This window comes from Crinia signifera, chromosome 8 (genome assembly GCF_055691185.1).
Source record: "Crinia signifera chromosome 8, ASM5569118v1, whole genome shotgun sequence".
NCBI classification, from domain to species: domain Eukaryota; kingdom Metazoa; phylum Chordata; class Amphibia; order Anura; family Myobatrachidae; genus Crinia; species Crinia signifera.
In genome coordinates this window covers 96,962,649-97,099,330 of record NC_139224.1, presented here as the reverse complement: position 1 = coordinate 97,099,330, position 136,682 = coordinate 96,962,649, and the positions used below count along the sequence as shown (strand labels likewise).

Here is a 136,682-nt window from a genome sequence, read left to right as displayed (position 1 = left end):
CAAGCGACTTCGATAATGTTATTATTTACAACATGTCTATATACAGGTACCTGTAATACTATGACATTTGCAAACTCTTTTTTGTAGGAACTCTCTTTTCTACCATTTGAAGTTTTAAAAGTCCTTTGTAAGAGCAGGTGAAATCAGGCAAACTACAGTATGATATACGTGACTTTCTATTGGCTGAGACCGTTGTGGTGTAATGCAATTTTGTACAGTTGTACAGTATGAGGTTTTACTTTGCTTCTGGTTATTCAGAGTCAAACTCTTCTCATTCACATTGCCACTGCATTGGTCTAACTGGTCAGCAATGGGGCATTCACACATAGGCTAAGCGCTAGGTTAGAGGGTACTGTACATTGTGGATTTGCAGGCAAAATTGAAGGCTATGAAAAGCTCTGCAGAAGCAGGGATATGACTGCTTATCGATGTACTTCTTGCTCCAACGATATGGCAAAAGCATGATCATAGGATGATTGAGAGGGTTATGGTGATATACAGATACATTTATTTAACTGTACGCATGGCAAACATGAATGCAACCACAGAGTAGACCAACAATGTGTCTGAGACTTCAGTTTTCTTTTGCTGGCCAAAATATATTATTGGAAACCAGACAGTCTTTAGAAACCCATCAATGTTATTTCTTCAATATTTCTGAATGTAACAATAAGATAAAAATGGTTACAGAAAATAAGGGCGTACACAGTAGCAATGCCCAGCTTCTCACAATGTGCATTGTTTGCATTGTATTCTAAATAAGCATTAGACAATATAATTACAGAAGTGTTAACCTATTAGATACCTGGATGTTTCATACTAATGTAGTTATGGGAGTTAAAATTAATCTTTGATTTAAAAATGTGTGTGTGTGTGTGTATATGTATATATATATATATATATATATATATATATATATATATACTGTATATATATATATATATATATATATTTTTATATATATATATATATATATATATATATATATATATATATATATATATATATATATATATATATACAGTAAATAGGGCCATAATAGGGCTCTGGGCCCCATAGCAGCTGCACCCCTTGCACCTATGGTAGTTATACCCTAGTATGTATGTATGTGTATATATATATATATATATATATATATATATATATATATATATACATACACACACACGCTGTTCCTACACCAATGGAGAGAGAGAAGTTGATAAGAGGTGAGCACACCTATTTCTTCCTCCCTCATCATTATGTGAACTTACTATGGGGCAAATTTATCAATTATTTGATTATTATTATTGCTCGCCAATAAGAAATTAGGTTGCTCCAAAATGTTTTAATATACACATGCAGTCCAATAAATGTCACTCCTCTTTTATGACTCCTGCCTGCTTCTGTGTATTTGCAGTCTGCTGACCACAGAGGTATGGCTGCCATTACTGGAGAGGGTTCTGGAGGGACCCTAGCCTGGCAATTTGTGCAAAGTGAGGCCCAAAGGATTTGCATTTCAAAGCTTGGTAAATCTGACAGTTTTGTAGCTCTCATAGAAACTGATAGGGGCTGCAGCCGGTGCTGTCAGAAGTGGCCCTTCTTTGTAGCACTTTCCTAGGCTTGACCAATGAACTGTTTTGTTTAAGACTTTATTCTCGCTCACCATGGTAACTCAGACCTGATTGCACGGTGGATTATTTTCTACAGTCTGCACATGCGTATGGTTCGCAGTATGGCCCTTATTCAGATCTGATCTCAGTACAAACCCCACACAATTGTAACTCTCTCTGCACATGTTACATCTGCCCCACCTGCAGTGCACATGGTTTTGTCCATTTTGAGAACAAATTTGTACTGCGATCAGATCTGAAGATGGGCCTATGCATTCGCGGGCCATGCTGCCATGAAATCCTGCTGGTATACTGTATATATTCACGTGATGTTCGCAAGGTGAATGATGGGAAGTAGGCTGTTTAGTGGCTGTGCTAAGAAAAATCTAGCAGTGCTGGGAAACCACTGGGAGTGTCCGGGAAAACGCTTGGCATGCCAGAGCACTTTATGAGAGGGTGTGTGACGTCAGCTCCAGGCCGGATATGAGGCTGGATGATCTTGTTACGATGGGGTTGTGGTCTCTAGGTCAACAGTCCTTAGTAAGCCCATATAGCTTGACAGTCACTAGGTCTACACATGAAATAGGTCAACACGGTCATTAGGTCGACACAAGCATTAGGTGGACATGGGAAAGGTTGACATGAAAAAGTACGACAAAAAAAGGTGGCTTTTCATATTATACTATCCCAGTGGGCATAGTGTGAGAATAGGACAAAGCATAGTGAGCAAAAGAAACCATGCAAGGCGACGCGGTACACGTATACGGTGTCCATGTCGACTTAAGTGGACATAGATACCCCCCAAAAAAATTAAAACTCGTGTCGACCTTTTCCATGTCAGCCTAATGCTTGTGTCCACCTATTGACCATGTGGACCTAATGCATGTCAAGCTATTTCACCTAATGACTGTCAACCTAAGTTAAGTCAACGCTATGACCCATACCCATTACAATTCACACAGCGATCACATTGATTCACAAGGTGGCATGTCACTCTAGCAGGACAGCATCTTGAATAAACCGTGGCTGTGCACATTTGCAGCTGTGTGACCAGGTCTGAATTACCCCCATATCTCTACCCCAGAGGTCATGGTTGGTATGATGTACTTCAAATTGAAGTTTTAAAAACAGAAATACATACAGTAACCTGTGGCAAGTGAAAATGTTCTGGAATATTGGCCATTGGGCAATAACACATGCAGAAATGTCATCACTAGACAACCACATTTGTAGGTTTGTGATGAACTGACATATTGTACGACACAGCATAGTCTTCTGTCCCTCTCTATTTATTTGGATTGCGAATACTTATACATATTATTTGCTATAATGTATAATGTTTTAAAATCTTCAAAATTACAGATCAAAATCTCAATGTGCATTGGCAGATTAAAGCATTCTGTACATTACAGATTTCAGGCAATAGGAAATTAAAGGAAAAGTATAAGTCACTGCGGGCCAGATGCACTAAGCTTCAAAAGTGATAAAATGGAGAGTGATAAACAGCCAGCCAATCAGCTCCTACCTGTCATGTCACAGACGGTGTTCGAAAAATGTATGGTGGGAGCTGATTGGTTGGTTGTCTATCACTCTCCATTTTATCACTTTTGAAGCTTAGTGCATCTGGCCCTGTTTCTGCTAATTTAGCGCCTTATTCTGGTTCACTCTTTCTGACAAAATCCTTCTTAGATGGACAAAACCATGTGCACTGCAGGTGGGGCAGATGTTACTTGTGCAGAGAGAGTTAGATTTCGGTGGGGTTTTACTTCAAAGTGAGATCTACAGTATATTGCAGTGTAAAAATAAAGCAGCCAGTATTTACCCTGCACAGAAACAAAATAACTCAGTCAAATCTAATTCTTTCTGCACGTTTTACACCTGCCCCCCTGCAGTGCACATGGTTTTGTCCATCTAAGAAGGATTTTGTCAGAAAGAGTGAACTAGAATAAGGCCCTTAGACACTGAATATTTTGTGGCAGTGAGAAAAGACAAGGGAATGTCAGTGAGAATCATCACTCGAAAAACAAGGTTATTAAAAAAATCTATTACAATAGCACTTCATACAAGGCAGTGTAGTAACAGGACACCTACATACAAGGCAGTTTGGTAGCAGGACACCTACATACAAGGCAGTGTGGTAGCAGGACACCTACATACAAGGCAGTGTGGTAGCAGGACACCTACATACAAGGCAGTGTGGTAGCAGGACACCTACATACAAGGCAGTGTGGTAGCAGGACACCTACATACAAGGCAGTGTGGTAGCAGGACACCTACATACAAGGCAGTGTGGTAGCAGGACACCTACATACAAGGCAGTGTAGTAGCAGGACACCTACATACAAGGCAGTGTGGTAGCAGGACACCTACATACAAGGCAGTGTGGTAGCAGGACAACTACATACAAGGCAGTGTGGTAGTAGGACACCTACATACAAGGCAGTGTGGTAGCAGGACACCTATATACAAGGCAGTGTGGTAGCAGGACACCTACATACAAGGCAGTGTGGTAGCAGGACACCTACATACAAGGCAGTGTGGTAGCAGGACACCTACATACAAGGCAGTGTGGTAGCAGGACACCTACATACAAGGCAGTGTGGTAGCAGGACACCTACATACAAGGCAGTGTAGTAGCAGGACACCTACATACAAGGCAGTGTAGTAGCAGGACACCTACATACAAGGCAGTGTGGTAGCAGGACACCTACATACAAGGCAGTGTGGTAGCAGGACAACTACATACAAGGCAGTGTGGTAGCAGGACACCTACATACAAGGCAGTGTGGTAGAAGGACACCTACATACAAGGCAGTGTGGTAGCAGAACACACACCCTGGAAGCCCCCTGTGCCACTATTGAGAGCCTACCTCCTGCACGCACACTGACTCAGGCCTCTGCTCCCACCCACACCGTCAGGAGACATGCAGCACGCCCAGGCATACCAGTACACCCTGCATACCAGTACACCCTGCTACACACACCATCACAAATGCGCACGGCTATTATGGCAGCCCGGGGCCTGCTCCCTCTGCCCCGTGCACCCACTTCCCCCAGCGTGAGGCTCTTACCAGCAGTCGGGGAAAAGAAATACTGAAGCTGCTAGACTCGGCATGTGGTAGGAAAGCCAGCGGCTGTGCGGCAGGAACAGGCCCCGGGCTGCTGTCATAGCTATGCGTAACTGAAAGCATGGACCCTGTAGCTAGCGCCAGAAGTACACATACTTCCGGCACTAGAGGGATCGCTGCAGCCTGTGTATCACAGGCTCCTTTCATGAAGCAGGGTCGCTCTCTCCGGCAACCTGCAAGGGGAGGGAAATGCCTTGCCGCCCCCAACAGCTGTCGCCCATAGGCCGTGCCTCACAGGCCTAGTGGGAAATCCAGCCCCGAGGATCACATATGTGAAATGGAGATGGACAGTTATGTTTACCAGCAGATGACTGTCATAAAACTAGTACTTATTTTATGACTCCACCTTGCCCTGTTTCTCTGACCATACAATACTACTAGTACAGTACCTGCACAGAAATTCCAGTCATTCCTTAATATTGATGGCTAATACTGCTTCTGCCTTTAGGTAGCCCAGAGACATAACTAGGAGGGCACCTGTGGGTACCACTGCCTTAACCAATGCCCATGAATCTGGCTAGCAGGGTGCCTTGAATGCCACCCTATAGCCAGAATCACTCCAACTTAGCACATCACAGCTCTCATAGCCTCCCCCCAGAACATCCGGTGGGTTCTGTGATGAGAGCTGTATGTCCTGTCACTGCCAGCTCTGACCCTTCGCATCATATCCTGATGTCATGCATTGAGGGCATGGCTGGCACAATGTGCTCAAACGCTTTATGGCTCTGAAGTGGCCAAACTTACTTTCTCTACCACCAGTTAGCTTATGTATACATTCCTCCACCCTCAAACTCTTAGGAGAAGCAGTCAGGATTCCAGCAGTCAGATATTTAGAATCCTGATGGATCCTGAAACTAATTAAGTAATGGCCTTAGAGTTAGGCTTTTGAGGGAGGCTAAGGGTTAGGCTGCAAGTCGGGGGGCTGTTAGGGTTAAGCTGCAGTAGGGAGTTGGTTATGTATAGGCTTTGGTAGGGGATGGCTAGGCTATGGTTAGGCTTCTGGAGGGTTGGGCTAGTTGTAAGATACAGAGATCCATTGGGATACCTCTGCTGGTATATCGTTCCCATTCCACTCGTAGATTGTAATCTCATCAGGTCTTCTGCTTTATCTCATTGTATGTCACTTATGAGTATCATTTGTATCCACGAAGGTGGGAATTGCTGCCCTATTAATTAATATTCCTTTGGAAATAAATACACCATAAGTGAACTTATGAGTATCATGGCTTGATCCCCTTAATGTCTGTCTAATTTGATAATACTTGATACAGGATAATATTACAATGACCTGTAATATTTAACTTATATAGACATTACAATCTTTTTGTACACAACATAATTTATATAACACATGTGAGCGACGCTGGCATTTTGAGATTATATTTTGCACACCTCTCACAGAGCTGTTGACACTCATATTTTGCACATCTCTCCTAGAAATGTTGGCATATTTAGCAGATATTGTGCACATCTCTCACAGAGATATTGGCACCCAAAGGGTTAAAATGAGGCCTCTTGTATTAGGTCAAGTAGACATTTGAATATATATATATATTTATTATCTCTTGGATTATGATATATAGTATAAATAGCAGTTTGAACATTTAGTGATTTACAATTCTCATACAAATGGGTTTTAATGCTTATTTATCTAAGAAAATATATTTGATCAATTTAAATATTGCTTAATGTGGCATTTACTTTAATTCCAAATTCAGTGTAGTGCTAGAGTTTATTTTTTATTTTATTCATTGGACTGATGGTTTGCAGAACGTCTTTCATTATGCCCTGAACTTTTGCCTGATAAATGAATCTGTATATGTATATACCTATATAATTTTTTTTTTCTTGAAGTTGTGTTAAATGTCTAAAATGCTATTAGTATCACTGTACATTTTTATTATCTAAATAGTTTATCTAAATGCATTGCTTATAGGGGTTTACAACACAGGGAACAACCTAGAATGACATACAAATACAAACATAAAATGGGGCGGGCGGGCCTGGGGGTAAAGAGACAATATGAGGAATGTGTGCTAGTTGTAATGTTTTTTTATGAGCAGAAGACCACATGATTCCTTGGCCAGTTGGTTGGTATTGCCCCCTGGGCTGGTAATTGCCACCTCTCGCCTGCAGATACAAACTAGTACAAATGTTATACAGTCCTGCTTCACAGACCATATACCATATACCCATATGTAGAAATGTTTTACACACTGTTCCAGATTTTCTGCAATTTTCATATTGTAATTGCTTTGCTTCAAAACAAAACAGGTGTATTACACCATTTTATTTCAACGACACTAAGTTTGATTATTGTGCTATAATGTAAAAACAGAGATTTTCACACCTAAATAACTTTTCCAATGCCATCATTGTAGGCAATGAGTAGAAATAGTTTTATTATATTGAAACTAAATCTTTTACTACACTGAAACATTTTCAAACAGTTTTCACCTACGTGAGAAGGGTTGTAAAGGACAAGTGTTGCGAATAAAGAGCTGAAGCCATTCTATCCTCTGGCTCCACATTTATTAGCAAGTAATAGAAGATACTTATCAGCACAAAATTAGTGAAAGGGCAACATGGGGCTTGTCTGACAAACCTGCTAAAATTGTCACCTCTCAGCAGTGGCTTACAGTTGTCAGTGTGTGAGAAAGTAATGAATGTAAAATGCTGCTTAATGAAGAGAGATCAGCCTTACTGTTAGTATATGCCTGCTGAGTTAAGGGAAGTTCATAGTTAGATAACAAGAATTAAGAAAGCTTAGATGAGGTAAATAAATTACACAGTGAAACCTGTTGGGTTGTTCCTGCAAAGATCAACATCAGATTTTAATTACTGTAGAGATTGGTGTCAGGGAAAAAAAAGAAAGATCTTTAGCAATTACAAAGTATGAGGAGTAGCTATTAAATAACAAGACTGATGCTATAATTTATGTTCACTTATGTTAAGTACATTATAGCTCCCTTCCCCTACTATGTACTTGCCTTCTGCATTCACATTTTGCTGCATTCTTATATTCCATTGGTCAAAGCTGTGGATAGATAGACAGATAGATAGATAAATAGATAAATAGGTGGTTTGTGCTCTGGTCTCTGTCTGGAGTCTCCTGTGGTCATCTAGTAGTGCTCATCCTGTCACTCTGGTGCGTACCACTTATTGCACTCCGCTCCCCCTGATGGTACTCTACTATGCTCACTTCCATTACCAAGTTCACAGGCCATGCCACGCTTCCAGCATGCCGAGGTTCCCAATACCTAAACATGGGTGCCACCATCTTGTCTGCAGACACATGATGTTTAGCAGCCAATCTGGGAAGCTCTATTCTGACATCCTTAGCCAATCAGTAACACATTATCACTATAAGGATGCTGGGAGAAAGTCACCAAATCATCAGTGCAATGGTGTTTACAGCCTTGTAGTAGCTTTGGATCTGCTCCTGTGATATCCTGTCTCCAGGCCAGTGCTTTACCACTCTCAGCAAAGCCGGACTACCTGCTGTATATACTCTATTGGTCCCAAAACGATCTCCTGAGTCTCCTGCTAGCTTCTCTGCTAATCTCCTCCGTGTTTCCAAATCACCATTGACTAACCATCGATGCGCTTTCAATTCCAGTTAATCTCCGAAAACTCTCTCTAGCTTCCAAGCTACTTTGTGTATGTTCCCAAGTCACCATCGACCCAACATTGGGTCACCATCGATTCACCATTGATTCTCCATCGGTTCCAGCTGACCTCCTGTGTTGCCTGAATGCTTCCTAACTTCTCCAGCGGTCAATACTATGTCTACCAATCACCTCCAATTACCATTGGTTCAACATCGCTTCACCATTGGATCATCTGTTATTCCATCCTTCACTGCTTATTACCTTATTTGATCATACCCAAGTACCACTCGCTTCTACCAGTCACCATTCAGAGAACATCATCAATATCAGTCACCATTGGTGCTCCAGACTTTTATACACTGTCATCATTGGTGAACTCCTTTTAAATCTGTTTTAATGGTTCTCACCTGAACTCATATACTTACCTGCAGTGCTGTCCACTATATCCAATATCCTATCAATGTTCATCATCGGAGACTCCTAGTACCACCTAGTGTCACTGACCCAATGGATTTATCCGAGGTACAGGTTTTTAATACCAGTCCAGTTCAACAGCTAGCAGCCAGAGTGGATAATCAAGAGGCTGTACAGGGCCAAGTCATACAATTCCTGCATGAACTGTCAACTCAGTTTTATAGCATACAGTCCACCCTTCGTGGCACTGGAGTTACTCAAGCAACTCAAGTAGACCTAGAACCATAGGTGTCTATCTCTTCTCCTCAGCTTCATCTTCCCACTCCTACAAAATTTGATGGATCTCCTAAGAACTGCCACGGGTTTCTCAACCAGATCGAGATTCATTTTGAGTTACAACCACATAATTTCCCCACAGACCAGACATAAGTGGCATATGTTATTTCATCACTCTCCGTCAGCCCTCGATTGAGCATCAGCCCTGTGGGAGAGGTCAGATCTTCCATTATCCACCTACAAAGGATTTGTAGCAGCTTTTCGCAATATATTTCATAAACCGGGGATGATAACATCAGTCTCATGGGACATTCTCTGCTTGCATCAGGGATCTCAATCTGTGGGTCAGTATCTGGTCTAATTCCAGATTTTAGCTCCAGAATTGTCATGGAATTATGAGGCCTATTATGCAGCATTCTGGAACTGTCTGTCCAACTGCATCAAGGAAATCTACCATGCAAGTGGGTTAATTTATGTTCCCTTTGCAATAAAGTGGATCTTCATTTCAAAGAAAGAGTTATAGAAAGAGGAAGATCGGTGCATCATTGTGTCACCTACTAAGGATGAACTGATGCAAGTCAATAGTTATTGTCTGTCTCCAGAGGAGTGAAAGAAAATACATCTCTGTTTCTTGCAGAGCTCCCTCACATCTAATTAACAACTGTCCCAAGCATCTGGGAAATTTTAATTCCTAGCCCACCGGGGAGAGGGTCAGCTAGGAGTACAGATGGAGCTGCTCTTTATGTTGCGCCAGCTTGCCATATCGCAAGAGCTTGTGGCAACTGGTGAGCGGCGGTACTGGGACACGCGTGCATGAGCGTCTCCTGTGCACCCCCCAGTGAATGGTGGATGGCACGATGGGAGCTTCTCCGCTCTGTACTTAAGTCATTTCCTAAATCTAATGATTGCATTATCCAAGTTTCCAGGTGTCCCAACACTTCAGGAAAGTTTCTGACCTTGTACAATGGTGGTCTATTCCCACCAAAAGCCTGCCTAATCCTATTTATATAGTAACTGCTGTGGATGGCAGTAGAATCCAAGGAAGCACTACTGCCCTCAGAACTCAGCCACTTTGTGTAAGGGTTGGAGTTCTCCATTCTGTACTTTTATGTTTTTTGGTAATACCCACAGGTTCGCATTCCTTAGTACTTGGCCTACCGTCGCTTCATCTACACAATCCTCAAATTTATTGGAAGACATCCCAAGTTACGGCTTGGGGATCAGCCTGCTTCAGTTCTTGTCTTCAGCAAGTATTGCCTGCAAGCAATTCCAAACCCAAATCCTCAGATACTCTGCCTCATCCCTATGAGAACTGAGAGAGCGATAGATAGATAGAGAGATAGGGCGGGATGTTGTAACATCCGCGCCCATTATCGCCGGCTACCGCATTATTAATAACGGCATATGCTGTAATATATGCCATTATTAACGCAAGGGACAGCTCTTGCGATAAGAGCTGTCACTTGCGATGCGGTGCCGGCACTGGACTTCCGGGTCTGTGACCCGGGAGTCCATCTGCGCATGCGCAGACCCCGGCGCCGGCCGCAGGGCACGCTGGGAGGGATCCGTGACGGATCCCTCAAACAGCGCTGCGGTAAGAAGCCCATAGGCTTCTGCAGGGATTCGCCAGCTTTTGCTGGCGATTCCCTCCGCAGCGCTGACACTGCAGAGGGGGCATATAGCATATAGAAATGCGGTAAAAACCCCGAAAACAGGGTTTTTACCGCATTTCTGCTTTACAGAATCTCCCCCATAGATAGATAAATGGATGAGTAGGTAGATAGATGGTAATTCTTAAGATAGGTGGATGAGTAGGTATATAGAGATGGAGCACCGCTGCACTACGCCACCTCCACACCACTCCCCGTTGGTGCCCGCAGCCCCCCGCACCCCCCCCCTAACCCTGCCTGTCTCTCCTAAGTGGAGGCAGGCAGGAATTCTGTCCCCCGCCATCAGAAATACTGGGATGTGAGTGCGTGTGAGACGCCTGTGTGACCCAGTCAGCGATCGCCAGCAGGGGCATTCTGGTGATTCACTGCGATGAATGAGAGGCGCTCCATCTGTAGAAAGTAAATCAGTAGATAGATAGATATATAGATAGGTGGGTAGGTAAACAAATAGTAAATCATTAGATAGGCGCAATACCTGTAAAAGATAGGTGGGTGATCCATCCCTCCCTGTGTAATAGTGCAGCTCAGCCAGCAGAGAGGTGTTATGCTTGGGACACCCATATTTTTTTCACCCAGGGCAATACCTGTAGATAGATAGCTAGGTTGGTGGGCAGGTAGATAGATGGTAAAATAATTAGATAGATAGATAGATGGGTGGGTAGGTAGATAGATGGTAAATAATTAGATAGAAAGACAGATACTGTAGATATAAAGATAGATGGGTGGGTAGGTAGATAGATGTTACATAATTAGATAGATAAATAGAAAGATAGATGGTAACTGGAGTGCAATACCTAAAATATAGGTGAGTGGTCCCTCCCTCCCTGTGTAATAGTGCAGCTTGGCCAGCAGGGAGGTGTTATCCTTGAGACTCACATATTTTTTTCAATGAGAGCAATAATTGTATATAGAGAGATCAACAGGTGGGTAGGTAGATAGATGGTAAATCATTAGATAGATACATAGATAGATGGGTGGGTAAGTAGATAGATGGTTAATTATTAGATAGACAGATAGATAGATGGGTGGGTGGAGCGCAATACCTGTAAAAGATAAGTGAATCCCTTCCTCCTAGTTTATTAGTGCAACCTGACCAGCAGGGAGGTATTTTCCTTGAGTCCCACATATTTCTTTCACTCTGCTCAATACCGATAGATAGATAGATAGATAGATAGATAGATAGATAGATAGATAGAATGTTGGTATTTCGGTACACAAGACAATTTGTTAAATTTTTAAAAAAAGCTCCAACTCCAAAAAAAGTTGTCCACTCATTTTTTTCATCCAAAAAAACTTTGATTAGATCTGAAATAATAATGAGAGACAGCGCCTCCTAGTGCAGTATGTTTTAGGATATTTTAATCCATCTTTGGTAATTTTAGCTCCCTAAAGATGACACACAAGTTGCATGTTTCGTCCCTGTGCAAATTCTGCTGGACATTCCCAGGAGTAGTTACTACTTCTGAGGAAGTCCAGCAGAATTTGCACAGGGACGAAACACGTTGAGAATATGGGTGCTTAGGACGATAAGCACACTTCAGATAAGCTTTCTTTTAAGTCTATATTGTACAGGCAACTTATGTGTTATCTTTATGTTATCACACCATTGCAATCCTTTTATTCCCACAGCTAGTCATCCAGCTAGGTTTATGGACGCCCACCAAACCAGTCACTTTTGCAAACCATCATCTGGGAGACCATATTAATTGGAGGAGAGCACTATAGGAACAAGCGGGACACACCCTAAGTATATTGTCCAGCCAATATTCAATTTTCAAGTGCATTTTTTACCCTTTTTATTATTGCCATTTTATGATTTTGTGTCGTATACTATGTTCAATTATGTGTTTTTTTTTATATTAAATTAATTGGTACTTCTTTACTTTCACGGCGCCAGCATGGCGCCGCGCTTACTTCCGGGTTACGCTCGCCACTAATTAAGTTAAATAAACGGAGTTAACGCCATGCCAACATGGATAGTTCATACCTTCACTATCCATGTTGGCATGGAGTTGATTTTAATTAGCGTGGCGAGCGTAGCGAGCCACCGAGCCCGCAGCGTGGGCGAGCGAAGCGAGCCCCGCAAGGGGGCTCTGACGCGCGGCGCCATGCTGGCGCCGTGAAAGTACAGAAGTACCAATTAATTTTATATGTGATACCCAATTGATCAAGTACTCAAGTGTTTTTTCTGAGCGCTCCACCATCATTGTCTTTTTGCTTGTATTCCCTACTTTTTGGGGACTGACCATCCCCGAGGTGTGAGCAGCGAGCACAACACCCCATCTCACCAGCACCTTTTTTTCACCTAGGTGAACACTTCTTTTCCAGGTAGATAGATGGTAATTCATTAGATAGATGGGTGGATGCAGCACAATACATTTAAAAGATAGGTTTGAGAGTCCTCTCTCCCTATGTAATAGTGCAGCTTGGCCAGAAGGAAGGTGTTATTCTTGGGACACACATTTTTACATTCACCCAGCAAAATACTATGTACTGGGGTCACGGTATAGGGCACAGAACAGTCAGAAACAATTGATACAACAATATATATTTTTTAATCTTTTCCTTTTTTTAAATCGCAGTTCGGCTGACATTGCAGGGAGTCAGATTGCTTTCATATGTGCTTGAAGTGAAAACGTGCATTGGGGTACAGCATACTGGGGTACATAACAGTACAACAAATAAGAAAACAATATATTATATTATATGCAGAACACAAGGTTTTACAAATGTAAAAAATAACTTTTTACTTTTTATATTTTTAAACCATTTTTTTTTACTTTTTATAAATTATTTAAAACATATATTTTTTTTACTTTTCTTGCAATTGACAATATAAAGTCACACTGTTTATATGTGAATGCAGTGGGTAGAATACAGAGATAGTGCAGCACCACTGTGTGACAGAAGAAGCCTAAGGGGACTGGACACATCACAGCACTTATACAATAGCTGGGTATAGCCATTGCGGATGGACATTGCACAGCTGCTTAATGGACACAGCACAGCCCTTTTACAATAGTTGGGCACAGCCATTGGAAGATTCAGAGGGGGTGGGGGCACCCAGGCACTTTTTGTAGCTGAGGACCAGGGCTTTCTAATGGGGCCTACATACGCAGAGATTTGTGCCAGAGATTCATAACGGGAGATTCAGCACGAGAGATTTCCCTAAAAACGGAATTTTCAGATAATGAGCCACACACACACAGATTTGTGCCAGAGATTCATAATGGCAGATTCAGCATGACAGATTTCAAATCTCTCACAGAAACTTCAGGGGAATAAAAAAAGTATTCAAAATTTAAATAAAGGGGTTGAACTAAAGCCTGGGGGAGTGTCACCTTCTTTGTCATTATATATATATATATATATATATATATATATATATATATATACACATACACACACACGGAATCGGTACATCTGTCAGAATGAACTTAGGTCTACAGTCATTAGGTCGACCCCATTACCCCATTAGGTCGACTGGCAGGAAGGTCGACCTGATTTAAGGTCGACAGGACTTAAGGTCGAATTTGCATAAAGGTCGACATGAGGAAGGTCGACTGGTCATAAGGTCGACATGGGTTTTTCACTGTTTTTTTTATCCGAATGTCGACATGGACACAGTTGGCAATGAGAATCGGACCCTCGCATCGCCTGTCGGCACATGTCGGCTCAAAAAACAGTGAAAAACCCCATGTCGACCTTATGACCAGTCGACCTTCCTCATGTCGACCTTCATGCAAATTCGACCTTAAGTCATGTCGACCTTGGCCCATGTCGACCTTAAGTCAGGTCGACCTTCCTGCCAGTCGACCTAGTGGGGTCGACCTAATGACTGTAGACCTAAGTTAATTCTAATAGATGACCGCTTCCCCTATAAAATGCAGTATTGGCGCAAATCAATGTGCGCTGGTGGCCCAGTGCACATTCACTTGGAGCGGGCACCACACAGGGAGAGCCGGATCATCTCCATTATATCTATCTATCTATATTGGTGGCAGTGGTTATATATATATATATATATATATATATATATATATAAGGCTTGTATTGGTGGCAGTGCTCATATATATATATATATATATATATATATATATAGGGAAGGCTTGTATTGGTGGCAGTGGTTATATATATATATATATATATGGAAGGCTTGTATTGTGGCAGTGGTTATATATATATATGGTTATATATATATATATATATATATATATAAATAAATAGGGGTGCCTTATCATTGGTGGCAGTGGAGCTGCAGCAGCAGGGGGACGTGTGAGCGGGCAGGCAGCTTGAAGTACCGCCAGAGGAGGACAGGTGACAGGGAGACCGGGAGTTGCTGCGGGTAGGCAGCAGATTTGTGGAGTGGGTGAGTGTCTTTTTCCCCCTGCTCCGTCTCCGTGCGGCGAGCAGGGGGAGGGGGGAGGGAGCAGGGGGAGGCGGTGGGGCGGCGGGTACTGTGCTTTCGTGCGGCGAGCAGGGGGGGCGGCGTCCGGCGTGGCAAGGGGGGCGGCGTTGTGGGACATCAGGGCGGCGTCCAGCGTCGCTCAGAAGGCCCTGCTCACATCCGAGGCCACATATGAGCAGGAGCTTCTGAGCGACTGCTCTTGATTGACGGGCAGGTCCGTTCTGAATCTTGTGCAGATTCAGAACGGCGGGGGCGCGCATGCAAATCGCTGTGTGGGCTATACACACAGCGATTTACATGCATTTTCAGGCATTTTCTGAGTGATTTAGTAAAATCGCTCAGAAAATGCCTGAAAATTGTGCTGTGTGTGAGGCCCATAACAAGCCCAGCCCCGTGTCTCTAGCCCCCTGGGAACCGGAGATATCGCCTGGCAAAACTGTAACATTTTTCCCCATAGAATAATATGAGACCCGTTAATTCTGCCCCCCACCCGGTTCCGATGGCTGCCAGTTCCTCCCCTGGCATCACAGAAGCTTGTGGTTGATTTCTTTTAATTTCAAATCGCTGGGCCTTCAATATGATAACAGGCCAGTCCATATCGGTCAATCGGTTCCAGAGATATTGTGGATAAATTGATTTATTTTTATTTTTGAAATGTCATTTGATGGCTGTTCATGTACTTTGAGGGCAGATTACTCTGGAACCAAAGTTTCAGTTTCACTGGACCAAAATCACTCAAAGCCCACTCAAAAGTTCTTCAATATGATACTTGTCTCATGTAAATGGGTCAGTTGGTTCCGAAGATATAACCGGTTAAATGAGATAACTGGTTAAAGGGGGGGAGGGGTGGTTTTCTCTCCTGCTCACACCAGAAAATGCAGGGACTAGGCTGGTGTAAAAGGGGCCAATCTGGGAATGCATTTTCTGGTGTGAAAGGGGTATTATTTCAAATTGCCGGGACCTGAATACAGCCAGGCTCTGCCACTGACAGTGGCTATCACTTCTGCCTGGCGGCGGCTGTCCCCCATTTACCGCGAGCATGTATTGCCCCTTGGCAATGAGCATGTAATCCCACATGGAAAGAGCATGGAACCTCTGGCAATGAGCAATGAACCCTTGGCAATGAGCATGTAGATAAGCAGCACATATGTAGCATAATTTTTAATAGGCATTGTGGTGTTTGGCATAATACATAATGGACATAATGGTGTGTAACTTAACGTGTAATGGACATTATGGTGTAAATGTTTAATTCACGCCTTTGGCAGACAATGTCCCTGTTTAGGATGCGTATTGTGAATTTTGACTTAATCTGTGTGGCATTATGTAAATTCTGGCTCAATCCGTGTGGCATTATGTGAATTTTGGCTCAATCCGTGTGGCACTATGTGAATTTTGGCTCAATCCGTGTGGCATTATGTGAATTTTGGCTCAATCCATGTGGCATTATGTGAATTTTGGCTCTATCTGTGTGGCATTATGTGAATTTTGGCTCAATCCTTATGGCATTTTATGAATTTTGTCTCAATCCGTGTGGCATTATGTGAATTTTGGATCAATCCATGTGGCATTATGTAAATTTTGGATCAATCCATGTGGCATTATGTGAATTTTGACACAATCCATGTGGCATTATGTGAATTTTGGCTTAATCCATTTGGCATTATGTGAATTTTGGCTCAATCCTTGTGTTATTATGTGAATTTTGGTTCAATCCGTGTGGCATTATGTGAATTTTTACACAATCCATGTGGCATTATGTGAATTTTGGCTCATTCCATTTGGCATGTGTAAGGGGCAAGTATAATGGGGTCTAGTATTTTGTTGCATAATGTGTAGAAGTTGTATATGGTGTGGTACACTACACTACACTACACTCAAGGACACGACCTCTGTTGAGTGGCCACACAACCTTTTCCGGAGCATGCCTTCGGCGCGCGCACGACTACATCTTTCACTTTTGTCACCATACTTTAAATGCCAGGGCCTATTTTTATTCCCATTCCCACCCTCTCTCTGCCGCTCTCTTAGCATGTACACTGGCACCACTAACACTGCCCCTCCCCCACCTAAACCCTCTTTTGTCATGGTGCCCCCTTGTCATTTTATCCTGGTTCCGCTCCTGGGCACAGCCATGGTGAGTGGACACAGCTAGGCATGAGCGGAATAGGTTCCTAGAGAACCGAACCCCCCCGAACTTAACTGATCCAAGGATGGCTCGATAAGGTTCGACCCGTCCCACCATTTTTCCAAGTCCAGTTCGAGGCCGAACGTCATCTTCCCGCTGTCAGATTCTTGCAAGTCCTGGAAATCGGTGCAATCTTCATTCCTCTGGTGAATTTCAGACAGTACGGACATGTCCGTGCTGTCTGCAAAATCAAACTAATCAAACTAATGGGGGCAAACTAATGGATGTACTAATAGGGGCTGCCTAACTTAATGGGGGCTGCTTAAAGGGGACAAGTACTAAGGGCCAGATGTATCAAGCTTCAAAAAGTGATAAAATGGAGAGTGATAAACAGCTACCCAATCAGCTCCTACCTGCCATGTTACATACTGGGTTTGAAAAATAACTGTTAGGAGCTGATTGGCTGGCTGTTTATCACTCTCCACTTTATCACTTTTTGAAGCTTGATACATCTGACCCATAGGAGAACTACTGAGGGACAAAATATACTGAGGGGGAAACTATACTAAGAGGGAAACTACTGAGGGTACAACTACTAAGGGGGCATTATTAAGAATACTATTATGGGGGCACTACTAAGGGGAGCTACTATATGGGACTGTTGTGGGGGACAAATAAGAGGCTCTTAAAAAAAAAAAGCTTTTTATTTTTACTGCATGGTCGCCCAGTGTCCCGTATCAGTCCAGCTGTGCTGCTCAATGTCCCGTATCAGTCCAAGGTAACTGCCCAAATGTTTTTTTTTTTGTTACTGCAGCGGTGATGATAAGTGTACCATATCAGTCCAGGGGTGTTACTAAGTCTGCCATATCAGTACAGTGTTTGTGCCACCCACATGTGTCGCTTAGCTTAGTCATCCAGCTACCTCGATGTAACCTTTTGGCCTAAAAACAATATTGTGAGGTAGAAGGTGTTCAGAATGGACTGGAAATGAGTGGAAATGAATGTTATTGAGATTAATAATAGTGTAGGAACAAAAAAAAACACTTTTTATGTTTTTTTCTAAAAAAAAAAATAGATCGAAAACCAATCCAGATCCAAAACCAAAACACAAAACATGAAAAGTGGCTGGTGCACATCCCTAGACACTCCTAAACCCTCATTGAGCCGACCTCAGATCAGGTAAGTTCGGGGTGGGAGTGTCTACAAACTGAACCCACTCATCTCTCATTTTTTAGTCAATTTACTTATTTTGAAACCTTTGCCTCAGTCCTCATCCACTCCCCGCAGCCATCAAAGCTATTAGCAGGCTCCATTCTGTGACTGACTCTGCCACCTCTTGGCTCATCTTCCCACACACAGCACTGCTAAGCACATCATCAATCTTAAGGTGCCCACACACGCACTGATCCCGGCGTGCGTTGTGGGCTTAACTAGCACACATAGCATCGCATCGTATGCCTTGTGCATGCGATGTGCATGCGATGCGATGCTATGCTATAAAAAGCTAGTACAAAAAGTATGTGCAGCACATACTTTTTGTACTGTGCGATGAGGTGCTGCGGGAGCGTGCACCCCATAGCATAGCATCGCACCGCTGGGATCGGTGCGTGTGTGGGCACCTTAAGACTGCTTTTCTGAAAACAGGGAGAGGCAGTGATGCCAGGGAACAGGTGATAGGGGTAGGCAATGGGTGACATAGAGTATGCTGAGGAGAGGCAGTAGGTGACAGGGAGAGGGTGTAGGAGATGGAGAAGCAGTGGGTGGCAGGTAGAAAGTGACAGAATAGAGAGGTGACAGGGAGAGATAGTAGGAGATGGAGAGGCAGTGGGTGACAGGAAAGGGTGATGGGAGATGCAGTGGGTGACAGGAAGAAGCAGATGGTTATGGGTAGAAGGTATTGGCTTAGGTAGACAGAAAATGACAGGAGAGAGAGGGTGATGGGGACATAGTGATGCAGGTCAAAACACTGTATCCAACCCACACTGCATCCCAATCACACTGTATCTGACCCACACTGTATATGACCCACACTGTGGGCCTGATTCAGAACTGTTCACTAGGCTGTGTATACAGGTATATAGCTAACAGGTAAGCGCTGCCCCGCCATATGGCCGCCACCCCGTGCCACCAGTATACCCTTGCTAGCATGTGAGGGGATTTGTATGATTACACATTCCCTCGTATGCGACTGAAGGGGTAATAAAAGTCAGTCTGAACTGACTTTTATTCCAGATGGAACCATAAAACGCTGGCCGTTCCCATGCTTCGGCCCCCTGCCCGTCCCAGCCCACCCCCTCTGGAGTGAATGGCTTGGCGAGTGTGGAACTCCCGGGGTTTGCACTTGCACATATCCGCGCATGCACAAGAGTAAACCACCCAACATTGGACACTGGGCAAAATTTGGACCAGAAGGAACAGGTCTGAATCAGCCCCTGTATCCGAAACACTGTATCTCATCCGCACTGTGGGCATAATTCAGTCCTGATTGCTGCTGTGAGAGTTCGCATCAATATTGCACCTCGGGGAACCTGTCATCACAGGTGCCAAGGTATGGGCATTGATCACCTATTACCTGGTACTGGCCTTGTTGCAGGAGCCTGGGCTTTGCCTTCCATCCCATTTCATACCTGTCATTGGCAGCAGCTTCCCTCCCCAGCCCAGCATGCAGCCGTCTACCTGAATGAGGTGAAGGGGGTGGAGAAGTGACTGCATAGGCCGCACCCTAATGGACCTGGTACTGGTTGTCCACAGCTTCACAATTAGCTCATGATCCTGCAGAAGCCAAACTCAGCTTCCCCCTGCCACCCCTAAACCTAACACTCCATTTCTGCAGCCAAACCCTAACCCCCAACAGCCGGACCCTAACCCTCCCCGATAGTGATTAACCCCTGTACCCTGCTGCCTCAAATTAAACCCCCCACCTACAGCCTATCACTCCCTCCCTGTAGCCTATTCAAGTCCCACCTTAGTGCCTAAACCTCACCCCTCTCATCCCTGGCAAAACAGTAACCCGCCCCCGATACTCACCATTCGGCATCCCTCAGTCGGGATTCCAGCGTCGACATTCCAATTGATGTCGGTATTAACTTCTGGATTTTAAGTGCAATTTTTACAGGCGAGTGACCGATAAGGAACATTTGTACATTTGCATATAATATTACACTTATGCTCAGGCCAATTAAGCATCAGCTAATATTAAAATGTGAAATACATTCATCTTCTGACACAGCTCTCTGCCATATACTTAACTGACTTCTTAATATTAACCGAAACGCTTTTGTCAATTCCTGATACTGTGGTTCTACTGCCAGTAAATGTTTGTCGGATAACCTTGAACTAATATTGATGTCCCAGTGCACTGACCCCTCAGTGTATGAATAAACCTGTTATACAACTAAAGTATCTTAAACATTAACATTATTATGAATGTATTGATTTGATTTGCAGAAAAATACCCTACATTTTAAATGAACATAGGCAATAATTATAGACATTGTACATCAGTGTATACTGTCTATTTTACAAATTGAAGATTAAAGTATATTGTTGATCAAGTTAAAGTTAAAAGTCTAATTGAGACTTCTGCATACAGTACAAGCAACAATGCATCCGTACATGTCTGTGTCTGAGCTGTATTTTGAGTTGCACATATCTTAGGATGCCGGACAGCAGAATCTATATTAAATCTTGGACCTTCAAAAGTAGGTTTATCTAGGCTCTAAAACAACAACTTTAAAAAGAAACTAGTGGAATATTATTTCCTGTGGGAAAACAGACAAGTGCAGCATAAAACATATACAGTAGATTAGCACTGTGTCATACTTTCCAACTGTCGCGCTTTTCGCGGGAACGTCCCGTTTTTTTGGGATGTTCCTGCATCCCGCCTGGGGCCAGCAGTGTCTTGCGGCAGGGGGGCAGCTGGGAGACCCTTGCCATCTCCCCAGACCCTCAGGCTGCAGAATAGACGCTATGTCAGGGGTTCCCAATCTTTTTCGAATCACTGCACCCTAGAGTGTCAGAATAACCATGTGCACTGCAGGGACAGATGTAAAATGTGCAGAGAGAATTAGATTTGGGTGAGATATTTTGTTTCTGTGCAGGGTAAATACTGACTGCTTTATTTTTACACTGCAATATAGATCTCATTTTGAAGTAAAACCCCACCCAAATCTAACTCTCTCTGCACGTTACATCTGCCCCACCTGCAGTGCACATGGTTTTTTCCATCTAAGAAGGATTTTGTCAGAAAGAGTGATATAGAATAAGGCCCTTAGTGCCTATGGTTAAAATATATATAACTGGTCCACTTTCCCAATAAGGACGCAAGACTCAACAAAGTTAAAATAGTAACATTTTATATAAATAATAATGAAAAAGCATGTAATAAAAAAGAAAATAAAAGTAAACATAAACACATTCATATAACATATAAAATGGTAAGAATTGAGGGAAATGCTGTTTTTAAAGAATTATTTGTACATCAATATGTAGCAATGACAGCAGCAGCAACTGCATGGTTAATGCTTCACAAGCTAGGTTTTATTTAGATGCAGCAGCAAATGGGTTAGTGCAGGTAATTTGTAGAGTACATTTTTAGGATGATAACGTTAGTTCACTATTACTCCAATGTAACTGGAGCGGAGTTGTAAAGCATAAACTGGCAGGAATAATATTAGACGGTTTTCCATTTGGTTTAATAATGCCAGATGGTGTGTCACCTGCTGTTATGTTCAATATAGTGTGGGTCCCATTGGTCCCGTTTGGGAGGCGAGAGCAGTGTGGAAAAGCTTGCCTGTGGTTCTGTAAAGCCGTATACAGGGACTGTATGCTGAGTTTTCCTATTGCCAGATCTGGTGTAGGGAGACTCCTTTGGTGTGAAGGTGGCTGTGAAGAGCTTGCTGCAGCTGCTGCACGGCCGAGTTGATCAGTATACCAGGGGGAATCGACTCATTTTGTCTCCTAACAATGGAGACTTTTTTAATAAAAATATGTAGTAACTCAATCCCAGGGTTGAAAAAATGGCTCGGGACTGGCATCCGTAGTTGTAACGTTACACATGAACTGTAATTAAAATATGCTTTACATACAACCATAGTCTCCTTTGCATTAGGGTACACCTTACACATCATGTCCACATTCATAATGTTGACATTTGAATGTCAACATGCTTGTTATGTCAAAAATGTTTAGGAAGTTAGTTTATTTGTAACCTAAACAACAACCTTACTGCAACCTTAAGATGTTTCCTAATGATGATGTTGATATTCTGTCCATGTCAATCTATAAAGGTGTTGACATATATTATGCAGACATTTCAACCATTTCAACATCAGTATACACACCGATGATAACAGTAAATTACATCATTTGTCTAATACTGAGTCTTACACATGACCAAAACTATGTATGAACCTTGTGTATTGCCCTACACCATACATACACACCAGTCTGCTCCTTACGAGGCCGGTTCTCTCCATCTGTGAAATGGCTATTTCTGGGATGTCTACCATGCAGGGGCGGATTGGGATCGAAATCCGGCCCAGGGGTGGGGGGTTGTTTGCTGACGCTACAGCCGGGTGTGTGTGTGGACACTACTCACCACGGCAGGCTTCAGGTTCATCCACCACACCGCCGCGCTTCCGTCCACTCGCTGGTGACGTCATCCGGCAGGGACCAGTGGCCGCAGCCTAGTGTTCCCTCTAAGCTGTGCGCGCGTGCACGCGCACACAACTCAATGAGTGTGCGCACAGACATTACAACAGAGCGCAAAGAAGCAGCAGTGGTCCCTTTTTGCTGTTGTGGACTCAATTAATGTGTGTTTCACCCATTAACTACATTGTGTGCTGTGTTTTGAATGTTTAAATGTTTAATATCATTTTGAAGTAAAGTTAACACAAATGCTGAACGTCATTTTCCAGTTATATATAAGTGATGCACAAAAATTTTAATTTCCTTCCACAGTTGCACAGCCAAAATCTTTTGCCGCACACAGCCTTTGTAAAATTAGAGGGAACATTGCCGCAGCCTGGTCACAATGGGCCTTATTTTGGTTCATTCTTTCTGACAAAATCCTTCTTAGATGGGCAAAACCATGTGCACTGCAGGTGGGGCAGATGTAACATGTGCAGAGAGAATTAGATTTGGGTGTGGTTTTACTTCAAAGTGAGATCTATATTGCAGTGTAAAAATAAAGCAGTCAGTATTTTCCCTGCACAGAAACAAAATTACTCACCCAAATCTAGCTCTCTCTGCACATGTTACATCTGCCCCCCCTGCAGTGCACATGGTTTTGTCCATCTAAGAAGGATTTTGTCAGAAAGAATGAACCAAAATAAGGCCCAATGTGCAGCATAGCCCAAAACAAATATGGCCGCCACATATGTGCATATAATATATACATATATGCAGCGGCCATATTTGTTGTGGGCTATGTTGCCGTTTGTGACCAGGCTGCGTCCGCTTGCATATATATAGGGTGACGCCAGCGGCAGCCCTGGAAGTACGGTCGGCAGCCCAGCCAGAGGGAAATCTGGACCGGCCCACCGGGAAATGGCCCGGTCTCCCGGTGGGTCAATCCGTCTCTGCTACTATTTGTATGCTTGCATTGTAGGAGTTTCATGGCTGTGTTATGATTGAGTTTTACAGATGGTAATGAGATTAATGTTTCTGGCCGATCCCTAGCATGTGGTGAGTGTAAGTAATGACACCAATGATGGCTGCTATGGCTCTGGATAGAAAATAGTTGCTAACCATAGCACACATCACCAATACCAGACAGGAGACTGTTAATAACCTTGAGTGTAATCCAGTTTTCAACATCTGCCTGTCCCCAGGACACAGCACCATGCACTACAGCGCTGCACCCAGGACACAGCAGTCAGCATCTCACTCCTGCATCTGTTTGCCCCCCAGACTCCCATTAGCCAGTTTTACTGGAGTCTGGGAAGAGGGCAGAAAAAAATGAGATGCTTAATGCCATTTCTTGGGTGCATTGACTGTGATAAACAGCGCTGATCCCCAGGGACAGACAGACGCCCACAGATGTTGTAAACATGATTAAAAGTACAATTAGAATCACATATTAACTGCCCCTGTGCTGTAGCCCCTGTGGTTCAACTGCCTCTGGTAGGCAGTCTGGTATTCTGATTGATTCCATGGGGTTACTCATAATATAATACTTTAGTAAATACGCTTGTGGCCTCTTTGAGTCAGACTAATGCTAGGAACAAACCATGGGATAACTGCACCAATTTCCCAATAATCAGGGCATCAGTCTCATTTCACGTATAGTGTGTATGAATGATCATTCAGCATTTTGCAAATAAATCAGGAAAATCTTGTCCACAAAAACAACTGTTTGATTTTCAGCATGATCAGCTAGGACCAATAATCTTGGTTGATATCTCAATATTCTGACTATAGGTCCAATATTTTTCCATGACTACCTCATCTTGATTGTGGGAGAGCAAATTTAACATTCTGAATATACCAGATTGAAGTACACCAATTGAAACACTATACATAGTGAACACTAGATGGCACTGTTGTTTCACAAACTGACAAGTATCAGCAGAAATGTTTTAGAAGTAGTGATGGCAATGGTCAATGGCCCTTATTCTGGTTCACTCGCAAAGGAAAATTCCTTCTCAAAGGAACAAAATCATGTGCACTGCAGGTGGGGCAGATGCAACTTGTGCAGAGAGAATTAGATTTGGGTGGGGGTTTTACTTCAAAGTGAGATATATATTGCAGTGTAAAAATAAAGCAGTCAGTATTTTCCCTGCATAGAAATAAAATAACTCACCAAAATCTAAATCTTTGTACATGTTACCCCCCCCCCCCCCCCCGCAGTGCACATGGTTTTGTCCATTAGAGAAGGAATTTGCGTTTGCGAGTGAACCAGAAACAAACATGGTAAAAGTTCATCCCAGTTGCCTGGAGGCAAGATAAGTATTATCTATATAATAAGTTGAAAAGTCTGTGTGCGTGTGTGTGTGTGTGTGTGCGTGTCCGTCGCATTGCGGACACACCGTGGCACTCAGAGACACCAAATTCAGCAACAAGATACCTCTGGACCCGGTGGTGTGCACCTCGAAGCCCTTTTTGGGAAATTTCACTTAGAAATTTAAAAAACACCAAGTTTTAATTTTCCTTCATTGATGTTCTGGGGAAAAGATCGATGATCTGGGAAACCGTTTGCGAAGGAACAACTCCACACCTGATTTCATTGCTGTCATTGAGTATGAATGACACATTCTAACATTATGGTGAAGGCTTTAAACAATTAGGAAATAATTGAGGATATACATAGACCACACATAACACACACACACATACACATTGTACTTGCACACACAGTACACCACATACGCACACATAGCACACAACACACACATTTATACGTAGAGCACCTCACACACTTACACATTGGACAGATACACACACACACACAACACACCACATGCAGTACAATACAAATCCATGCACACTACAACACACACCCAAAAACAGTACAACAAACACACACTTAAACATTGCCAGGATACGCAAAGCACACTACACACACACATATATACGTAGCACACCTCACAAACTTTCACATTAAGCAGATACACACAACACAACACTCACAGTACAACACACACCACAATCACTACAACACACACCCAAAAACAGTACAATACACAGAACACACACACTTAAACATTGCACAGATACACACAGCACACTACACACACACAGATTTATACATAGCACACCTTACACACTTACACATAGGGCAGATACACACAACACACACACACACATAACATACCTCTAACAGCACAACACACACCCACATTCACCACACACACCCAAAAAACAGTACAACACACACAAAACACACACTTAAACATTGCACATATACACAAAGACACAACACACACATACTGTATATACGTAGCACACCTCACACACTTACGCATTGGACAGATACATACAACACACACAACCACATACACTACAACACACACAAAAACAGTACAACACACACAAACACACAAAAAATAATTTGCCGTTTATTTAACAGTCTGTACCGGCAAATAAAAACTGTACCTAATGTACCGTTTCTTCTTTGTTCCCCATATCCGTCTCTCCAGTCCTCCAGCCTGTCACTGCGCTCCCTGGCCAGTTGCACTGAGAAATCTTTGTCCTGGCCAATGCACCCATTGATCAATACAAAGTGGGTACACTGCACTCACCCTGTTAGTCAGTTGGATATCAGGCACTGCTCTGCCTTAAGGGTTTCTCAGACTCTTTTGGTTCATAGATAATGTTTGGTGGATGGGCATGAGCGCTGCATGCATTTGTTTGAATGTTATGAGTGTAAGAAGTTGAAGAATAAGACTGAGATGAAGTTTTGTCACGTTATAGTGTACAATTTACTCAATAAATCGTGAAAAAAATATGTGTACATAGAGGTACAATCAAGAAATGAATGTAGAGTTAAAAAATAAATTCTGATTCAAACTGATAATTGTTTGGATGGCGGTGGGTTGCGAAACAAATCTATAGGTGGAGGGGGTATGGATATTGTGGCCATAATTGGTGTTTGGTACACCTACAGGGGGTCCCCAGTTGATGAGAAATTTTCACTACAGTGTCACCATAGGGGGATTTCCAATTGGGGTTCAGGTGTTCTTTTAGGGACCCCTTTACAATCCCGTTGGTCTCTTCTCCTGGAGCCTACGGTCTCCCTCAGTGATTGACTATCATTAAGGGAGACCGTAAGCTCAAGGAGAAGAGACGTACAAGATTGTAAAGGGTCCCTAAAAGACCACCTGGACCCCAATTGGGAATCCCCTTATGGTGACACTGTGACCGTGACACTGTAGTGAAAATCCCATCAATTGAGGGCCCCCTGTAGGTGTAACAAACACCAATTATGCCCACAATATCCATACCCCCACCTATAGATTTGTTCCACCCCATCCAAACAATTATCAGTTTGAATCAGAACTTATTTTTTAATCCTACTTTCATTTCTTGATTGTACTTCTACTGTATGTACACTTACATTTTTTTTTCACGATTTATTGAGTAAATTGTACACTTTATAACATGGCAATTCTTTTTCTCTGTCTTATTCTTCAACTTCTTACACTCCAAACCTTATCAATGCATCCATTGATGATTGTGATGGCTGGATCAGTGGATTGGCCCGGCGGGTGAAGGGAAGAATTTGGCCCATTGCACCCATTCCCAGTGGTGCATTACATTACATTTTTAATTAATTATGGCACGGTAAGTAACGCCCACCCCGGTCTCCACGCACTCAGCTCCTGTAATTACACACCCTACAAACTGTACCATTGAAAGTATAGAAATGGAGGTGTGGCCACGTCCCTTTCTGATTTTGTACCGATTTCTGACCCTCAGATGTTGGAGGATATGTCATACAGTAGGTGCTAAATCTCAGGAGTGGATGTGGAATTCATCAACACATACAAGTTTTCAACTCAGGAGCGTTGTGTTTCAAACAACAACACCACACCTCATTGCCGTCATTGAGTATCAATGCAAACACATTCTAACATTATGGTAAAATCGATAACAAATTACAATCTTAGGTCTTTGGCACAGCATACTGTAAGATGACATTTTTCAGCAATTTTGGAAATAAAGAAACCCCAAGGTTTTCCCGGGCAACGCCGGGCGGGTCAGCTAGTAATATAATATATATATATCAAATAGGTTAACCTCCGTGGTCAGCTATTCCTAATCAAACAGCTGCTCCTCCGATATGGTTCTCCTGTTAGTGAGAGCCAGGGGTGTACAAAAAATGCAGAAAGGGGGTTATCGGAGTGCGCTAAACAGAGTACCACCTAGCCAATTTATACATAGTGGTTGGCACTGCGCTAAAACAAGGGGGAAGCAGCTCAATAAAAACATTTTTGGAACAATAAGATGGGTAATGAGCGCTAAAAGGATAGGTAGGAGAATAGTGCAGATAAAAGATAAGAAAAAAACACCTAAAAAAAATAAAATTGGTTAAATGAATGTAAACAGCTCTTTTGAAAAGTTGCTAAAAGGTCAGTGGGGGCTGCTATGCTAACCCTACCTCTAAGCCCGGGGAGCAGGTGGGAGATTGAAGTCTCTGCGGCTGGATGTTTGGAAGCCGTCTTCTCCGTCTCCGTCTGCCGGGTGACGTCACCTAACGCCATAGTGAGCGGCGGGTGCCGTGACAGCTTGAATTTGCTTGTAGAGGAAGGCATGCAGGGGGAACCACGGTGTAGTCTTCAACGCGTTTCGTGCTCTTGCAGCACTTTTTCATTCTTGAAAAAGTGCTGCAAGAGCACGAAACACATTGAAGTACTTGGATTGCTTGTGCTGGCCTTGGTGATCTGTCTTGAAAAAGGCCCTCTAGTGGCCGAAACGTCGACTACAATACAAAGTAAGATATTTTGCATCTTAAACAAGTACCATTAAAACTGTGCAACTGATCTTATTGGTGAGTGCTCCTTGTGGATCTTTTCTGGCTCTACACCTATACTATATATATATATATATATATATATATATATATATATATATATATATATATATATATGTGCAATATGGCGGCACTCCCAATAACACGCCAAACACAGCAGGTAGTCTTGTGTTTGGCTTGTTATTGGGAGTGCCACCATATTGCACTTGTATTGGAGAGTCCTATGTGGGATTCTTGGGACAGCACCCTTAAAGGAATCGTGTTTGGCGGAGGTGCTACTCATATTGTATGTATATATATATATATATATATATATACTTGTGTGGTGTGGCCGAGCACGACTGCCCTGTTGCTGTAGCTGGTTGGGTGCCACACCCGCCAAAGTCTATATATATATATATATATATATATAGTGTCAGGGGGGGTGTCCGGCACTCGTCGCACTCAGACGATATCTGCCCGGGTGCCTTCCTTAGTAGAACAAAACTACCGCATGTATAGGGACAAACACAGGCGTCACTCCGGGGCTTGAGGTGAAAAAAGTTTACTGTGTGGCGGTCACACAGTAAACTTTTTTCACCTCAAGCCCCGGAGTGACGCCTGTGTTTGTCCCTATATATATATATATATATATATATATATAGAGAGAGAGAGAGAGAGAGAAAGGGTGTAGAGGTGTGCTCAGAAGGTAATATCACCAATCGACAATTGTAAAAATACAAAATTTATTTCGTACAATAAAATGGTTTAAAATACATAGGTCATGGGTGATTTACAGAAATTGTTGATGGTTTACAGAGATTATTGAAGGTAGTAATTCATAATAATTCTGTACAATGGTGTAGATTTGATCATGCGAGGTAACCCTACGCGTTTCGTCCACTAGGGACTTCCTCAGGGGTAATACACCAAGATCTATGAAATCTTTATGTATACAAATTGAAGTACACTCTTTATGGATTATTTTATAAAGAGGAAAGAAGGTGTGGTCACCGTTGTGAGTCAAATGACCCGGTAGTGCTTCCACTGAAGCAAAACAGCGATATCAAGATAAAAAGGCGAAATGACACACCTCTCCGACTGAAGTCAATTTCAGGTATGCAGTTGATTCCAAATCAGCTATCCACAGTCTCGATCAGCAAGGATCCTTGGTGTTGATTCTGCCCTCTTTAATGAATATGGTAATATCTAGAAAATGTATTTCTTCTCGGCTGAATTGGGTGATAAATATCAAATTATTGTCATTGGTGTTGAGTTTTTTGGTAAATGTGTTACACATTAACACATTTACCAAAAAACTCAACACCAATGACAATGACTTGATATTTACCACCCAATTGAGCTGCGAAGAAATACATTTTCTAGATATTAACATATTAAAGAGGGCAGAATCAACACCAAGACATACCAAAAACCTGTTGATGTCAACAGCTATCAGTTATTGAGATTAAGACGGTAGCTAAAAACTGGAGAGGGGGGACTACCTAAAAATTATAAATAAAGAGGAGTTGAAATGGATTTACAACCTCAGAACCTTAACCCCTAGAGCAGTGTTTTTCAACCAGCGTGCCGTGGCACACTAGTGTGCCTTGAGCTGTTCTCACGTGTGCCCCCAGATCTAGAGATGCCCAAACCAGTTTAAAGCCATCACCAGTTCAAATGTTATTTACTGGTCTCTTCTTTTCATCTAAAGGGCCAATGTATTTTATTTTTGTTACCTGTGGGGATCAGTGTGATTGTTTTTAATGTGGGGGCCAATAGGTTTGTTTTTTTCCTGTGGTGGCCAATGTGTTTTTGCCTGTGGGGATCTTAGGGTGTGCCTTGGCAATTTTAAAGTCCTATTTAGTGTGCCGCAAGGTAAAAAGGTTGAAAATCACTGCCCTAGAGGCTTGAATGTCGACAGTGAGGTCAGGTCCATCAGCACCACGTGACAGTTCCTTAACAGCATCTGCAGCATGATAGAACTATGTATAACTGTAAAAGGCAACAGTGCCCTCAACCAAAATGGCCGAACAACCACTGCAAATATGGCTATCTGCACCTTTACGATTACATAGTTAAAACATTACATAGAGCCTGCATAGTAAGCCACATAATGCACCATGACCAAAAGGAAGGAATCCATTCACAAAACGGAGCAAATACGCTCCATAGACTACAGCATATTGAAATGGGCTCTTTTCCCACAACAAAGATGTCCGACGGCACTGCACTACACACGCCCACAATTACCTTTTAAAACTCCCCCCCCAGTGCATCTGGTCACATCAACTCCCTGAAGAAGGCCGGAAGGCCGACACGCATTGGAGGACATTATTCACCTCACACCTTCTACAAGTCTCCTCCGGTGAAGTGGAGTTGAGCGCATGGCGCCCGGCCCAGGTCACGGTCATCAGGCAGTCTGAGTCTTGCGACGGCGTCCTGCTTCACAGCCACACCTCAGCCGCGTGGCGCTGTGGGGATTGGAAGATTGCAGCCGACAGGAGAGCAGTCAACGAGGGACGTTAGAAGACAGGTAAGTGTGCACCACGAGGAGGACGGGATGCCAGCCTCCCACGCCACGGTTACCTGGATTGGAACAAATTACTTTCTGTTCCCAGTGACTTTACCCACTGCCCATCTACTCCCTGCCCTGCCATCAGCCACAGCTCCCACACCCATACCCCTACCTACCTACCCATTCCCCATATTACGAGTGTTATTAGTATTAATAGAAATCTTTTTTTTACCCACTTGCAGTCACCATTTATACAGCATTTAAGTGTTACAATTATCTACACAACAGTATTTCTGACACTGTAAATCGTATTGCACACTCGGTTATAGAATTATCCATTCAGCACAGGTCTCCACACCCTTATTTGCATAAAGTACAAAGAAAGCTACGCTTAAAAGAGTATTATGATAAAAAAGAAACCACCATGGAAGCACAACCCAGAGAAGAGCAAAGCATTAAGAAATAAATAGGCACCACCACCAGCACCCCAAGACTTTAAATGCCTCCATCAAAACATTCTCCAGATTAATGGACAAGGCAAGCAAGGAAGCTACATCTTCCAGCAAACCAAACTTGTTAAAAGAGGAACGACAGGCCTTAAAAAAAATCTGAGTTCCTGACAAGACATAGTCATCAGAGGAGCGCACAATGGGGGGTTCGATTGTCATACAGGGGATTGAGGAATATTGGGCAGAATGTGACGGCCAGCTTATGGATGAGAACACCTACAAATTGCTATCAAGCAAATCATACCAATATTCCAGGGAACTAGAAAGTATCTTGAATACAGCTCTGAAGGAAGGGGTTATATGGGTCCTCAAACTGCGGCCCTCCAGATGTTGTGAAACTACAAATCCCAGCATGCCTTGCCACAGTTTTGCTATAAGGGAGTGTTAAAACTGTGGCAAGGCATGCTGGGATTTGTAGTTTCACAACATCTAGAGGGCCGCAGTTTGAGGACCCATGGGTTATACTGTCAGAACTGAAGAAATTACTATTTAAGCCGGTGCCCAAAACTTGCACTTTTTTATACCATACCGAAGATACACAAGGACATGCAGAGACCCCCGGGCAGACCCATCATTTCTGCCCGTCGGTCTCTGTGCGAACCCTTGGCCATCTATGTTGACCATTATTTGCAGCATTGCATAAAAGTCACAGAGACATATCTAAAGTACACAACCATGCTATCGTCCAGACTATCTAATATCACACAAATTCTGGAAAATTTTGGTCTGCATAGATGCCACCAATTTATACACATGCATTCCACATGAGCAAGGCCTGTTGGCTGTAAAATAATTAATCCCGCATAATCAGTGGTATATGGGTCCACAAATACAATTTTTTATTGAAATCCTCAAATTTACCCTGACGCATAATTGTTTTCTCCACAATGGTCAATTTTTCAACCAGAACTATGGATGTGCTATGGGATCACCGGCAGCACCTGTCTATGCAAATACTTATGTGTATTCAGTAGAAAATAAATGATTTTTTAGAGATCCCATTATAATGTCCAATATTTACATGTACCTATGGTGCATAGATGACATTTTACTCCTGTGGATGGGCACACAGGAAGAACTATGTAAGGTTTTACACACTAATGAGTCAACTAGCCCTGTAAAACTAACCTTTAACATGAGCAGAGAAAAAATACATTTCCTAGATTTACAGATAGTGATCAGGGAAGGAAAAATAGAAACACAACTGTATGCCTACAGATCGCAACACAATGCTGCATAAACAGAGCTTTCACACAAAACATACCATCTCAAGTCTACCATAGTCTCAATTTTTTAGGGTGTGTCGCATTAATTGGGGTGTACCACTTGCAATTATTTAGTTGTAGGGGATACATTTAGACACCCATTTTCAGGAAAAGCCTATAAAATCAAGTATGCTCTAACTTGTACCTCAAAATACGTTGTTTACTTGCCATGTGGTTTACATTAAGTGTGAAAGACAGCAAGACAATTGAAAGAATGAATGGCGCAACACAGGACAGCCATTCGGGCAGCCTTGACCAGTGGATTGAGTGACCATGACATTTTGCCGAAGCCAGACATATCATGGCTACTTTGCGCTATCAAATGATTGATCACATCCCAGCCTCCTTGAGAGGAGGCCATAGGGATAAACAATGATTGTGCTTAGAGAACAGGGGGATTAAACAAGGGTTAAATGAGGCGTTACATTTACAGTAGGTCTCTTTCTGTAAAATAACTGATGTGTACACGGTATTCAGCATTTCAATAGCTTATTGTGCTGTCTGTGTGACACTGTAGTTCTGATATAATAGAACAGGAGGCAGATAAAACTATACAATATTTTTGTTCGCTGCCCTACTTCTCACCATGTGATTAATATATACATACTATTTATGAAATTAACACACTAAAAAAGGTGTTTGCTTAAAAAAAAAAAATCTTTTTTCAGAAATGTAATAAGTTTTTTCACTTTTTTTTCACTTATTCTAACATGGAACTTTTTTAAGGTTATGGTATAACACATAGACTGACTCATGATAGACAGCCATATGGTCGACCACTAACAGTAGGTAGACAGTCACAAGGTTGACAGGGTCAAAACGTCGATGGTCAAAAGGTCGACAGGGTCTAAAGGTCGACATGTAAAATGTTGACATGGTTAAAAGGTCGACAGACAAAAGGTCAACATGGCAAAAGGTCAACATGAGTTATTAATGTTTTTAGGGTGTCTATGTTGACATAGGTCGACATGGACACTGTCCACCTACCCTACCCAACCACAGCAGGGCAGAAGCTGCTGCAACAGCCAGAGCAAGTCTCCAACTATCCACCTACCCTACCCAACCACAGCAGGGCAGAAGCTGCTCCAGCAGCCAGAGCAAGTCTCCAACTATCCACCTACCCTACCCAACCACAGCAGGACAGAAGCTGCTGCAGCAGCGAAAGCAAGTCTCCAACTGTCCACATACCCTTCCCAACCACAGAAGTGCAAGAGCTGCTACAGCAGGTACAGAAGATCCTGAAAACCCTCAATGAATAAGTAAACAATCAAGAGAAAAAATAACTGACTGGGGATCAATCTCACATTGATATCTGCAGTATTCTATTTACAGACCACTGTGCCAATGAGTCGCTTATTGATTTCAGTTTGTCAAAAGTTTTGTAAAAGTGTTTTTCATTTAATGGACCCTTATAGGTCTTTAAGGTAGTCTGTTTATTGTGCTGTATTCAGAAAGTCATAAGCTTTCCAATGACATATCACAATGCATGAAAACAACCAAAATAGTATGGACCCTTATAACAGGGTTCATCAGATTAAACCCATCTTCGAAATTAGACTGTCCCTCAAAATGATAAGGTAGCGTGCAAAGTTTGAAGACAATTAGTTAAAGCATTCGAGAGTTATTGTGGAACATCTATACACACACACAAACACACACACACACACACACACACACACACACACACAGTTCAATGAAACTTATCTAGATAAAAATTGGCATTAAGGTGTGTGTGTGTGTGATGAGGTAAATGCACTGTTACATTAACAGCAACATGCAAATTAATTTATTTATGAAGTAGGTAAACAAGTACACACAGAGAATGAAGAAACACCTGGACTGTTAGTATTTTGGATAGTATTGTTAGAATCATCCCACACTTCTATATCTATATCTAAATTTATATCTAAATCTATTTATATATACATACAGCAAGCAATACCAGTTTCTTCATGCAAATGATTGTGTCAACAGCCATGGGGTGCTTGGTTGTGCTCAATATTTGTCTGGAAGACAAAATGGGAAAACCTTAGGTTAAACATTATCACTGTTCCAACAAATATTGCAGCCTATACTGTATATAAGGATAACTGATGGTGGCATTGTAAAGCATCCTGCAGCTCCGTTTAATCTTGATTGATCGGAGCTGCAGGAGGCTTTACAATATGGTGAGTATCTATTTGCATTGTGCACATGTAATCATGCCAATTTGAACTGCCCACATATTGTGGATAGATTTCTCCTATACACGATTAAGGAGCAATATTGGTCCATTGTTCCATCTGGGACTGATTCCATTGTGAGCCTATTATGGTAATATAAAAGTGTGATCTAGATAATTTTTTGGGGTCCATAGACTTTTTAAAGGTTTTTATGTTACAGAAATGTTTTCAGATTTTGAAGACACACAGGAACATTGATAACTGGAAGGGGGTGTAAGAGGGGTAATGTGCCCACTAGTCCGCTGCCAGATGAAGTTCTCCCGGGTTTACCACACCCTTTGCACAAATTTACAACAAAAAATGGAGAAATTCGTTTGGCGCAGCTCGAAGTTCTTTTGGTGACCTTGAAAGACCCTTTTACTTCTTGAAGAGAAACAATGTTCTTCAAATACGGTTTACTCTGGTCACCCCACAGATGATACAACTGACTTTTTGGAAAGGCCCTATTTTCATAATAAAGGTTTAATTTGGACCAGCTACCAATCAGCAATTCTTCACTGGTCTTCACCCATCCAATTCACAATATACACCTTTTAATAAAGTACTGACCTCCAACATAGGCCATATTTTCATGTAAAGGTATCTTTACTGTTCTCAAACAAGTAGAACCATCACAAGGATATTTTCAAATATTGCATCCACAACTCCTGGCCCCTTGGGGCTTTAACTCACCTCTAACAAAGGCCCTATGTGCACCAAAAGGCTTCTTTATTCTTCTCCACGGGATAACAGACTTAGGAGGCATCCATCCACAAAAAGATTTTAATCCACAGCAACGACAAAAATACAAAAAAGCAATGTATCAAGTATACACGATTAGAAACCAAAGTCCACTTCCACTCTAAATCCGGATTGGGGTGAAAAAGTGGGTACCAGATGAAAAAAAGGTTAAGGCTCCTACCGTGTTATGGCTTCTCTCAACAGACCAACATGTTTCGGGCTATAATAGCCCTTTTTCAAGGTGGGAAGATCTCAGCCCCTGGTCAGGTATTCTCCGGATGAATTTCTCCATTTTTTGTTGTCAATTTACACAGGAACATTAGTATATGCTATTAGCTATATTTTGTATAGGTTTATTAATTTTATTGATTTTGCATGATAGGTTTGTATTTATTTGTATTTATATACAATTCAATCACATTTTTTTTTTAAAGCAACATTATTAAGCTACATTTTTTCTGAAGGTAATTCAGACCCACACCCAGATAGTGTGAGCACAGTTGTTAATTGATATCCAGGTTGTTTTCAATTGGTGACCAGCTTGATTCTGGTTTCATCAGTTGATTAGGTGTGATTACACAGTCACTTTAGAACAGGGTTGCCTACCTGACCCTCTCCTTCAGGGAGACAATGCTCTGTTCCTGGACTTCCCTAGTGATGTATGATTGCCATCACCTGCGGTGAGCTAGGTAATTGATAAGAAAAGTGTTTCACGACAGGTGATGGCAATCATATATTACCAGGGAAGTCCAGGAACAGAGCATTTTCTCCTTGAAGGAGAAGGTCAGGTAGGCAACCCAGCTTTAGAAGTATTTCCAAAAACCCTTTTTATATATACTCAGCGCCTAATATTTTTAGGGTATACCAGGGTTGCCTGCCTCTCCTTCAGGCAGAAAATGCTCTGTTCCTGGACTTCCCTGGTAATGTACAGATGGAGCCCTCCTCATCTAGCCCTTTAATAGAATTAAGTGAGTAATAGGATAACTCTGCTAATCTCTTACTGTATTGTTCTATGTATTGTATTGCTGCTGAGAACAATAGGATAGCCATGGCTGGCCATGGTGAAACCACTACCTAAGGAAGATAGTTGAGAGGGGCTCCATTTGTATGATTGCCATCACCTGTGGGGAGCTAGGTAATTGATAAGAAAGGTGTTTCACCACAGGTGATAGCAATCATATATTACCAGGGATGTCCAGGAACAGAGCATTTTCTTCCTGAAGGAGAGGGACAGGTAGGAAACACTGGGGTAACTTCATGGTTGGCTTAATATACCAGATTACAAGATTTCAGGATTTGTGTCAAAGGACATTACATAATGGCCTGGGAATCACTGGTTTGCAGTCTTGCCCATTTTATTTTATTATTACAAAGCAAAGATGGGAGAGATCTGCATTGTACAGAACAGTATATTTTAACATACTGTTTACGGTGGTTGATAAAGAGTTTTGGGTGAGGTATTTTACCCATTTGTGGATCTAATGCGCAGAACTTGTAAGAACCATTATACAGGATCAATTGTGGTAGTAAAGTTGGCATTTCATGGTAATGTTGTTTTCATTACTTTTGGGGCCTACACACATGGAACATTTTAGCCATTTTCTAAGCGATCTGACTAGATTGCTTACAAAATTACCCTACATCGCTGTGTGTGTGTGGGGGCCAGCAATAGTGGTGCGCGGCCTTGCGCAGTGCTATTGTCAGTAGAAAAAAAGAATGAGCAGAGACCATAAATATCATTGCCAGTGTTCTCCCACTGTAAAACACTGCTGCTGGCAACTCGGTCAGCACACAGTGCTACACATCATGTGTGCTGAGCAGCGATGTGTGCTGAGCCATTTGTAGCTCTGATCTCTCAGCAAAGTCGCTATGTGTGTAGGCCCCATTAGTCCCCCACTGGCTAAGAGAATGTTTCTATATATGGAAGATTTTTCATAACAAATCAAAGAATAAGAGCGCAGTTCTTTTCTTACCATCAACCAGTAATTTCACACAGTTAAGGTTACAGAGCTATAATTTTGGCAGTTATAGATTTGGTCACATATCCCTATAGATGCACCATATATACTTATAATCTGTAACTAGCTCTTACCAGCTAACCCTATTAACATCATACTTCCTTCAGACCCAGATGTGAACTTATTCTTACATAATATAAAATCTCAATAATAATGTGTACTGGTATGTCTTAGTCTGGTTTTGAGGCCAAACTATTCCAAGAATAGGTCTACGGCCTTCCAATATGGTTTCCATCCAAGGACATTGGCCGGTAACCCCCCACTCATTCCATTGTATTTCTTGGAATTGCATGGCCATAATTAATTGTTTGTCTAAGAAGTCCCATTCTGAATGATATAATCAAATGACCATATACTGTATGTATCGTATGGGTGCCGGGTGACTGCCTGACAATCGGGATCCCAAAAGTCAGTATACCGACATTGGAATCCTGACTGCCGATTCTCTGGGGATTTCTACTGTCAGTCTATTCTCCCTTGTGGGGGCCCAAGACCCCCATAGAGGGAGTATAGAACCTGTGGCGAGCGAAGCGAGCCACCGAGCCCGCAAGTGGCATCTTTTGCGCTCGCCCCCCCCCCTATCGGATCACCGGCAGTCAGGATTCCAATGTTGGTATACTGACCGTCGGGATCCCGATTGTCGGGCAGTCATACCACAACCGTATTGTTTCCATATTAAGAGATATTAAAACAATTATGTAATTTGGGAGAGTTATCATATTGCATGGGGAGGTTAATATAGAAAATGTATGCTATATATATTGTTGGGTTTGGGACAACGCCCAAGGTCTTTTGTCTTAGCACTTGTCTGGAGAGCATTATTTTTGCTCTCCAATTTGTAGGCAAGGTGTTAAGTTATTATTCAATAAATACACATTATAGGGCTGCCTGCAACTGTCAGACTATTATCTAAGGGCTGCCTGCAACTATCAGACCATTATAGGGGCTTCCTGCAACTGTCAGACTATTATCTAGCAGTTGCTTGCAACTATCAAGCTAGGGTGGCCAATGCCTGGATTGGGATTGGCAGGATATTGGGATTCGGCCCCTAAAATGTTGGGATATCAATCCCGGGATTGGAGCCTCCAATCCTGGGTTTTCGGGATGAGCACCTGCTCAGATGCTGCCCGGCTTCTCCCATCCCTGGCAGTGCGGCTCTGTGCATTGTGACGAGGTCAGAGATCATGCTGCGCAGGCCACACAGCTGCACATCCTGCCTCATCGTTCCTGGGCACGCTGCCCATCCCGTTCACTTGTGTTCTGCTCCCTGACAAACAGCCTGCCCATCTAGCTTCTGCCCACACCGCATATGTAAGTAAATAAACGGGGAGCCTGGGCAGGTTTATTTATTAGGAAAGTCAATACCGGGATCCCAGAAATATGGGACCTAGCAGTGACTGCACATACTGAACCAGGCTTGATGCAGAGTAAGTTCCTGCACTCCCTTGTTTTGCATGTAACTGTTTTGCATGTAACTGTAGATCTCCGTAAGGTAGCACCTCTCCTTACGGTCAGGGTGTGCAGTCTATAGCCCCGTTTCCCATATATATTTAAAAACCTGAAGTCTGAGATTCTTTCTAGATTAGCACCCCTCCCCCAATGCCCTCTAATTGTTTTTGAGCAGGTACCTAGCAGTGACTGCAAATAAAAGAACCAGGCATAATACAGAGTAATATACTTATGTCGGTTTTCTTGGGGTGAAGGTTTGGGTGCAGGCCCGCTGAGCTTGTCTGGTTGGACCTCTTCAGGGCATCACTACTTAACACATGGATTCACACATCTCTCATTACAGTCAGGATCAGTCAGTGTAGACTCTAGAGCCCCATTTCCCATATGTAGACATGGCAACACTATTCTGGTTATTGTAAAGCTCAGATATTGATGTGTCTGAATGTGCAGTTGGACTGCTGTAGACTTCTTTGTTTGGTCACAGCGAGTGGAAGATCTTTGATGTAATGTCACAGAAATGTCTTCCTCATCCATTGTGGTGAAACATACAGAGATGTGTGATTGGGTTTTGCGTTAACTTGGAAACAGTAGAAATAAAAAAATAAAAATAAACCTCATGTAATGTAACAACAAGCATATGGTGGAGAAATGTATTTTAGTGGAGGAAGCACTTTAAAGAGGGTAATAAGTGAGTGAAAAGACACATTTTGGGAGACCATCCATCGCAGTTACATTGGAGATGTTGCAAAATGACAGGTTAACTTTGCGCAAAGTTTCAGCTTCACTTGGCATTTCATTCAAATGGGTTCAGCATTTTGTGACAACTGTAATGTACTGGTGTGAGAATTCTCAATGTAAACTCCACTCACTTCTGAATCGTATGTGCTGTATGGCCCCTTGGTCTCAAAGCTCAATCAGAGAGGCAGATTCACTTAACCAACTGAATCAGTTAGAGACATGATAATTGGGAATCCCATTCCTGCTGTTGTTATTTTTCAGGTATTGTCCAGCAGGAAATATCAGCCAGAGGAAATGCTAACAATATCATTTCCAAATCTTGGATAATCATCATGTCTCTTATTCTTGACTGCTCAACATCCAATCCTGCTGCCTCATCTAGTATCTTCACATGCTTATTATCAATAATAATTGGAACACTTGTGTACTGTAGGTACTGGTACTGTAAATGTAGCTGACTCCACTGAATAGGGACATGGTAGCCTATTTTACATGGCTTCTTTTGGTAATAACATCTACATTTTTGGATAACACAAATTAGTATTGCGATCAGGTGCATATCTGCTGCCCTCTAGTGGAACACCTCAAGAACCAGTCACATGAATTTCTTTGACTCCCTTCTATTCTTCCACAACATCAAATTACACTGCCGCTTCATCCCCCACACTGTGGAGAAACATCTTGGGATCGTTCCTCTTAATTGCAGTGTAGTGTACAAATACTGTACATCTTCTTTGGTGTCATTCCGGTTTATAAATCCATAGCCACTTTGTACACTGAACCACTTGACTTGACCCAAAATTTTTGTTGCATGGGTTTGCAGAACATGCAAATGCCGAATGGATTATTTTTATAACATTCTGGAATATTAGGTCTAGACACATTGGGCCAGAGGTACGAAGCTTCAAAAGTGATAAAATGGAGAGTGATAAACAGCCAGCCAATCAGCTCCTATCTGTTATGTCACAGACTGTGTTTGAAACATATCAGGCAGGAGATGATTGGCTGGCTGTTTATCACTCTCCATTTTATCACTTTTGAAGTTTAGAGAATCAGGGATCCTGACGGCGAGCAGCGGGGTCCCAGTAGCGAATATGCCATCAGCATATATGCCATCAGCGGGGGTCCCTGCGGCGGATGGGAACTAGTAGCAGTATTAATACTGCTGCTAGTTCCCATCTTCCGCAGGGACCCCCGCTGCTGATGGCATACCCACTGCTGGGACCCTGCTGTGGCGCTGCCAGGAACCCCGATGGCGAGCAGCAGGTGAGCTCTGGGGGAGGTCTGTGGGGGAAGGGGTCTTTGGGAGCCCATTGCAGGGCCACACCCCTTGAGCACGCCCCCTTGAGCACCCACTGGAAAAAAAAACGTAAATTGGCGCCCCTGGTTTCGGGGATACCAGAATAATTGAGCAGGGAATTTGGCGATACCGGAGTAGTTTGAGTACAGGATACGGGAACACCAGAATGGCTTGAGTACTGAAGAGGGGGAACAACACAAGGTCACACATGAGTGCTAGTCTATATTGTAATAGTGGTGGTGGGTCTCAATTATTAGTCTGAGCAAGGTTGCAGCGCCTTTTTTTCAGAGGACATGTGTACCTCTAGTAGAACACTATACGGATGGAATCAGTGAAATAAATCCACTGATACCTGTTAAAGGGGATCCCTGGTTACGATGCGTCATGTGACCATCCAAGAATAGTGAGTTGGCTGGAACATCTCCATCGGCCCCAACCAGGAACGAGCCTCAAGTAGAGACTACCTCCCAACCGGACCTCGCCAGCCTCATGCGGACACACGAACCGGCACACCCTGAAAGGTAAATCGCCACACTGTCGTGACTCATCTATTGTGACATGACGAATCCTGGATTTTTTATTATTAATCCGAAGTCCAAACATGCCGAAAACCCATTTGCGTGGACCCAAGAGGAAAAAAAAGACATTTGTTGAAGAAGAAACAGTGGTTTTTCATCTACGACAATGCCGATCACACATTGCATTGGCAGCACTGACTGACATTAATGGGGCAGCACTTGAACACCCTTCATACAGTCCGGACCCAGCCATTGTGATTTCTGGGTATTCCCAACCTCTAAAAACAACCAAACGAAAAGAAGTTCTCAACAGAGGATAAAGTGAAAAATGGCACATCTGGAACACTAAGGGCCTGATTCAGATTGGCTCGCTAGGCAGTGTACATTCGCTGCCTAGTGAACCCATAAATGCCGCCTCCTGCATGGCAGAATGCCCACCACCCCCCTACCGCTGAATCCCCTCTCTACCAAGCGAGAGGATGTACACGATCACATCCCTTCACATGCGGCCGAAGGGAGAAAAATCATTTAATGGTCGCCAACCACCGAACGATTTCTCTCCCTTTCGAAAATAAAAGTCATTCTGACCTTTATTTCCATCGCTATCTGCCGAAGATGGGGGTGGCGTTGATGTCATGTGACTTCAGCCGCCCGCCCCGAGCAGGGAACTCCATGCCTGTGTTTCCAGGTGAACGACCAGCATTTTCTTGGGGATGCCCATAAAACTCTGTCTGTTCCCCTACAGCTACCCTCTGCCCGCTTCCCTCCCACCCCACAGCGAATGGCCTGGAGTGTGTATCTCGCCGAAGCCATTCGGTGCTGGGGTTTGCACATACGCAGAAATGCACATGCACAAACCCTGAGCATTGGTGCTGGGGATGAATTTGGATCCCAGCCAGCGATCCTGAATCGGCACCATGTCACAAAACACATTACAGCATGTCTTTTAATCATTGAAAAGCTGCAAAAAATTTATTCTGAATGTAAGGCACTACTTTAAAAAGAAAAAATGTTCAGATCCTATGGAATCATGAGATAAAATCAATCTCATTACATTTCAATCAGCCCTTATACTAGTCATCAGGGATGCTTACATAAGCAGGAAACACTTAGGTAATTCCCATACAGGAAAAAAGGGATCTAGCAGAATGATATTAAACCCAATACCCATATATCACATTTACTTTTTAAATATAATACACTTTGTTAATTTTGAATGAAAATAAATGACATTACTTACATTGCTTTAGATTCGTATTGTTCTCACATGAAACATTTTGGATAATTAAGAACTCCTCGATTGCATTTGCTTCTTAACAATATTGGATCTGATATTCCATATCCATGCATACAAGCAAATTCAATTTCCTTGCCATGTTGAACATAGCACTTTTTAGCTAGTCGTTTATTCTGCTCATTTCGGACGCAGAGCTTACTGTGGCCTTTCCATCTCAGCATAATATGGCTTTCAGCCATGTAATTCTCATTCGTTGTGCATGGTTCTGAGATAGATACAAAAAAAAGGATTTTAATATTGTAATTTCTTCTAAATAATTTGCATACGATGACAAATACAGCATAGTGATAGATGGAAATAATGCAGGATTAAATTCCCTCCCAGAATGCCCGGGAGGTTCCCAAAAATCAGGTACCCCTCCCCGCCCCCCGGGAAGGTGGGCAACCCTCCCAGATACCGGCAGCCTCCCCGTGGCAGCGTTAATTTCCCGCGATTCGCAGCCTTTTTTGTGGGAGGCGTGGGGCTAAAGATGCAAATCGTTTGTACTGGTTCTGGCCTCTCTTATGGATGATCATTCTGATCATAAGTTTGCTCAGAAATTCTTTGTTCTGCCCAATGTGCGACCAATGTGGAATTGTGGCCATTTCAGAGTTATGTGTATGCAAGAGTCTGATGTCAAAATGTTTTTTTGTACCAGGTTATTGGCTGATGCAGTGTCAGTGGTAATAATGGTCACAAATGAGTAGCCAACTTTGATTATGGACATTCATTTTAAAGCATAGAAAGTGGCCAAAGTTGTGGAAGCTTTACCTGTATCTCTGAATAGGCCCACCTCACCTATAAAATACGTGGGAATAATTTCATATGTGAATGAAAAACATGCATAAGATTACCCTGTGCATCACTAGAGTGTCTACTGCAGTAACATAACTAGGGTGGGGGCAATCACTAGGCACCATAGCAGGCCCAGCAGAGGGGGTCCCCATCTGCCAAGGCATTGTACTACCCAGCAGAGTGCAGTACACTGCTGCTGACTGCTGAGCAGCAGGAGGTGGTCTGGCCAAAGGGAAGAGGTGGGTCCTCCTCCACTCCCCTTCTCTCAATGGAGGACTGGGCCAGTACAAGTTTGTTACTATTGGGCCAGTACAATTTTCTTATTAGAAGGGTTGCAGACATACTGTACATTGCATTCACATGCCTGCGCCCATCACTCGGTACTCAACTTCCACATTGCCTGCTGAATTAGCACGGGTGCTGCCACCTCAGCCTACAAGAAATGCAATTATTTATATATTTATTAAACCTATTTTCTACCTCACACTATACTCCCATCCACCAAAATATATTATTCTACTGAATTCTCCTTATATACTTCACTTTAACCCTTTATCAAGGTTACAATCTAACCATTGTCTCTGTCGCTCTCGCTCTCTCTCACAATGCCCCTGGTCTCTCTCTCTTCCTCTGACCTCTATCTCTGCCTCCTAGTCTCCCTCTCTCACAATCCCTGGTCTCTCTCAGCGTTACCAAAAAACCATGCTCTTTCCAAGTCAACCATACAACATTTCCAAGACCTCACATGCAACATGAATACTTAACGTTATTTATTATTTTTTTGAGAGGGAGAGGAGCTGTTCTTCATCTTGCCCTAGGATACATCCAGTGAGAGAGAGTTAGTGAGAAGGGCAGGAGGATAGATGAGAGAGACAGGGGGTTACCAAAAGAGGTTGACACAAGTGTTCTAAAGGCCCATACACATTGGGCGACTTTGAGCTGAAAGTCGCTCAAAACAGGAGGTTTGAGCGGCTTTCAGCTCAAAGCCGCACAGTGTGTATGGTCCAGGCGATGAGCAGTGAGCGCTGCTTTGCGCTCCTGCAACATCGCCGGGAAAGCCGTTCATCTGCTGGTTATACCAGCAGATGAGCGGCTTTCAGGACGGCTTTGCATAGTGTGTATGGACCTTAAGGCCCATACACACTATTAGATTTTCATTTTAAAAGACTTTGACAAAATCTTTGATACTGTAGATATATCTTTCACCAAAATAGTGTGTACATACTGAAATATTTTCCTCAAAAAGCAAAAGGTTTTCAGGAAGAGAAAGACTATGCTAAAAAAATCTTTCATTATAAGGCTATTTACATAATGGGCTGGGTTTGTATTCCAAGGGCGGGAGCAGGGACCATTTTATTCAGTGCATTCCTGTTCTTGGTGCCTGATTCAGAACTGATTGCTGGGCTGTGTATATTCGGAGCCCAGAAATCAGATAAACTCCACCCCGTGCTGCCCTGACCGGTTAAAATCCAGGTCAGGCAAACATTTAATTTGCAGCTTTGCACGCAAGGAGAAATCCACTCACTTGCGCCGTCAATGTATACGTTACGCCATAACAAAATATACAAATATACATGGGGGGGGGGGGGGTCAGTGGTGGCGGTAACATATACATTGCTGGCCTGCGAAAAATGGGGACTATGCACTCTGTAATGCCCATTATACATTATACCACATACCGTAATGCCCATTACACAATATGTCACACACCGTAATGCCCATTACACAATATGCCACACACCTCTCTGGCTCTGTGCCAGGGGTAACATGCACAGTGCCAGGGGGAAGTGACTGTGTGCCCTGCACTGTGCCGTAAAGGAGACAGCCGGACAGAGAGGTGATAAACCCAGCTGTCTCAGAGCAGGTCTATCCATCCATGGCATGGCTTTTTCAATGATGCGCCAGCTCACGACTCGCGAGCCAATCGTAACTCACGGCCCGGCAGCCAATCAGGCATCAGTGGCTCTTGATTGGCTGCCAGGCTCCAAGCTCCGATTGGCTCATGAGTCAGGAGCCGGCGTATCATTTGAAATAGCCACGCCATGGACGGACCTGCTTTGAGATAGGCGGTTTTCCCACCGCTCTGCCGGGCTTTCTCCTTTAGCGATGTAGGCGGGAACAGACAGTGGGGCAAAGTGATCGGACGGAATGCAGTTCCACCCCATTCCGGCTCACTTTAACCCCTGGTGGGCAGTGGTGCCAATAATATATACATTGCTGGCCAGTGCCAGCAATGCATATATTACTGGCGTATAAGTAACATTGGTGGGCAGTGATGCCAATCATATATAAATTGCTGGCCTGTTGCCAGCAATGTATAAATTACTGGCTTATAAATAATCATTGGTGCCCAGTGGTGCCAGTAATACATACATTGCTGATCTGTGCCAGCAATGTATATATTACTGGCTAATTAGTAATCATTGTTGCCTAGTAGTGCCAGTAATATATACATTGCTGACCTGTACCAGCAATGTATATATTACTGCCTTAACATTGGTGGCCAGCTGTGAGCTCCGTTTTGAGCAGGATGGGGGGGCGGGGCCAGCAGCACTCTGTATTGAGTGGGGCTGGAAGAGCCGGGTGATTAGCCGGGTGGGGGAGCAGGGCTCTGCAGCAACAGCCAGCTGGAGCTGATGAGCGGGGAGGCGCGGTGCGGAGTTGGACCACAGCCGGGTGAGTATTACAGGTGAGGAGGCGGGGGAGGCAGCGGGGCGGACCACTGGACTGTCTTACAGCCCGGGGGCAGTGTAAACACATCCCTCATCACCAGATCTGCTGGTTTTACGAACCACTTTACTAGGGATGATGCAGGAGTGCGCATCATCGCTAGCCGGGCAGCTTTGGGCCATACACAATAGGCAATTTTCAGCTGAAAATTGCTCAAAGCGGCTGTTTTGACAGATTTTCAGCTGAAAATCATTAATTGTGTATGGGCCTTAAGTCTGGAGAGACAGAAGGTGGTGGTGGTGGTGGTGGTGGGAGGATTGGACTGGAGAGTCATGCACTGGAATGAGGCTTGAAAGACACATGAAGAAAATCTAGAGAGACACTGGCGGTGAGGATAAATAGACATATGATGGGCTGTAGAGAATACTACAGAGTGGTGATAGAGTGAGACACAGGGGATGAGGCTATTTGGCAGTTACGCTAGCTAAAGACATGGAGAATGCCAGTTAACAATCCAAGTCCAAACAGCATTGTTTCTTCTTGGAAGAAAGCCTGGCGGCACTCCATCGACTTTTATTAGGTCATATCGACATTTCAACCTTTTCTTCAGTATGATGTTTATTATTCTGAAGAAAAGGTTTTAGGAACCTTGAAACGTTGATATATTTATTTGCTGTTTTCTGAAAATATAAGATAAAATTAAGAGTTTATTTGTACCAAGGCAAACAGGTGGGTCATCCCAAACTCCATTCTGACATTTGATATTTTTATATCCTTCAAGTTTATACAACTTTGGGCACTGATAGTTCACATTGGAGCCGGATGGATATGTACGTCTTATGTACATTGGGTTACTCGTGATTTCTCCGAACCGAATTGTGGGTGGTTGGCCGCAAGGTTTTCTTTCTGAAAAAATGCAAATGATTTGATATTAGACAGATTTTTGTGCATATAGTAAATAAAACAATGCTCAAATAAATAATAAATACATACATATTGTATAGAAATACTGCCGCATTAATATTTGGATTGTACATTGTTATCTAATAGGACCTGAACTTGTGGTGCTACGAGAGACATTACTATTTGAGTTTTAATGTAGATATTCAGCATTGTGGTACACTGTGGCACTGTGGGGAAGTATACAAATGATCACAGTATATTTTACTGCAAGAAAAGAAAAAAAAAATTTTGCCCAAACTTTTTCTTTGGGCAGCTCAATTAAAGCTTATTTGCTGTCAAATGTATCTGCTATTGGCTGCAACATTGACCTACAGTGTAATCCCCGTTGGTGGGGAGCTGCGTATGCGCAGGATCCATACTGTGTATGTGGAGGATGGGTCCCGCTCTCGCATAGTGAAAACTCCAATTGTACTCTGTGACAGGCAGTCTGAGTAAGGTTAGACTTAGGTTAGTAAAGGTAGATACCGCAACTGATGGTTACAATGTTCCTCTTAAACTGCAATCACATCACAGTTTCATGCTATTGGGGACCATTGGGGAAACCATTCAGTGGTGACCCCCTTAGTTTGGGAACCAGGACCGGCCCTTGAGCCTGGTGCTGGTTTTAAATATTCCGGGGATCCCCTATTTAGTTGGACCCATGAATTTCTAGAACAGCTCTTTGAGCCCGGGGCTGGTTGCGATCATGGGGGGAAGCCATATTTCTTTTATTTGTTTTTATTTTTTTCTATTTTCTTACACTGCAGCCTGCACAGATCTGACTGATCCATGCAAGCTGCTGACTCGTATTTGTATTTAGAATACGAATACGGCGATATACAGCCGCCTATGCCATTGGGCTTATACAAATCCCTAAATACGGCAAAGTAAATCTGTCATACTGTATTTACGAATTGTATTTTCCTGAAAATACAGTGTGTGAATTTGTACCCTGCATTAGCCATATTTCAGGATCTTAGTAAATTTCCCCCAATATCTCATACTCTGATAGACATTTACATTCCAAATACTTACCCTGTTTTGCATTTTTCCCGCTTAGTCTCATATTGCTCCCTCCAAGATGATCATTCTTTTTTAAATATGACTCTGAAATATCAAAGGAAACATGTGTCATATAATTCATTTCCAACATAATATTGAAAAAACACTACTAATCTAAAAGATAAAGAGCCAAATGCACTAAGCTTAAAAAGGAGATAAACAACCAATCAATGAGCTTCTGCCTGACATTTTTTAAACACAGTCTGTGACATGGAAGTTAGGAGCTCATTGGTTGTTTATCACTCTCTTTTTTATCACTTTTGAAGCTTAGTGCATCTGGCCCCTATTGAGAGTTAGGACAAAATCAAATAATTATAGATAAGTACAAAATATAATCGATATCATTAGTAAAGTTGCATAAATGTTGACCAAAATAGCACAATATATCGCATTTATTCTTGCAATAAACAATGCCATGTTTCAGGGCCACCATCGGGGGGTACTATGGGGACAGCTGTTCCGGGTCCGGCCGCTCTGACAGAGGGTAGGGCCTGGACCGCTCTGTCCCCACAGCCCGCACGGCCGTCAGCACCCCCCTTCACTAGGGCAAATGGGGGTGGTATAACCCTTCACTACACCCCCTTCACTACACAGCTGCACCCGCAGTGCCTGCGCACCCCCGGCGGTTTGTCTTGCTGCAGGTTGCCCCACCATGTCAGCCCCCTAGCCGCAACCACCATGGGCAGCCAGGAGGTGGAGCCCCCACCGCGCGACATGAATGACATCACGCCGCATGCGCCATATCAGTGTGAGGAGCCGGTGCTGCCATATTTGAGTCAGGAGCAGCAGGGAACAGCATGTGGCCACCCCCTCCCACCCGTGCTAAAGGTTCGGTAACTCATGTTATTAAATAGACACCAGAGACTTGGAGAGGGCTCAGGGCATCTCACAGCTGCTGCTGCTGTCTGGGTGAAGCCTGCAGGCTCAAGCAGCAAGGCTGTTATAAATATTAAGTAAACCCCTAAAGGAAAAAAAAAAAAAAAACCTTATTTACAGTATTTATCACACACAATTTTTTTCCAGGTAGTCACTTAATATTTGTTGCAGGATTGCTGCTTGAGCTTGGCTGAAATATTTTTTTTGTAACAATAAAGGAGGGGGTGGGGTGTTTTTTTGGCAGTCCCACAATTTCTGATTGCAGCCCTGCCATGTTTGTACAGTAAAACTGTAGCGCTGTAATTGCCTAAAATTACCTTGACACATATATTTTTCTATTTAAATTCTATTATGAGGTTGCTCTTTACACTAGAGGTCTCCACTTATCTGAGCATTTATGTTATTTTTAATCACACACCATCGCATCGCATGGTATACATAAATGACTTGCGATGCGATGCGATTTTTTATCGCATCCTATCTTTTTAATGAATTCACTGACACAGAGCAGTGAATACATTAGATAGGAAAATCATATATGGCATGCGATGCGATTTCACTAACATGAATAGCCCTCTACGCAAATAGCGTAGTGGGCGCCGTAATAATACACAAGTACCTAGCTGTCTTCCCCGAATTGCCCTTCATCATGAAAACTAAAAAGTCTAAGGAGGTACTGAATAGTATGAGGGCTTTCTGAAGGTCTTTAAAGAATATGTGACAATAGACCTACCCCCAAACTGTGCAATATATTTTAATACTGGTATATCTAATCCAAAAGGCTGCTCTTTTCCACTAACTGTTTCTGAAACTACTGCTATGTCAGCGTATATCAAGGAAAACCTTCAAAAGGCTTTAATTCACCCACCTACTTCACCTGTAGGGGAAAGATTTTCTTTGTAATCAATGCAAGGTCAGAAACCAACATCTTTTTTTTTTTACTATACTGAGCTCTTCGATTGGGTTAGGTAAGCAACTATTTTCATTAAGCTTGATTTAAGGGGGGATACAACCTAATTTAGATCAAGAAAGGAGATGAGAGGATGATGGCCTTTAACACAATGGACAGTCATTATTAGTTATTTGTTGTGCCATTCAGTCAATTTCATGTCCGAGCCATTTTCGGTTTGTAACTCTCTCTGTACATGTTACATTTTCCCCACCAGCATTGCACATGGTTTTGTCCATTATATAATAAACCAACCTGAATCACCCCTTAAATTCGCCCAACACAAAGTATATCAGTATAGCCCTCTTGGTCCTCTGTGGCCCTTGTCAGTACCAACCCAACCCTGTACATGTTTATTGATGGACTTCATCTTAGATTTGCCCAATTCCGAGGGTTATAATAGTATTTCGGTGGTGGTCGACCAGTTTTATCAAGATAGCTAATTTTTCTCGGATTAGTCTTCCATCCTCACCTCTTCTAGCAAAAATCTTCTTACAAAATGTGAAATTGTGTTAGATTGAAGTGATCTACTTAAAGCAAGATTTTGGAGAGCATGTTCAGCATTATATCAAACTAAAGTTCTTGTTAGCCTATTATCTGTAAACTATCAGGCACATAGAAAATGTATTTCAAGATGTGTAGTCTTTCTTAAAATGATTTGTCTCTCACAAGAAAATGTGTCATTCTGCTACTGATACAACTCTTTTCTGTGCAGTCTACGGACAACAATCTCATGTACCAGGCTTACAGTCCCTGCCGTCCATGGATATTCCAGCTACTACTTCTACTCTTTTGTCTTTCACCAAAAACTGGAGGGAAATTCACTGTTTCCTAAAGAAGACTAGTAATTACAAGAAATTTGCTGAACTAAAAGGCAAAGAGTTGTGCCGTATTTGAAACCCATAGTTTCATGTTATACTGTCCACATGGAAGTATGACATTTTTACCCAGGTTCGTTGGGCCTATTCCAATTCTTTGAGTCCTTAACCTTTTTGTTTACAAGCTTGAGCCACCTCCCCAACTCAAGATACCTAACTCCTTCCATATTAATTTTTTACGCCTTTAATTTTAAATCTTCCAATCTACTCCAACCAAGACTCCTAGAATTGAGACTTGTCAACATGTGGAGTTTGAAATTGAGAAGACTTTGGATTGTCGTATATGATTTGGACATCTACAATATCTCATTATTTGGAATGGTTATTGTCTGGTAGAAAGTAAATGGATTCATTCTGCAGATGTACATGCATCATAAAGCCTTCCATAGGAAGTATACAAAACCTATGAAGTGTCCAGAGGCCACCCTGAAAAGAGTATTGGCAGAAAAATTCCTATCTTTCAGAGCTCTGTCTGCAGTTTGCGGGTACACACCACGCAATACTAATGTGGCCACATACATCGTTGCTGTAGGAGGCTGCGTACTGAGGAGTTGCTGTGAAGCATATGCAACCTCCCACAGCATCTCGTTCCTCCATTTTAAACAATAGAACTTAGATGGATGCTGCTCACTTCTGTGTATGATCACAGAGTAGCGGGTACATGCACCTCCTCCTACTACATGCTCCTTGCACCTTACATCATCTGCTGGATGTGCTGCATATGCATGGACATGAAATACATGCAGTGATGTGTGTGCAACAATACAAGAGGCCACATCTACATACCATTGCTGACTAGTGAAGGTGCTGATCCTCAGTACCTTTGGCTGATTTGTCTTTGGTGGGGCAGTGTGTTGATGTCTACAGGGGTGCAGTGGTCCTGTGGCATTTCTGTCAGATCCGGCCTCTGGTCACTGTAGTGGATACTATCAGCTGACCAGTGGACTGCGAATGGGAACAGGTCCTTCATTCATCTGACAGATGTTTCCATTGCCAGCCCAGCCCAGGGTATAAAAGGGGCTAATGAACCAGCAGCAAGTTGCCCGAACAAGGTTTCTTCTACAGCCTCATCTCTAGGCTCCTGTCTTCCGGCAGCAAAAATCACTGGTCCTTTTTCTGGTTAGCCGCACTCCAGCTTGTTTAATTGCTGTACTTGTTCCAACACGGTAACCCGCAGTACTGCTTCCTGCCTGGTTACCAGCAATACTTGTTCCAATCAGGTTACAGCCCAATTCCAGCCTGGTTATCCAAAATACCAGTTACAGTCTGGGTAACCTTAATACAGGTTTCAGCCTGGTTACCAATAATGGGGCAGATGTATTAAGCCTTAACAAGAGAAAAATGCAAGGGTGACAAAGAGAGATAAACATCCAGCCAATCACCTGCCAACTGCCATGTTACAGGCTGTGTTTGAATAAGTCAGTAAGGAGCCGATTGGCTGGACGTTTATCTCTCTTTTATCACCCTTGCATTTATCTCTTGTTAAGGCTTAATACATCTGCCCCTATATCGGTTACTGCCCGGTTACCCACAAAACTGGTTCCAGCCCGGTTACCTGCAATACCTGTTCCAGTCTAGATCATGAACTACTACACTTCCAGGCCAACATTAAGTGACCCCAACAGCAGACACTTTCTGATGTGTATGCAGCAGGGCTGCATTTTCACGGGGACCAAGTTTTTGGTTATGAGCATGCACATTTCTGCACATGTGCATACGCAGGGTGCGTACACCCACGGCAAACATTCTGTTCACTGGGTGCACGCACCCAACATAGCGCGTGGGGGGTGGAGAGGGGCATGATGCGCTGGGCAGCCATATTACCATATGGGAACGCGCAGCATTTCATGGGCATGCATGGGCATTCCCAGGAGAATGCTGGGCATTCTCATGGTAATGAGGCCGTGACGTGGGTGCAGGGGGCGGGCAGCTGACATCACGCTGCAAGGGAGGGGGCGGGTGGCCAGGAGGGTTTTGGTGGACTCGCAAGGCTGCGAATCGCAGCCTTGCAAATCAACCAGAATAACCCCCTAAATTTCAGTCATTTGTATACCTCAGCTATTCTACAGCCAGTTCAGATACCTGCTCCTAGTATTAGTATCAAATCTGCTACTAGACGCACTATTATAAGTTCTCCATTCTATGAAGAGGAACTACATACAGCCATCCCAGTCCAGTTCCTTAAAGATTCCAGAGAGCAGGTGTCTAGTCCTCTCCCAGGAGATCCAAATCCTGACAACTGGTCCCTCTGAATCGGGCCCTATGTATTTACATTGGAGTGAATAATACCTACCTTTTCTGACACATTTGGGATAAGGCAAAACTCCTCCAGTACACGTTATTCTGAGTAGGTTGGGATCTGAGATTTCGTGCTCTGGCAAACACTCAAATTCCAATATGTCACCATGCTGTGCATACACTGTATTTTCATATTTCTTTGTCAATCTCACATTGTTTCCTCCAAATTGATTATCATTTACAAGACACCGCTGTCTGTCTGAAGTATCTGTGGAAAAATTGTATTATTTATACAGTATATTGCTATATAATTTATTCAATGATTCCTATGCAGAGTAGTGCATTGTCATAGTACAGTACAATTCTATTAAGCATTGATTTAACCACGTTAAATAAATAAACACTTCTAACCTGTAAGATACAATAAAAAAAAATGCTAATTTAACAATTCAATCGTTTTTTCCTCTCTTGCAATGTCGTGCACCTACAGTATATTTGTGCACTATGCATTTTGGTAAGGAAATGTGCATGGATTAGTGCAGCAATACCAATTACATTTTTATCCATATCTCACAATAGGGTATGCAGTAACATCACAGGTGGTCCAGAGTATCCTCCAGGGCCGGCCATAGCCTAATTATTTTGGTAAATGTATTTAGATTTTTTCACCCCTTAGTCACCCCTTTGGACACTCTTGGTGACACAAACTCCCACACAGGTAGTTTGGTCACCACCTTTTAGCAATCAATAACATTTATTGCACAACCTTAGCGATCTACTGCGATTCTAATTTAATACTATACCCAGTGGCACCACTAGGGTCAGTGTAACCCATTGCAGTAACTCATGGTGTCACCAGTGGCGGATTTAGGGGTCAGGCCGCCCCTAGGCACAACATTTTTGGCCGCCCCCCCATATATATATATATATATAATATGACTTGGTGTTTGGACACAGGAGAGCTCACACCTATAGGAGCTGATAAGGTCACTTGTTGGATCGAATCCCCTTTTTTTTGTTTTGATTGGATCTAATTCTTACTTTAATCACAAGGGGACCATTACTTACTTTGGAGTCTACCCCTATGTTTCTACATGTGAAAATCATTTTATGTGTAAATACATCATCAAATTAAAGTATTGTAGATTACAGCATATCTATTAAAGGTATACATGGAGTCATAAGAAAAATAAGGCACCGATTAAACACAGGTAGCCCTAAAGTACCAACTACAGTAAAAGGACTTAAGACCCATATTTGGACCAGTCACAATCGAAATATTGAAATTTCAGTACAGCTTTGTGATAAAAAAAAGATCCTTAACCCCTTCCCGACATTTGACGTACATTTACGTCATGGTCGGGATGTACTTCCCGACACATGGCATTAATGTACGTCATGTTTTTAAACTGTCACCGCGTCTATAGACGCGGTGACAGAGGGACGATGTCTGCTGTCCCTGACAGCAGACATCTTCCCTCATTGCCCAGGGGGGGCAGCGATGCCCCCCCGCCATCGGCGATCGCTGCGATTGGCTGTTCAAACGTGAACAGCCAAAAGCAGTGTTTACTGTGTTATGTGTAAAATTTTGACTCTGCTGCCCCCTAGTGTCCAAAAAAATTAAAGGAGGTTGAAATAATGATGTAATAATAAAGTATACATATGGTCTATGTTAGTTATTAACTATTTTGAGTGGTATGATTATTTGTCTCACAAGCAGAAAATTTAACATTTTGCAAATTGCAAAATGTTCAATTTTTTTTACGACATTTTGGTATTTTTCACAAAAAAAAAAAAACTGTATCGACCAAAATTTACCACTAACTTAAAGTACAATGTGTCACGAGAAAACAATCTCAAAATCACTGGGATAAGTAAAAGCAAAAAAAAGTTATCCCCACTTAAGTGATACATGTCAGATTTGAAAAAAAGGGCTCTGTCAGGAAGGCAAAAACAGGCTGCGGCGGTAAGGGGTTAAAGATCTATTGTTTATAAACACCCCTGATGAAGTCTCATAAAGAGACGAAACGCGTCGGATTTTCATAATCTAAAGAAATTCTGATACAAGATTCAATCTCAAGACAAAGTTTGATTTGCTTTAAATGTTTTAAATAAAAAATGTTATTTGAAAAATACTTATGTCGATTATGGTCTTATAAAGTTAAGGAAAGACAGGAATCACCTAGTAAATTGTATAAGGGCGCTATATAACACTATTGTCTGTGATATTGGTGTTGGGGTCTCTATAGTAGGGGATTCAGTGTTATCAAGCGATCGACCTAGTGTAGCTCAAATTCTAGAGATATTGTACGTTTTATATATATATTTATATATATATATATATATATATACCAAAATCTCTTATGCCACACTACTTATAATATCTAAAGATGGTCGCCAGTAACACCCTACTAGTGGGGCTCCACAATCCAAATGTACCCACTAGTGTTACCAGGCGCCCTACAATGTTAAATAATGATTCCTGTCTCTCTTTACTTTATAGTTCATACACAAGAAATTTTAAGCATAAAACATTTATTAAAAAAGCATTTAAAACAGTTTATCCATGTCAAATTCTTGTCAGAGGTGTATTTTTCACAAGATTATGGATGAAACATAAATTAAATGAGTTTCGTCTTTAATAGGTTTAGCAAGAGTTCTTCCAGTTGTATAAAAAAGGTTTCATGAGCTGACCCTCTGGTAGGATGGATAATCCCTTATGTATTAGGTCAACCACCTGTAATCAGTCTAAGATCAAGACAATGTTTTCCTTTACAAGTCTTTCTCAATAAAGATTCAATAATTCATTCTCAATAAAGATTCCTAGAAGAGGACCCTTTTAAATGGGGATTTTTAGGGTGGCCCCCTATTCGGCTACATAAAGTCCCGCATAAAGTTCAAAATAGGGTCCAATTACGATTAGATATAATAGAGGATAATAACCTTTGTAGGTCCTCTAATTTGCAATAGGGAGCTTGTCCTCTAACAAGTTTTTTCAGGGAGAATTTTTTTTTGGCTGCTCCTGTAGTGTGGGTGCATGTGTTCTCATCAGAGTCCTACTTGCTGGTATATATAAATATACTTATTTATATATTTCATTCAAATTTAACTGTAGCCCACCACAATATTTTTTAAGAAGTCTGGACTGCTCACTGTGCAGAGGACCCGGAGGGAGGGAGTCCAGGAGTTGGAGGATTAACTTTACTGCTTAGCATACTGTCTCAGTCAGTCTCTCTCACACTGACTGACTGACTGACTGACTGAGTGCAGGGACGGGTGCGCCGCTTGGCTCAGCTGCTTTACCCGCCCATTGGATACACAGCAGCCAATAGGCTGTGTGTATACAGTAGCCAATGGGTGCCGGCAGCAGTGAGCCTGATCTCTCAGCTCAGCCATTCAGCGCACCCAGCAGCGGAGCCTTCCCGGCATCGCAGGGGGACCGACTACGAGCAGAGAAAGGGTGATGTAATGTGCAAAAATATCCCGGGTTTTTATACATGAATGCGCATTAACCTGGGATTTAGCTCAGTGTGAAAGGGTCTTAAAAGAATATCCCGGGCTGAACATCCCAGGATTTCTACCCAGGTCCTGACCTGGGTAGATTCCGGAATTGATCTGGGATGTGGTCAGTGTGAATGGTCCCGTATCTGGGATTGGGTACACAGAACTTTAAAAAAGCTGCTGATTGGAGCTTTTTTGGGCTCACAAATGCTGATGTCATCTTTTAGAGCCCTGGAGTCCATTTCTAATGACATGCATATCTATTTGTAGGGATTTCCCGGGATCAGTGTGAATGGGGCTGTCCCGGGTCGATCCCATGTCTGAGTGCAGTGTGAAAGGGTACAATCCCGGGTAGAGTCCCGGGAAGCATCCGGGAACACATTCCCTGGTATAACCCAGCTCTGCGAGTGTGAAAGGGGTATCAGACATACGCTAGTCCCCGGATTGTGCACACGTATGTGAAAAATCCCGGGATTTTGCCGTATGTCTGAAAGGGATATTACTATTATCAGGTATTTCTTGCAAGATTGTATGTATTGTAGAGAAATAGGTCATTACTATAGTGTGTGACAGGAGGGAGAGCCAGGCAACTGGGCTAGCTAATTACCATGTGTATCCAGGGCCGGTGCAAGGGTTCTTGGCACCCTAGGCAAAACTTCTAAACCCCCCCCCCCCCCCTTCCCTCCTATTACCCCCTTCCTGGCCAGTCAGGTGAAAGTGCATAGGCGGCATCTCATGTTTCCCAGCTGCCTCACTGCATTGAGTACAACAAAGTACTCATAAGGGGCATGCACATGGCATGATTCTGGCTATGGACAATTTTCCCATAAAGTGCATGGAGCCGAATTTGTCTACATGCGATTTGGTCTATGGCCACATACACTGCATGCAAATTTGCCTTGTCTGAACATTTTTTCATGCAATACCGAACTCGCAGGGCCATGCATCGGTATTGCATGCAGGGTTACAATGTGCGATTTTGGCTAACTTTCCTTAGAATTTTGACTATACTGTATAGTCAAAATTGTAAGCCAAATCGCACTTTGTGTACCCCTAGAGACAACCATAATGATTTAATGGGCACATTCCCTACAGTCTATTTCCTATGTCCCCTCCAACTAGTCCTTAAGCCTAACCCTCTGGAGGCAATTGGGATGCCGGCATCGGTATAGTTAATGCCAGGATCCTGACTTTTAGGATGCTGGCTGCATTACATATACAATTCTGCCTCTGGGTAGGCCTTTTTTCTGAGTGCTACCGTCACCAAATATATATGCTCTGTTCATGGAAGTTTCAGGTATGGAGAGAACCACGTTGTACTGTATATCTTACGTCACATAAATGCCATGTGGAGATTGCGGCAGCCTCTAAAATATATTATATATAGAAATATATATGTCCCACTTCATTCACAATGAAAAGATCATATACATTACATATATATCCAAGTAAGGTACACCACGGCCATTTTGTCAGGATGTCGGCTGTGAAGGAGGTAAAGTGCATGTGAAAAGGAAAGCGTACTTTCCTTTGCAAAATGGAACATAGCTAATTTTCAGAAGTGCACCATGGTAATTGACACACTGTCATCCAGATTGCCAAATCATCTTCTGGAGTGTATATATAGAGAGCTATGGTGGATGGCGGCACTCGTAAAAGAAAACACTAGGCATATACATATGTGCTGGAAGTGCGGCACAGTGGTTGGCTATAACAGCTTTAGTCAGCAACGTTTCAGTACGTAAGTATTTTCATCAGCCTGATAAAAATGCTAAAATACTTACGTATTGAAACATGCTGATTAAAGCCGTTATAGCCAACCACTGTGGTTCATTTGGCGTGCCACACTTCCAGCACATATGTATTATTCTGTGAGGGCACCCATAGACAATGGAGGGGTATGCGGCACAGCCGCTTACAAGTTTACTTACATATATAAGTAAAAGTTCCTAGTTTCTCTCTCTTTACAGCCATGACAGGTAATGGAACAAACAAACAGGCAGCATTCCACAGACTTATTAAATCTCATATTAAGGGGGATATGCAATCTGCTGCCGCTATTTGCGACGTGGGAAATAGCGGCAGCTCCCTATTCAATGCTGTCATTAGCGACAGCATTGATGCGGGATCACGGCAGAACGGGCCCGACTTCAGAATATGTCAGGCCCGTTCTGCCGATAACGGCCATGGATTGTCATTATCCGGGCCGCAGATCGACAATCCATGGCTGTTTTCGTGGCCACGCCTCCTTTGCGCCCATCGGCAGGCGGGACATTGAATCCCGTTTGTCGTTTTGCGGTCGATCTGACCGCAAACGGGCCCTGATCACGGCTGTCGGTGGGGATCGACAGCCGTGATCCCAGATTGAATATCCCCCTAAAAGTTTAGATTTATAAAACATCCATATGTACTGTATACACACAGCCATACACTGCCTCTGTCGTCCATTCACTGCTTCAATACACACACACACACACACTATATATATATATATATATATATATATATATATATATTTATATATATATATATATATATATATATATATACACACATACATACAGTGTGTATATATATATATATATATATATATATATATATATATACACACATACACACACACACACACACACACATACAGCCATACACCATAAATACATATAACCCCCCTCCCCCAGGTAGCTATTACTACAAGTACCACACCCTCACAACAAAGAGCAGCTTACCATTGGTGAGGGGGTTACTACTATTCCCAGCTGCTGCCACTGACTCATGGTGCAGCTACTGTATGCCAATGCTGCTGCCAGAGAGTCACTCCCTGTTGGTTCTGCTGGCTCCGCGTCGCGCGGCTGACAGCTGACATGCTGTTCCACGCTGATAGTGGGACTCGATAGAGGGGCAGGGGAGGGCGGACACTGTTTGACACTGACAGTCTGACTGCAGAGAGGGGCGGGCACGGACGCTGTTTAACGCTGACTGTCAGTCTTACTCTAGTGAGAGGCATGGGAGGTTAGTGAGGTGAGGGCGGGCGGCTGCTTATCCAGATACGCGCTAGTCACTACTCAGTGCTGGGAGAAAAATGTCGGCTGCTCACGGCGCGGCGCTGCCTCATTTAATTGATATATAAATAAAGGGCGCCCTCTAGTGGCCAGCGCCCTAGGCAGCTGCCTAAAGCTGCCTAGTGGTAGCACCGGCCCTGTGTGTATCACATATGCTAGTCCATTGTGTAAGGTGTCAAATCAAATTTTATTTGTCACATACAAGTCATACATAGTACAATATGTAGTGAAATGCTTATAAATGCTTATGTGTGATAGGTGTTGCTGGCAATGTAACAGAACAATACCCGAGTGACTGGTAAATAGGTCAGCAGGTAACCTGGGAGATAATAGGTTAGACCTCCCAGAGGAGGTACAATGGGTCTTTACTGCATTATACTGACTGACATAGCATTGCAATATCTGACCCAACTCCCTGAGTAGATTTCTGCCAGCCAGGTATAAAAGGAGAACCGTTTCTCAATGGAGGACATTCTATTATCCTGGTGGATCCCGTATATCAGACATCAGAGGAAACCTACCAGGGCACTGGGCAGGGTCTGTGTGAGCCAGTACCCCAGGCTGGGGGACATAGGACTGTCTAGTTAACGGTAGTGGTAAGGCTGCAGGTTACTGAGATTGCGATTTCAGGGTGCTGACTACAAAAGGCTGCTGGAGGATCTAGGCTACCAATTATCCTGTACCATGTGAGCATCTTTTTCTGTTGTGCTGTCATAATAAAGAATTATTTTTGATATATTCTTGTCTGCCCGAGTGATTTGAATCCCACCAAGGGTAACCATCTTCCCAGCTAAGGGTGGTTTCCTCACACTCATGTGGACCCTTTTACATATTGACTTTTTACTTGTGTCAACCCCCTTGTTGACATTGTGCATGTCGACCTTGTGGGGTTTACCTAGACACTGTCAAACTAGTTACTGTCATCCCTATGATCCACACCCCATGAAAGCATTGATAACCCAGCACACAGACATGATTTTCTGCTAAAAAATAGAAATAAAAATTACATTGGGTTATGCAGTGAAACTACAATTTCCAGCAAGCCTCCCCCGCATGCTGAGACTTGGAGAACCACAAGTTCCAGCATGGAATTAATGGGCCTGCTGGGACTTGTTGTCCCACTGCATAACCAATGTACAAATAAATGCACACACACCACAAAAAGTACAACTTTATTCCCAAATGTACACACAATGGGCAGTATTCAGTGAGGATAATTCGCCCTGTTTCACGGTGAATTTATGCTATTTTCGCATTGGAAGTTGATTTTTTGGGTCAGAAAGTGAATCACCCTATTCAATGTGCACTTCTAGCCGTCTTTCTAAGTGATTTTCGCCGTGTGTCGCCGTGTAGCAAATCGCCAACTTTTCATGGTAAAGTGGAAAGTGAACTTTTAAAATAAAGTTGTTGTTGTTTTACATTTGGTGTAAAAAAATTAGGAATTCTATTCTGAGAAGGGGCATGCTAATTTTATTCATGTGCTTATAGCACATGAATATATATTTAAATTAAAAAAAAAATTCTACACAGAGCAGCCAGCAGGGGGCCGGGAGCCGAGCCGCTCATTAGATATTCATATATTCACTGCAAGCGATCATTACATATGGACGATCGGGTGCAGTGAATACCTGGTCCCCTGTTGGCTCTCCCGGGGGGGGGGCAGTCTGTGCTGCCTGGCTCCCGGGGAGCCCCCCTCCCCCCCACATACGTTCTGGGGCAGGCAGGGAGACTTCCATCTCCCTGCCTACCACCGTCCTCAGGCTCCCTGCGGAGTCCACCGCAGGGGTTCACACTTGCCGTCAGGGGCAGCGAGCCCCTGCGTCGTTGAATAGGGGGGACAGCGAGGCTCCGGAACATGGCGGGTAGTGGCGAGTGTGCAGCGAATCCTAAACAGGATTCGCGGCACGCCATCGATATTCTCATTACATACGGCCCAATCAATCACACCATACTCACCATGCCTGTTTCCCACGCTGGATCGGTCCGCTTCTCCACAATTAAAAAAAAAATGCCTGCCCCGTACCTCCAGACAAGAGGAGCTGCATAACCGGCTCCTCTCCCAACCCCTAGGGAATCTCAGTGACGTATATCAGGGGTATCCCAATGATGTCAGTCACTGGGTCTCCCCTTAACCAATCAGGGTCATTGGGATTCCCATGACACACATCACTAATATTCCTTTAGGGGTCGGTAGAGGAGCCGGTTATGCGTCTTGTCTCGTTCGGACATACGGGACTTATCCAGCGTGCATTTTGAGTATAGAGTGATTGAGTTTGTGTTTGTGCATTTACCTTTCCTTGGTGTATGTGTGTGTGTGTGCACATTTATTTGTACATTGGTTATGCAGTGGTACTACAAGTCCAAGTGGGCCCAATAATGCCCCACATGCTGGAACTTGTGGTTCTCCAAGTCTCATCATGTGGGAGAGGCTTGCTGGAACTTCTAGTTTCACTACATAACCTGATGTCATTTTCAAATTCTATTTTTTAACACAAAATAATTAGCCTTGCGTCCACTGACCAGGGACGCCGGGGACATCCCTGGGCTTCAGCCCTGGCTTCAGTCCAGGACTGACCAGCCAGGATGTTCATATGACAGCCAGGGGGCGTAAAAAAGTGTCCCCCAGCTGTGGCATGACATCATTGACTGTTGGAGTCCAGTGCTGGTACCAAAATATGGGGGACCCCCCAGTTTTTTTGTCCCCTGTATTTTTGGAACCAGATGCAGGTTTCCTAAATATGAGGGGGGGGGGGGGGATTGATGGAGGGGGACGTATTTGGGAAGCCAGGACTGGATAAATGATCCCAGGGACATGCCATTTTTTGGGACAGAACTATGCACAGTAGGGCGGAGTGAAAAAACTGAAATGGAGAAATTCAAAATTGGCTAGTGTGGAAAAGTTGTGACTTGACCTGAATAAGAAACGTGCAAAAGCATTTTGATCTGAGTCAACATCTTCTGTTCTGGCAAGAGACCTAAAGTTTCACTTTTTAGGTGAAAATAATGAAACCTATGAAGAAGCTCCAATCTAGTTATAATTATGTCAGGATGCCTTAGAGTGGTTCATTAATATACTTCATCTTAGTAAAAGAGAGTTCGAGCTTGTCCTAGTGCAAAGTGACTGACTTTGGCGGGAGAAAAAAAATCCCTAATATTTGACCCATTTTCATGGTCACAGTTGTGAATATTGTGTGTTTTCTCCTGAACGTATTTATAATAGAAGAAGCACAAATACTCTAAATGGAATTTCAGTGACACTGTGTGAAATATAACACTGCATAATGGCCCTTAATCAGACCTGATCGCAGTACAAATGTGTTCTCAAAATGGGCAAAACAAATGCTGCATTGCAGGTGGGGCAGATGTGACGTGCTGAGAGAGTTACATTTGGGTGGGGTGTGTTGAAACTGAAATCTAAATTGCAGTGCAAAAATAATGCAGCCGGTATTTACCTTGCACAGAAACAAAATAACTCACACAAATCTAAAGGTGGCCATACATCTACAGATCGATTGTCAGATTGGGCCGGTTGGAACAAACACCTGGTAATATCTGAATGAGTTTTTCAGCATTTCAAAGCAAATGGTCAACTGTCATTTGCTCTCATCCATTACCAGGATTTTGTTCCAACCAGACAGATCGGACAATAAATCTGTAGATGTATGGCCACCTTAACTCCCTCTGCACATATTACATCTGCCCCACCTGCAGCTGCATTACAGCATATAATTATGCCAAAGATAAGCCAATATATTAACAGTTAAATACGTTAAAGTGCATTATGCTGTAATAAGTATTGCTGATCAATCCTGCCTAGAAATGAACACAGTGATTGGCATATATGTGCTGCTGGACACCACTCATAGAATGATTAATCTGTTATTTTTTGAATCAATGTTCTTGTTTTTTTTTCTTCTAAACATTAGATGTATTTGTTTATTTATTTATTTATTTACAGTTTTTTATATAGCGCAGCAGATTCCGTTGCGCTTTACAATAGTAGACAGTGATAAAACAAACTGGATAACAACAGACAGACTTGGAGGTTAGAGGGCCCTGCTGCAAGCTTACAATTTATTACATCATAATAAACTTCAACGTATTTAACTGTTAATATATTGGGCCTTATTCAGATCTGATCGCAGTACAAATTTGTTCTCAAAACGGGCAAAACCATGTGTACTGCAGGTGGGGCAGATGTAACATGTTCAGAGAGAGTTAAATTTGGGTGGGGTGTGTTGAAACTGAAATCTAAATTGCAGTGTAAAAATAATGCAGCCAGTATTTACACTGCACAGAAACAAAATAACTCACCCAAATCTAACTCTCTCTATACATGTTATCTTTGCACCACCTGCAGTGAACATGGTTTTGCCATTTTTGAGAACAAATTTGTACTGCGATCAGACCTGAATAAGGCCCTTTGGCTTAATTTTGGCATAATTAAATGCTGTAATGCAGACCAATCATGTTCCCAGTATAGGGGATGCAACACTGTTTTTCTGTCAATAAACAGAAGTGATATGTAAAATGATATATTAGACAGTTTACACTGTTACTTGTAATACTTATTGTAACTGTTACTGTTTTTCAATAACAAACTGCAACAGTTATTTCTTACTTATGTATACAGGATTGTCTATCTTTGTATATGCACTGCAAAGAGAGCAGCATAAATCCAATTTCATGTATTTCAGTGTCACTGTGTGAAATATAACACTGCATAATGGCCTGATCGCAGTGCAAATTTGTTCTCAAAATGGGCAAAAAAATGCTGGACTACAGGTGGGGCAGATGTAACGTGCAGAGAGAGTTAAGGTGGCCATACATCTACAGATTTATTGTCCGGTCTGTCTGGTTGGAACAAAATCCTGGTAAAAGATGAGATCAAATGACAGTTGACCATTTGCTTTGAAATGCTGAAAAACTGTCATTCAGATATTACCAGGTGTTTGTTCCAACCGGCCCAATCTGACAATCGATCTGTAGATGTATGGCCACCTTTAGATTTGTGTGAGTTATTTTGTTTCTGTGCAAGGTAAATACCGGCTGCATTATTTTCACATTGCCATTTAGATTTCAGTTTCAACACACCCCACCCAAATGTAACTCTCTCAGCACGTTACATCTGCCCCACCTGCAATGCAGCATTTGTTTTGCCCATTTTCAGAACAAATTTGTACTGCGATCAGGTCTGATTAAGGGCCATTATGCAGTGTTATATTTCACACAGTGTCACTGAAATTCCATTTAGAGTATTTGTGCTTCTTCTATTATAAACACGTTCAGGAGAAAACACACAATATTCACCATGAAAATGGGTCAATTATTAGGGATTTTTTCTCCCACCAAAGTCATTCACTTTGCACTAGGACAAGCTCGTACTGTTATTTACTATGCTAAAGTATATTAATGAACCACTCTAAGACATCCTGACATAATTTTAACTAGATCGGAGCATCTTCATAGTTTTCGTCATTTTCACCAAAAAAGTGAAACTTCAGGCCTCTTGCCAGAACAGAAGATGTTGACTCAGATCAAAATGCTTTTGCACGTTTCTTATTCAAGTCAAGTCACAACTTTTCCACACTAGCCGATTTTGAATTTCTCAATTTCAGTTTTTTCACTCTGCCCTAATGCACAGATCTCACTGATCTGTGCATGGTTCTGCCAAACTCCTGAACCTTTTTTTAGATTTTAGTTAATATTTGTTTGAAAATTCGGGCCATGTTACATTTGCTATTTTGAAAACATCTGGATGAGATTTTTGAAGTGCGATTTTTTGGTCACGGTAAAACGTGTGATTTTTACCATAAATCACACACTACTACTGTACATGTGCGATTTTCAGTAAACGTGCTAATTCTGCCATTTAAAAAAAAGAAATGACACATTTCAAAAAATCGCACCCTATTATATTTCACCCCTGATTATGATTTAGCTCAGATATGGGGAACCTCTGGCCCTCCAGCTGTTGTTGAACTATGCATCCCAGCATGCCCTGCAACAGTTTTACTATTTGGCCATGCTAAAACTGTTGCAGGGCATTCTGGGATATGTAGTCCAACAACAGCTGGAGGGCTGAAGGTTCCACACATGACCAAGCTGGATTGTACTCGTTTAAGGCAGATTTGTTACAGTTTCATGTAAGTTTTGATCACAATTTTATTAACTAAAAAATATTTATTCATTAAACGTATTTAAATAATGGTAGAAGTATTATAAACATTAATTTTACACAGACCATGGTCAGTAAATGTGACATGCATGCAATAAATTGCTACTGTAATTATTTCTTGTGTGTTTCTCCAAAGATATAAAGCATCCAGGAGGAGAGCAAATAACTTTGAATGTAGCAGCGCAAAATATAATTCACTAAAGTAGCTTTCACCATGAGGTATTAGAAAAGCTTACAAATCCTGTGGAAATGTTTGGAATAACGTCACCTCACCTGTACAAGTTGGAGGATCAATATTCCAAGTTCCGTTTGAGGTGCAGAAAATATCCGATGGCCCATTAAGCTTATGCCTTGGATTTTTGCATTCCAAATATATTACATGACCTGCAGTAAAGTGCTCATCAAACACAGTGGTCAAAACTCTTATGCTGTCATCCTTCACTGGGGGACATAGGCGAACTGTTATAAAACAAAATATGGATAAAGAGAAAAAGGTATGTTAAAAAAAATCCTTGGAAATTCATTTTATTTAAAGTAACTTAGTATCATGAGAGACAATTTGAAGGAATACATTTGGTGGAGGGAAATATTTTGGTCAAGGTAGTGCTACATTAGTCTTTCCTTGTATGAAATGTCACTGTATAATGGTCATGCATCCAAATACTTTTGTCCATATAGTGTATGTGACACTTGTATATTGCATGCGGTGGGACTGAGTCTTTTTATGGAGCAGAACAGAACTTATATTGGATAAAAACTGCTGCTGCTACATAGTAGCACTTGACACATACAAATGCAGATACTAACTCGCACATAGGGAAGCCAAGGGCATTTTTTCAAACACGGGATTTGGGATTGAAAAATGCTCAATCCCGGGATTCCTGGGATCCCAGGATTGGCTTCCCTAAAAAAACACCCCGGTCACCCCGCATGTTTACTTACATTTACGGGTGCGGCTAGGAGCTGGGTCGCTGGGTGGGCGGGCTAAAGTGGCTGGGAGCCAGGTTGATGGGTGGGCAGCCTGAAATGGCCCGGAGCCGGGTTGCTGGGTGGGCTGGCTGAAACGGCCAGGAGAAGGGTGGACTGAAAAGGCCAGGAGCCAGGTTGCTGGGGGCTGGGAGCTGGGTTGCTGGGTGGGCGGGCGACCTCATACTGCCAGAAGCCAATGCAACAGTCACAGAATGGTGTGGGCAGGCAGCTCAAGTGCCCTGTGTGGCTGTGTGGCCTGCGCAGCATGACCTCTAACCTCATCACGCTGTGCATGAGTGTGACAGTGTTAGAAAGAGATAGAGAGCAGGAGTGTTAGGAACAGAGAGAGAAAATCTCAGGAAGAGACAGAGAGTGATAGTGTCAGAAAATCAGATTGACAGTGTCAGGGAGCTAGAGAGGGGGCGGTGTGAGAGAGAGAGAGAGGGAGAGCAACATTGTAAGAGAAGAAGAGCAATAATGTCAGGGAGGGAGAAACCAACAGTGTCAAGAAGAGAGAGAGCAACAAAGTCATGGAGAGAGAACGACAGTGTCATGGAGTGAGACAGTGTCTGGAATATATTGAGAGCAACAGTGTCAGGGAGGAAGAGAGAGCAACAATGTCAGGGAGAGAGAGTGACAGTGTCAAGGAGAGAGAGAGCTCACGCAGCTGTTTCCTGGCCTTGAAAAAGTTGTGTGAGAAGTGAAACACGTGTTGGTCTATATTAACTGAATGTTAATCAGCAGAATAATGTTTTTACACTAGTTTAATGATTTGTAAATTTAAACCATTGAAGCTGCAATGCGCACCACAATAAATAGAAAATTGTGACTTCTCCAGTGAGTTTACTGGATTTAAGCAGCAGAGGGCAGCAAAGATTAATAGATTTATGTATTTATATGTAATCTGAAGATCTATATTTGGCCAGCAGAGGGCAGCAATGCTCCATTTAACTGATCTCTACAGGGGTGATTTTGTGTGGACACCTGATAGCAGCACTACTTATAGTGAGTGCTACGCTGATATAGCCAAGGCCGATCAGATTCTAAGTGATCAGTTCAAAGTGATATTACAATAGTTATATCGAAGCTGGAGTTATACAGGAGTTAAACAGAAGGGAAACATAAGAAGAACAATGGAGACTAACCTGTCAGCCAACTCTTCTGCTAAGGACCACATTCATCTACCTACTTGCTCTGTATACCCTTCTGACTATATCATCCACTCGCGCGTCTGGACCACCTTGCTCCATTATTGCTACAAAGATCATCTGCTGCTCCCTGAAACATGTGAAATCTAATTTTTAATGACCTTACCACTGTCTTAATACTGTCTTTCATGCCACTGTAGTATTCGCTTACATTTTCTTCCTGTTACCCCGCACCGCATGCTATACCTCTACTATGCACAGCCTGCCAGCAGCAACCTACACAGTGTGCCCCATTTCCGTGTCGCTCAATAGAGTAAATCTAGCATATATCTGTACGTGTCCTATATCTGTACTGTTTTACTTGTCTACCTATCTGGCTGGTGCAATCACCATGTGGCGACACTGAATGGCTGCCTGGGTGCTGCACAGCTCAGTAATTATATGTTCCCCATGTCTGTGTCCCTCATTAGAGTACATCTAGAATATATATATACCTGTGCTGTTACTGGCTACCTATCTGCCTGTGCAAGCACCATGTGGCACAGCTGAATGGCTGCCTGGGTACTGCACAGCTCAGTAAATATATGTTGTCCATGTCCCTCATTAGAGTACATCTAGTGCATATGTGTATGTGTGATGTATATCTGTACTGCCATTGTTGCTCGTTCTGACAACCCTTTGTATTACAGTATGTGCATTATTTTTAATGTCTGTAAAGCGCCTTGAGTCCTGTTGGAGAAAGTGCGCTATATAAATAAAACTTACTTACTAGATATTACATTGTCTCTGTGACACAATGATGTATTAGATTGGTATGGTATAATTGGTGGATGATAATAGAGGCAATATAGCTAGAATTCTATCTGCCACCTATACCAATACACTAAACAGCTAATTTGTGTACACCTAGAACAATAATCTAGGGACAATTATATGTCCAGCAGAGGGCAGTAAGGCCATATTAAATGATCATCAGTGACTATTATAAAGCTAATAGGAGATAATAAAGTGCACACCCAAGGCAATCCCTATTACGTACTGATAACCCTCTACAACGATTGCAAGCCCCCATCTGCATTAAACTAGGCTGAATTGATTCTGACATTTTCAGATTAACAAGTGTATTACTTCAATACATCACCTCTTTCTCTTTCCATTTATTTCACTAAAACACCATCTGTGTGTATATGTATGTTTGTATGTGTGATTTTAACCTCTACAATTTCACTGCCATCTCCCACGACATATTCTAAGGGAGTTTTTATAGTATGAAATATTAGAAGTTTAATTTTATATATATTGTGCGTCTAGTGCGCTCCTAATTAACAGTCCCTTTTTTCTCTTTTGTGGATACTTTGCCCCAGCTATGCCAACCTGTTTATCGCCTATTGGGAGGAACATCAGATATGGCTGGGAGGCGAGCTGGGGGTGGGTCTGGTATCCTGACAACGTTTTATATATGATATCCTATTCTTTTGGGATAAAAACGAAGAAGCACTAGACACTTTTTGCAATACCTTAAACTTAAATGAGATGTCAATTAAATTGACGTTTTCTATCAGTCAGGAAAGTGTTTCCTTTCTGGATCTGTTGATATATACAAATGATGGAAATCTTGAAACTAAGACCTATAGATAGGAGACAGATTCCAACAGCTTTATTGAACGTATGAGTCTACATCATCAGAACTTGCTGGAGAGTATTCTCTTCAGCCAGTTTACCCTTATAAAAAGGAACTGCACTTCAGTATCTGTGTGTGAAGAACAAATAGAAGAAGTTTCAGCAAGACTCCTAAATAAGGGGTATAAAATGGAAAACCTAGAAAGGGAAAAAATAAGACTGGAAACTATTAAAAGAGAGGAGCTCTTGAAAGTGAAGGAGAAAGAAACCTCTAATGATAAATTTCAATGGGCTTTTATCTCTCGTTTTGGTTCGTGTTTTAAAGATATTGAAAAGATTTTTAAGTCCAATTGGAAAATTTTATCACAAGATACCATTTTTCAGCTGAACTACCCTCTTTTCTCACTTTTATTTATAAAAAAGCACCATCCCTTAGGGATAAATTAGTCCACAGTCGCACGGAGTCTGACATTAGACAAAGCATACGCACAAAAGGGTTTCACCACTGTGGTGCATGTTTGATGTGTAGGACGGTGAAGAGCACTTCCAATAAAATGACAAGCTTTTTAATAAATGGGAAATCGTATTTAATTAATGAGTTAATTATGTGTAATTCTAGAAATATTGTTTATGCTATTGAGTGTGTGTGCCACCTGACCTATGTTGGAAAAACTACTAGAAATTTAAGGGTCAGATTGGCCGAACACATATACAATATTAGAAAAGATGTCAATGCGCACTCTGTGTAGGCACACTTTAAGGAGATACACAATTGAAAAGGAATAAACTTCTGGGGGATTCAACAGGTCCTGCCAAAATTAAGAAGCAGAGACCTGGACAAAAGATTATCTCAAACCGAAATGAAGTGGATTTTTTTACTAAAATCCTTAATCCCCAGAGTACTTAACAGCGATTTTTAGCTCAAATGCTTTTTAACATAGTTTTATTGTTTTTTAGCTCTTCATCGTCTTTACTATTTTAAATATATTTTTATTCTATGTATGTATTTTATTCATCTTATTGCTTTATGTATATTTGCATGTTTCTTTTAGAATACCTGATCATTAATTGTATGGACTCAAGCACTTTAATGTTAATTATTATGGACCTCCAGATAAGGTCTAAGTATAACTGGAATGCAAGAACTAAGGTCTATTTATTTGGACAAATGTTTCCACTCCCCGCAATGACTGATGGACCGTAAAGGCAACTTCTGGCCACTCTGGAACGCATAGAGATCCGCAAACTTAATCTCTGGGAGTGGAGGATGACGTATTTCCACTTCCGGTCTCACAAACACGTGGAGACTGGGAAGGAACTTCCGGTCATGGCGTGACTGGAGACATTTGATCCTGGACGCTAGGGTATTTAGCGCAAATATGAGTGGGTATAAATATGTGGAAAATGCATATAGATACACACTTCTGATGAAGGACACTTGATGAACGAAATAAAATCAGTCTTTACTTTTTAAGAAGTATTGCACCAATTGTGTGTTTATCTATCTCCAATCATCCCAACCTTAAAAACCCTTTGGCTGTGGGGGGGGGGGGGGGATGTATTTTTATGGTCCATCTTAATTGCATGGTAATTAGGTGTATGAAATAGGATATAGCGCTATTGGTTAGATAAATTTTCTTTCTGCACGTCTATTGTTTGTTGGTGGTTGGCAACTCCAATATTAATATATACATTGCTACACATCTTTCATTTTGCATTCTGAAATAATTTCCTTTGTATTGAGAGAGAGAGAAAGAGTGTCAGGGAGAGAGAGGGAGTGTCAGGGCAGAGGCGGAACTACCATTGGTGCAGCAGGTGCATTGCACCGGGGCCCCTGACAACTAAGGGGCCCACTGCTGCATAAAATCATCAATGAGTTATTGTGAACCTGGGTTGGGGTGGAGGAGGGGGCCCAGATAATATTTTTGCACCTGGGCCCACAACCCACAAGTTCCGCCACTGTGTCAGGGAGAGAGAGAGTAACAGTTTTAGAGAGAGGGAGAGGGATGTCATTGTTGGTGGTTCATGTGGCTGCATAATGAGTCATTCAATGGGCGGTATTCAATGAGCCTGATTCGCCATGTTTTTATGGCGAATTTGTGCTGTTTGGCGAATTTTGGACTAAAACGGTGAATCACCCTATTCAATGACCACATGGCGAATACATTTGAAGGTTTTTTTTGCCATGATTCACCGAGTAGCAATCGCTATCTTTTGATGGAGAAGTGGAATGTGAACTTTTAAAATAAAGTGTTTTGTTTTTTACATTTGGTGTAAAAAAATCAGGAATTTTCTTCTGAGGAGGGGCATGCTATTTTTATTCATGTGCCCGAAGCGTGGCGAGCGAAGCGAGCCCCGCGAGGGGACGGTATTCTGTGTCCCCTCGCGGGGCTCGCTACGCTCGCCACGCTTCGGGCTCGGTGGCTCGCTACGCTCGCCACAGGTTTATATCCAACTCCATGCCCACTTGGATAGTAGGGGTATGAAAAGGACCCCTTTTCCCATTGAATTCCATGTTGAAATGGACTCAGTCCATTTTAACATTGAATCCTATGGAAAAATCGGGTCCATCGCATCGCATCGCATCGCATCGCATGCGATTTGGTCGGGTGCGATGCGATGCGATGGACCCGATTTCAAAATCGGCAGCCCAGTTACTACATAAGTACCATTTTTTTTTTTACACAGCAGCCAGCAGGGGGCGCCGGAGCCGAGTCGCTCATTACATATTCATATATTCACTGCACCCGATCGTTACGATCGGGTATAGTGAATATACGGTCCCCTGCTGGCACCCCCGGGGGGCAGCCTGTGCTGCCTGGCACCCGGGGAGCCCAGCTCCCCCCCACATACGCTCTGGGGCAGGCAGAGAGACTACCATCTCTCTGCCTGGCACCCTCCTCAGGCTCCCTGCGGCATTCGCCGCAGGAGCTCATATTCACCAGTCAGGGGCAGCAAGCCCCTGACACGTTGAATACCGGAGCCCGCCGGCTCCGGAACGTGGCGAATGTGCAGCGAATCCTAAAAATGATTCGCTGCACCTCGCAGGTATTCTCATTGAATACCGCCCAATGAGTCACCAATACACACATGCAGATGTACCAATATACAGTATCTTACATAGTTACATAGTATTTAAGGCTGAATAAAGACTCACGTCCATCCAGTACAACCTTGTTGTATTAGCTTCATCCCTTGTTATACATAGTGTATACGGATATGTTTAAGGACAGATTATGATTATTGTTTGTACCCCTGAATGTTTTTAACCAATAGATGTTTGTCCAACCTTATTTTAAACGTATTTATTGTGTCTGCCGACACCACCTCTCCAGGAAGAGAGTTCCATAGTTTGGATGCCAGTACTATAAAAAAAATGTTTTCTTCTAATGGTACTAAATCTTCTTCCCTGTAATCTAAACTCATGACCCTGATTCCTTGATTGCTTCCTTACAGTAAAAAGGAACATCTGACAGTTTCTTATATTGGCCCCTGATATATTTGTACATGTTAAGCATGTCCCCCCTTAAACATCTCCTTTCTAGCGTAAACAATCCTAAATTGTTCAATCTGTCTTCGTGGCTTAAATTCTCCATTCCCTTTATAAGCTTTGTTGCTCTTCTTTGGACTTTTTCCAATTCTATGATGTCCTTTTTATAGAGCGGGGCCCAGAATTGTACTCCATATTCTAGATGCGGTCTAACCAATGCTTTGTACAGTGGCATAATTACATTTGAGTTCCTAGTCTCCATACCCCTTTTTATGCATGATAGTATCCTGTTCGCCTTACTTGTTGCTATATGACATTGAGCATTACACCCCAGTTTATCTATTTGGACTCCTAGGTCCTTTTCAAGTAATGAATTACCCAATGCCTTCCCTGCTTAGGTTATAGCTAGCACATTGATTGTCTCCCAAGATGCATAACCTTCCATTTATCCACATTGAACCTCATTTTCCACTTTTGTGCCCACTCATCTAATTTATTAAGATCGCTCTGAAGCGCGGAGACATCCGCGGTTGATCTAATTACTCTGCTCAGTTTTGTGTCATCAGCAAAAATGGAAACAGTATCTGCATGCTAAAGGGCTGACCTGATAAATCATGAAATGAACATCTGAAACAAACTGGCTGAATTATATTATGTTCTTGAGCTGTGTGAGGGATATATTGCATAGTGTCTACCCAGTCTCATGTACAAAAGTTAGATTTCCAAGCACATACTGTAAGGGTGGATTTGTACTAAGTAGGCCTATTACAGCCGATCTCGTGTACGAACAGGTACGACCGGGATTGGCCTTAACCAGCCTGAAAATACGAACAGAGAATATGTAACTAAGCTATGGACAATAAGAATCTACTTATTAGTTTAGCACTTGCTAGAGGATAATAGATAGTATCTGATTGGTTGCCTATAGCAACATCCTATCTGAAATAGAACTGCCATCTTAGTAAATTTCCCCCATTGAGACAAAGCTAATAGGGTGGGTAATAATTACCTTCACAGTGTGGAAGCGCATTTGTCCATCCTGATGCAGTGCATTCCCGCTTTCTCTGTTTGCTCATCATCTGATACCTAGATTAGAAACATGTAAATGGAAAGAACAACACAGGTACTTTAATATTTAGCATGTGCTGTATATTAATGAATGGTGCCAAAGTAATGAAAAAGGAGCTTATTCAGGTCCGTACACGCGCATGCGAATTCGCAGGAAGTGCAATGCTTTGGAAATGCGCATGCAGGCATGATTTCATTGGATACAGAAGCTTCACAAAGGGAGAGGGGGTAAATTGGGTTAATACACTACTGAGGGCTTCTGTGAGGCCACACCCCTGCACATGAAGCCATGCCCTTTTTCAGGGCATGCATGCTTTATACATGTGTAGGAGGGCTCTTGGCCAATGAAACTGACCCTTGAACAGTCAATGGCTGGAGGGTATCTGGATGGCTGACAGAAGATGTGTAGGTCGACAGTCAATAGGTCAACATACATTTGGTTGACATGGTCATTAGGTCAACTCAAACAACAGGTTGACATGGTAGTAGTGGGTGTTAGATGTGATTGTTGCACTTCAATGTCTGCTGCCTGAAGTCAGTGTGCTGGGGTGTTCTCGGCACTCCATGAATCAATGGTGAAAAAGGGGTATTTCACCGCTCCTCGTTTGAACTTAAACTGCTATTGCGAGTCAATCAATTTAAGTGTCAATTTAAGTGCATATGTGCACTGGTGCCTAAACGAATGCACAGAACTGTTAAAATCGCTATACATGCCAGTGATATTCATAAGCCAGTAATATATACATTACTGGCACCAATGATATTCATAAGCCAGTGATATATACATTGATGGCATATGCCAGCAGTGTATATGCTACTGGCACCACTGCCTACCAATAATTATTTACTGTATTTATTAGCCAGTAATATATAACCGGCTGTCTCAGAGCAGGTCCATCTGTCCGTGGCTCAGCTATTTCAAATGACGCTCCGGCTTGCAACTCCTGAGCCAATCGGAGCTAGCCGCCAGGCAGCCAATCAGGTGCTGCCAGGCTGTGAGCTTTGATTGGCTTGTGAGTCATGAGCCGGCACATCATTTGAAATAGTCACGCCACAGATGGATAGACCTTCTCTGAGACATCCGGGTTTTCCACCGCTCTGCCCCAGCTGTCTCCTTTACCGCAAAGTGCAGTGCACAGAGTAACTTCCCCTGGGAAAGAGCATAAAACCACTGGCAAATAGCATTTAATCTTTGGCAAAGGTCAAGAAAGCCCTAGCAATGAGCATGTAGGTCAGTGGCACTTATGTGGCATAATATGTCATGAGAATTACCGTGTGTGGCATAATGTATAAAGGGCATTACTGTGTGTGGCACTGTGGGGCAAATTTTGAATTAGGAGTGGTATTATGTGGCCCACATTATTCTTTTCATGGGTGTGTGGGATAGGCCATAACTGTAAAGCTTTCATGGGGGCTCTGAACACCCTAGCACCCACCATGGCTGTGACATAGAGGGGGAGGGGAGGCGGGGGAAGTGAGTCCCACTACCTCTCCAGGACCACTTTAAGCACTGCTGCCCACCAATATATATTAAATAGGCAGTAACGTAAACATTGCTGGCGCAGACCAGCAATGTATACTACCACTGCCACTGGCCACCAATGTATATTTTGTATGGCATAGACCAGCAATGTTTATGTTACCGCTGCCATTGCCTCAATGTATATTTATTTAAGGCGGTAATGTATATATTGCTGGCGCAGGTGAATGGATTTCTCCCTACGTGCACAGCTGCAAATCGTAGCCACGCACATGGGCAGAATTTTGCCCGGGCAGGGCAGCGTAGGGTGGGGTTTACCTGAACACTGGGTTCTTAATATACGCAGTCCATCGATCAGTTCTGAACAAGGCCCCAAGAACAGAAATGCACTGAATAAAATGGCCCCTGCTCCCACCCTTGGAATTCAAACCCAGACCATTATTTAAATAGCCTTTAATATGAAAGATTTTCAGAAAAGTCCTTTGCCTCCTAAAAATCTTCTGCTCTTTGGCAAAATAGCTCAGTGTGTACGCACTACTTTGGTGAAAGATATATCTATCTTTGGCAAAGTCTTTTGAAATTAAAATCTCCTAGTGTGTATGGACCGTAACCCTGTTATAGTCAAACAATTTGTGAAGAATGGCAGCCCTGATAGTTGGGGAGAATGGTTAGCTGGATCAGTAAATAAGGAGAAATCTTACAACAAGTGACAATTTCTTTTGCTAAATGATTATAACAAAATATTGAAAAAAGAAGTACAAGTAAAACTGATATATTTTATAATGATATGATGATCATGTCTGTATGGCATTTGCAAGGAATAATGAAATGAAACATCTTATTTATGAGGTTTGAATTTCTACTCATCAAACTCTTCTTTATTTGTTGACAACATTTATGTAGACTCACCCTTCATTGCACGAGTATTCTACAACAGCTCCAAATACAAATGAATCTTCATTTTTTAGCTCAAATGTGCCAAAATCAATATCGCCAGGACTACCACATGATCTTTCTGTAAGGAGAATACATTAAAGAATATCTAACAATGCAAAAATATAATATATACAGTATATACACGTCTGGCACTACCTGTATCGGTTAGCAGAGTTGAATGCTGGTCCAGGTGCCCATTTGAACAGATCTCATCTAAAGTCTCTCCTGAGGAAAGATACTGTTTTCTGTTTCCTGTACATTTATGCACAATATATAGACCTGATGAAATGGTCAGTTTGGTCTTGAAATAAGGAGAAGACAAGCCAAAGGCGAGTCGAGCAGCGCTACAAATGAATGATGATAACAAATATTTGGAAATGTATCACAATTTTACTTAATAAAATATCATATGACATTAAATACAATATTACAATAAATAATACATAGTTGGGTAAAAGGGAGGGAATAAAAAGTAAACTGGAGTGAATATTAAAATCAAATAGCCAAGCCTTGATGGATGGGTGTGGTATTGATATTGTGATGTTATCACTGGTGGAAAAGAGATAAGTGCACAGAGTATTAGATGTTGGTAGTAGCAATGTCCACACCACAGGGGAGATCCACACACTCTAACCAAGGCTGGGTAGAGTGTGTGGATCTCCCCTGTGGTGTGGACATTGCTACTACCAACATCCAATACTCCGTTTCTTTACTATTGGCGGACACCGTGCGCAACTCAAATACAGGTGAACACATTTGGATTCTATCTTCCACCTATTCATATGAGGACCATTGTGCACGGAAGCCTTTTCATCTCCATCATCCAGTGGCAACTTTTGGGGTACATCGTTCCCAGGACTCCTCCGGTGATATAAATTACCATCCACTCACCCCTATTGGAGGACTGAATACTCTGGTGAGCATAAAATTACCCTTGACCCTCCAGCGGTTATCCATCTAACCGTAACCATCGTGAGGACATTAACCTGGATATTCTTGAGAGAATTGAACCCATCACTCGGTAACGTGCACTTACCTCTTTTCCACCAGTGATAACATCACAATATCAATACCACACCCATCCATCAAGGCTTGGCTATTTGATTTTAATATTCACTCCAGTTTACTTTTTATTCCCTCCCTTTTACCCAATTATGTATTATTTATTGTAATATTGTATTTAATGTCATATGATATTTTATTGAGTAAAATTGTGATACATTTCCAAATATTTGTTATCATCATTCATTTGTAGCGCTGCTCGACTCGCCTTTGGCTTGTCACCCCCCTTTTTTTCTCCTTTTCACAAGTGGGGAGTGACTACCCCCACATATGAGCAGCAGCTTTCTTGGGAATACAGTCTCGGTACAAGCGCCTGATTATTCCTAGTGAATAATATTTTCCTGGTCTTGAAATAATTTTGACATGTAAAATTGTTATTGTTACTATGCACTTCCAATACAAATGAATTATTGAAAATCCATGGAGTGTTGCCTATCTATCTCGCAAGGGGCCATCTACTACAACATGGGAGCTGCTGTATGTATGTATGTATGTATATATATATATATATATATATATATATATATATATATATATATATATATATATATATATATATATATATACATACATATATATATATAGGCAATTACTGGCACTCCAGGAAACACAAGTTGCAGCTGCCCGGGTGCTTCACTCTATGGGCCATAGTGAGCACCGATTAAAGTCTGACATGCTACAAAAATAAGAGGCCGATGACCTGCTTTACCAGGGGGAGAAGCATAAAGGACATGATCGTCCATACCGATATCACTGGGTTTACAAACAGCACTCAAGCTCAACCCGGGGCCACGTTTCTCACCAAAAAGCCCGGTTGTTATAAGTGCGTGCAATGCACAACATGTCAGCATATGGACACAGGTTCCACTTTTCAAATTTCCTCAGCACCAGGCACCTTCAAGATACGGCATGTGGTAACATGCACTACATCGTACATAGTCTACTTGCTGCCGTGCCCATGCAATAAGGGCTACGTCGGCAAAACCATCAGGCCCTTTAAGGATCGAGCAGCGATGCACCGCTCCACAATCAAAGCGGCATTAACCAACAAAGGCAAGGGAAAGGTGTCCGAGCATCCAGTAGCCAGGCACTTCGCCGAAGAGAACCATAAACTAAGTGATATCAGACATCTGATAATCGATCACGTTCCGATACAACGCCGAGGAGGTGACAGGAGCACCAGGTTATTACAGATGGAGGCCCGGTGGATATTCAAGTTGGGGACTGTGTTCCCTCGGGGACTTAACGAAATAATGTCTTTTAATGGACTTCTACCATCTGTCCTGTCCCACAGCCAGTGGCACCTCGAAACATCTTCCCGGGTTTACATCCCATACAGGACCTCCCCACTAGCCAGCTGCTGCCCTAGCGCTCCATCGATTTAAAATTCTGTAGGATCAGTTGCGCACCCCAGGATACTGCCCATTAGCTATCACAGCGACCCCTGGGCAATTAACCTTTGCCCACCAGCCACACAGCGATAACCCCTTTACATGTGTGGCACCAGTAATATGTGAGCCGGCCAGACATTATGTCGCGCAGTCCCGTACACCGTGATCCTTTTTAGCCTGCCCAGCCAGTAAGTTCAAGACATTGCCCTTTAAACATTGTTTTTAAATCACTGATACGATTAGCAGCTCATCACGCTGTATTTGACATGTTGCTGCGCTAACTGTTTTGTGTTTCTTGCTATTAACCATTTTTTATACACTGTATTCACTTTCACATCTGTTTACGTGCAGGTTGCCTTGGTAACCAAGCGTTACGTGAGCCGGACAGAAGAACCGGAAGGAGAGCATGCATCACTTCCGGCGACACGTCGGCCACGGACGCAGGTGACGGGCTCCCGCCTCTGTCCTCTCTCACCTGATAAAGGTAAGAGTCTTACTTGTGTTTTGTGTCACTTCTGCACCTTGAAAACGGGGTTCCCCCCCGAAACGTCGGTCTTTGTTTGCACAGTTTGATGCGTTGATAAAAGTTATTTTTTACTAGTCTCCGGGTGCCGCCGTTGTTCTTTCAAGCCTGCATTCCCTGTATTGGAAGGCACCGGAGCAGGCTGCACAGCCGGGAGTGAGTGCCGGTCCGCCCACCCACGCTATATATATATATATATATATATATATATATATATACATAAGTTTACATATCTTAGCAGAATTTGTGAATTTCTGCCCATTTGTCAGAGAATATGAATGATAACTCACAAACTTTTCTTTCACTCTATGGTTAGTGGTTGGGTGAAGCCATTTATTGTCAAACAACCATGTTGGACTGCTGAATGATCACTAAACTCTGCAGCAAACTTGACATAATTTGTTGCAATAAACAGAGCCGGCCCTAGCCTAAATTACGCCCTAGGCAAGATTTTGACTGTTGCCCCCTAGCACCGCCACTAGTTCCGTCTCTGACCCTGCTCCCCTTTCCCAAGATCATCAACCCTCATCATAGCAGTCATCATTTTGGTGCTCCTACCCGCAATATTTTAAATTGGCTCCGCACCGAATGGGTGCGCTGTTTCTAACAGGGGTGTGTTCTTGCTGGGAAGGGGCATGGCCATACAATAGTACCCCCAATTCAAATTATGCCACACAGTAGTGCAACTTTATTCACATTATATCATGCGATGGTGTCCCTTATTCACGTTACATCACACAGTAGTACCACTTTACCTTATGTACATTACTCCTCATATTATTCACATTATACCATTAGAAAAAAATCCTGAGAAAATATTGTATTTTAAGCACCTCCATTGCCACACTGCAACTCAGCATAAAGCAGGGTGTGCTGGGCAGTGGAGAAGAGCTGCAGCTGCTGCTGTCACTTAAGGGGATGGGGCCCGGGGCCCCCACTGGGCCCTTCCATCAGACTTTGGCCTGGGTAATTTGTACCCCCTACCCCTTTTTCTTGGCACCCCTGATAATACCACACAGTAATGCCCCTTACACATGACACACCTTATTAATGTTCTTATAACATAATGCCCCTTACACATTATGCCAACCTTTATTAATTCCCTTCATACACATAATGACACACATAATGCCCCTTACATATATGTCACACATTATTAATGCCCTTATACACATGACACACATTATGCCCCTTACACATATGTCACACATTATTAATGCATTTATACATGACACACATAATGCCCCTTACACATATGCCGAACACTATTGCACAACCAACCCACCCACAGACAGGACTCGCACAGCCGCTAACAGCCTCACTCACACACACAAAATAGGCATGCTGCATATCATTTTAATCAGCAGAAGCTGCTGATGCCCCTAGGCATTCCAAATGCCCTAGGCAATTGCCTAGTTGGCCTATGCCTAAGGCCGGCTCTGGCAATAAATCTGATACTTCCTATCCACTGAACTGAACAGTGATAAATAAAACAGGAGATCAGTATAATTTGCCACACTCTGTATTTACAGTAAGTGCTGCATGTGTAGAACTCTGATAAATACTTCCCTTTAACTATCGTTAGACATGGCCTCCACTGATTTCCTAGCACACTAGGCTTTTTGTTTGACACAGCAGTGTTATTACTGTAGATTTCACAACCCCACCTGGACTGTTTACACAGGCAGCAGCCTCACCTAAATGACAATCTGCAGCCCTTAGGTGTGTGCCCACTTGCTTCCCCCCCCCCCCCCCCTGTGTGGGCAGATCCTGCTAGACCCACTCAGATGGAACAATGGTTCACTATTGTCATGTTATTTATATTGGCACTATCATTTTCATATATGCACAAGTGATAGTAATTAAAATGACTCTCATATTAATAGTTCTTGACATTTATATGTCCACTCAGATGTGTCCTCATTCATTAACCACCTGAGGTGGAGATGTCATGTATTTACACCATTGTCATCCCTCATATACAATTAGCATTATTAGCATAAAAAGGAAGACCATGCAATGAAACACAGTCATGTATAGATCTTATGTATTAGAATATAGCACGCTTTACTGTTTTATGGTATATTGGATTAGGAGTAGGAACACATAATGGGGCAGATGTATAAAACATTAACAAGAGATAAATCCAAGGGTGATAAGGAGAGATAAACGTCCAGCCAATCACCTGCTAACTGCCATGTTACAGGCTGTGTTTGAAAAAAGTCAGTAAGGAGCTGATTGGCTGGACGTTTATCTCTCCTTATCACCCTTGCATTTATCTCTTGTTAAGGCTTAATACATCTGCCCCAATGTTCCCAGATATCCCATTAGACTTCCGTCTTTGCAAACCTCTTGGCTTTAGCTATGATGCGACCTAAAGCACCTTTTGCTAAAATTAAAGTGCTCAAAATATGAAAGCAGTGCAATATATTGGCAGTATTAGCAGTTCTGGTCATGTACATTTCTAGGCAACATTGGCACGGGTCTATGGTAACCTAGTTATATTTTGGGTGCCTAGGGTTCTCAGAAATCTAATAACCATTCTCTTTGTAGCTCTGTGTACTGTATATCCATGCAAGCCAGATTGGTAAATAGCTCTTCAATCACTGGGATATAGTAATGTACAATCAAAACCCACTCCCACTTACAGACACAATGAAATATGATGCCCAATTCAGTATCAGATACTGTCATATGTGATTTTTTTACCTGGAAAAAAACATAAGGTGCACATGTAATAGGGTGCGATTTCTGAAAAGCTACCATTTCTTGGTCAAAAATGGCAAAAATCGCAAGTTTTCAGAAAGTTGCACATTTTATAGTTGGCAATTTGCAGTAAAAATCGCACGTTTTGCTGTGAACAAAGATCACACATCAGAAATTGCTTCCAGATGTTTTCCCATTTAAAATAGTAAAAACTGCACATGTAATAGGGTGCAATTTTTACTGCAGCACTACTAAAAAATTGCCCTGGGTCTGGCTGGTGAGTTTGACAGAAGCATGTTCATATCAATGAGATCCGTTTGTAAAAGTGTTTAAAGAGTTTAAAAAAAAGGCACATTTAACCCTTTGAGCGCCAAGTGAATTAGTCAAAATAGGTGTGAAAATTCCCAAGCAAACTTTTTTATTCATCATAATGACTTGTGATGTTTACCATATATAGGAAATGTAATAATTTTTTACACATTTTTTATTTGAATTTACATAACAAATGTCAGTGACTTGCATTATTAGCATTTATTTTCAGCATCTCTCACAGCGATGTTGGTGCTCAAAGGGTTAAAGCAATGTACATTGCCATGAGATTGTAATAGCAGTAAATATGAGTAGAAAGCTTTTTATGGACAATGTGAGCTGTCCTCTACCATGAACAGATCATCATTTCCTCATTAGAACTACATCATTGAATATTGTTACAGTATTTATTTACTGCAAGTTTTGCTATTGAAGATCTTAACTAGTAAGACTGCCTTTCATCTTGCCTTCATTCACTGCACTGCATGACCAATTATTCTGTGGTTTATTTACGTGGATGCTGGCATAAGGTCAGAACCACAGGTTATTTAAATTATATATGCAATAAGACTATGAAAATCACGAAATGACAATTGGCTTAAGGTGCCCATACCAGGGCCGTTTTTTCGTATGGGCTTAATGGGCACTTGCCCAGGGGCCCCAGGTGTATAAGGGCCCTTTTCTGATAGCTGAGGATCCCATTTTTCCAGGGATACCAGAATTTTGAAAATCGGCCCTGGGGAACTGGAGATATCCAACTTCAAAGCAGCAGTCCACATTAACTTCTGCTAATTACTCATTTACTTCCCAGTCATATTTCTCAGGTTCTCTCTGACTTGGTTTTTCTGAGAGCATAGTCCAAAAGCTGGGACTCTCCCCTTTCTGTCAACACTAGCGGCTTGTCTCTATCTTTCTCAGAACCAGAGATACCAGCCTTCCAGCAGCCGGTCCCTGCTCCAGCTCCAAACGTCTGGTGTACAGTTTTATATTTTTGTCAATGGATTGCTCTGGCTCCTGATCCCCAAGTTCCCAGCACCTCCTGAAAGTTGGGACTCTAGGTTTTTATACTATTGAAGGCTAAGAAATCTATTTACAGATAATTGCCGATATCTGCAGTCAAACAAGCTGCCCTTCCACCGGAAAATGACGAATATTAAGCCCACTCCATTATCCAACCCTCCTCTGCGTATAAAACACCCCCTACCTCCCTGGAAGTCATTTACAAGGGACCCGTCATTCAGCTCAGTGCCCCTTCCACACGTTAGTGTTCACCCTCCCACCACCTGTGCAGTAAATGAGTAATTAGCAGAAGTTACTGCTCCAGGTCCTACATGTTGAGTGGGACATCAAAGCTGCTGCTTATAGCACCCCCCACCCTAGGAGGGGAGAATGGGTAAGGGCCCCAGTGCATTGCTTTACCCAGGGGCCCACACTGCTGTTAAGATGGCCCTGATGGTGCCCCCCTGTCATTTTCTCCTGGATCCGCCCCTGTATGAACATATACATATATATACACACATACATACAGTACAGCGGCACCCACAAGGTTGTGTAGGGAGGGGCCCCGCTGGACTGCTTTGCCCGGGGGCCCATAATGCTGTTAAGATGGCCCTGGCCCATACATACTGTATTCCCATGAATTTTGAACTAGATTGCATCATATGCGATTTGCATGCGAATTGCATGCGAATGGGCTGCACAGACTTTATGTGCTATGCGATGGAATGCCCGCGCATCGCATCGCACATCCCCATTGTACAGTACCATGTATGGGCACCTTTAGTATTAGATCTTGGTAAAGGACTTCACATGTATAATTAAATCTGAACCAGGGGCGGGCTGGGCCGGGGGGCAGGGTGCCATATGCCCCCCGGGCCACTCTGCCATCTGCTGTACAGGGCCAGTGGGCCACCTCTTTAGTAAGTACCCTGGTGGTCTAGCGGTTTCTGTACCTGCGGCTGCGATCGGACTGTCACCGTCAGCAGCCGGAGGCATAATCCACCATGCAGGGCAGGCTATGTACACAGTGTGATAAGGCTGCCAATGCGCGGCCTTATTACAGACTGCTGGTAATACAGACGCTGTGATACGGCCGCCCGCGCATAGGCAGCCTTACCACACTGTGTGGACGGAGACTGTGTGCGTCTGTGCTCAGTCAGCTCTGTGTGCCAGAGCTGGGCTGACAGTGACTGTGTGTCCAAGGCAGGGCAGCAGCAGCACCGACTGTCAGTCAGACAAGTTCAAGTTCTGACAGCCGGACGAGTTCCCTCCTAATGCCCCCAGCTCAGCTTCCTGCCCGGGCTCTGCAGTAGCCCCGCCCCCAACTCTCTTCCTGTCTTCTACTGATCTCCTCTGGTCCTTGCTTCCTCCTACTACACCGCACAGGATGGACTGGAGAAGGCTGGAGTGGACCTGTGATCAACTGCAGATCGTAACTACAAGATACCACTACTCCCTGACCCCTGCAGTCTACCTCTACCTTTCCCCTGCTGCAGTTTATTTCAATATCTTCCCTGCGGTCCCTACCACTCTCTCCCTCATCCCTGCTGTCTCTCACTAACTCCCCTGTGGTATCTCTCACTCTCTCCATCTACTCTGCTGTCTCTTTCATTATCTCTCCTGCTGTCTCTCTCTCTCCCATGCTGTCTCATTAACTATATCCCTAGTGGTCTCTCTCCCTCTCCCCTGCTGTCTCTTTTACTATCTTCCCTGCTGTCTCTTTCACTTTCTCTCCTGTGGTCTCTCATTCTCTCCCCTGCTGTCTCTTTCACTCTTTCCCTGTGGACTCTCTCCCTATCTTCCACCCTGTGCTTTTTCTCTCTATTTCTGTCTCCCCTGGGCTCTCACGCTATCTCTCTCCTGCGCTCTCTCTCTTGCTATCGCATTCTCCCCAGTGCTCTCTCTCAGACTCTCACTATCTCACTCTTCCCAGCGCTCTCTCTTTCTATCTCCCCTCCACTGTGCTCTCTCCTGCTATCTCTCCCCCCTCCCCCTCTTTCTCTCCCTATCTATCTCTCTCCCACATGTGTTTTCCCTTTCCGGGGTGGGCTGCTCCCACAGCACTGCTGTGTGAGGGATTCAAAACGGATCCCTCCCAGGAAGCCCTGTGGCCACCTGGGTCTGTGCGCATGCGCAGGGGGACTTCTAGGCAAGAAACCCGGGAGTCCAGGAAATGTTGTGGATCACAGTTGCCAGTGCTTATCACTTTGTGTTGCTTATCGCATACAGATGGGGCAGGTCCCATCTTTGCAGGGGATGGCGATGGTGATGCCAGCCGCCATCCCCCACCAGCGCCATCTCTATAGCGAGAAGGGTCGCACACGCACGAGAGGCGCGCACGTCCCCTTCTGATGGCGCTTCCAGCGCTTCCCCCGGAATTGAGATTGAGACGCGTGTGCGCGTGATACGCACGCGCGTCTCAGTAAGATGGTGAGGCAGGCTGCTGGTGGATCGCCAGCGCTGACGTTCTGGGGATTTGCCAGCAAAGAAGAGGCCTGCTTCATCTGTATGTCAGTAGATATGCGATGAGCATTGTGACGATGGGCGTCCGGATGTACCATTACTGCTTGGTGCATCCCGCCCTCTATCGGAGTGATGGGCCACTCTCTTATGTTTTCCCCCCAGGCTAAAAGTTGCCAGCCAGCCCCTGATCTGAACATATGCTAAACACATAGAGCAGTAATACATAATGATTGTTATCACAGGTCTATAACAAAATACACAGGACCAAACTCAGAGATGTATGTAAATGTCATGCAGCTGTGATCCTGTATGCAGCGGCTGTGCAAAAATATGCAAATGTCACAGCCAATTTAAATCGAGATGCCCACTTGTGGTGTCTCAGATCCACCACTGTATGCAGTAAGATGCAATCATAAGACACATCAGCTGTTCATCAACCTACTGAGTAACCCTATAGTCACCAAGTATGGTCGCAGGAAGTTAGATGCTGCAGTCATATTTACCATATGTCTCAATATTGGTGGCAGTGGAGTCATGGCCTCCCATCAGACGGTGTGGCCTTAACCTGCAACACTCCCATGAGGCCATGTCCACCGCTTTGCCACTGTTGGGGGCATGGTCAGTGCTGTAAGAGCTGCTGGCCATGCCCCTATCCCCTCACTGCATTAATTAGAACTGTGCACAGCATCTATTCCCTGCTGCTCTTCTAAGCAAAGCAACCGATAGCAGGGGGGGCTCCCAACTGCCCCCCCCCCACCACCACCACCACCACCACAGGATACTGCCAGCCCGGGGCAGGACGCAGGACCATCCCCAAAAAAACAGGATGGTCCTGCAAAATCGGGACAGTTGGTAGTATATATTTACTGTATATGGGATCGCAGTTGCTGGCTCAGACCTCAAAATGTTTGCAACACACCTGCATTTTCTTTTTACACCCTTGTTGCCTCCCACAAATAGTCCCTGACATAAATTCTCTCTGTGACTACCACCGCAAGACCATTGTGGCAAATGCACATAGGAACAACCGCATACATTACACCCATCTCTGAATCAGGCCCATGGTCTCTACATTTAATAGCAAAGGAGCAATATGCTTATATGTTAGAGATGCTATATGCCATGTACTATTATGCTTACTTTTGCATTCTCCTCTTCTTAAATATATCCATTTTCCACCTGAGCAAACCATTCTAGGTGGAAACACATATCCCGGGTGGCACTGATAGCTTGCAACATCACCAGAACGATACGTCCCATTCCTCCCATCATCCGGCAGCCATGCATTAGTCATCTGTGGTGGTTTTGCACACAGAGCTAGAAATAAAAAATAAGCAGGAAAAAGTTTATTAATGGTATTATTTTGTGTTGATAGAAATAATGTGCTACTGCGCTATGTTTGAGCAGCTCCGTGTGTGGATTTAATAAATAAACAATAAAATAATAAAAACAAATGATGAATGTGCTTGCCTGTTAGGGAAAAGCAATGGGTTAAAATATGTTATACATTGATAATGTTTACAGCCCTTTCATTGAAGCGGCTGTGTTAGTGGGCGAGCAATGTGCAGGGCGGCACTGAGGATCACGCACTGTAATCACGCACTGTACAGCTCTAATCTTCTGTCATGTCTTGCTTTCTGGTCCTATCTGTTTGTTTTCCACAAAATGGCACCGCTGTGCGCACAGCAGCGCCATTTTGTGGAAAACAAGCCAGGCGGAGGACCTGGCGGCTGGGAGATGGAGACACAAGCCTGTAATAATCTGACAGAACCACACGGACCCTGCTCACAGATGTGAGGTATTGTAGGGAAAGTGTAGGTTACTGTTTACAGTGTGTGATCCCCAGTGCCGCCCTGCACATTGCTCCCCCACCAACACAGCCACTTCAATGAAAGGGCTGTAAACATTACTAATGTATTATTTTGTGTATTATATTGTTTATTTGGTACTTGTGAGTTATCCGGGCTCCCGATTTTTTGATTGTATGCCTTAAGTTAAGGCATACAATCCGATGCGATGCGATACGATATCGCATCGCATCGCATCCGACCATCGGATGCGATGACCCGATTTTTCCATAGGAATCAATGTTAAAATGATTCCTATGAAAAAAGGGGTCCTTTTCATACCCCTACTATCCAAGTGGGCATGGAGTTGGATATAAACCTGTGGCGAGCGTAGCGAGCCACCGAGCCCGAAGCGTGGCGAGCGAAGCGAGCCCCGCGAGGGGACGGTATTCCGTGTCCCCTCGCGGGGCTCGCTACGCTCGCCACGCTTCGGGCTCGGTGGCTCGCTACGCTCGCCACAGGTTTATATCCAACTCCATGCCCACTTGGATAGTAGGGGTATGAAAAGGACCCCTTTTTCCCATTGAATTCCATGTTAAAATGGACTCAGTCCATTTTAACATTGATTCCTATGGAAAAATCGGGTCATCGCATCGCATCGCATCGCATCCGATGGTCGCATGCGATGCGATGCGATGTCCCGATCCGACCCGATTTTAAAATCGGACGCCCGGATAACTCACAAGTACCGTTTATTTTTGCTGTTTTGCAATATTATATTACAGTATGTCATTTTAACTGTATATTCATTACAAATCATTACTCAATGTGAAACAATATATTAGTAATGCAAAAGCAAATACTAAATGTACTGCAATGATTGTAAAAAATAGCAAATGTAATAATCAAACTGCAAATAAACCAGACCTGAAAGGCCTTTTAAGTCCCCTACTTTCTATCTATAGATTAAGTTACAGCCTAGGAGGACAGCATCCATTGTTAATATTCCACTGGCCCAGAGCCTTATTTTGAGTTAGAGGAAAATCTGCCCATACAGGGCATCCAACAGTATTCACAGCGCTTCACATTTTCCAAATGTTTTAATGTTACAGCCTTATTCCAATCGAACAAATGCAAATTTTCCCTCAAAATTTTACACACAATACCCCATAATGACAACGTGAACAAAAGATTTTGGGAGATTTTTGCAAATTTATAAAAAAAAAACTAAGAAATCACATGTACATACTGTAAGTATTCACATCCTTTGATGTGAAGCTCAAAATTGAACTCAGGTGCATCCTATTTCCACTAATCATCCCTGAGATGTTCCTAACAGCTTAATTGGAGTCCAATTAAATGATTTGGAAAGGCAGACACCTGTCTATATAATATCCCACCCTTGACAATGCACAAACCAACCATGAAGTCAAAGGAATTGTCTGTAGATCTCAGAGACAGGATTGTCTTGAGGCACAAATCTGGGGAAGGGTACAGAAAAATGTATCCTGCTTTGAAAGCCCCAATAAGCATGGTGGCCTCCATCATTCATCAATGGAAGAAGTTCGGAACCACCAGGACTCTTCCAAAACCTGGCATTCTAAACTGAGTGATCAGGGGAGAAGGGCCCTAGTCAGGGAGGAGGCCAATAACTCTATGGTCCCTCTGTCAGAACTACAGCATTCCGCTGTGGAGAGAGGAGAAGGACAACCATCTATGCAGGGAGCTGAAGGGTCACAGAGCGCACCGTGCACTGCAGACTGTCTCCCGGCCTCCATGAACTATTGCTTATACTGTCCCAATCACAGACTGGTCTGCTGCCGGCGCCCATTACTCACACACACACCTGACAGTGTGAGCAACGGCAACTCTCTTTGCCCCCCCCCCCCCCCCCCCCCTGGAGATTTATTTATAGGACAGGAAATCCGAACACAAATCAAATGTTCATCTAGATTGTGCTCACTCCAAGGCACAAGACCATAACATATTCTTTTTGAAGGAGGGCACTCACCATTTCGCAGGTAAAAATTGAAGCTTTAAATATTAAAATATTGAACTGGGTCAACGTTTCGGTCTGCATTTCAAACCTTTTTCAAGACAAAAACAGCCAGATATACATGAGATTCTTCTCCACCAGAGACCTAATTTAGACTAGCCCATAAGCAGACTTTTATATCCACCCCACAGGAAATGGACATGATGCACCAATCACAGCACGAGGTGCCCTAAAAACATCTTACAACTAATATTCTCTTGCTCACCACTACTGGCATCACTGATGTAAAGTATCATAAAAGCCTTTATACCATAAAACTCACTGGCCATGTTTAAAACACTTTTGTAGAATACTAAATTTTAACAGCGACGGAGCCGGCGTGCGTTCCAACCATGTGGAACGCACCGCCATCTTGTTTCCGTCTATATCGTGAAAATGTATCACAGGGGCTCACAGGTAACTCCGTTTTTGATAAGGTGGTTTTGCTGATAAGAGGTTTTGCTTTGTCTTTCCATTTTATACCACTGGTGAGAGGAGTGTTTCAGTGACAACCGGACTTTAAATAAAGATACCTTGGTGAGACTGTATAAACACATTAACCTGTGAGTACGGTACGCATCCTATGCTTGATTTTGGAAATCGCACCTATGGTGAACCCCTGTCAGGTCTAAAGAAACCTTTATGTACACCATTCTCTTACATTTTCTGTGACTGCGGGTACGCTTAAAAGTCACCCTTCCTGCAGTTTATATTTCAACCATTTCAATATCAGGATATTTATTGATTTGTGTTTTATTATTGTTTTATATACCACGTGGATGTGTTGACAACTTTTTATCGCCTTTGATCCATTTCTCCCAACCAAAACTGTACCTACATGGGGTGAGCAGTGACCCCTTCTTTTGGATCCTGCTGAAGATAAGAGATTGCGCCTTGGGACTAATTTCCTTTTGTTTCTTTACTGTCATTTTGGTGGAAAATAAAAGGTGGAAAGACCCAGTGCAAGTGATTTGGATACCAAAAAAAATGACAAACAGGGAATAAGACCCTCAATCTCAGTGACGGGAACTCCGAAATGAAAAAAAGAGCACACGTAAAGATAAGAAAATCTGCCTACAGTGATCAGAATTATATGGAACTACAAAAACAAAGTCATTGAGATAGTGCGCTATGAGAGGCGGGCTGGACCGGGGGGCAGGGTGCCATGTGCCCCCCAGGCCGCTTTATCAATTAGTGCTGCGGGGCAGTATGGGCCGCCTGGTGGTCCAGTGAGTACGGTAGCCCCAGGCTCCTACTGTCAGCACTCAGCAGTGCTGGCCGCGGCTCTAAGAACATGGCCGCCGTCCTCCTGCACTAAGGACAGACATGTACAGACAGTGCAGGAGGCAGCTACTAAGGGCACTGGGCAGGACTGTGGGATGGATGTAGGCGTGACGAGGAGCCAGAGCAGACATCAGGAATCCTGCCTCTGCTGATCGTCGCAAGGAACCCTACTTCCGGCGGCCGGCCTGTGCGTGTGCTGTGTACTTCCCCCTACTAGTGCTGCAGGCTTGCAGCCTCTGTGGTCATCCGGCGGCAGCAAAGCGGCAGCAATATCAGCCTGACTACCTCAGGTAAACAGTAATAGTATTTTTCACAGGGGGAGAACCGGACTGAGGAGTCTTGACTTCTAGGTCCTGTTATTATGCAAGGGGTGCAGCCTACGGTGTCAGGATGTTATGCAGGGGGAGCAGCCTGTGGTGTCCTGATGTTAAGCAGGGAGAGCAGTTTGCGGTGTCCACCTATTTTTATGCATTGGTAGCAGCCTGTGGTGTCCTGATGGTATGCAGGGGGAGCAGCCTGTGGTGTCCTGATGTTATGCTGGAGGAGCAGCCTGCAGTGTCCTTTTGTTTTTATGAATTGGGAGCAGCCTGTGATGTCCTCCTGTTGTAATGCAGGAGGAGCAGCCTGCAGTGTCCTCCAGTTGTAATGCAGGAGAAGCAGCCTGTGGTGTCCTCCTGTTATGTAGGGGAGCAGCCTATGCTTTCCTCTTGATGTTATGCAGGGAGAGCAGCCTGTGGCGTCCCCCTGTTTTATGCAGGGGGAGCAGCCTGTGGCGTCCTCCTGTTGTTATGCAGGGAGAGCAGCCTGTGGCGTCCTCCTGTTGTTATGCAGGGGGAGCAGCCTGTGGCGTCCTCCTGTTGTTATGCAGGGGGAGCAGCCTGTGGCGTCCTCCTGTTGTTATGCAGGGAGAGCAGCCTGTGGTATCCTCCTGTTGTTATGCAGGGGGAGCAGCCTGTGATGTCCTCCTGTTGTTATGCAGGGGGAGCAGCCTGTGGCGTCCTCCTGTTGTTATGCAGGGGGAGCAGCCTGTGGTGTCCTCCTGTTGTTATGCAGGGGGAGCAGCCTGTGGCGTCCTCATGTTGTTCTGCAGGGGGAGCAGCCTGTGGCGTCCTCCTGTTGTTATGCAGGGGGAGCAGCATGTGGCGTCCTCCTGTTGTTATGCAGGGGGAGCAGCCTGTGGCGTCCTCCTGTTGTTATGCAGGGGGAGTAGCCTGTGGCGTCCTCCTGTTGTTATGCAGGGGGAGCAGCCTGTGGCGTCCTCCTATTGTTATGCAGGGGGAGCAGCCTGTGGCGTCCTCCTGTTGTTATGCAGGGAGAGCAGCCTGTGGCGTCCTCCTGTTGTTATGCAGGGGGAGCAGAATATGGCGTCCTCCTGTTGTTATGCAGGGGGAGCAGCCTGTGGCGTCCTCCTGTTGTTATGCAGGGGGAGCAGCCTGTGGCGTCCTCCTATTGTTATGCAGGGGGAGCAGCCTGTGGCGTCCTCCTGTTGTTATGCAGGGAGAGCAGCCTGTGGCGTCCTCCTGTTGTTATGCAGGGGGAGCAGAATATGGCGTCTTCCTGTTGTTATGCAGGGGGAGCAGCCTGTGGTGTCCTGGTATTATTATTCTTATAGAGGAGGAGCAGCCTGTGGTGTCCTACTGTTATTATTATTATTATAATACAAGGGGAGCAGCCTGTGGTATCCTCCTGTTGTTATGCAGGGGGAGCAGCCTGTGGTGTCCTCCTGTTGTTATGCAGGGGGAGCAGCCTGTGGCATCCTCCTGTTGTTATGCAGGGGGAGCAGCCTGTGGTGTCCTGTTGTTATGCAGGGGGAGCAGCCTGTGACGTCCTCCTGTTGTTATGCAGGGGGAGCAGCCTGTGGCGTCCTCCTGTTGTTATGCAGGGAGAGCAGCCTGTGGCATCCCCCTGTTTTATGCAAGGGGAGCAGCCTGTGGTGTCCTCCTGTTGTTATGCAGGGGGAGCAGCCTGTGGCGTCCTCCTGTTGTTATGCAGGGGGAGCAGCCTGTGGTGTCCTCCTATTGTTATTCAGGGGGAGTAGAATGTGGCGTCCTCCTGTTGTTATGCAGGGGGAGCAGCCTGTGGTGTCCTGGTATTATTATAGAGGAGGAGCAGCCTGTAATGTCCTACTGTTGTTATTATTATTATTATTATTATAATACAGGGGAGCAGGGTTTTTTCCAGCCCTCAAACCGCCCCCTCCCCCACCCCATCTCACCTCTGACGGAGCAAATGTTTTGTATGTAAAAGTTCTAATTATAAAGTATCTATGGTATAATCAACTCCAGGCCTATTTTTTTTTTTTTATTAATATTTTTTAAACGAAAAACCTCACTTTAACAGGTGCCAGAGGACTCACCGGCAGTCATTACCCCGACGTCGGAATCCCGACTGCTAAAAGCCCAACACACGGGCAGCGGATATTCTCCCTCGTGGGGGTCCATGACCACCATAGAGGGAGAATAAAATACTGTGCCCGCAAGGGGCTTCATTGAGCTCCCCACGCTGTCTGAATCCCCACAGTCGGTATTCCAGATGTCGGGCTAATGACTGTCAGAATTCCGACTGTCAGTGAGTTATACCATTCCCCATTTAACAATACGCTGTTATGGGCCAGAGCTCTGGACTTGCCTCCCCCCCCCCCCAGGCTAAAAGTTGCCAGCCAGACCCTGTGCGCTATCCTGTGAAAATCACAATTATACTCCATGCACTGATCGAAATCTAAATGCCCAAGACATGGAACACACCATAAGCAAGTTTCTGACCGATGTTGTATTCATCAACAAAACTGCATAAATCTGAAAGAATAAGAATGCATGGGAAGCAAACACAAGGCAGATTTCAAATCAATCTTAGTCATCAATGCACCGGGACCGTAAGCCCCCGCAATTTTATTAGTGTCATCAATTATTGGAATACCACAGAATTGAATAGTAAAGAGAGATCTATATAATAAGTTGAAGAGTCTGTGTGCGTGTGTGTGTGTGCGTGTCCGTCGCATTGCGGACACACCGTGGCACTCAGAGACACCAAATTTGGCAACAAGATACCTCTGGACCCGTTGGTGTGCACCTCGCAGCCGTTTTTGGGAAATTTCACTTAGAACTTTAAAAAACACCAAGTTTTAATTTTCCTTCATTGATGATCTGGGGAAAAGATCGACGATCTGGGAAACCGTGGACGAAGGAACAACTCCACACCTGATTTCATTGCTGTCATTGAGTATGACAGACACATTCTAACATTATGGTGAAGGCTTTAAACAATTAGGAAATAATTGAGGATATATATAGACCACACATAACACACACACACACATACACATTGTACACACACACACACACAGTACACCACATACGCACACATAGCACACAACACACACATTTATACGTAGAGCACCTCACACACTTAACCTGTGTACACACGGGGGAGATAGGCACTGAAATCGCTGGAAACACACCGCATGCAGTACATTACAAATCCATACACACTACAACACACACCCAAAAACAGTACAACAAACACACAACTCCTGGCTTCAATCAATTCTATGGAGACGGACCACGATAAAATGGCCGCCCCATAAAGCAGACAGTTCTCTGAAACTGTTTGCGGTATGGGGGCGGCCATTTTATCGTGGTCCGTCTGCATAGAATGATTAATTGAAGCCAGGAGGGGAGCCGGGACGCGCAGACAGGTAAGCCTGCAGCGATGGGGGGGGGGGGGGGCACCGGCGGCCGGGGTGGGGGAGGCACCCCCCCATTAACGGCCCAAACCAAGCTACGCCACTGAGAACACACACACTTAAACATTGCCAGGATATGCGCACAGCACACTACACACCCATATATACGTAACGCACCTCACAAACTTACACATTCGGCAGATATACAAACAACACAACACACACACACACACACAACACACAACTCACAGTACAACACACACCAACATTCACTACAACACACACTCAAAAACAGTACAATACACAGAACACACACTTAAACATTGCACAGATACACACACATAACATACCTCTAACAGCACAACACGCACCCACATTCACCACACACACCCAAAAAAACAGTACAACACACACAAAACACACATTTAAACTTTGCACAGATACACAAAGTCACAACACACACATACGCTATATACATAGCACACCTCACACACTCACGCATTGGACAGATACATACAATATAACACACAAAACCACATACATTACAACACACACACAAAAACTGTACAACACACACAAACACACAGAACACATAAAAAATAATTTGCCGTTTATTTAACAGTCTGTACCGGCAAATAAAAACTGTACCTAATGTACCATTTCTACTTTGTTCCATATATCCGTCTCTCCAGTCCTCCAGTTGCACTGAGAAATCTTTGTCCTGGCCAATGCACCCATTGATCAATACAAAGTGGGTACACTGCACTCACCCTGTTAGTCAGTTGGATATCAGGCACTGCTCTGCCTTAAGGGTTTCCCAGACTCTTTTGGTTCATAGATAATGTTTGGTCGATGGGCATGAGCGCTGCATGCATTTGTTTGAATGTTATGAGTGTAAGAAGTTGAAGAATAAGACTGAGATGAAGATTTCTCATGTTATAGTGTACAATTTACTCAATAAATCGTGAAAACAAAAGGGGACATAGAAGTACAATCAAGAAATGAAAGTAGGATTAAAAAATAAATTATGATTAAAACTGATAATTGTTTGGATGACGGTGGGTTGCGAAACAAATCTATAGGTGGAGGGGGAATGGATATCTACAGGGGGTACCCAGATGATGAGAAATTTTCACTACAGTGTCACCGTAGGGGGATTTCCAATTGGGGTTCAGGTGGTCTTTTAGGGACCCCTTTACAATTCCGTTGGTCTCTTCTCCTGGAGCCTATGGTCTCCCTCAGTGATTGACTATCATTAAGGGAGACCGTAAGCTCAAGGAGAAGAGACCTACAGGATTGTCAAGGGTCCCTAAAAGACCACCTGGACCCCAATTGGGAATCCCCCTATGGTGACAATGTGACCGTGACACTGTAGTGAAAATCCCATCAATTGAGGGCCCCATGTAGGTGTGACAAACACCAATTATGCCCACAATATCCATACCCCCACCTATAGATTTGTTTCACAACCCACCCCATACAAACAATTATCAGTTTGAATCAGAACTTATTTTTTAATCCTACTTTCATTTCTTGATTGTACTTCTATGTACGCTTACATTTTTTTCACGATTTATTGAGTAAATTGTACACTTTGTAACATGGCAATTCTTTTTCTCAGTCTTATTCTTCAACTTCTTACACTCAAACCTTATCAATGCACCCATTGATGATTGTGATGGCTGGATCAGTGGATTGGCTTGGCGGGTATAGGGAAGAATTTGGCCCATTGCACCCATTCCCAGTGGGGCATTAGTGGTGCGGGTAGCGTGCGTCGCGTCATGACATCATGTGGCCAGGCCCGTGGACCTGCTCCCACACTCAGCGGCTGCCCCACTGTTTGGTAGAGATGCCCGGTGCATGTGCTTTACAGATCCCCAGACCTCAGAGACTGCTGCAGGTTCGGTGAGGGGAGTGGCAGTGGCAGGGAGCAGTGAATTTTTTATTAATTATGGCGGGGTAAGTAACGCCCACCCCGGTCCCTTCGCACTCAGCGCCTGTAATTACACACCCTAGAAACTGTACAATTTGAAAGTATAGAAATGGAGGTGTGGCCACGTCCCTTTCTGATTTTGTACCGATTTCTGACCCTCAGATGTTGGAGGATATGTCATACAGTAGGTGCTAAATCTCAGGAGTGGATGTGGAATTCATCAACACATACAAGTTATCAACTCAGGAGCGTTGTGTTTCAAACAACAACACCACACCTGATTTCATTGCCGTCATTGAGTATCAATGCAAACACATTCTAACATTATGGTGGAATCTATAACAAATTACAATCTTAGGTCTTTGGCACAGCATATTGTAAGATGACATTTTTCAGCAATTTTGGAAATAAAGAAACCCCAAGAGTTTCCCGGGCAACGCCGGGCGGGTCAGCTAGTATTGAATAATCCTATAGTTGCCAAGAGCCATCTCTAGAACTACGCCACATACAAAAAGAAAGGTAGTCTCCAATGGCAGCTAAATGAAATTACCAGACAATTCATATGTCATAATTGAACCTCATTCTTATACTTTTGTTTTAAAAACAGGTAACTGAACTGCAGAATTGGTGTTCCTTTGGGAATCTTCAGTCACTGCATCAACAATAGTTTAAATGAAAACTGAACTAAAAACTTAACAACAAAATTGCAGCATCTGACTTATTTGAATACCAAGCAAACCATCTACCCATCACCTCCAAATAACTGGAGAGCGTGCCTTATTTAGCACCAGCAGATCTGGCTGCCTTGAGTAGCTTCTGCTGGGATCCTGATCTGAAGCAAATACACATTGCCGCACTGCAATACCAGCAAAGGTGACAAAATGACAACACTGTCCTGGAGAAATGTATTAAAGTGGGATTTTGGTTGATATGCCACTTATTTGTGATAAAGCTGAGATTTTCTTAATTGCGAATTTACTAAGGAAGTACCAATTCACATCAAAGTTGCATGTTAAATGCAAAATTGTACTTCACATAGTGCAAATCCCCATTCAGGGCCACTGACATGGGGGGTGCCGTGGGTACAGCTGTCCCGGGCCCTGGCCTCTGGAGGGGCCCGGGCAGCTCCCACACCTGGCAGCCCCCTAGCCAGACATGCACAATACACAGTGCAGCCTGCAGAGTGCCGAGCCTAGGATACAGAAGGGCTCGGCGCTCTGCAGGCTTCACTGTGCAGTGTGCGCTTCCGACCGTCTGTGAAAGAGGGAGATGCCGCGCCACCGCTGCTGGTAAGTAATGGTAATGGGGGGGGGGGGGGGGGGGTAGAGGGAGGCGGGGTGTGTGCATGCTGGTGGCGGATGTGCCGCTGTGCTGCTGGGGGCCTGGTCTGAAGGTCAGTCATATATATATATATATATATATATTATTAACCCATTTAGGTAAGTTATATTTAATATAACTAGGCACACACAAAGAATCCAGCTTCCCTATAAAGCTTTCCGTGCGTCTTCATGTGATATCCTTTCATGAATTGTGCTCAAGGCTACAACATGCAGAGTGGCACACTTATTTACTAGCCCAGTGGTTCCCAACCCTGGTCCTCAAGTACCCCCAACAGTGCATGTTTTCCAGGTCTCCACACAGAATCACAGACAAAATAATTAGCTCCACCTGTGCATATTTTAAAATGTGTCTGAATAATGAGTGCACCTGCTGGGTGACCTGGAAAATGTGCACTGTTGGGGGTACTTGAGGACCAGGGTTGGGAACCACTGCACTAGCCTATGCTACTTGGTGATAGGAGCCAGTGCTCCCATTCAGATGCAGCCTAGCGCCTTTCACCAAAGAAATGAGATGCATGATCATCTGAGATACACCGAGCATTCCACTCTCTATTCGGACCTTATTCTGACTGACTTGCAAGGCTGCGAAATTCGCTGCCTTGTGAGTCCATCAGATGACGCCCACGTCCGGCAGTGCCCCCTTGCACATGCAACCCCCCCCCCCCCGCATGCCTGCGAATGGATGATTTACATAATCATCCATTCGCAGGTGGGGAGAAATCCTTCGGTTTGCGACCATCAAAGGATTTCTCCAACGCTCGCAGTTCAGAGACACCTATATGGTGTCTCTAAACTGCGGGCACCTGTGCGAGAACAGGGCAGGCAGATGACATCCTGTGATGTCAGCTGCCCGCCCCCCGCACCAACCTCACGTCCTCATTAGTATGAGAATGCCCAGTGTTCTCATGGGAACGCCCATGAAACGCTGGGTGATCCCATATGCTAATGGAGCTGCCCGGCGTTCCCCTCCTTTCTCCACCACCTGCCCGCTGTGTAGGGTGCGTGCAAAAATAATAATAATAAAAATAATAAAAAATAAATGAAACTGGTGTGCTAGGTTTCAAATTAACTAATCTCTTCTGATCAAGATTTAAACTGTAACACAAGAAGAAAGGGAAAATAAATTCCTACAAGGGGCACTCAAAACTGACTAGATTTGATAATTAGCATTTTTTGAACATGTTAGTTGCTAATAAAGTGTCCCAAGAAAATATTGAAAAAATGTAACATTTAATAGATGTCAAATAAAAGAGCTGCAAATGATCTTTAAAAACAATTGTGAAAAAGTGCAAAATTGTGTTAAAGTGTAACAATACATTTTAAAATAAAGCCATCTGTTTGTGTGTGGTCTTTTTGTATGTAAAATAACTTATTATTAGAAGGGTGGCAAGAAATTATTACTTCTCCTCAATTAATAGCATGAATTCCCAAGGGAGTTGTACAAGTATTTTTCTCACTTCCGCACTACTGACTACTGTGTAAAGCACTTGTATATCTGCAATATTTGTCTGTTCTTAGGACAATGTTGCAATGTAGCAATATTTTGTTACAAGACTGTTCATTTAAGTATTGTGAATATGTGCAAAAAACTTGCAACAGAAGCTATATCATTCTAGTTCAGTGGTTCCCAACCTGGGGTACTAGTACCCCTGGGGGTACTCTGCAGACCAGTTGGGGGTACTTGAAAATAATATTGGTAATGGTGGAAGATGAAAAAGTATTTTGATGGCAGAAGAAGAAGATCCATTGCTATGGAGAAGAACCATGTTGCGTCACTTATGGTTCTGTCTTCAGCGTCATCAGCTTCTCATTGTGCTTTTGCCTGACCAGCAATCCAATGGGAGCTTCCCATGCTGCCCTCAGACATCAGCGATCATCTGCCCTGCACTGACACGGGTGGAAGAAGCAGCGGCATTAATCCTACAGGTGTAAGTGGGAACCCTGGAGACATAATATAAGGACATGCATAAGGATACGCATACCGCTCACTTCCACTCCACTTATAAGTACTGTCTATATTTTAAATTGAGGGGAGGGGTACTCATCAATGAAAATCCTAATCAAGGGGAACGGGAGAGAAAAAAGGTTGGGAACCACTGTTCTAGTTCATTGATGGGAATAGTTTATTGGAGGTGACAGTAATAAATACTCTTTCAAGGTAATTTTCTTGAGCAAAATTATTGAATGATTGTATGGCAGCAGACACGCACTCTCATGGTGTGTACACACGGTGAGATTCCCTTGCTATTCAACTTAAGATTTGAGTGCTATGCAATCTTTGCTATCTCTGTACTTTTTACATACAATTCATACAATCTGCACTATATAGTCATTGCTGCCCTGTCTATCTGGGTTTTGATTTGTGCTGTCACGGGAGCGCGCATCGGGATCGCAAGGTAAAAAACCTGTGCGATCTGCATACGATCTGCATGCGATTTTGACTATATAGTCAAAATCTCATGCTGGATTGTACCGTGTGTACACAGCATTAGTCACATTGGGTGTTGATTTGCGGGGTTATGATTTAAACTGTAAAGATACAGTATTGCATGGAAATTATATACAGTTTTTTTAGATTTTATTCTTGCAACAATATAATGATAGTAACGTCATATTAAATGAAAATAACTTATTTCCATGGTATCTAAAAATCTATTACTAATACATAATATTTATGTACAGCTTACAAATTCAGCAAAGCACGTTCTTGGCAGTATACAAATATGCATGTCAAATACAACATTTTCACAAAAATAATTGTAACATTTAAATAAACATAAAAAAACAATTAACTGCTTACTATAATAAAAAAAATCGTTTTTGTTTAGAATACAATTTTTGTTTTTTTTATGTTGAATAACAAAACAATATAATATAAAAGTGCTTCGGCTAATGCATGTACATAAATGCTCTAGAAATATGTCAGGAAACAATTAAACTGAACAAGATGTGGCCAATTTTGCTGACAGCACTTCACATATTACAGGTTGATTATCCCTTATCCGGATATCCCAAAACCGATATGTCCCCCGTCCCCCCACACACACCTTTTTTTCATACTCAGCTCATCCCCTGGTGTCCACGGCGGCCATCATATTCAGCTTCAGCGGCATCCCCGTCCCAAGGATGCATTGTGCAGGTGCGCCAGTGAAATCCGCGCACATGAGCAATGCATAATTGGGACCAGGGAATGAAGTAGAATCCGATGTTCGCCGTGGATTGCCAAGGGACAATGTGAATATCGGGGTACCGCCAGGGGACCAGGTAAGTATGTAAATAAAATATTTAAAAATCCAGAATAATCCCTTATCCAAAATACTTGTGGTCCAGAGACAAGGTATACTCAACCTTTGGGCCTTAACTTTTGGGCCTTAATCTGTTTGTGTAAAGTACTGTATATTTAAATGTAAAAAGGTTTTTCGTTGTTATTCATACAACTGAAATTAAGTTCTACAATTAGCACATTATATAACACTATACAATATGCAATGACATAAATATGGTCCGTCGACTTTAACCTAATAGATGTCCTAGCTATGCTGATCAACAGGAAAGCAATGCAAAACCTTAACCAAAATGTTGAGAATTTATCTTTATGATAGGGAAACAACATTTACCATTGCCTCATAAATAGCATATTATTCCCTGATAAATAAACAATCTAATATTTCCAATTACAATTACCATTTCTTATAACAAAGAAATCCAATGTTTATTTAAAATCAGAAAAATAATTCATACCATTCCAACTGTCAGAGAGATCCATTGTCTGACTTCTCTTACAAAACCATTTCTTTGGTTAATTATGATTAAAAGCCATTACATAAATAATTCTGTGAACATTGGATATGTGTCTACTTTCTAAGTAGGTCATTTCCAAGCTGCTTATCTGTCAAAGAAAATACTGTACGTTTAATTTGCCCAATCTTTTTTGTTAAAGCATTTTTTAATGTCCTTAGGTTATATGCCCCTACAACACAGAACACTCTCAACTTGTAGAAAGATCGGAATTTTGGAATAGGTTGCTGCGCTTGTAATTTGAGTGTCTTAGTGGGAAAGAGTTTACATGTAAAGACAAAGTTTATCTGAGCGATGAAAGTGTGTGGTTACGGTATACAGGGTAACAAGCGGAGAGGGTTTGGAAGTTGGAAGTGCGGAGTTTGGTGAAATTAATTAATGAAAAAAATTCTATTTTAAATGCACAATACTCAGAACAATGTTTAGCTTTTTTTGCCACTATGGAGGGTGCAGAAAGTCTGGGGGGGGTTGAAAACTACCCCTTATCTTACCTCAGGGAGCTTTCAATTTGCAACCAGTGGGTATTTTTGTGCTACCCTCATTACCAATGCATTTTAAATCCCAAAGGGTTACTTTTTCAAGAAAACACGTTGAAGAGAAGGGTAGCACAAGAAGACCTGCTGGTTACAGCCAGACAGTAATCGGGAACATTTTTATCATTAACAGGTGCTGCATCCTGCTCCAATGGAGTAACTACCGTAAGCTTCTGGAGCAGGATCAAAGCGCCAAAGGTTGATTTTTCAACCGAAAAAAAAAAAGCTAAATATTGTACTGAGTATTGTGCGTTTATTTAAACCCATTTTTTTGTCACCATTATTTAATTTCACCAAACTTCACCCTTCCCCCTTTCTCCCCAAATCCCTCTCCCCTTGTTACCCTGTACACCACAAATTTTCAGCGCTCAGATACATTTTGTTTTAGAAAGATGCCTTAACTTAGCCCCATGGTCTAGATATGGGGTGACATTTTATAGGATGAGAGATTCAGAAAGTGAGAGATTTGGCGAGAAATCTCCAGTTTATATAAAGCGCAATCATTTACACTGCAAAACCAATTTGATTTTGCTGTGTAAACGATTGCCGCTGTTGTCATTATTTTTATGTGCTCTTGCATAATATTAATTTTTGACATTAAGGAAATACATGTTTATATAAACATATTTGATATAATATCTGATTAAAGCATTAATAAGCTGCACTATTTTATACTTTTATACCTTTTACACATGATTCTAGCTTGCATAGGTAAAGTCAATATAAAATCAAGTGACAGATAAAACATTACAGTTCAACAAGATCATTGATATAGCTTCTTACATTAATATAAATCAATAATAGCCTGTTTTCTTCATGGTTGTCGGATGAACCAGACTGATCCTGCTGCATTATTTGTAATGATTTGTTTTAATATTATTATTATTATTATTCTTTCGATAGTGAGTGCAAATTCCTCAGATATTTAATATTTGTTCTTGGCTCATTGGTTCATTCTGAGAAATGATTTTGTTGCTAACCATGCATGCACCTAATATTTATACTTTCATCACATGACATGAGCAATACTTGTTATATGAAGCTGCAAATACAGAATAGTAAAAATAACTGCAAAACATATGAAGTAACAGCATAAAGCAAATGCTTTACACAGAGAAAACACATTGCTCCAATACAGACTGGAGGTACATTTACTAAAGTTGTTTTAAGCAATACAGGTCGAGTATCCCGTATCCGAATATCCGTTATCCAAATTATTCCGAAATACGGACTTTCCAGAAAGTGAAATTTATTTATTTTTTTGCTAAAAACTCACTGGGGACATTTGTAACAGCATCACTGGGGACATGATATGTAACTGGCACTATATATGTGCAAGACAATGATTGCTTGGCATTCAAATTCAGTGCTGAGATAGTACACAAATTTTGTTTCACGTTTTGAAACCTTGTTTTTTGAACAATTAAAATATATTTGTGTGTATTTTATGTGGTAATAAAATATATTTGTGTGTATATTATGTGTTTATACAGCATAAATGCAAGATACTTCAAAATACATCATTGAAATATTAAAATATTCCGAAATACGGAATAATCCGTTATCCAAAATTCTCCTGGTCCCGAGCATTTTGGATACGGGATACTCAACCTGTATCTCCACTTTTTACTGTCTATCATTTTCAAGGATGCAACAGAAAAATGATGGCTAGAATCTGCTGATTGGTTGCTATGGAAAACATGCCCACTTTTCAACCAATCAGATTCTGTATATAATTTTTTTTAGGATGCAATAGAGAAATAAAAGAGGAAGGGCCAGATGTGAAGCTTCAAAAGTGATAAAATGGAGAGTGATAAACAGCCAACCAATCAGCTCCTGCCTGACATTTTTCAAACAAAGTCTGTGACATGGCAGGTAGGAGCTGATTGGCTTGGGGTTTATCACTCTCCATTTTATCACATTTGAAGCTGAGTGCATCTGGCCCATAATCTGATTGGTTTCTATGGGCAACATCACCTCTATTCACTTTTAGAAGCTTTAGTTAATTTATTACCCCATAGTCTCTTCATAGTTAAGTCTATAAAGATGTTGCTCACTGACATGAACACAAAAGATTGCAAAGAATATTGGGGCAGATGTATTAAGCCTTAACAAGAGATAAATGCAAGGGTGATAAGGAGAGATAAACGTCCAGCCAATCACCTCCTTACTGACTTTTTTCAAAGACAGGCTGTAACATGGCAGTTAGCAGGTGATTGGCCGGACGTTTATCTCTCCTTATCACCCTTGGATTTTTCTCTTGTTAAAGCTTAATACATCTGCCCCATTGCACTTAAAGAGTAACAGAGAACTGTCTGCTACTGTACTTAGGGGTAAATGTATGAAGCTTTGAGAAGTGATATCTATCCCAGAAAGAACGTTATGTGCTAAGGTGATAATGCTCCAGCCAATGAATTAATAACTGTCAATTTACATATTGGAGCTTATTGGCTGGTGCATTATCACCTCGAACGTAACATTCTTTATGGAGATAGATACCACCTCTCCAAGCTTCATACATTTACCTACAGTATGAGTATCTAAAAAGACAATACATGCAAAAGCTCTGGATACTTTCATCCTATGAAATGAGCAATGCCTTTTATATAAAGCTGTAAATACAGTATATATATATATATATATATATATATTTGGATTTGAATCCGGCACTCACCGCCAAATGAAGATAAACTGCCCGGTGCCCTCTACTGCAAATACGTAGATTATGAAGAAATATGAAGCGGTACTCTTTTTTCAGCTCTCTTCACCTATTTTGTAACGATATATGTATATTGAAATGTACCCACTCTGTAAATTTGGTCACAGAAATGGACCAGTCCAACACTGATGACATCACAGAAGCACTGGGGGCGGGTGTTTGCACACGTTTTTTTTCACTGTTTGCCTGTAACTATAAATGTAACCTCTATTCTTATGCATGTCATTCCTGATGACGGTCTGGCAACAGACCGAAACGTAGAATGATGCTTGAATAAAGAATCACCTTTATTTCACTAAAGACCTGGAGTGCCGCTTCATATTTCTTCATAATCTACGTATTTGCAGTAGAGGGCACCGGGCAGTTTATCTTCATTTGGCGGTGAGTGCCGGATTCAAATCCAAATCCAAATATATATATATATATATATATATATACTGTATTTACAGCTTTATATAAACAGTCAAACAGTGAAAAAAAACGTGTGCAAACACCCGCCCCCAGTGCTTCTGTGATGTCATCAGTGTTGGACTGGTCCATTTCTGTGACCAAATTTACAGAGTGGGTACATTTCAATATACATATATCGTTACAAAATAGGTGAAGAGAGCTGAAAAAAGAGTACAATCTGTAAGAGATACAGCATAATGAACAGTTGCAGGTCAACAATAAATAATGTGTCTTTTAAACAATAGTTGCCTGTAACTATAAATGTAACCTCTATTCTTATGTATGTCATTCCTGATGACGGTCTGGCAACAGACCGAAATGTAGAATGATGCTTGAATAAAGAATCACCTTTATTTCACTAAAGACCTGGAGTGCCGCTTCATATTTCTTCATAATCTATATATATATATATAGTCCAGAGTGGAGCGGCACTTCCTCGACAAATTTCAATCAGTGGGGTGCCATCCAAAACCCAGCTGGGTTAATACAAACGTCCAGACGGCGGCATAAACCCAAAAGAAACATACACACAAACACTGCCTGTGTATGTTTCTTTTGGGTGAGTGCCGCCGTCTGGACGTTTATATATATATATATATATATATATATATATATATATAAATTATAGCGGCAAAACCAATATTTTATTACACAAAACATGCATCATTTGTAAGTATGGCAAACACATATTATAACCTACCTTTATCACTGGTTGGTGCTGCGTCATAGCACAAACCAAATGCTATAATACCAAGAATCAGCTCCAACAGCGGCATAGTGACACGGAACATGTCTCTTTCCTGCTTCACTCTCACTTCTCAATCAAATCTAAAACCAATTGCTTTTAATATTTGATACAACTTCTCCTTTACCAATTGATTTTGCAATCCTAAAATATAAAAAGTCAGATATATAGAGGTTTTGTTTCATAGTTTACTGTTCCTGTTATCTAAAAATAAAAGGTGTTTTTTTTTTTACATTTATGGGATTAACTTCTGCCTGTAGACAATAAAGCGTTTGTATGAGCTAATGTGGAAAGTATGACTTCCTGTTTTCCAAACATTCCCTGTACTAAAATATAGAGGATGCATTATACTGGATTGCTATGCCAACGCTGAACTTCACACAGGGTCAAGAGCTGACGAAAGTTATTTTCTAAATAAAAAAAAAGACAAAATAAAGTTAGTGTGGGCTTCCAAATATATTATATTTTAGTTTTATTTTCATTGTTACACACTGCTGTCACAGATAACTTATTGTTTCTGCATTTTATGTTGTCATTTATGCCTGTATTTGGGGGTCCCAGTATATTATTATAATACAAACTATTTAAACAGTGAAGGAAATGAGAGGAAAAGCAATGTACTGAGAAAAATAAATAGGGTTAAGTTAGAAATCAGCTCAATAATGATACAGTACCAAAAATATAAGGAATGAGCCCTAAAAGGTGAGTGGTAAAACTTAAATAGAGCTGCAGCTTCACCTATCTGCCAATGTGACAATGAGTAATGGTGCTGAGCATAGGGAGCCAAGGCACGCTGACTGCACAAGTGTGCAGTGGATTACTGGGAGTTGACTATGTCCCATGAGACATTGCACAAGCGGTCAAAGGCTGAGAGGCTTGTGCTGAGCTCTGCTTGGTGGAGCTCATCATATGCTTCTCAGGCCCATGGAGGACAGCAGCAGCAGCAACCTCATCATGGGAGGGTTTTTAATCAGAGGCAGCGCTGAGGATGTCAGGGCTCCTACAGAGTAAGGTACAGAGGGACAAACACAGGCTTTTCATGTGGTATTTTATATATATTCATATTAAACCCCCCTGCAGTTGCCCATTGACCAAGTTTATACTGCCTTTACTCTGTGTTTTGACAGTGAAATATTCTCCCATGCAGTTTACGGCTATTAATGACAAGTGGGAGGTGGCCCCCCTGTCTATAGTGACCCAGGCCCACCGAAGGCTTAATCTGGAAATGTCGCTACCTCTATTGATCTGTCGGCTATGTGGACTGGCTGGGAGACTGCAGAATGCTCATGCCGCTTCTCCCTCCCCACTGCCCGGTTCTCTTCGGCACTTGTAGACGCCTGCTGATGATGTCACACTGCTAGTCCTTTAGTCTCAGCAGCAGCGGCCGCAACTTCAGTGTGGGGTGGTAGAGGAGGGGAAGGGATCCACGCACTGCAGTAGCTTCAATGTGTTTTGTTTATGTAATGCACTTTTTACAATGTGCAGGGCTTCACGCATCAGACTGGATTGGATATAAAGCTGACTCTTTTGAATCCCTAAGACCAGGGCTGCCATCAGAAATGATGGAGCCCAGGACTGGCAAATAGGCAGGGCCCCCCTGTCATGATGGAGTGGGCATTGGAGTAATAGAAGAAAATGGTAGAAATAGAAGGAATAGATGGGAAAGCGAGAATGAATAGGGGGAATGGGAGAGAGAGAGAATGAGAAGGGACAGGTGGAAATGGAAGAGGAAGGGAAGGGGGAAGGAAGAGAGAATGAATGAGAGAGGGAGGAGACATTGGGAGAGATGGAGAAGGAATTTCCTCTGTGCGGGCACATGCGAACATATGTGTAAGTGCACACATTCACTTGCATCCTAGTATGGGGATTCGCTCAAAGGAAGGGGGGGGGGGGGGGTTGTGCTATAGGCATTGTGGCATTTACCTGCTTTACCAACTATTTTAACATTGCAGGTAGTAGTTACAGGGGTTTTAAAATGACTAGAAAAATTAGCAGGCATTTTAGGTAAGCCTAAAAAGAAGTTGCACATTTATTTGCTTAAACAATATTTTTCTATAATTTTTAACTGTTCCCAAAAAATAGAAAATCCTCAATTTAAAAGTAATCAAAATGAATACTTCACTTGTACTAATATTCCAGTGCAGAGAGAAGTTCTCGCTCCTTAAAAATTATATAAAAATTATATATAAACACATGAGCTTCCGTATTAGGAAAAGCAACCAATTACAGATGAGAATGATGAATACATATACACTTCGGGCAGAGAGTCTAATACTGGGTCCTGCCTGGGCCTTCTATGCCAATTCTGATTCTAGGAGACTTGATACACAGGAACGCAGGACCAGAACCCGGAATAAGTTGTAGACTGAAGAAAGCATAGAAGCAGAGTAATAGCAAACGGACTGGACCAGATGACTAACGTACTGAAGAAATTAGAAATATACTAGAACCGGAGAATCAACAGATGGACTTGACCAGATGACTGAAGAACTGGAAAATATACTGGAACCTGAAAAATACCAGACAAACTAAACCGGATGACAGGTGAACTATAGAATATACTCGAACAGGAGCAATACAGACGGATATGATATATATATATATATATATATATATATATATATATATATATATATATATAAGAGGTCGAGAGGACCGGCACTTAGTATATCCAATAGGTCAACAGGTGAGGTGCCTTCCACATCAGAAGTATATAATGACGATTTTCAAAAAAATGAAAACAGGAGGCGGCACTCAAAGAAAACGTGGGTAAATTGTATTAAAGCATAAAAGTGCAAAACTGGTCAGTATACATGGTCAACAGTTTCGGAGCTGTCGCCCCTTCCTCAAGACCACTGACACATCAACTGAATCAAACAGAACATAGTGGTGAAGGGCAGAAAACGAAAAACAGAATGCTGTAACAAATTGCATTTAAATAGTGTAGCACTTACGTGATACCAGGGCATTGCAGGACGCCAGAAGCAGCTTTCTGCTGTGTGTGTAATCACCTGACCTCTGACATCAGTCAGTTGTCCTGGCAACAGGATGGGCGTCCGTGCCTGTGTCTGGACAGAGAGAGCAATAAATCAAAGTTGTGTTAGGAGCGCTCTGTCCCTGTGTAGGGAGACGCATGTAAACATAAGTGGTGAAGCATGTGCCGTGTTGAAGATATAAAGATTTAAAATGGATTAAAAAATCTATTTTAAATCTTTATATCTTCAACACGGCACAGGCACTTAACATGCTTCACCACTTATGTTTACATGCGTCTCCCTACACAGGGACAGAGCGCTCCTAACCAGTGGTGCAAGTAGAAAAAGCTTCTTAGTGGGCGTGGTCATGGGCGTGGTCATATGACACGAGGGGGAGTGGCTACATGACAAAACTTTAAAACACAATGACATTTCTGTTTGGGCTTGTGCACATATATGCCCCCACAGTGCCAGACATATATGCCCCCACAGTGCCAAGTATGCCCCCAGTGCCACACATATGCCCCCACAGTGCCACACATATGCCCCCCCAGTGCCACACATACGCCCCCACAGTGCCATACATATGCCCCCAAAGTGCCAGATATGCGCCAGCAGTGCCAGATATGCCCCTAGTGCCAGATATTCCCCCACAGTGCTTAGTATGCCCCCAGTGCCACACATGCCCCCACAGTGCCACACATATGCCGCTAGTCCCAGATATGCCCCCACAGTGCTAAGTATGCCCCCACAGTGCCACACATATGCCCTCACAGTGCTAGGTATGCCCACAGTGCCGCACATAAATGCCCCCACAGTGTCACACATATGCCCCTAGTGCCAAATATCATATTCCCCACAGTGCCACACATATGCCCCCACAGTGCTAGATATGCCCACACAGTGCTAAGTATGCCCACAGTGCCACACATACACCCCCACAGTGCCATACATATGCCTGCAAAGTGCCACTTATGACCCAGCAGTGCCAGATATGCCCCGAGTGCCAGATATGCCCCCACAGTGCCACACATATGCCCCCAGTGCCAGATCTGCCCCCACAGTGCCACACATGCCCCCAGTGCCAGATCTGCCCCCACAGGGCCACACATATGCCCCCAGTGCCAGATCTGCCCCTACAGTGCCACACATGAATGACCCCACAGTATTCATCAGCAACTCACCGTCAGGTGTTCTCCCCCTCCTCTAGTTCCCCGCCGCCGCTGCCTGCATCTTCCCTGGGGCCGCTGTCTGCTTCTTCCCTGGAGTACTGGAGGGGAGCGCATCTTCCGTGTCTCCACTCTCCAGCCCTGCAGTCTCTCTCGCGGGCTGGCTCCTGATTGGCTGCCAGCTCGCGAGCTCTGATTGGAGAGCAGGTGCCTGTGTCACAGTGACACAGGGAGGGAAAGGGAGATACGCGCGATGCGCTCCCCTCCGAACGCTATCAGCTGTGGCGGGGCGGCGCAGGCCACGCCCCCCGCCACTTCCATATGCGCGCATGCGCATTGAGCATTTTGGGGGGCATTTGTTATGGCGGTACGGGGTACCGGCAGTATATCTTTTACCTTTTACTGGTACGCCGTACCACCCCGCCATACTTGCACCACTGCTCCTAACACAACTTTGATTTATTGCTCTCTCCGTCCAGACACAGGCACGGACGCCAGGACAAATGACTGATGTCAGAGGTCAGGTGATTACACACACAGCAGGAAGCTGCTTCTGGCGTCCTGCAATGCCCTGGTATCACGTAAGTGCTACACTATTTAAATGCAATTTGTTACAGCATTCTGTTTTTTGTTTTCTGCACTTCACCACTATGTTCTGTTTGATTCAGTTGATGTGTCAGTGGTCTTGAGGAAGGGGCGCCAGCTCCGAAACTGTTGACCATGTATACTGACCAGTTTTGCACTTTTATGCTTTAATACAATTTACCAACGTTTTCTTTGAGTGCCGCCTCCTGTTTTCATTTTTTTGAAAATCATCATTATATATATATATATATATATCAAACAATGGACAAAGTGCGCCCTCCTAGAATATATCCACCACCAATAGAACAAATGGTGACAATGTGGTCACGATACAACAAATTTAATATAAAACAGGTAAAATATGACAATAAAACAATTTTTTCATCTGTGTAGGAGTCATGGATTCTATAACGGTCAGTATACACAAAACCCAACGCGTTTCGTCGTTAAAACGACTTCCTCAGGGGTAACCTGGAGTCTGGTCCCTGTTCTAGCTGTTTAGCTAAAGTTATTGAGGTCTGTTTGTACCACACCAAGGAGTAATCCTGAATTTCTTCAGAATATTATCCCATCTTTTATCCTTCGTTTGGTATAGGAAATTGTTCATATTTTAGATGCTGACAGGCATCAGGATTGAGATCTGCTAAGGATCCACTCCCTCACGTTCTTTCAAATGAAAGCTGTATTACACTGTGACTGAAATACATTAAGTCACCTGTGGACGGTTACCCCCGAGGAAGTCGTTTTAATGACGAAACGCGTTGGGTTTTGTGTATACTGACCGTTATAGAATCCATGACTCCTACACAGATGAAAAAATTGTTTTATTGTCATATTTTACCTGTTTTATATTAAATTTGTTGTATCGTGACCACATTGTCACCATTTGTTCTATTGGTGGTGGATATATTCTAGGAGGGCGCACTTTGTCCATTGTTTGCTATTTCTTCCCCTTCCCCCACTAACAGGGGGGACCCACTTAGTTGCTGCCCATACATTTCCTGTAGCGCATTGAAATGGTACCCTCTCCATACATATATATATATATATATATATATATATATATATATATATATATATATATATATATATATATATATATATATACATACATACATACATATATATACATATATATATATATTCTAGGATGGAGGTAGGCGGCACTCTCGGATTTTCAAATGCAAACAAACTTTTATTGTGGTGACTCCAACATGTTTCGGCCGTAGCCCGTCCTCAGGGAACAATTCACACTGTGCAATGTGCTCAAATAAATACAAAAACGCTGTATAGGAAAACCCACCCCCGCCTCATTAGCCCCTTACAACACTCACCTGTGGGCTCCCCTGCAGACTGTCTCACCCGTCCGCCATTGCCACGCTTTGCTGGCTCAGACACAGTAGTAAGAGCTCCGTTGCCACTCAGGCTTCCGGCTTCTCCCTCTGATGTCATCAGCCCTCGCCGCGCGCCATATGGAACGCACAGGGAGTCCAAGCCTCGCTCTGGGTGCCGCTTCAGGGATACGTTGTCAAGGCAACTGGGCGCTTCTGTGAAACAAATACAAATACAAAACATTTATAAGAAAGTGTGTTAAAAACGTGAAATAAGAGACCTTTACAGGTCAATATAAGAGATTCCAGTCTGGCATCATATATTAGCTGCAACTTAATGCAGCGGTGCTTTTAAAAGGTGTAAAAAGTTAATACATATAACATACGTTTAAAAAAATGGCTCAGCAGGTATATGACAGGTCAGCTTTAACTTATTATACTGATTTTTCTTTTCAAGAAGCTGCACCTGTCATGAACAACACTCAACATATATTAAATATACAATATATTTATTAAACTTTGCTTGTTAAATAAAATGTTGTAACCCGTGTTGCTCATTCAGGCCCCTGGGGGCCTGCGTGTCTAACAGGTGAATCCACCAAATCGCACCAAAATTGAAGCATTTGAAAATACCAACTTGTCTACGATCAATGCCGACACACAAGTCGACTGGTGCAGTAAGTTGAAGAACCAGATTGAAACCTATAGAAAAGAACTGGTTAAATATAAACGTGAGAAACGCAGGAAGGTGCAGGCCGATTATGAAACCAATCGGGTATACCAGTGGCTCAGCACGGCGGGGCCACAAATGAGTAACCCCAATCGACAGAAAAAACGTCGACATAAGCAACCATCACACATTGATTATGAAGGGACCAGCACCTCCGCAAGCGATATGGATAATCCAACTCCCACACTCACGGAAAATATCCACCCTTTAGGGGTTCGGACCCGGGCGGGTCTAAAAACACCCGCAGGCAGGGGAGGAGGCGGACGCGGCGCGGTCGGCAGACCGAGAGGCAAAGCAAGCCGAAAAAGCAGCCACCCCTGAAAGAACTGGTCTTCAATTTATCTAAGACACCACTCAATGAGATGGAGGTGGCAGTCCTGTCTAAAGGGCTGTCATTTGTACCAAGTCACACACGAGATAACTTTGAGTGGAAGGTTGATTGTTATAAATTTGGAAGGACTTTACGCCTTAGAGAGTTCTTTAAGGACAAACCTGCAGCGGAACCTAAGGGGGCTGATATACCGCTTCAGGTCAAGAAATTACAACAAAGATCATCTTTCGACCCCCCAGTAACAAGCCCATCAATCAAAACCTTGATAAGAATGATGGAGGCAACAAACCAGAATAACAATCCAGGTGGTCACCAAAACCTGACAAAATTGGAGAAAGAAGCCCTTACCAACCTGCAAAAAAGAAATTACATCGTCATAAGGAAAGCAGATAAAGGGGGTTCTGTCGTAGTACAGGATCTCCCTGATTACATCCACGAATGCTTGAGACAACTGGAAGATGCCTCGATTTATGAGGTTTTGAAACAAGACCCCACTATGGAGTATAAGAAGGAATTGGAGGTGGTATTGTCTGCTGCAGTCCGTGATGCCATCATATCAGAAGGACTGGGTAAAGCATTGAGTACAGAATACCCCATTACTCTGTCATTTTACACATTACCAAAAGTACACAAGGGCTTGGAGAGGCCCCCTGGCAGACCTATCATCTCGGCCAGGGGGTCCCTCTATCAGCCGGTGTCCACGTACTTGGACGCAGTACTTAACCCTTGTGTGCAGGCCACACGGTCATACCTGAAGGACACCAATCAGTTGATTGACTGCCTTAACAAATTGGGGAATCTGCCAGATGATATTATCATGTGTAGCGCCAACGTAGTTGGACTATACACCTGCATACCACATCAAGAGGGTATGCAGGCAGTAGAAAATTTGCTTAGAAACAGTCCACAGTACACTGGCCCCCCTATCTCTTTGTTCATGGAATTATTATCAATGGTGTTGCATAAGAACTATTTCTTATTTAATGGCGTGATTTACCGCCAACGGCTTGGCGTAGCGATGGGATCCAATGTGGCCCCATCCTACGCCAATGCGTACATGAATGAAATTGACCATAAGCTTTTTTTTGCAGTCCAACATGCTGAGAAGGTTTTACTGTATTTACGTTTTATTGATTATTTACTTATTTTTTGGCGAGGCACCCCTAGCGAGCTAGAAGACATCTTTAGGATACAAAACTCTAGTGACAGCTCTATAAAGCTCACTTACAATTTAAGCAGGGAGATGGTGAACTTCCTCGACGTCAAGATACAGTTGATCAATAATAAAATTGAAACATCATTATACGTAAAAGAAACAGATCGTAATACGATTCTGAGACAGGAAAGCTGCCATCCTATCCCCCTAATGCGGGGTTTGCCCTATTCTCAAATGCTTAGGGTGAGACGCATTACTAGCAGAGAGGATAGAGTAAAAGAAGAACTTGACAGCATGCAAAAGAAATTTGAACAAAGGGGCTACAAAACTGATGAATTGGTTAAAATTAAGCAAAAAGTATTGGCCACCCCGAGAAAAAAGGCACTGATAGGGGCCACTAAAGAAAAATCTTTAGGAAACAAAATCCCCATGGTCACTAAATTCAGTGTAGAAAGTAGTGACACCACTAAACAGGTCAAAGCACTATGGCCGATAGTAGCCACAGACCGTGAGTTGAAAAGCCTGCACAATACCAGAATCATGCCTGCATATAAGAGAGGGCGGAATCTGGCAGATCTTTTGGTAAAGACTGATGTTTCCACATTAGTGAAAAAAAGTGTACCATCCCACTTCTTATCTAGACCCAAAGGATGCTACAGATGCATTGGCTGCATAACCTGCAGTTCAATGCTTACTGGAGACACTGTGAATCATCCACACACAGGGAAAAAGTTTAAAATAAAGCATTCTGTGACCTGTTCATCAAAATTCGTGGTATACATTCTGTCTTGTCCATGTGGTTTATACTACGTGGGCAAGACAGAATGCCAGTTCAAGAAACGTATGGCCAACCATCGATTGGCCATACGCCAGGCAATTGATACAGGGCGAAGTGACCAACCAGTAGCACACCACTGTGTAGAACACAAACACAGTTTGGCGAGCATAAGATCAAAGATAATAGATCAAGTCCCAGCCACAGCCAGAGGGGGCAATAGGAAGAAAAAGTTATTGCAAGCAGAAGCCAGGTGGATTCACCTGTTAGACACGCTGGCCCCCAGGGGCCTGAATGAGCAACACGGGTTACAACATTTTATTTAACAAGCAAAGTGTTGTTCATGACAGGTGCAGCTTCTTGAAAAGAAAAATCAGTATAATAAGTTAAAGCTGACCTGTCATATACCTGCTGAGCCATTTTTTTAAACGTATGTTATATGTATTAACTTTTTACACCTTTTAAAAGCACCGCTGCAATAAGTTGCAGCTAATATATGATGCCAGACTGGTATCTCTTATATTGACCTGTAAAGGTCTCTTATTTCACGTTTTTAACACACTTTCTTATAAATGTTTTGTATTTGTATTTGTTTCACAGAAGCGCCCAGTTGCCTTGACAACGTATCCCTGAAGCGGCACCCAGAGCGAGGCTTGGACTCCCTGTGCGTTCCATATGGCGCGCGGTGAGGGCTGATGACATCAGAGGGAGAAGCCGGAAGCCTGAGTGGCAACGGAGCTCTTACTACGGTGTCTGAGCCAGCAAAGCGTGGCAATGGCGGACGGGTGAGACAGTCTGCAGGGGAGCCCACAGGTGAGTGTTGTAAGGAGCTAATGAGGCGGGGGCGGGTTTTCCTATACAGCGTTTTTGTATTTATTTGAGCACATTGCACAGTGTGAATTGTTCCCTGAGGACGGGCTACGCCCGAAACATGTTGGAGTCACCACAATAAAAGTTTGTTTGCATTTGAAAATCCGAGAGTGCCGCCTACCTCCATCCTAGAATCTACAAAGGACACACCAAGTCCACCAGGAGGGCACCGGGTCATACAAAATGACATCCGCAGGAGTGCCGGGCATTGGGCAACATTACATATATATATATATATAAAATCTCGGTAGGACCGGCACTCCAAGCTGACCGGTGTTTAGCTGGCGCTGATGCCCTCACAGCTGTTCTCCAGCAGGGTACAAACACGAAGTAGGTGCGGCACTCAGCTATATATTAGAAGAACGACAGTACAGTGTCTTTGATTAAATCAACGTTTCAGTGCTCTCTTTTATTGGCACTATCGTCAGGATATAAGTGAGACAAAAAAATGACAGGCCTTAAATAGCGTGAAACTGCGTAAAGTGAGGGAGGTGACCGGCTGCGTCTCCCCGCCTGGCCGTCACCGGACCACCCCCTCCACAGGTGTATCCATACAAACAAATCAATACATATATAATTGAACAATAAAAAGTGTCAACAAACATTATAGGAATATATATATATATATATATATATATATATATATATATATATATATATATATATATATATATATATATGAAAAAAATTAAAATAGATATACATGATATACAACACCATCAAATTGCTGATTGTACATGATAGCAAAAAAGATATATTATATATATCCAAATGCTGGGCATAATGAAAAGAATATTTTTAGATCCTTAGATATAATCTGATTGTCCAGATCAGAATTGCTGCCCTCAGATTGGCTGATCTGTAGGCACCTGATAGAAAGAATATCTTTCCACGCATATGCGCCTACGCTTGACGAGTCGGACAAAGCCATCAGAGCAGAAAGCTGGTGGTTGTTGTGGATACCAGGACCGAACGGCAGCTTTCACCCTGTCAACAGAGTTGAAGTATTGACCTTTAAGGTGCTCTTTCATCTTTGGGAAGAGAGTTGCAGCACCTGCAGTTCAAGGAGGTTCTGCCAAACCCATCGTACAGCCCCAACCTTGCACCCTGCAACTTTCATGAATCAGCCATACAACCGTACATTACATAAATGGAGATAACTTGGTAGCAGAATTAAATGCATGATTGTAAGCAAATTCAGCCATGGGTAAATACTCAGATCAGTCGTTGTGATATAACAGCGGAGATATTGCTCCAAAGACCTGCTGCGTCTGACCATTGGACTGTGGATGGTAAGACTCACATTATTCCCTAAAGCCAAGCAGAAAAATCTCAAGAATGATGCAATAAACTGTGTACCCCAATGCAACTCTTTGGGGCAAACCGTGAGAACAAAAAACATGTATAAATAATGAGGCTAATAATTTGGCAGAAGGTTTTCCTTTTAATGGAACAAAATGTGCCATTATGCTAAAACAATCCACCACGATCCAGATAGTATTGTGAGTAGAGGATACAGGAAGGCCAACAACAAAATCCATAGAGATATGGTTCCATGGTCTTGAAGGAATGAATAAGGGCTTACAGGTGCACCCCATGGGGACTTGTTCCTGGCACAAATTTCACACGCCAAGACTAGACTTCTATCATCCTTAGCCATAGAGGGCCACCAGACAGCACAAAACAACAACTCCGTCTTGGAGATTCCTGGATGTCCTGCTGTTTTACACATGTGAATCTCTGGAAAAATTTGTCTACAACATTTCTCCAGCTATAAGCGTAATTCTCACAAAAATCTGAGAAGGAGAAATAAGTGGATTCTCTAGATCCCTAGATTCTTGAACCGAAGCAAAGCTCTGAGACAAAGCATCCATCATTCAGTCTATTAGCAGACTCCAAATAGGTATGTTTTTGTGGTCTGTCAGGATAGTCGCATGGATTTTTGCACCCTCCAGCAAATGTCTCCACTCCTCTAATGCTCCATTGATTGCTAGGAGTTCGCGATTTCTCAGGTTGTAATTAGATTCTGCGGAAAAGAATTTCTGGAAATAGAAAGCGCAAGGATGGATCTTACCATCCTGCTTATCTTGTTGAGATAAGATTGCCCAGATTCCTATCTCGGAAGCATCCACCTCAACAACAAATGGCAAATCAGGGTTAGGATGTCGTAGGACATGAGCTGAGATAAAGGCCTTCTTTAATTTTTGAAATGCCTACTGGGCCTGGGGAGACCAACACGTGGTGTTTGCTCCCTTTTGAGAGCAACAGCTGGAGCCATTATATAAGAGAAAGAAGAAATACATCTCTGATAATAATTAGCAAAGCCTAGAAATCTCGGGATGACCTTAAGATTGGTAGGCTGCACCCAATTCAGCATAGAAAAACAAGGAGAAAAGATTACCCTTTTTGTGGGTCACTCTTAAATACGTATTTGTTAAAGAATAAAACAAAGCTTTTATTTAATATTATGACATAAAAAAAGTTATGCAGTGATCTTTTTATACATACACTTTGGGCTTGGTTTCAGTTGAGGCAAATAATAATAGTCAAAAATGTATTTGAAAAGAAAGGGTAAATTCCCTAATGTGACAGACTGATATATACTGATATGTATTGGCCGGCCTTCGCCTGTAAACTCGACGGGGAATAAACCCATGAAGTGGGCCTCACTCCTGTCCCTAGGAATTTGATTATACCTGTGCCCTTTCCTCTATAAAATACTTCAGGTACAAACAAAAAAGTTGCTAGCTGCCTTACAGCATAAAGGCCAGCCCAGCCTTTATTGGAACCTCTTTGGTGGAGTTGACTTACAGTGCTGGCATTCTGCCAAAGTTCAGGAAACTTCCGTTGCCTTGGATTACAAATTCATTTTATTAGTCTTTCTGCAAGTATGGTGCATCTAGGCCAGAAAGGTACCAAATACTTAGAACTGCGCAGTTCAGGGATTTTTTCTTTTGTACCTGGACACTTATTATTCTTTTGTCTTTCACTGAATTTATTGTTAAGAACAGTGTATTGCAGTGTATTGTGCGAAGTGCGGCCTATGGTGCCACAGTTACTCCATCGGGCACAATATCATAAGGGAGGACTGTCTTTATATCTTTTGCCAATTATTGCATTCCAGTGTTATTGTCATTGCATTGTTTAACCTCTTTCACAGCGGTGATCCTTGATCCTTCTTGCCGTAAAATATATTATTTTGATCACCGTTCTCACGTGTAGTGACCATTCTGTGTGTTTGTTTTGGGGTATTGTCATCCCAGGGGGTGCCTTTGTCCCTCCGCCCTCTGAATTGCAGACGAGTGACGCAGACAGGTCGCAGCCAAGCAGTGCCAAAAGGAGAACTGGAACACCAGGTAACGGTCACACACCTGCATGCAGTCTGACAACATCACACATGAGTTTTAAAGCAAACTTTATATGCAGAGCCCGTTTTGTAAACACTTGATTTTTAGAAACACTGGGCCAAATGTCATAGGGTGAGAATTTCAGAAAGTGAGAGATTTTGGGAGAGTTTTCCATTTTTTTTTAAAGTGGCAATCATGTACACTGCAAAACCAGGTTGATTTTTCCATGTAACTGCTGCTTTAAAAAAAATGGGAAAACTCTCCCAAAATCTCTCACTTTCTGAAACTCTCACCCTATTATATTTGGCCCAGTTTGTGTTGCAGACTAATATTTCTGGATCAGGGTTGGGTGCAGTGCTTTCCCAAGAGGTAGACTGCTAAGAAAAACCCCTTTCTATATTTAAGATGGACATTATTACCCATGGAGTGCAAGTCCTCTACTGTAGCAATTAAATGAGTGTTATCTGTTATGGAGAAAGTTTTGGTTAGTTATGGACCATGTTCCTTTACAGTTAGGGTTTACCAATCCTGGGGCATTTTTTCTATCCCAGAATTCAGAATTGGGAAATGCTCAATCCTGGAAATCCCGGGATACCTGGGATTAAGCCACCCTCCACTGGCTGCCTAATGTACCTCCTGGGGGAATACATTTTTGAGCTGTCTGGTAGACTTGACAGGTATGGCCCTATATTGCTTGCCTGATGGTTACTTTCTTCACTCCCCACTTCTTTGCCCTGTACAGATACAGATCCTGAAATGGAGGAAGATCAGCTCCAACGATCATTTCGGCTTTCCTCACCACCATTTGAAGCCTGCGTTTATCACTCTCACTGGTGGATCGTTACCAGAATAGTGTTGAGGAGCATAGTACGAGTCAACAATCACGAAGTAGAAGATGAGCAAAAGCTGTTGTGGAACGTTGAACTTCCTAAGTTGCCTTAAGAAGAACAACCTCTGCTGCACCTTCCCAAAGATGGCATCAGTGTTGGACCCCATTTAAGGACACCGGTAATTTTGGTCCCCGGGAACTTAAAGAAGTCCACTAGTGACACAACACTGTCAGCAAACATTAGCAGAGATACACCAGCTGAATTTCCTAAAATCTACCACACTGTTTTGAATGGATTGAGCTCCAGGTTGTTGCAGCTGTACCACAGGTCAGGATGTTCCACTTCTCATCTGTAGCCAACTCATCCCCTCCTCTTTTACCTTTAACCTGCCTATGCTGGGCTTTTCAAAGTCCCCAACTATTCTGCAAAATTCCCACCATGGTGGAAATTTCACTGTTCCACTTTATGAACCATTGAGACTACCACTGCTCACAAATCAGCAGTGGGGCAAGCAACAGGTTTACAGTTTTTCCTAAATAAACAAAGATGTTGTACAGTCACTAAAGTCATAGGCAAACGCAGAGGGGGTTTCTGGTTGCACAGAACCCTCCCTCCCCCCTCCTCTTGGCAAGTGCCTTAAATTATGACAACAATATCACTGGTATATAATATGATCAATAGAGCTGTCACCACATCAGTGGGACAAAGCAGAGCTGCTGCACATGCCCTGTGGGAGCAGCTATTTCTACCAGGTTTGCTGTGCTGTGTTGAGCCCTCAAACATTGCAATAGACCAGAGAGTAGCTGCCAGGAGGAAGAGACTGGAGCTTTAACATGAGGTGGGAGACTGCAAGCTTAGAAAAAGCAGTACTGGTTTTATTATATCTGTGTATTTATTTATGTATTTATTATGGCATGTTTAACCTTTTCCTGACCACTTATCGTATTTAAATGTTTAAAAAAGCCCATACTATATACCAGGGGTCCTCAAACTATTTTGCTATGGGGCCCCATCAGACAATATAAATAATTACAGGACCCCAGCAAGTTACTGCAGAAGGTCATCACATTACATGGGTATTCAGCAGACAGCACATGCATGGCAGCATTGTGGAGACACAAAATAATGTGAGTCTAAAATAACAAATAATTCAACAGATTTTTCAGACTCCTTGAATTACTGACTGAGATTAGAAAAGTTATCAGCCTGATGGTCAGCAACATGGAGTCACAACCCCATGCTGAGAAGGTCGGGAACCACTTTGTGGTCAGACTTACAATTTGAGAACCACTGTTGTAGACCATCTGTACTGTTAAATATTAATACTGTATCCAAAGTATAAAGACTGTTACTGCTCCCCTAGACTCCCGTACTTACTCCAATGTGCTGCAGAGTGGAAGATTTTGGATTACATTTGGAAACCCCTCCTCTAAAAGTCCTGCGTTTGCTCATACCTCCCAACAGTCCCGATTTTCGAAGGGACTGTCCCGTTTTTTGGGGATGATCCCGCGTGCCTCCCGGGGCCAGCAGTGTCCCAAAGCGGGGCAGTTGGGAGTCCCCCCCAGCCTGAAGGAATATACGCTGTACTCATGCGCACAGTGTCTATTCAGCAATAGGACACTGGGCGGCGGCGGCCCACGCAAAAAGGGGGCGTGAGCTGCTGGCATCATTTGCATGTGCTCCCTTTTTGACGCGACTATGCCGCGCGAGGGTCCCAATTCCTTCCTTCAAGAAGTTGGGAGGTATGTTTGCCACTGACTTTAAGGTTGTGTTTTTCAGATTTAAGATATACAGCTATTGTCAGCATTGATTCTCACACTATTTAAAATATCTATTTAAGCAAAACTATACATACTGTAGCTTTCAAATAAATCATTGCATGATTTGCATGATTTTGGGGACTTTCTAAAGTGCCTTAGTCTATTACAAATACCTATTTTGCATTGAAAGACAATATACACTGTTATTATCTCAAAAACTAATAAAAATACTAATTCATAAGTCTACTTCCACATGTCTGTCATTCTTCCCCATTCCAGTAACCCATGATCATTATTATATTTCTTCAACATTTCTAAAAGTATATAGTGATATTAAATATAGTTAACTAAAACACATAACTTTATATTTTTTATATTGATGCACATACAATGCACACGGGGCCCAATTCAGACATTGATACACTGTGCATGCATAAGGCTCTCAGTTGGAATGCACAAGGCGATCCTGTGATGAAGTGCTGTAACTTTTTCTATATGCACGCCATTCGCAAGGTGATTGACAGGACATCTTCCTGTCAATCACCTTGCGAATGGCGTGCATAGAGAAAAAGTGGGGGTTCTGGGGGTGGAAACCGACCATTTAGGGGGAGTGATAAGAAAAATGCAGGCGTACCAGATAAAATGCTGGGAGTGTCCGGGAAAATTCTAGGCTTAGTGTTTGTGATGTCATCTCCAGCTCAGATATGACTTTTTCCATTGCACCATCGTAAGGCTTTGGCTACATGGCGCCTGTGATGATTTGAGCCCAATGTAAAGATCTTTAGATGTGAGCCTGCTACGAAAGGGATTTCAACATTTTCACACAGCTGCAAACAGATGTGAAGCTGTACACATCCATTCACACATCGAGCCCATTAATTCGCAAGGTGGGATTTCTCTCTAGCGTGGTGGTGTCACTGCGAATTTGCGCACATGCAATCTGGTCTGACGTACCCCCATGATCGATATTTGCAAAAGTACGTAGACATCCAAACATCACACCCATGCTATATGTGCTTTTTGATCATTTTATTCCAAAATATAGACATTAGTATGGGTCGGTACCCCATGTGCTGCCATAATTTCCTTCACTGTTCTGGCAAGGCTTGGCAATATATATTACAACATTTGTGAAATTTTAGGCCATACTTGCCTACTCTCGCATAATTAGAAGATATAGAATGGAGTGCTTGTATATATGTATTTGTATAACAAATAATACAATTGCCGACACGTAATTGTGCTTACAGGTGAATGATATTGTAAAAATAACCACACACATAGGCCCTTATTCAGAATTGATTGCAGTACAAATTTGATCTCAAAATGGGAAAAACCATGTGCACTGCAGGAGGGGCAGATGTAACATGTATAGAAAGAGTTAGATTCTGGGGAGTTATTTGGTTTTTGTGCAGGGTAAATACTGGCTGCATTATTTTAACACTGCAACTTAGATTTCAGTTTCAACACACCCCACCTAAAATTAACTATTTCTACATGTTACATCTGCCCCACCTGCAGTGCACATGGTTTTGCCCATTTTGAGAACAAATTTGTATGCAAACTGATCTGAATAAGGGCCATAATATAGTAAAAAGGGTGATTACTCAAGGCAAATGTTTGAAGCTCTTTTTTAAAATTTGATTGGTGCAGGAGTACTGGGAATAGGTGGTGTTCTTGAACAGACTGGCCACATGATGTGGAAAGGTCCTCGGTAGGCTTAACTGTCCTAACATACGTCGGATCCTCCTGTGCTTCAATGTGGTATTCAGCCTTAACAGCACCCAGACATTGCCTCTTTTTCCTCCGACGTTGCCTGAAGCGGAATTTGGTAATTCACTTCCAGTTGGAGCAGGGACGGAACTACCAGCGGTGCAGCCGGTGCATGGCACTGGGGCCTGCGACATTGAAAGGGCCCACAGACACCTGTGACCTGCTGCCCTGTAAAACTAACCCAATTTCCTCTCTAATCCTCAACCCTGCATGATGTTTTTGGGCCGTTCAGCCACGAGGGGACGGAGCTTGTCTTATGGACGTGACATGACCAGTAGACAGGGAATCCCAGGGGCAGATTGGCCCACCGCTAGCTGAGTGCAGCAGGAGCCACCACTGAAGAGGACATACAGCTCATCAGTGGGCGTGGCAACCTGCCCTGCCACTGCTGATATGGAAGACCCAGCTGCTGGTGCCGCTGACACACTGCACCCCTAGGATGGACCGTGGAAGACTCTGCCACTGTAGTGTGGGAGGGAGTGCGCTGTGTGTAAGAGCAGCAGGGGGGTGGTGCGCTGTGTGTAAGAGCAGCAGGAAGTGCGCTGTGTGTAAGAGCAGCAGGGGGGTGGTGCGCTGTGTGTAAGAGCAGCAGGAAGTGCGCTGTGTGTAAGAGTAGTATGTGTGTGTGGGGGTGTATGCACTGTGTAAGAGAAGTGTTGGGGGCACTGTGTGTAAGAGCAGTGGGGAGTGCGCTGTATGTAAGAGCAGTGAGTGTGTGTGTGGGGGTGCGCTCTGTGTAAGAGCAATGTGAAGGGTGCATTGTAGGTAAGTGTGTGTGTGTGTGTTGCGGGGTGCGATGTGTGTAAGCAGTGTGGGTTTCCGCTCTGTAAGAGCAGTGTATGAGTAGTGACCATAGATGCAATCTCTGCTACAGTGCACATGCACCTTTCTCTCACTGACATTACATCCTTGCTAGCCCCAGGGTTCAGATCAGCATTCTTCTTCTCTCTCAGATAAGCAAGAGCAGGAGTCATTAGGTCCAGCTCACTGAGCAGGGGCTTATAGTGCTGGGACAATGCATTAGATATGCCAACTCTCTCCTTTCTCCCACTATTCCTCCTCTCTCCTGCTCTCCCATCTCCCAGTATTCCTCCTGCTCTCCCACTATTCTTCCTCTCTCCTGCTCTCCATTCTTCCACTATTTCTTCTCTCTTCTGTCTCCCAATATTCTTCCTCTCTCCTCTCCCACTATATCTCCTCTCTCCTGTTCTCTCCTCTACCACCATTTATCCACTCTTCTCACCCACTATTCCTCCTACTGTATCTCCTCTCCCGTTATTTCTAATCTCTCCTGTTTTCCCACTATTCCTCCACTCTCCCACTATACCTCTCATCTCCTGCTCTCCCATCTCTCCCTATTCCTCCTCTCTCCAATCTCCCACTATTCCTCCTCTCTCCTGCTCTCCATCTCCCACTATTCCTCCTCTCTTCACCTCTTCTGTCTCCCACTAATCCTCCTCTCTCCTGCTCTCCATCTCTCACTATTTCTCTTCTCCTGTCTACCACTATTTGGGGCACACAGGGGGTCACATGGGGAAGAAACAGTTTTATGGTGAGCACAGCCATGGGCTCTCATTGCAATAACGTACTAACTGCCTTGTTTTTCTTTAGTGGGGGTAGCATATGCTTGCACCTGGGCCTACCAGCCACTAGTTCCATTACTGAGTTGGTGGCTCCCAATGTCTGGACCAATGTGTTTCGAGTCTACACTCTTTTAAACTTTCTCATCCAGAAACTTTTTTTCTTTCCCAAATAAATTTATTTAATAAAACAGACATTGTATCTAAAAGAGGTGGCAATCACCTGTTTCAGCATATTAATGGGAAGTGTTGTAGTAGTGTTTATAAAGAATTCCATTCAGTTCAATATCAATATTCAATCTTGCTGGCATATTTTGCATTCATAAATCCGTGACTCATTCTTTTTTAGTTTAGTTTTTAAGTTTCCACCATGCCAATGATTGTGACTATTAGTGTTGTGGTTAAGCCTCCTCTTATATTGTGTATGTGTTTTATAATTCTAATTTTGATTTTTCATTTTGTTTGGCCCACATATTGTAGGCCACATGGGCATTCAAGTAGATATATGACACCCTCAATTTTGTAGGCTATTTGATGTTTTAAGTTGTATTCCTTGTTGATTCGATTGAAACTGAATGGTTATGTTGTTCTCCTGTTAGTGGTTTAACACCCCATACATTGAGGCATGTGTGAAAGCCTGTGAGTTTCTTGTTTCATTTTTGTCTTCAACTGGAATCAAGCTTTTGTGTTAATTGTTGACTTAAGGCCTTGGCTTGTCTATATATAACTAGGGGTGTGCACGGGGCTCTTTTTGGATCTGTATCTACCATAATTTTTGGGATCTGGATTGGTTTTGGATCTGTCAATGGAAACTAGTTGAAAACCCGGTACTCTTTACCTAGAAGGGCGCCAGCGATTGAAATCGCGGTCATCGGGAGTAAATATCGCGGTCATCGCGGTCATCGCGGGCATCGCGGGTAAATCGGGATGGCCGCGATGGCCGCGATGACCGCGATGACCGCGATTTTCCCATAGGAATCAATGTTAAAAAGGCTGATTGACCGCGATTTGACTGTTAAATGCCTCAATGGACCCGATTTGGCCATAGAAATCAATGTTAAATGGGCCACAGAGCCCATTAACCCTTAAATGTCCCCCCCAATTTTTAACGCCACCCCACGATCCACGCGAACCCGAAGCGTGGCGAGCGCAGCGAGCCCGCGAGGGGCGGCGGTACGCGTCCTCCGACCTTTTCATGCCCTACTATCCACTAGGGCGTGGAGTGAGAATATAATAGTGTGGCGAGCGCAGCGAGCCACCGAGCCCGAAGCGTGGCGAGCGCAGCGAGCCCCGCGAGGGGACGCGGATACCTTCACAGTTATACGCGTCCCCTCGTGGGCTTCACAGGTGTCCGTGGCGACGCCGACACCTGTGAAGCCAGCGAGGGGACGCGTCTACCTGTGAAGGTATCCGCGTCCCCTCACGGGGCTCGCTGCGCTCGCCACGCTTCGGGCTCGGTGGCTCGCTGCGCTCGCCACACTATTATATTCTCACTCCACGCCCTAGTGGATAGTAGGGCATGAAAAGGTCGGAGGACGCGTACCGCCGCCCCTCGCGGGCTCGCTGCGCTCGCCACGCTTCGGGTTCGCGTGGATCGTGGGGTGGCGTTAAAAATTGGGGGGGACATTTAAGGGTTAATGGGCTCTGTGGCCCATTTAACATTGATTTCTATGGCCAAATCGGGTCCATTGAGCCATTTAACAGTAAAATCGGGTCCATCGCGCCTTTTAACATTGATTCCTATGGGAAATCGAGAGCATCGCGTCGCGGGCATCGCGGGTACATTTATGGCCGGCCGCGACCGACACGATTTCCATGTTTAACATGGGTTTCAATGGGAAATCGCGGGCATCGCGTCGGTCGCGTCGCGGCCAGACATAAATGTACCCGCGATGCCCGCGACGGGCGCCCTTCTAGGTAAAGAGTACCGAAAACCCTACAAACACCTTTTGGGACTGGTGGAAAAGATAGTACTTATCTACCTTGCCACCAAGAAGCAAGTGGAAAGTTGCCACACACAACCTAAAATCAGGTGACATTGTGCTTGTCAAAGACTGTCAGGCACAATGTAACAAGTGGCCTTTAAGTCATGTCACCAAAACATTCCCAAGTAAGGATGGAAAAGTTCGTAAGGTTGAGGTCAAGATCTGTAAAAAGTAGATTCTCAGACCAGTATCTGAACTGTTCTTACGGTTATCATCTTAGAGTTTAATATATGGTATCAGTGATACTAGATGGGAATGTCATGCTTTTCAGCATAGATTTCTGTCTTGTTCATTTGTTTCTGTGATTTGCATAGTCAACTCCCTCCAGTGGTCAGTACAGATCTATCTCAGAAGTATTTTGTTGTCCTTTGATCTCTGTAGCTAGTTTGGCAATGCATTCTGGGCCAAAGAAGCTGCAATCAGCCATTTTCCATTAACCACATGGACTCAAGCAGACAAACCTCACATGGTCCAGCCTGGTATAACATTCAGTGGTGAGTTTATCACTCAAAACGATGTCTCCATGAACCCAATTAGACAGTTATGTATTATTTAGACTGTAGCGTCTCCTTTTTACTTATAATGCAATGTTTGTATGCACAATGTTATGTGTATTGCATATGTTTTGCCTTGCATTTTCCTATGTGCATATTGTAATTGCATCTTCATATTTCATTTACAGTTTTACCACTTCATGTATATGCAACTTCACGTGTATGCATTTCACGACACATACATTTCATAATGCTGCAGTTTCACATCAATATAGCAATATCATGTCTATGCAATATTACACTTATTACATCATCTAATCAATAATCACATATATTTGTGATCCTTTTACTGAATAATAAATACTGTTCTTTGGCCTTGGTGGCTGGTTCTTAGACTCTATATTCGCCTTATACACTTGCCCTTCCGCGAGAGTGTCCGTGAATGGCTGTCTTTCTTCCAGCTTCCCTATAACTAATGGCACTAGGCAGGGGTGCCCCCTATCCTCGCTTATATTCGTGTTAGCTATGGAGCCCCTTGCGGAGAGGATTATATCTGATAGTCGGATAGCCGGACCGTTTATAGGAAACATTTCGCACAAAATCTGTCTGTTCGCAGACGACATCCTCCTCTGCCTGCTAGAGCCGGAAAGTTCTCTGCCTGCCCTTCATGAAGTTTTGGAGGCATATCCCTCTGTATCTTATTATAAGCTTAATACATCCAAGACTCAAGCCCTCCCACTTAATATCCCTATAGTAGAGGTGGCTCGCATGAAAGACATGTATCGTTATGCGTGGCAAGGGAGAGCAATTAAATACTTGGGAGTGGTTGTTACTAGAGATTCACATTTGATTGAATGCAATTTTCTGCCGTTCCTTAACTCCTTCCAAAAATTAATAACTGAGTGGTCTATCCACGAAGTCTCTTTGTTGGGTAGACTTGCGGCCTCTAAAATGATCCTTCTCCCCAAACTTATTTATCTCTTTCGAGCAATCCCTAGAAAACCTCCCAAGTCCTTAATATGCAAAATCAATACCCTTTTCACTAAGTACATTTGGAAAGGTTCGAAACCCTATTTATCTAGAAGGATTGTGGCACTACTAAAGGCCCTGGGGGGAGTCGGTTATCCTGATGTGGAAAAATACCACATTGCTTTCATGTTAAGCCAGGCTAGAGACTGGTTCGACCTTAGGACTCCGAAGCCATGGGTTGTTCTAGAGAGGTCACTGTCTTCAAATATCCCTCTCACGGATCTGTTTTGGATCCCTCCCCGGGATATCCCAAACAGACCGGAGCTTAGCCTAGCTACTTAAGTGACATTGGAGGTGTGGTCCGGGGTGCTAGGTGGTGTCGGGGGAATATGCCTACCGAGTATGGAGATTTCGCTCTTTGCCGTTTCTAAATTTATTCCCAATTTGAATCTGGATTCCTGGATCGATGCAGGGATTTCCACCCTGGGCCATTTGGTTCAGGGGGGATCTCTACTGCAATTCTCCGTCCTACAGGAGAAATTTGGGCTATCTAAAAATTATTTTTATAAATACTTGCAAATTCGCCATTGGCTCTCAGCCACTCGAACGGGCCCGGCGCTTGCATTACCTGCCCCCAAATCCCTCACCTCCAAAATGCATAGCCGGACACACAAAGGCGGTATCTCCCGGTAGTATGACTATTTAATTTCTGAAACTAAGCAGGGGAAACTACCCGCCCAGCTTAAGTGGGAAACGGACCTTAATGTGTCTTTTAGCGAAGAAGTTTGGGACTCTATCCTTTTCTCCGGTTTCAGAATGTCCAGGTGTTTACAACATGCTGAAATGTTTTTTAAACTTTGTCACAGGACCTACTTTACTCCTAAAAGATTAAATGCTATTTGGCCGACTGTCTCATACTTGTGATGGAGGAACTGTGGCAATGTGGGTTCTATACTTCATATATTCTGGCAATGCCCACTAATAACTCCATTTTGGGCTGAAATATCTTCCCTTATTAATGCGGTACTTAGAACTCACCTCCAGCTAAATCCGGTAGTTGCATTACTACACCATTCCGATTCAATTTCTGGAGTGGACATGTACATATTGAGACATATCTTAATCGCCGCCAAAGCGGCTATGGGACTTCTCTGGAAGTCGACAGAAATACCCTCAGTTAGACAAATTGTTAACAAGGTACATAACCAGTACCTCTTTGAGACGACGAATGCTTGGTATTCCTCCTCGGCCTCTTCGATCCATTTGAGGTGGTTCAAATGGAGTGAATTCAGAGAATCTCAGGGTCTCTCGCTATTCAGTAAAGATTCATGGGAGGTGTTAGCTCCTAGCTCCCCCCCTAACTCGCAGGAGTGATGACTCGCACTAGAGCTAACATTTACTACAGTCAGCCTCGCGCCCTTAAGTAAAGTGCAATTCGCCTATGCAGTGCTACTTGTCTCCCTACACCCCTCTTGTGTCTGTTTACCTTCCTTCTCTCTTCCTTTACTATTTAGATCTTCCTTATATCTTATTGTTGCTATTTCATTTCTTCTTACTTTCTATCTATATACATATACCGTCTTAAAATATAGGTCATTATTCAAACGAGGGTATTACATTAATCTCTTAGTCATATATTCTGATTACCTGAATAGTTTGACTTCAATGCCCATGTTACTTTGCACGTGTGTACCATATATCTAAATTTGTGACCTAATAAAAATTCATAAAAAAAAAAAAAAAATACTGTTCTTCAGACATTGGGGGAAATGTACTAAAGGAAATTAGTAAAAAATAGGTGTATTTGTATCCAGAAATACACTTATTTTTGACATTTACTATCCCGAAAATACGGCAATTCGTATTCGTATTGATAGCACATCAATACGAATTGCTGTATTTTCGGGATAGAAAATGTCAAAAATGAGTTTATTTCTGGATACAAATACACCTATTTTTTATACAAATTTCCTTTAGTAAATTTCCCCCATTGTTTCAGGATTGAATATTCGCACAGGTCTTCAACCTGTGGCCCTCCAGATGTTGTGAAACTACATTTCCCAGCATGCCCTGACAGTTTTGGCATGCTCTTATAGGAAAAAATGTGGCAATGCATGTTGGAACATGTAGTTTAACAACATCTGGAGGGCCATAGGTTGAAGACCTATGGAATATTGGAAAGTAAAGGAGGGCTATGCTGTAAGCCTTGAATTTGCTAAGCGGCTTAGTGAGAGGCTGAAAAGACACAATGGTTACAATATATCTGAGCATTTAAAAGAACTAAAATTAATTTCCTGGATATAGCTAGTTTATACAGATTCTATCTTGCCATATTAATCCAAGAGAACAGAAAAGCAGCCAATATAAAACACAAAATGTGAAATGTAATAGGGTGCAAATTTTAGACGTTTTAAACTTGCAACATGCGATTTTTAGACATGTGTGATTCTAATTACTGATAATGTGCAATTTTTTAGATATGAAAATGTGTGGTATTTAGTTACAAAAAAAAAACAACGACGTGGGGTCCCCCCTCCTTGGCATAACCAGCCCCAGGCACAATGAACCAGTCCTGGTTTCATAAATAAATGGGATAAAATGTGTAGGAGTCCCCCGTATTTGCACCATGCTCTTGGACAGTGTAGTGTCACCACTGAAGTGCGCACTGCAATGGTGTCACTACACTGTTTCGAGTTTGGGATGCAAAAAGTTTCACTGAGGAATTCCATAAAAAGGAGTAGAGAACATTAAAGCTGCTATTTCTTCAAAAAAGAACCCACTACACGCTTTGAAATATATGATCTTTTGTGCGTGCAACCAGGAAAATTACAAATATTATCTACTATCCAACAATATTTGCACTAAGTTTTTTTTTTTCTGTGTCATTTCAGAGTATATATGTATTACAAGGGAAATATTGTCATTTAATTAATTTTAAAGGTGCTTAAATATATTTTTGGAATCGCCACTGTGTCACATGGTTGTTTCTTATCACATTGCACTAATGGGAATGCCTATGAAACGCTGGGTGTTCCCATATGTAAATGGCCCAGCCCGCAACCCCACGCCCTCCACCCGCACACTTGGGTGGGTGTGCCAAGCAAACACCCTGTTTGCCGTGGCCGTATGCACCCTGCATCTGCACATGTGCAGAAAAACATTGCTCCCCCGTGCGAACACACGGGGAGCGAATTAACCAGAATAACCTCCTGAGAGTACCTTGTTCAGAAAACAGCATTAAAAACCAACAGGAGAAATATGCCAATTGAAATTGGGCAGGAAAATATCTCTGTTTAGACCAAAGACTACAAATGGCATGTTCAAAGGGTAAGGAAAAAAAATGAAAAAAAAAAATAGCATCCATGTAGGAGCTAGAGATGCCACTTAAGAACATGTGATGGAAATGACTTATATTTGGGGGGCAGGCTAGAGCAGGAACCCGCCTCCACTTCCCGGACTGTAATAAGGGACAACTAAAAAAGTAACATAGCCACTTTGAGTAGAGAGTGATAGAAACATAGTGAACAACTAAGGAATATTGAGTATAAAGCACTATTAAGTACATCTAATATTACAGGCAATACTCTAAAACAAGTAACAGATAGGAAAAGTACTTGACAATCTTCAAATCAAAGCTAGTGAACACTCATGAGGGATTTGTTTGGGTGGTGCCATCGTAGCTCAGGGCCGGATTATAATGGGGGCACAAGGGGTCAGTGCCCCTGAGCCCCCCTCAAGCTAGGGGCCCCCTGTGGTTGGCATGTATTTAAAAAAAAATATATATATATATTTTTTTTTAGCTAAAGGTTTTATGCATGGGAGTGGGGTAGTGCTGCAGCTTCACCTATCTGCCAATGTGACAATGATTAATGGTGCTGAGCACAGAGAGCCAAGTGTGCAGTGCATTACTGGGAGTTGACTAAGTCCCATGACACTTTGCACCAGAGGGCAGAGGCTGAGACGTTTGTGCTGAGCTCTGATTGGTGGAGCTCATTACATGCTTCTCTGGCCCATGAATAACAGCAGCAGCAGCCTAGTCATGGGAGGGTTTTTAATCAAAAGCAGCACTGGGACTGTGAGGTCTCCTACAGAGTAAGGTGCAGAGGGACAAACACAGGCTTTTCATGTGGTAGGTATGTATGTATGTAGGTATGTAGGTAGGTAGGTATTTATATATATATATATATATATATATATATCCCCTGAAGTTACTCATTGACCAAGTTTATACTGCCATTACTCTGTGTTTTGACAGTGTAATATTCCCCCATGCAGTTTGCGGCCAGTAATGACAAGTACAAGGGGGTCCCCCTGTCTAAAGTGCCCCGGGCCCCCCGAAGGCTTAATCTGGCACTGTCGTAGCTGGAGGAATATTAGTAAGTGGGAGAGACCATTTTTCTCCAGAAATGCAGGGCTCTTTTCAGGGGTATTAATAGTTGTAGTGGCACCATTCCAGAGTACAATTAGCTTAGGGGGAAATCTCCATTTGTATTGGACACTAGCTTTCCACAAAGCCAAGGTAATGGCATGGAAAGTTCGTCTTTGATGGGGAAGAAATGTACACTGAGGAGTGTGTCTCGGGGAACATGAGTTTTGATTTTGGGAGTCTATGGATTCCGTGGAGGCTACCACTTCTTGAAGAGAGACATGGGCAGATATCAGATCATTATGGGAAGTAACAAATGCCTCCATTTTGTGTTCAAGGTTATCCGATCTGCCACCAATTTCGGAGATATCTACAATAAGAGCTTGAATACTGGATTTAAGCTTGGTAGATATGTTTGTTTTTAAGGCTGTTAACATAGAATGGATTAACCGCAGAGTGACTGGGCCATCTAGGGAATCGACTGATTCTTAAAGGCTCTGGCAAGTAGTAGGCAGTGCCAGATTAAGCCTTCGGGGGCCCGGGGCACTTTAGACAGGGGGACCCCCTTGTACTTGTCATTACTGGCCGCAAACTGCATGGGGGAATATTACACTGTCAAAACACAGAGTAAAGGCAGTATAAACTTGGTCAATGAGTAACTTCAGGGGATATATATATATATATATAGTGGGGTTGTTATGCTGGCACTCGACTCCCAGTCAGGCTCTTGTGCGCCTGGTGCCTCCGGAGCTGGAGCCGCCGCGGCGGGTCCAGATAATATAGAACGGGGAAGCGTGGCACTCGGGTCTGGGATAAATAAGTACACGTAACCGAATAAACGGTTGACGTTTCAGCCCTTTAATCGGGCTTTTCTCAAAACAGCTTACAGCTCACCTCAATAAGTAAAGCTGTATCACCAATCTGTGTAGGGACAGCGGCCATTCGTATACGCCCACTCTGGGCGAATTCCGATGATCTCACTGCCGGGACCGTGGTTGCCTAGGCAACTTGTCAACAATGTCACTGCGTATGTGTAGTCAATAAAGTTTGACTTAAAGAAAAAAATACAGAAATAATGTGAATCACTAAAGTCGCAAAAAATATCCTTTGTGAAAAAAGAAAAATGAGAGAATTTTCTGCCGCCGTCACTACAAAACAAGTGATATAACCACATACATAATAATAAAAAATACAATACAAAATCGTGCTATAATAAAACTGGCAGCGGATTAAACTACTGTGATGTACTTGAAAACCAAATACATTGATTATACTGTGCTCTAAGCGGAAAAAGCCTATATCACTCTGTTTAGTCTATGCGTCATGGGTTTATATGATCAAATTTATAATACTATTCTAATTTATTCTAGGATGTCTCCTATATTATCTTCTTTTTTATTACTATAATACAATAAATACCCAAACAGGATGAACCCAGATATTAATGCTTACTTTGTAAGGACCATTGGTTGGATTTACTTTTTGATTTTAAATTTTTTAATTTTTTAATTTTTAGAGGAAACTGTTTCCTCTAAAAATTAAAAAATTAAAAATTAAAAATCAAAAAGTAAATCCAACCAATGGTCCTTACAAAGTAAGCATTAATGTCTGGGTTCATCCTGTTTGGGTATTTATTGTATTATAGTAATAAAAAAGAAGATAATATAGGAGACATCCTAGAATAAATTAGAATAGTATTATAAATTTGATCATATAAACCCATGACGCATAGACTAAACAGAGTGATATAGGCTTTTTCCGCTTAGAGCACAGTATAATCAATGTATTTGGTTTTCAAGTACATCACAGTAGTTTAATCCGCTGCCAGTTTTATTATAGCACGATTTTGTATTGTATTTTTTATTATTATGTATGTGGTTATATCACTTGTTTTGTAGTGACGGCGGCAAAAAATTCTCTCATTTTTCTTTTTTCACAAAGGATATTTTTTGCGACTTTAGTGATTCACATTATTTCTGTATTTTTTTCTTTAAGTCAAACTTTATTGACTACACATACGCAGTGACATTGTTGACAAGTTGCCTAGGCAACCACGGTCCCGGCAGTGAGATCATCGGAATTTGCCCAGAGTGGGCGTATACGAATGGCCGCTGTCCCTACACAGATTGGTGATACAGCTTTACTTATTGAGGTGAGTGTACACAGTTTTGTTATGTAAGTTGTTTTGAGAAAAGCCAGATTAAAGGGCTGAAACGTCAACCGTTTATTCGGCTACGTGTACTTATTTATCCCAGACCCGAGTGCCACGCTTCCCCGTTCTATATATATATATATATATATATATATATATATATATATATATATATATATCTACCTACCTACATACCTACATACATACATACCTACCACATGAAAAGCCTGTGTTTGTCCCTCTGCACCTTACTCTGTAGGAGACCTCACAGTCCCAGTGCTGCCTCTGATTAAAAACCCTCCCATGACTAGGCTGCTGCTGCTGTTATTCATGGGCTTGAGAAGCATGTAATGAGCTCCACCAATCAGAGCTCAGCACAAACGTCTCAGCCTCTGCCCTCTGGTGCAAAATGTCATGGGACTTAGTCAACTCCCAGTAATGCACTGCACACTTGGCTCTCGGTGCTCAGCACCATTAATCATTGTCACATTGGCAGATAGGTGAAGCTGCAGCACTACCCCACTCCCATGCACAAAACCTTTAGCTAAAAAAATATATATATATATATTTTTTTAAATACATGCCAACCACAGGGGGCCCCTAGCTAGAGGGGGGCCCAGGGGCACTGACCCCTTGTGCCCCCATTATAATCCGGCCCTGGGTAGGGGAGA

General features: G+C 42.9%; 1 protein-coding gene across 1 annotated transcript; it reads right to left on the bottom strand.

The window, feature by feature from the left end:
• Positions 1-34,742: 34,742 nt before the first annotated feature.
• LOC146026288 (coagulation factor XIII B chain-like) lies at positions 34,743-109,900 on the bottom strand. The gene is made up of 11 exons (XM_083156815.1): positions 109,788-109,900; positions 106,789-106,977; positions 87,665-87,841; positions 77,045-77,150; positions 74,597-74,673; positions 66,634-66,819; positions 53,678-53,890; positions 48,655-48,726; positions 47,395-47,583; positions 43,177-43,438; positions 34,743-34,977 (listed from the first exon to the last, which is right to left on the bottom strand). The coding sequence occupies exons 2-10, from the start codon at positions 106,877-106,879 to the stop codon at positions 43,200-43,202; spliced, it is 1,350 nt and encodes a 449-aa protein (XP_083012941.1). The 5' UTR covers positions 106,880-106,977; positions 109,788-109,900; the 3' UTR covers positions 34,743-34,977; positions 43,177-43,199.
• Positions 109,901-136,682: the final 26,782 nt, after the last annotated feature.

Coding starts and splice junctions, on each gene's coding strand:
- LOC146026288 (XM_083156815.1), bottom strand. CDS start 106,879: ATGTTCCGTGTCACTATGCCGCTGTTGGAGCTGATTCTTGGTATTATA. Junction 77,151..87,664: donor AAGAAGAGGAGAATGCAAAA/GTAAGCATAATA, acceptor TTCTCCTTACAG/AAAGATCATGTGGTAGTCCT. Junction 53,891..66,633: donor TGATCCTCCAACTTGTACAG/GTGAGGTGACGT, acceptor ATTTTTCCACAG/ATACTTCAGACAGACAGCGG.